The 144,179-nt window shown below is 43.0% G+C and overlaps 3 protein-coding genes across 5 annotated transcripts; 2 read left to right on the forward strand and 1 right to left on the reverse strand.

Annotated features, from left to right (window-relative positions):
* The first annotated feature begins 1,134 nt into the window (after positions 1-1,134).
* On the forward strand, positions 1,135-22,685 carry MED4 (mediator complex subunit 4). Of its 2 annotated transcripts, none has more exons than XM_074960837.1 (7): positions 1,135-1,244; positions 13,145-13,211; positions 16,113-16,283; positions 17,040-17,097; positions 19,251-19,337; positions 20,405-20,536; positions 22,023-22,683. In XM_074960837.1, exons 1-7 carry the CDS (start codon positions 1,168-1,170, stop codon positions 22,193-22,195), a joined length of 765 nt encoding a protein of 254 aa, XP_074816938.1. In that variant the 5' UTR covers positions 1,135-1,167; the 3' UTR covers positions 22,196-22,683. The 2 variants fall into 2 exon arrangements, with proteins under 2 accessions (XP_074816938.1, XP_074816948.1); XM_074960847.1 differs by lacking the exon at positions 1,135-1,244 and adding an exon at positions 12,307-12,760 and having other exon boundaries at positions 22,023-22,685.
* A 3,520-nt stretch (positions 22,686-26,205) lies between these two features.
* NUDT15 (nudix hydrolase 15) lies at positions 26,206-30,031 on the reverse strand. Of its 2 annotated transcripts, none has more exons than XM_074943737.1 (3): positions 29,768-30,028; positions 29,452-29,648; positions 26,206-28,566 (listed from the first exon to the last, which is right to left on the reverse strand). In XM_074943737.1, exons 1-3 carry the CDS (start codon positions 29,917-29,919, stop codon positions 28,427-28,429), a joined length of 489 nt encoding a protein of 162 aa, XP_074799838.1. In that variant the 5' UTR covers positions 29,920-30,028; the 3' UTR covers positions 26,206-28,426. The 2 variants fall into 2 exon arrangements, 1 of the variants encoding a protein (XP_074799838.1); XR_012637939.1 differs by having other exon boundaries at positions 28,428-28,566; positions 29,002-29,648; positions 29,768-30,031.
* Positions 30,032-45,808: 15,777 nt separating this feature from the next.
* Positions 45,809-87,734, forward strand: SUCLA2 (succinate-CoA ligase ADP-forming subunit beta). The gene is made up of 11 exons (XM_074960860.1): positions 45,809-45,967; positions 49,309-49,492; positions 61,093-61,192; positions 61,416-61,578; positions 65,979-66,107; positions 66,562-66,700; positions 77,551-77,712; positions 77,801-77,943; positions 84,465-84,585; positions 85,034-85,122; positions 86,910-87,734. The coding sequence occupies exons 1-11, from the start codon at positions 45,884-45,886 to the stop codon at positions 86,982-86,984; spliced, it is 1,389 nt and encodes a 462-aa protein (XP_074816961.1). The 5' UTR covers positions 45,809-45,883; the 3' UTR covers positions 86,985-87,734.
* Positions 87,735-144,179: the final 56,445 nt, after the last annotated feature.

Raw genomic sequence — 144,179 nt, forward strand, 5'->3', positions numbered from 1 at the left:
GAAGGAGGGGTGCCGCTCACTAGGAAGATGACAGAACCAAAGTAGGAGAGAACAAACTTGTATGGAAGGATGTCTATATGGGACTTCCTCAACAGGCATCTGATGTCTTAGGAGAAGAAGAAATCAGATGCTGGGAATGTGTCAGGACTGCAGGGAGTGGGATGGACTTTGCACTGAGAGACTTTAGAATACCTTTGTTAAGAAAAAAAGCTTTCCAAGATAGAAGTTTTCTCTAAACTACTATATGGAAAGAGAAAATTCAGAGTTTCTAGACAGTCTATAAATAGTGTTACCATACATTCGGGTTTTCCTGGACATGAGCGGACACTATTGCAGGGAATGGGACATAGTGAACCAGCTACTGGATGTCGGATAAGCTGACACAGATCATGCCGTCTATACTCGTTCAGCAGCGACCTCAATCGGTTGATCATGGTTCTATGCGGTCCAAGGAGGTTTTTTACTGCATTGCCCTAGCGGGGTGCTTACACCAGCGGAGACAAATTTGAGCACAGACACGTGCACATCCAGGTGGATGCAAGGCAGCTTCCATCACCCCAACTCTGTGGCATAGCCCAGGCCTGGCTCGAGTCTTCAGGGGTCAGCCGAGCCATGTTCTCAGGCTTTTCTGTGCGCCTGCCAGGGTTAGAAATGCACTTTTTGAAAAGACAGAAGCCGAGCGTCTCCTCAGCAGGCTCCAAGCGCTGGGCCCTGCGAACCCAGCGGCTGACACGAAGCCAACGGCAGCAATCTGCAATGCCACATTTTTGTATTTTTTTATTTAAATTGCCTTTATCGCTCCAGCCGCTGGGTGAAAGCGGCAAAACCCAGGGGACCAGCCCCACAAGCTGGGGGGGGGTGGTTGCCCTGCCACCTCGCCTCACACTGAGCCGCTCAGGGCTTCTTCCCGCCTGCTCTGCTCTCTCCCGCTCCTGTCAGACGGACCCAGCGCCCTCGCCCACTGGGCGGCTCCCGCCCCAAGGCCGGGAGGGGAGCGAGTGGCCCGGACAGGGGGGGCACCGCAGGAGGCGCAGAAGCCCCAGGGCAGGCGCTGCGGTTCAGACCTCCGCCGCCAGGTGGCGCTGTCGGCGGCCTCCGCCGTTCGGTGCGGGGGCCTGCTGCCCTCTCGCTGCTGCCGGCCGCGGCGGGGGCTGCTCGGGCGCGGCGATGGCGGCGGGCGGGGAGCGGAGCAGCACGCGGGACAGGCTGCTGGCGGCGCTGGAGGATCTGGAGCTGCTGGCCAGGTACCCGCGCGCGCCGGCCCCCGGGAGCCCCAGCCTGGCCGGGCTCGTTACGGCCTGAGTCGCGCCGCCGCCGCCGCGTGGAGGAGCCGGCGGTTCCTGTATGGCGGGGCAACGCCGAGAGGCCCCTGTGCAGATGGAGGGGGGTTGCCCCGGGGATAGGGTGGAGGGAGCCCCTGCCCGCCGGGCCAGACGTGCCCCAGGGATGGGGTGCTCTGTCCCGAGGGCGGGGGACCCTGCCCCACAGAGCTAGTCAGAGAAAGGGTGCGAGTAACTGAAATCCCTTTCCTTGGCATGGTCTTGAAATGTTGGGTTTTTTCAAATCTCTTTCCTCCGTGTAAAACTAAGGTGCAGAATTCTCTGTCAGGTCTACATCGACTCAGTGTCCCGTGAGCGTCTATATGAAAACAAACGATAAAGCAGGACTCGTGGGGGAAAAAAATTGTAATAAAGACGTGTTATTACCTGAATGACTAGTAAGATAGATAATTTAAAATGAATTTTTTAAACGTGTGTTGCTCATATAATACTCCAAAGTATGTTAGACACTTTACAGACATATAAGACATTTCTTCGGTCTGTAGCACTTAAAATACATAGACAACATGTAGACAGGTTTCAGAGTGGTAGCCGTGTTAGTCCCTATCAGGAGAAAGAATGAGGAGTACTTGTGGCGCCTTAGAGACTAACGAATTTATTTGAGCATAAGCTTTCGTGGGCTAAAGTTCACTTTATCAGTCTGTATGCATCTTATGAAGTGGGTTTTAGCCGACGAAAGCTTATGCTCTAATAAATTTGTTAGTCTCTAAGGTGCCACAAGCACTCCTCATTCTTTCAGACAACACGTAGACCACTAAAGACTGAGAGAAAGGGATAGAACAAACTTTTTTTAAAAATATCTTGTCTGTTTTATTGATCCTTGTCCAAAGCCTTTTTTTGTTTTGTTTTAGTGTTCACAATACAACTGCACCTTATTTTCTGTATTGCCTTTCTGTGGCTTGTCTATTCGTTGGGGTAGTGTGCACATTAATTGGTCTGTGTAGACCCTGCTGGTGTGCACTAAAGTCTCCCTAGTGTACTTAATGAAGTACAATTTGAAACTAACCCTCAGCAGCTCTTTTCTCCATTAACAAACCCACATACTCTTGGTGTTCTTTATTTTTGTTCTATCCACATCCCTCTTCCATGCCACAGAAATTTTCCCCATTTCTTGAGACATTTAATTATTAATTGAAAGTTTGCTGTTGCTAAAGGGTTGCAAGTAGTGTCCTTTGATTTAGTCTCTTTCCTTCCAGAGAAGCAGGGGCTTTCTATAGATTACCACCTCAAAGTAAGTTGGTAACCTAATGTATTTTCCTATTTAGGTGGATGGTTTAAACTTTGTATTTTTCTCAGTTGCTAGGGATATGAAAATACACTGTTTTTAGTCAGTTTCAGTTTCTTTTTCAGATTATCATGTTCTGCCACAATATTTGGGTTGCAAGTGTTACAGGGAATGTCCTTGTATAAAATTATGTTTTCCATTTGGTATTTAATCATTTAATTTGGCCTCTGGTTCTATAAATGCTTGCTTTTACAAAACCTAAATTTTGGGCAAAATTTGACCTGAGATAATTGTTTCAAAATAATTTAGCAAACATCTCAACTGGGAGATACTTTTTTTAATCAAGACAAACCGTTCTGAACTTTTTCACTTCCTGCATACATTTATTTGAAGTAACAAGGCCTCCATGCTGCAATCTGTGATCACTCTGGGCACATCCTAGCAGCCATGTGAAACCCATGCGGACAACTGCACACTTTATGGGAATAAGGGTCTGCCAACATGGATCAGATTGTAGGATCAGAGTCTACATGAAATTATTATACAGAAATTGCCAGTCTGCTTAACTTTAACTATTCCCTCATTACTTTTATGAAAAAGTTATACTAAACGTTTAAAAATTATTCCTACCAAGATCAGATAATGATTAGGTTCTGTAAAGATGTAATTACAGAGTAATTATTCACACTCTTCTAAAAATATAAACTAAATTTAAGTTGCTTTTTAAAAAAATACTATCCAAATTATGATTCATCTTGTTTATCACTAGGGCACAATGATTCTTGAAAACAATACAAAGACAGAATCTGAATAGAGCTAATATTTATCTGTTGGAAACTGTGTGGAAATTCAAATTCAGGTTGATGACAAATAGGCAAAGTGGAGTTTTAAATCAGCCAGTGATTGATACAATGAATGTGAAATGCTCATGTGCAAGGTAACTGCTTTAGTCTGAGCCCTGGTTCATATGCACTGATGCAAATGCCACACATTACTGCTTTCTTGACTTCTGTTTTCCCGTAGATCCATGTAGAAAGATTGTCAGTTCTGTGGTTAAATTCTTTGAATGAATGTTGTCAGTTTTGTTTAACAAAAAGAAACATGCAAAATGGAGAACTGGCAACATTACATTTCTAGTCAAAATTTGTATATCTTAAAACTGACTGTGACATACCCCTGGGATACAGTCTGGGACTGCTGTGCCCTCTTAATTCTCCTCCCTGGACTGTCTCTTACAATAGCGTGCTAGTGACAGGCTGTGATCACTGAGCCAACAACATGCAGGAACACACCCAGCTAAATTGCATGCATGGTCTATAAGCCACTCATGAATTATACAGAGAGAGACACCAGCAAATCTCCCCAACCCCCAGCGATGTCCCATTTTACACTGCTCGAGACCTTCTGATTAATTAATTAGCCTCTTCGTCAAAGAATAGTGGACATGCACCAGCCTTTGTAATCTGAGCAGATTCCCCCAAGCACTTTAGACAAGTCACTGATAAGGATAAAACATTAAAATATGTTTATTATCTACAGAAAGATAGATTTTAAGTGTTAGGCACAGAGGTCAATGTTGGTTACATAAGAAATAAAAATAGAATCACAATCTAAATTCTGACTTTAACAGACTAAGCGAGATTTGAATTAAACAGCTTTTCTCATCCCACTGGATGTTCCAGGCAGTTACAGTTCTTAATACACAGCCTGAATTTGCTTCTCAGCCTGGGATCAATCTCCTCAGTTCAAAGTTTTTTTCTTCTAAATGATCTTCCAGGTGTTGAGATGGGGGTGGAGAAGGGCCAAATGGTGATGTCATTGACCCTCATTTATACTTTCTCACCAGGTGCTAGAACAGGGGTGGGCAAACTACGGCCCAGGGCCATATCCGGCCTGTCGGATCATTTAATCCAGCCCTCGAGCTCCTGCTGGGGAGCAGGGTCGGGGCTTTCTGCGTGGCTCCCGGAAGTAGTGGCATGTCTGTCCGTCCCCCCAGCTCCTATGCATAGGGCAGCCAGGGCCAAGGGGCTCCACATGCAGCACCCCCGCCCCCAAGCACCGCCCCCCGCAGCTCCCATTGGCTGAGAACTGTGGCCAATGGGAGCTGCAGAGGCAGTGCCTGCCGACAGGGCAGCGCACAGAGCTGCCTGGCTGCGCCTCTGCGTGGGAGCCGGAGTGGGGACATGCCGCTGCTTCCAGTAAGTGTTGCCTGGAGTCTGCACCCCAACCCTCTGCCCCAGCCCTGATCCCACTTCTGGCGTCCGAACCCCTCTGTCTCAGCCCGGAGCACCCTCCTGCACCCCAAACCCCTCATCCCGAGCTCCACCCCAGAGCCCGCACCCCCAGCTGGAGCCTCCCCTTTCCCCCCCCACACCCAACCCCTACCCCAGTCTAGAGCCCCCTCCCACCCCCTGAACTCCTCATTTCTGGCCCCACCCCAGAGTCCTCACCCCCTCCCGCACCCCAGCCCCCAATTTTGTGAGCATTCATGGCCCGCCATACAATTTCTATACCCAGATGCGGCCCTCAGACCAAAAAGTTTGCCTACCCCTGTGCTAGAAAGATCCTTACTGTGCTGTGGGGGTTAGGTAGCCCCGATTGTGTACATACCCTCTCTGAGGAGTCTCTGAGAGAGATTCTTCTTGACGGGCCATCAACACATCTGGCTGGCCTCATGCAAATCTGTCTTGTCAGTGTTAATTGCTCCTTTGTTGCCACTGAAAGGTTAACTGTGAATGTTTTCAGCTTAACACATACTTCAGTAACAAGCATATAGCAATACTTCATAACTTCACATACAATGATAGAACATACAATTCAACAGGATATTAATGTTCAACAGATCAAGACTTTTTACATGATACCTCAAAAAGCCATGCATTGTACAAAACATATTATAATCATACCGCAGTGGTGAATATGGGGATTCCAGGGTGCTATTTTGAGGTACCGAGTGTCAAACCAACTCTCATGATTTCTATTACTGTTGATGCACTATAAGGTGGGTTGAAAGTTGGCTAGATTGTCGGGCTCAACGGGTAGCGATCAATGGCTCCATGTCTAGTTGGCAGCCGGTGTCAAGTGGAGTGCCCCAGGGGTCGGTCCTGGGGCTGGTTTTGTTCAATATCTTCATAAATGATCTGGAGGATGGTGTGGATTGCACCCTCAGCAAATTTGCGGATGATACTAAACTAGGAGGAGTGGTAGATACGCTGGAGGGCAGGGATAGGATACAGAGGGACCTAGACAAATTGGAGGATTGGGCCAAAAGAAATCTGATGAGGTTCAATAAGGATAAGTGCAGGGTCCTGCACTTAGGACGGAAGAACCCAATGCACCGCTACAGACTAGGGACCGAATGGCTAGGCAGCAGTTCTGCGGAAAAGGACCTAGGGGTGACAGTGGACGAGAAGCTGGATATGAGTCAGCAGTGTGCCCTTGTTGCCAAGAAGGCCAATGGCATTTTGGGATGTATAAGTAGGGGCATAGCGAGCAGATCGAGGGACGTGATATTTCCCCTCTATTCGACATTGGTGAGGCCTCATCTGGAGTACTGTGTCCAGTTTTGGGCCCCACACTACAAGAAGGATGTGGATAAATTGGAGAGAGTCCAGCGAAGGGCAACAAAAATGATTAGGGGTCTGGAACACATGACTTATGAGGAGAGGCTGAGGGAACTGGGATTGTTTAGTCTGCGGAAGAGAAGAATGAGGGGGGATTTGATAGCTACTTTCAACCACCTGAGAGGTGGTTCCAGAGAGGATGGTTCTAGACTATTCTCAGTGGTAGAAGAGGACAGGACAAGGAGTAATGGTCTCAAGTTGCAGTGGGGGAGGTTTAGGTTGGATATTAGGAAAAACTTTTTCACCAAGAGGGTGGTGAAACACTGGAATGTGTTACCTAGGGAGGTGGTAGAATCTCCTTCCTTAGAAGTTTTTAAGGTCAGGCTTGAGAAAGCCCTGGCTGGGATGATTTAATTGGGGATTGGTCCTGCTTTGAGCAGGGGGTTGGACTAGATGACCTCCTGAGGTCCCTTCCAACCCTGATATTCTATGATTCTATGATGAAAGATTGGGTTCTTTCTTCATTTGTTTCATTGCTGACATTTTCATCCTACCTATTGCTAATTGAGGGTTCAGTTAGTTCACTGCTAACATTAACTGTGTGCAAGTTATTTACATCTGAATTGACATCTCATAAGTGTGAGCTGCAGCCCCAGATCATTTCCAAATAGAATTGTGTGTCTCTTGAAAATCTTACTCAGTGATCTGCTGAAGAATAGACTTCGGCTGTGTCTACACTGCCACTTGCAGTGCTAAAACTGTAGTCATTCAGGAGTGTGAAAAAATGCCCCCTGAGCGACAAAAGTTTTCGCACTGAAACACGCCAGTATAAAGCTACCACTGCTTGTTCGGGGTGGTTTTTTTAATTGCCGGGAGAGCTCTTCCCCGGCGATAAAGCGTGTCTACGCTGCCCACATCACAGCGCTGCTGCGCTGTAATGTGGGCAGTGTAGACATACCCTTAGAGTGACTGACTAGGGTTCGCTAAACCCGCTGAAAGCCCAAGAAGTGTTACCAAATGGTTTTGAAATAAATGTGTATCTGAACATGAAATTGTTAACTGAAGAGATCCCATTACTTTCGGAAGGACTGATATTATCTGTCACTATTAGTTTAGAACTATTTGTACTAGAAATACTGCCCCAGTCTATTATTTCTTCTCAGTTTAAGCTTGTTCACTACTAACAATAGTACGGAGTCTATTTGATTCCTTCTCTTCCACAGTTGTTCTTTAAGATGACAAATTTGAAAATTTTGGAGCCTGGTTGCTGTTTGTTCATCTCTTCTCTAAAGAAAGCTGAGATATGAGCCCATGCCTTGTTTTTCCCCCAGTCCTTCCATAGGTCTGTTGTAATGCCCTTTTTGGCTATGGCCTTCAGAAATGGTACTGTCCTGCCTCTGTAATGGTGAATAGTTTTGAATGGATTTTAATCTTAAAGTACTCTCTTGCTTACTCTCCTCAGTTGGTCATTTATAGTTCTATTCCTATAGGATTGTACGGCTGTAATTCTTTCTTGCAGTTCCCTATTTGGTGTAAAATTAAGGGTAGCGCTAGTGCGAGAATCATTGCATATGGTACTTTTTCTGGTCTTATTACTCCCCTTGCTTCTCTGTTTCTGAGCCTACCACCACTTGTCAATATAGCTTTATTGCTCACATCTCTTGAGGTCCTGCTTCTGGTTTGTCTGGACATTGGACTGTCTCTGGCCTTTGTCTGTGTCCTGCAGGATTTCTGTTAGTACCCAAATTTGATATGTCTGCATATGCTTCATAAGGAGCTTCAGGTGTTGTGTATTGTGTTAATTTCAAATCTAAATGTAAAATTTTTAGCATCTGGATTTATCTGACTCATCATTTTATATACGGTTCTTGCTTGGCCCAATGAAGGTAACATTTCACATGTGATGACAAGTATTTATCCATGCAAATAGAGAATTCACTTAAGCTTTCCTCCAGAAGCTCGGAATCTTTAAAATATCTTTCCCATTTTCTCTGTTCAGCAGGTTTTGTTAGTGACATTTAGAAACTGCTCCTCTGTCCTTTTTCCAGGAACACCAAGAATGTTTGTTTCTCCTTAATATGTTGTCGTCATCACTGAGCTTTTTAACAAATTGGTAATAGGATTCTTCTCTCTTGAGATGCTCCTGTGCCATGATTTTGGGTACCCTGGTGTTCTTTATTTTCCTTCTTTAACCTTTTTTTTTAAATTTAATTTAATTTAATTTTAGTGAATTCATATGTGCCTCTTAATGTATTTTTTGAAAGGCTTCCATCTCTCCAAGTAGCATAGTAAATCAGATTAGGACACTTCTCTGCCACCTTGTAACAGATGGAGTTGTTACACCTTGTAACGTGGCTTGGAGTTAAAAAACACTTGCAAATAAGGATTCATCTTCCATTTAGTGAGACATGGACCTACAACATCTCCTGCTAGTATGCCATCCAACTAGTTACTCAGCCTTTCTGAGTCCGTCCTACCTGCCTTTTATATACGACCATTGATCTGCTGCAGTGTGAGGGGCTGAAGCATAAAATATGTTTGTTCTTTCAGCAATTCAGAGCTACTAGTTCTTTGAATGGTTTCAGAGTAACAGCCGTGTTAGTCTGTATTCGTAAAAAGAAAAGGAGTACTTGTGGCACCTTAGAGACTAACCAATTTATTTGAGCATAAGCTTTCATGAGCTCACGAAAGCTTATGCTCAAATAAATTGGTTAGTCTCTAAGGTGCCACAAGTACTCCTTTTCTTTTTCGTTCTTCGAATGTATCCTTTATTTTTATAAATAAGCTGATTTCTGATTTTTTAATTCAATTCAAATAATCAGGAGAGTCAGTCTCTAGTCTTTTTTTTTTTTTTTTTTTACTGGAAATGTAATGTTACCAGTTCTTCATCTTGCACGTTTCTTTTTGTTAAGTAAAGGTGACAACATTCATTCCAGGGATTTATTCACAGAATAGACTGACAAACTTTCTGCATGGATCTGAGAGAAGATGAGGGTCAGTTTTTTGTTCAGTTGATTGAACCTTTTGGTTTTGGTACAGTTTGTGTAAGAAAAACTTTATTGCCAAGTTCTGTGTTGACTTACCCTATGCAAATCCTTTGGAGGTAGGATTTATAAATAATATAGAAGTTGGCCTCCTTTCAGGGTTACCCAGAAAGCTCTTAAAAGGTTCCATCAACACACTTGTGTAAATTCATTGAAGAAAATGGGACTGCACAGATTTGACTGACAGAACCTGGGTTCCTTTCTTCTCGCACTCAGTTTGACCCTGAATTTAGGTTGAGTGTGTAGAAGTGGTAGTCGCAGACTTAGCACCTTTGATATGAAAATAGAGAGCCAGTAAACATGGACTTCACCTTAAATACAAACATTGTTAAACATGCTGCTGATTATTTTACCAGAAACATCCAGCTACCATCCAACTTCAAAGTTGCTCAATATGTTGGTCTTTTCTGATTTTTCTCTTTGAAAAGATGTACCATAGGAATGAGTACAAATTTTGAATTTGAGATAGTATTTTATTTATATGTAGATATATATATACACACACACATACTGCTATTCTTTATAAAATTATTCATGTGGCTGCCTGGTTAAAAGAGCTGAACTCCTGTGTCTTGCACGATTTGTGTTGGGTTTCTATGAAACTTGGAAAAGGAGCAGTGAAGGAAGAGAAGTTAAATGGTCATCTTTGTCTTGCAGTGAAGTCTCGTATTGAAATATAAGATGAGAGCCAAAATAAACCAAAAACAAAAAAAAATCCCTCCACGTGACAACGCCACAGATCTTGCAACATTTTCCTATAGAATTGCACTGTCAATGTTGAATACTCAGTAATGGAAGAGCTGATTTGGTTGGAAAGGGGTCTGTCTGGATTGGGAGACTTAGGCCTTGTCTACGCTGGCAAGTTTCTGCACAGTAACTCCCGAGATGTACACACTACCAAGCCACTTAGTGTGCAGAAACTGCGCAGTTGTAGCACTATAAAAAACCACCCCAATGAGAGGCGTAGAGCTTTCTGTGCTGGGGCTACAGCGCCGCAGTGCCATTGTATACACCCTGGTCAATTACAGTGCTGCAGTTGGCCTCCGGGAGGTGTCTCACAATGCCTGTTCTCGCCTCTCTGGTCATTGGTTTGAACTCTACTGTCCTGCCCTCAGGTGACCAGCTGTGAGCCCCACCCCTTAAATTCCTTGGGAATTTTGAAGGTCCCCTTCCTGTATCCTCAGTGACGCGTGCAGTGGTCTCAGCGCATCTTTCCAGGTGACCATGCCTGCTCCACGGACCAGGCGATCCCCCATTTGGAGCAATGCCGAGCTGCTGGACCTCATCAGCATTTGCGGAGAGGAAGCTGTCCAGTCCCAGCTGTGCTCCAGCCATAGAAATTATGATACCTACAGACAGATTTCACGATGCATGACAGAAAGGGGCCATGACCGGGACACACTGCAGTGCGGAATCAAAGTGAAGGAGCTGCGGAACACCTACCACAAGGCATGGGAGACAAACCATCGCTCTGGGGCTGTGCCCATGAGCTGCCGGTTCTACAAAGAGCTGGACGTGATACTCAGTGGCGACCCTACCTCCACTGTGAAGGCCACTGTGGATGCTTCTGTGGCTTGCGTGCCAGTCAAGAATGGACGGAGCCAGGAGGAGGAAATCTTGGATGAGGAGGGGGAGGGGGACCCAGAGGCAGAGGATGACTTGGAGGTCAGAGATGCATGCAGCCAGAAGCTCTTCTCTACCCCGGAGGAGGCTAGTCACAGCTGTCGGAGCTTGGCAAAGTGCAACAGGAGAGGAGGCCCCTGATAAGTGGCTTTGATTTTGGGAATTGCTGAAGTGAGTTGGTGGGGGCAGGAGGGTTGCAGAAAGCAGGCTTGTGTCTGTATGATGCACATACCACCACATGCCTAGTGTGAGTGGTGGAACAGGGTGTTGATTGACTCCCTCACTTCACGGGAATCTGCCTTAGAGATCTCCACGACAGTCTAATGGAGATACTAGGCAATCTGCTGTCACAGGTTCTTTGGCAGAGCTGCTTTGTTTCTTGACCCATTAAAGGTAACTTTCCCGCGCCACTGTGCCATCACTTGGTGGGGGGGAGGGGTACCATTGCTGCACACAGGCGAGCTGCATAAGGGCCAGGGCAGAAGCCACAGTCTTGGAGAAGACTCTCTCTTGATTCCCTGCTCACCCTCAGCAGCAAGATATATTCCATAATGAACAAAGCGAGTGAAAATGTGGGGACAGTAATGATTATAAGGCCCCCCCCATACAGTTTTGGCTCTCCCCAAGAGCCATGTGTCCAGTGTACAGTACGGTCCTGGAACACTGATTTCCCCTCCCCCCTGCGGTTACTCACCATTTTGGGGATCTTGTGGCTCATGTGTACTTGCCAGTTAGTGACATTTATGTGAATAGTGGCTGTGTTTTAAATCACTGAATCGGTGGTCTGTGTGTTGCAGACAGTTCTGCGTCTGTAAAATGTTGCATTTTGGCTTCACAGATATGACCTTGGGAGCCCAGCCTCCCTCTTTGTTGTTGCCGGCTGAATGGCTGCGCAGAATTAGAAAGCGGCCACGAAGAACTAAAGAGGACTTTCTGCGTGATGTCATGATGCACTCCGCAGCCGAAAAACAAGAATTGAAGGAGTGATGGGGCAGCGAGAAGAGGGACCGAAAGGAGAATGCAGCGCGCCAGAACGAAGCCACAAGGCAGCTCTTAAAGGTTATGGAGCACCAAGCAGACATGCTCCAGGCGATATTAGCTCTTCGAACTGAGCAGCTCTGCGCCCGCCCTCCCCTGCAGCTGCTGTCGCAAAACACTCCCATGCACCTCCCAGACACCACCAACACACTCTTATCAACCTCCTGGCTTCAGTCTGTACCCACTGCATTCCACTCCTGCCCCGTCACAGTCCAGCCCTGCGGACTCCCAGTACCCACTGCACTCAACACCCGTCCCTCAGCAGTTTAGCCCTGCTGAAGTACAGTAGCTGCTGCACTGTATTCCAGAGGACAAGGTTGCATATGATACCTGTACATACACAAATCTTTAACTGTCCCAGGACCCCACCTTCTCCCACACACCCCATGCTGATGTGGTTTTTTTGTTTGTCTCTCTCCTCCTGTTGTTGTTTTTTAATAAAAGAATTGTTTTGGTTTGAAAGCAATGTTTGTTCCATTAATTGAAAGCAAACAGAACCCTGCAAAGCAACAGGCAATTTTCTTAAACCTTCACTGTGCATCATCTACACCAATCACAATCACCGCATAGGATTACAAGCACTGCACTCCCGAGCATAGCAACAAATATTAGTGGCTTTCAGCTTCAAACTGCTGCCTCAAGGCATCCCTGATCCTTATGGCCCTGCACTGTGCCCCTCTAATAGCTCTGGTCTCTGGCTGTTCAAATTCAGCCCCCAGGCACTGAGCCTCAGCAGTCCAGCATATAGCACGCGGCTATAAGCATAGGAATATTTTCATCGGCCAGGTCCAGCCTCCCATATAGGCAGCACCAGCGGGCCTTTAAATGCCCAAAAGCACACTCAACAGTCATTCTGCACTTGCTCAGCCTGTTGTTAAACCGCTCCACTTTCACGATAAAGAGATTGCACTTCAGTACTTATATGAGGTGAACTGAAAAATACTATTTATCATTTTTACAATGCAAATATTTGTATTAAAATAATATAAAGTGAGCACTGTACACTTTGTATTCGGTGTTGTAATTCAGATCAATATATTTGAAAATGTTTCATCCACAAATATTTAATACATTTCAATTGGTATTCAATTGGTATTAACAGTGAGATTAAAAGTGCGATTAATCGCGCTTCATTTTTTTTAATTGTGATTCATTTTTTTGAGTTAATTGCCTGAGTTAACTGCAATTAATCAACAGTCCTAATAAAAATACAGAGTCACTAGTATACTTTTGAAACTCATTGGGGACAATCTGACCTAATTTCTAAACAGTAGTTTAGAATATTGTTTAAAAATGCAAATTTCATTTCAGGGAACTGATTGAAATTTTGGCAATTTCAAGAAACCAGAAACTCCCACAACCAGGAGAGGAGAGCCAGGTAAACAAATTTTCTTAAATATTTGTCTAGGTAGTTAACCTCCGTATTCAGCCTTTTTCTCCTTATCTAGTCTAGCATTCAGGCTAACTGTGTGGTATGAAATTTTTAGCAACACTAATATTTGAAAAGTTTAGTGGTGAGGGCCCAATCCTGCTTCCAGGGAAGTTAGTGACAATGCCCCTTCCCTCCCACACCCAGAAAGCCAAGGACTTTGCCCTGAGTTTGTAAATGTTAGTTGTTCTCAATAGGACTGAAATCCTATGAAATGTGAGAGCAGTGGTTTAACAAACTCTTTAAGTATTTTGCTTTTTCAGGGTTTGTTTCAGTCTTCTGCTGTGCTTGTAAGTACTTCAAGGGCTGAAGCACAGCTTCTTGCTAACCCCTGTCCCAGTCTATGTACACTCCTTAAACCCTGCATGTGCCTTGAGCACTGGTGGCAAGCAGCATAAATATTCTGACTAAGCAGTTTACTAGATGGTTTGTCAAGTGCTGGTCTGAAGCGTTTTGAAGAAAATTGTAGCCAGACTATTTCCTTTTGTGATCCTTAGTCCTGATGATCTTAATTCGCTCTTGGTCTGGCACTTTGTCAAAATCTCAGCCAGTTCTCTCCCTCTGCGGTTTGAGGGTGGATTTTTGTGTGTGATGGACTGTCCAATTACTGGATATCTTTATGGAATTAAACCCCTGGTAACTAGAGGAAGGAGACTTAATTAATTATACCTTTCCTTTCCTGGCCATTTAAAACAGGCCACCTAAGATAGCTAACAGTATCAGAAGATTTTTCTCCATGGGGGCATCGAGATTGAAAACAGCAAAGATTAAATACATGAATACATGTAGTACTAGTTTCAGTACTTTACGTACAGTTAATCTTTCCCTTATTATCTGCTGTAACTTATTCTTTCACAATAGCCTCCACATCAAACTTTTACTCTTACAAATCCAAAGATTAATTTGTAATGGGAGATGCTGTTAATCCAATTTGTGCTCTGAAAAATCAAGCTGTGTTCTCTAAGCATTGTACATCCTTGCCTGTAATAAAGATTTTGTAAGCCGAGTTTAACTGAAAATTGTGTAGATGCATGAAGGAGAATAGACTCCATTGCATTGGCTCTGTGGTGCTGAACAGAAGTAAAGACTTTATCAAAAGAGTAAACAGACACAGCTAGAGGATTCACAAAGAACATACCCTTGACTAAGGGGATACTTCTGTGTAGTTTGTGGATTACAGCTATGCTGTAGATGAGACCAATGGCCCCGCTGTGAAATGCCCTCACTACCATGTCTTGCAAAGTAACCCTTCTGAAAACAGAGGAAGATGGCTCTGAGTTCCAGCATATTTAGTGAGAGGGCTAGTCGTACCATGTTACGTTTGAGGGCATAGTAACTTCTAGTTTGGTTGTAAACCTTTTTTAGTAATGAGTCTATGGCTGTGCACTGCTGGGAGTTGGTGCAAGCTTGGGCTGCTTGTGTTAAAACAGCCTACTAATGGGCATCTAGCTTTAGCCAGTCAGTGCCCATAGTATAAGGGAGCTTGGTTCCCTCTCATAATCACGCAACACAGTGGGTCATTCTTACTGTTCACCAGAAACTTCCTACTTTCTTTGTTGGCAACAGAAGTACTTAGTCAGTCTAGAGTGGCACAAGGAATCAGAGGTCTAAATCTCAGCTTCTGAATCAGCAAAATTTGGAGCACCACGGAGGTAGCACTGGAAGCTGTCCTTGGGAATAGGCACAGTACTCATGCTAACTGAAGGAACACTGTTGATAGGCTCTGGAAGAAATGTGGGCTTGATGTAGCATAAGTCAAGGACTTCCCTAGTCCCCCCAAAAGAACCATTATTTTCATGTGGCACTTCCTTGTACTTCTAAAATCAACCTTATGGTTTTGGACAAAAATAAATGTATTACCTTTGCTAGTTTTGGTTTAGGAAGCACTAATCTACATATGTGTGAAACCTACTAAGAGTTGTGCTAGTAGTGATGAAGTGAGAACATTCCAGATCAGCAGAGATTTTACTGTATAAAACACAGATTCTGCCGCTTTTAAAAGTGATTTGCTTGGCACAAACTGTTTCAGACTGCACTTCTACTTAATACGCCTTTTTAAAATCTAAATGTCTAGATTTGGCAGCTTCACTGTAACTGGAGTGTACCTGCTATGTCAGTTTGCTAGAGGTAAAATATTTTTTCTAAGGAATATAGTACATTTAGGATGTTCTAGTTAATACTATGGGGTTATGGGCTTGTACGTACAGGGCTGTGTTTCATATATTCAGCAGTGGTATAATTAACAGTGCTGGGGCTGAAATGTTCATAACTAGTATTAAGAATTAATGATTTATTAGATGAATGAGGAGAATTGGCATCTTTGTTGGTACTCTTGCTTCCATGTGTTTGGTAGCAGTCCCGACAAGATAAGTCCATCAGTTGCGTGGGTTGGGGTGCCCTAATTTTGCTAAATTGAGAGCCAAACTTCTCTGGAATCCAAGAAACACACATACTTTTCATATCTGCATGTTCAAATTTAATATTGAAATATGTATTTTCCTTGACAGATGAATGGAAAGTTCTTGTTTGCATTCATCAATAAAATCCTCCAGCACGCCAGCTTTGGTACAAATAAATACCTTATTATGTACTTGTTAGCACATGTCATACTTGACCTTCCCTCAAGTTGCAATTTGGACTATCTGAATTGTAGGTTATCTTCCCAAGTGGAAGAATTGGAAACTTCATTTTATTTTAAATATGTTTTGTTTTGGAGAATACAACATCAGTGTGAATACCCCAAATATGACTTCTGCTATCCCTCCTACAGTTGGATTCCTCTTCATAGTGCAGTTGTGGATTTTGTAATTAATCAAGCTAAATAAGTTACATAAATATTTTATCTGACAGATTCTGGAGTTGCTGATTCAGAGAGATGGAGAGTTTCAGGAATTAATGAAACTGGCACTTGATCAGGGGAAAATTCATCATGAAATGCAGCTATTAGAAAAAGTAGTCGAAAAGAGGGACAGTGATATTCAGCAGCTACAAAAACAACTGAAAGAAGCAGAACATATACTGGTAAGTCTATAGGTGAAGTGTTGGCTTTTGAGAGTTGCTGGTTGAGGGGGAAATAAGGGTGGTTGTGCATAACACTGAGTTCCGGAAAAAACAAAATTTTTAGTTAAGAAGATTAAATGAAATGAATTCTTCTTGAAAGCTTGGAAATTACGCTTTCAGTAGCCAGAGTTAAAGTTACTTGCTTTTTGGAAAGGCTGTAATGGTAATTTTCATCCAACCTATATTACTCTTCCTTCATAATAATTTTACACCCCACCCAGTCTGTTTTTACTATTTGAAAGATTTGTAGTGAAAATAACACCTATTGTAAATAATAGGTTAAGTGTGGAAAATCAAACCACTGAAGACGGGTGCTGGTTAAATGAGGAAAGAATAGAATGAACAGATGAATGTTGGACTTCGCATTTTGGCCTAATCGCTTGAGAAAATAGGCAACCCTTTGAGCAACGTGGACTAGTGAAAGCAATAGGAGCCCTTCCCGGATATCTGTGGGCATCACAACTGAGAGAGGATGGTAGCTATTTAATTTATCTGACATCCTAGAGGCATTACTGTGCTATGTGCTCACATAGTAAGTTATTTAAAACACTGGTATACTTTGAAAACATTCACTGTATATAATAAGATGTTGATCTGATCTTTATTTTAGAGGCAGTTTTTAATAGGATAAGTGGACAAATTCACAGGGCCTCTTTAACTGAGCCTAAGGTTACAAATTAATGAAGCATTGAAGAATAATTTTTCTTTAATAACTAGGCAACAGCTGTTTATCAAGCAAAGGAAAAACTAAAATCAATAGAAAAAGCAAGAAAGGGTGAGTATCAATAGTTTATTACACTATCTGAGGCTTTGAAACTATGTAGCTTTAAGTAATTTATCTAGAGTTCTATGTAAGCATGTAGGCTGATTTCTTTTAATTGTATCATGTAACAGTTTAAGACTTAAAATCAGTGTAAAACGTTGCATGCGTGTAAGAGTTTTCCATTCAGTTTGGAACCTCTAAATCTTATAAAGGACTTTGAAAGGCTGGAGTTGTGGGGTTTTATTTTGGAAGGGTGTTGTGTGTGTGTGTGTGTGTGTGTTGTGGAAACATTATATCATAGTTTTAAGGTCTAGCTCCAAATACTTTTCCCCGTAGTATTAATTTCTGTGCTGGTTTTGCTTTAGTAGTAATGCATATGATTACCTTAGTTTGTCACACAAGGCACTTACCCTAATATGCTGATCTACAGTTTGTATCTAATCTTTTTTTTTTTTTTGGAGGGGGTGGGGAGAACATGGTGGTTGTTTTTTTAAATGAATGTCAACAATATTACTTACTAAAATCTGTGTCTTGCCCTCAGACTTGCTGGGAATATACTGCGTATCTCGTAAAATCAGCTGTAGTACTTGCATAGCTAAGCTAGTCATTTTTACCAAATAGGTAGGAAGGTATTTTATAGTTATTTGTGACTTTCATACAAAATGATCTCAGGGCATTTCACAAAAATTATACATTGCTTGAAGTGTAGTCATTTATGGAGTGGAGAGTGACTGCCATCTGGCATGTGTACACTGCATGATAGTAGGAGAAAAAGGGAGAGAAGTTTATTAAGTACACCAGGGTAAGTCCCTACTATTACAAAAAATGCCATAGCATCTTACAAGCAGCTTCTGTCTAAAAGTCAGGTACTAAAAGTCTCCTATGAAAGATCCACCCAGCTCTTATATAGCCTTTTTTTATCAGTAGATATCAGTGTACTTTACAAAGTAGACTGCATGGAAATCAGTCAACCTCACAAGGTTGAAAAACTTAGTTAATTTTTGTGATAGTTGAATCTGTAGTTTTAGAGTCAATATATTGCAAACCAGGTCCTTCTGTTAAGCTATTTGTGACAGACTGACAGTATCCTGCAGTGTCCTGGACAAACTTCCTGGAATTAAGATAAACTTTATTGAATTTAGGTTAAACTTTACTGAATTAGGTTTAATACCTTTTGGGGGTCCATTGTATTAAAAATGCAACTGTGTATGTGTTACTGTGGAATTTTATGTAGCTCCTCCAGGAGAAGGATGGGGATGCTAATGCAATTCTTCTGGTTATCAGCCCTATGAAGGCACCCCCTGGAGAGGTGCACATATACTAGTTCAAACTGGATTCTCTAGGGACCAACAGACAGAGAAAGGATTTTTGGATAAATAGCCTGGTTTAAAACAGGCTTATAGCCTTCTTCCTGATCCAGCAGATGGACAGGACCTCTGGTGTATGGAGGGCCCCAATCCTTAGGGGAAGGATTTGAAAGACTTGGCCTACTGAGGCCCCATAAGGCTGTGTGCTTGTTCTGAGTTGAAGCCCTGATGAACTTGAAACCACAAGGAAACCACTTGGGTTGTGTACTGAAGGACTGCTCCTGCCAGAGCCCTTGTTTGGGTTGGGGTGATCTTTGGTAAGCTTATTAGCATGTCCGTAGGTTCTTTTATTATTGTTGTTAATGTTTTCTCTGTAGTTCTTTTAACAAGAAATAGGATTGCATAGGAAGAACTCTGTGATACCTTAAAACTGTGGGCAATTACTCTGTTGTTATTATCTGAAAAGAAAGCCAGCAGGCCAGTTTAGGCAACCTGTCTCTGCTGGGAATAATACAGTAAAGGCAGGGAACTGTTCAGCCTGGAGATACTCATCTCTTTCCCTTCTGACCGGGGTATCTCCACTCAAGAAGTGATGGCCAGAGGAGCATGAAGCCTTGAGTGGGTTGTCCTTTCTGGGCCATGGAGGGGAAATACAGGTGCAGTTGCCCTGAACTGTGACACTATCCTCTGCAATGCCTGCATATTGGGGATACTCTTGAGGTTCTGTTAAAATGTTACATCGTTGATCTCTATTTGGAATATCAAAGTGTTTATCGAAAACTATCCAATCAGGCAATCTCTTGAGAGTATGCTAATCAGGGTGCATTTCCCTTGTAAACTTCTTTTCCCCTTTCACAGGTGCCGTTTCATCTGAAGAAATAATTAAATATGCCCACAGGATTAGTGCCAGCAATGCTGTTTGTGCTCCTCTGACATGGGTACCAGGTAAATTTCATGTTTGACAAATAAGCTGTATGAGTTTGTACTTCCATTGATGGCATGACATGGAAATGTCCTTTCATTATAATATAGGAGCAATAATTAAACACCACCATTTAGTATTTGTGTCATGACAAATGGTATTTTGCTTGGATTTTATAAAGCTTTCCGATATTAAAAATGTTTTTTCCCCTTGAGATACTTAAATACTTACCTTATTTTTTTCCTTGTTGAACACCTTGGAGTAAAACTTTGGGGAAATTTTATACGTGGCTTTAAATAGCTACAAAACTCACAGCTCTTGGACTCCATTAATAAGTTGGTACTGTATGTCCTCTATTGAATCCTTAGAGACTAACCAATTTATTTGAGCATAAGCTTTCGTGAGCTACAGCTTACTTCATCGGATGCATACTTTCCACAGTATGCATCCGATGAAGTGAGCTGTAGCTCACGAAAGCTTATGCTCAAATAAATTGGTTAGTCTCTAAGGTGCCACAAGTACTCCTTTTCTTTTTGCGAATACAGACTAACACGGCTGTTACTCTGAAACCTATTGAATCCTTGTTTTCTATGGGGTCCAATTCAAGGTCTTGGTCCTAATTAAAGTCATTAACGGGTCAGAACCAGGTTATATTAAGGACTGTCTCTTCATTCACTTTCCTCTGAGACCACTGCATTCATCAGGGATGTGGAAACTATATAGACATTATTGGGAGTCAGAGGCAAGGAATGTTCAGTGATGGGTCCTAGCCCTCCTGCAGCAGATCAGAATGTGTACTGAAGTGAAGTCTTGCTAATAGTAGCAGTGAGAACAGAGATATATCTTCTACTACAGTGAGTTTGTTGTGTACTTCTTTTTGCCAAGCTTGACTAAACAAAGAATGTAAATGGAGAATATATTTGGGTTTAATTTCTCACAGAACAGGTGTGCTTCCCATTGGTGATATGAACAATCAACACAGTTTTCTGTTTGAAAAGCATTAAAGAAAAAGACTAGCATGAAACAGCTGATAGTTATCTTGCAGATGTTAGCTTTGTTTTAATCATATAAAAAACTATTTGTTTTTAAGGGGACCCACGCAGGCCATATCCTACAGATTTAGAGATGAGGAGTGGCCTTTTGGGTCAGATGAACAACCCATCTACTAATGGAGTTAATGGACACTTGCCAGGGGATGCACTTGCAGCAGGCAGATTGCCAGGTAATGGAAGTATTCAGATGTTTATGCAATGAATAAAAAAATGCCATAACCATAGCAATTATGCATTTCGTTCACCTCCAAAGTGTCCCTCAGTGATAGCAAGACAGAACTAAAAATTCTGGCTGACGCTGCAGTGGATTAGTTCCCTGGCATTAAGGGATTATTAAACAAGTAAGCAGTTTGAAAGGCTGGCACGGTGCTATAGAAAAGCAAGAGAAAATGTATTCTGTTTTATTTGTCCCACTGCTAAATCAAATTGAGATAACTGGATCATATTGGCAAACCAGTGGAAAAAAATTTCACTCATGAAAGGAAAAATATGTAGGCTTTCAGCTTCCAATCCATTTCTGTGTAATTTCTAGTAAACTGATTATTTTAAAATCACACACTAAAATATGGAAAACTTTCAGACCAAATTACTACTTTCTTAGCAATGAAAACAAATGTATTGTCTTGAATCATGAAAGGGAAGTTCAGATATGTATGAGGTCAGAAGACTTTTTCCCTTCTTTAATTTGTAATCTATATCAATAAAATAACAAATGTTTAGAAGTTCCAGATCTAGAACTGGTGAACTAATATTTACCACTTAAGATAAATTCTTATTGACAAAACCAATTTAAAAACTGTGGTGTTTTAAGTGTATAAATTAAGGATTCATTCCTTAATACTTGATTATTGAAATGGCCAATAACAGTGATCTTACTTGGATTCAGTCATGATTGCTTAACTATATTCTGGTTTAAAAATACTACTAGTGAACTAAGAATACAGTGCAGTAGTTATGTTAGGTGATGGGTGGTTTTTACCTTTCCAGGAGTTGACTAAAGAACAAAACATCTATATTGGATTTTAAAAGATCTTTTGGTTCTTGTACGAAAAGTTTGCTTTCAAAAGTTAAGATTGTTATGGTGGGGTACATCTAAAACCAAAAGTGTTATTGTAGCTGTTCTAGAGAAATTATGTTTGTATAAATACTGGGCTGGAAACCAGAAATTCATTTCTACTTCTTGCTGTGAAGTCTTGGGTGAGTCACTTAGCCTGTATCCTGAAAGGTGAAATGCAGGTGATAACATTCACTCATTTCTCAGCAGTCTTGTGAAGGTTAGTTAATGTTTGAACAGGCTGTGAAGATATAAAGCACTGTACAAACATTATTTTGATATTTTTAAATTAGTGTGATCACAATAGGGAAAGGTGGATTCTGTTTTCTCTATTAAAGTAGTACCTCTGATGGAACAGACCTTACAGTGTTAGAATTGCTCATTTACAAGAGACTTCAGCTGCCAAGTGAACTGTTTCAACTAACTTGTTTAAAAATTCAAGAATGAGGATTGGGAGAATAGTTTGGCATTGAAAACAAAACTTTTGAAAATGTTTTTAACAGTACATGCAGCTGTGCCTGTTTTCAGGTGCATGGGCATCTCCATTTAAAAGGCTGATATTCCGATGATTATGCTACCGAAGCACTGTATTTATTTTTCAGATGTGCTTGCCCCCCAATATCCCTGGCAGTCGAGTGATATCTCAATGAACATGCTACCTCCTAATCATAGCAATGACTTTATGTTGGAGCCTCCAGGGCACAATAAAGAAAATGAAGATGATGTAGAAGTTATGTCAACAGACTCCTCAAGCAGCAGCAGTGACTCAGATTAAGTATCGAAAAGGGACAATATCCCAACCAAAAAGACTTTTATTTCCTCTGGTGAAGGCATGTTGGACACTGTTCATCAAAAGCTGCAATACCAGCCTGATACGTTGGCTTCACTGTGCAGTGAGAAGACACAGCCTGTTTAGATCTAGGATGGTGACTTTAAAATGGTGAACTTTGTTGCTCTAGATATTATCCACTAGGTGCTCAATTAAAACAAACAAAAATTGGTGGTAACTTTTTGCCGGAGAGAGCTTTGCCTGCTTTCCAGTGATTATGTTTTTTGTAAACTGTATATTTTTTTACTATGCATTAGACAAAATAAGCTTCTGGAAAAGAAGCTGTAAGGGGAATCCCCTTGGATGTTTGTTAATAACTTCACTCTTTTGATAATAGCCTTTCTGTTAAGGCGCAAAAAATGTGTACAGCTGTGTAGATTTTAAAAGTTGGCTGCTTTGTTAGCTACTGCCAGAACTCCAGTGTTTGATCATCCTGTGTGTTTTGAGAACAAAAATGTGATGTGACCATAAGCTGTTATACAAACATATTTTTATAATTATTGTAATATATAGTGAATTTGTTGTTATAAATAAACTCAACTTTGATGTACTTCTACATTTCAACTTGCAGAATTTAATTTTGGACTGACTAACTTCTCTGCCTACCATGTCTCCACAGTAGGAAACCACCATGCAGTTGTTATGAGAGAACAAGTAGTTTCTGCAGTTTCCGTTCACCCTCACTCATGGTTTCCTAAAGTTTTGACTAAATCTGCCCAAGCGTTTTCATTCTGCGTATTCCTGTTAGAATTCCCCTTTGCTCAGTCACTCCTCCCCAACATTTAGGTATCTCAAAACATTTCAAGGCTGAAAACTGATACTCCCAAACCCTAGTTTGAGTGACTTAGACTACTCACTATGCAATATGATGTAATTTTGACTGATCATTCTAAGCATATTGGTAATCCACTTTCCTCTTCCCTAATTTCAATTTTACAACAGGCACTAGGGAAATAGGAAGGTAAAGTAAAGCAATGGCAGAGGTGCAAAAAATAAGCAAAGTAGTACAAAATTTACTTTCACTGGTTATGAGTGTATGAGGGATAGGATACAGCGGGACCTAGACAAATTGGAGGATTGGGCCAAAAGAAATCTATGAGGTTCAACAAGGACAAGTGTAGAGTCCTGCACTTAGGACGGAAGAATCCAATGCACCGCTACAGACTAGGGACCGAATGGCTAGGCATCAGTTCTGCAGAGAAGGACCTCGGGGTGACAGTGGACGAGAAGCTGGATATGAGTCAACAGTGTGCCCTTGTTGCCAAGAAGGCCAATGGCATTTTGGGGTGTATAAGTAGGGGCATTGCCAGCAGATCGAGGGACGTGATCGTTCCCCTCTATTCAACATTGGTGAGGCCTCATCTGGAGTACTGTGTCCAGTTTTGGGCCCCACACTACAAGAAGGATGTGGATAACTTGGAGAGAGTCCAGCGAAGGGCAACAAAAATGATTGGGGGTCTGGAACACGACTTATGAGGAGAGGCTGAGGGAACTGGGATTGTTTAGTCTACGGAAGAGAAGAATGAGGGGGGATTTGATAGCTGCTTTTAACTACCTGAAAGGTGGATCCAAAGAGGACAGATCTAGACTATTCTCAGTGATAGCAGATGACAGGACAAGGAGTAATGGTCTCAAGTTGCAGTGGGGGAGATTTAGGTTGGATATTAGGAAAAACTTTTTCACTAAGAGGGTGGTGAAACACTGGAATGTGTTACCTTGGGAGGTGGTGGAATCCCCTTCCTTAGAAGTTTTTAAGGTCAGGCTTGACAAAGCCCTGGCTGGGATGATTTAGTTGGGATTGGTCCTGCTCTGGGCAGGACGTTGGACTAGATGACCTCCAGAGGTCCCTTCCAACTCTGATATTCTATGAAGTGAAAGTCATTCTTCATGAAAGGATTTAGGTACAATTTTAAAAAGGTTTCCTCTTATTCATTCTCTGTAATGAATATAACTTCATCTGATTCTCAGACTCAAACCACTAATTTCATGAGGAAAGCCAGCCTCGATAGAGGTTTTCACTTTTCTCCCACCTGAGCCTGCAGGGTGCTCTAACATCTTGATTACTAAGTTATTTGCTGCTTCAATTCCAGAGACTGAACATCTTGCTTTTAGAATGCTCTCAGCAGCTGATGGATTGTGGGAGGGAAGTAGAAATGACTTTGAAGCCCAAACAACTCTCTTCCCAGAAGGAGGTACCTATTTCTCTATTTCAGCATCCTGACTAAAATGTCCCTGCCCTCAGCTGCCCAGGTTTAATGTTCTTGATACTTATGTCAGTCCCTACTAGTTTTCCATAACATTCTGCAGGGGAAACAGCACAGACAAGACTTTAAAGGGATTGCTTGAAGAGGTGTGAAGCTGAGAATGGGAAAAAGAGACAGGGAGCAACAAGGACAAACATACTTAGGATATGTCTTCACTGTACAGTTAGGCTGAGCTCTTACATGAGTTTTAGTCCAACCCCCCCCCCATCCACATAGGCTATCTGGATTTAAAGGTGATTTCAGCCAACGATAGCTGACTCGGCTGGGGGTGTAGATTAGAGCCTGAGCTCTGCTTTAACTCAGGCTGAATCTGCCCACTTCTCAGTGAAGATGCAGGCCAAATCACTCGAGTGCTGACAGTCCTCTAATGCCCTTCCTGTAATTCTCCCTGAAGAACAAACAAGTTCTCCGTTTGCAATGTTGTTGTAGCTGTGTCAGTCCCAGGATATTAGACAAGTTGGGTGAGATAGTATCTTTTATTGAACCAACTTCTGTTGGTGAGAGAGAAGCTTTTGGGCTACACAGAGCTCTTCTTCAGGTCTGGGAAAGGTCTCAGGCCGTGTCTACACTAGAGAGTTTACAGTAGCACCACTGTACAGATTCAGCTGCACTACTGTTAAGATCTCTTGTGTAGCCGCTCTATGCTGATGGGAGAGAGCTGTCCCGTTGACATAATTAAACCATTTCCAACAAGTGGCAGTAGCCATGTCAGTGAGAGAGCATCTCCCACCGACAGTGCGGTCCACACCGGTTCTTCTGTCAGTGTAATTTATGTTGCTTGGGGGTTTGGTTTTTTTCACACCCGAGTGACATAAGTTATACCAACAAAAGTACTAGTGTAGGCATAGCCTCAGAGTCTCACAGCTAAATACAAGATCAAACAGATAGTTTAGCATAGTTAGCACATTCAAAGTGAATGGTCCCTTAGCACATATTCTAACTCCTTATGCTAAACTATGTTTGATCTTGTATTTAGCTGTGAGACAGAGTACTTTTCCCAGACCTGAAGAAGAGCTCTGTGTAGCTTGAAAGCTTGTCTCATGCACTAACAGAAGTTGATCCAATAAAAGAGATTACCTTACCCACCTTGTGTCTCAAACAAATTCTCCCACTCTTTGGGAAAGAATCCTAGAGCATCTCAGCAGAAAGAACCAGGGAATATGCCCCCAGACACATATGAGTGAATGCAGAAACAGTGAGTGCATTATCCAGGTACGGTTTTGCAGTGGGGAATGCTCACAGCAGAGGTAGGCTAACTTGGGTGCTGATCACCTGAGCTAACTTGGCAGTGAAGACATACCCTTTGGTGGCATATAGGACTGGGAAATGAGAGTAGAGACATAAGCAGGGGACTATTAAATAAAGGCCTTCTAGGTGAGGACAGGAGCATAAACTTGTCATACAGTGTATAACCTAGATAGTGTATCACATTAAAGCCTTGAGCAGAAAATCCTAAGAATTTATTGATGGGAACATGCCCAGAAATTATACTACCCCCTACTTTCAAATCATTTAGTAAACAATGGCTATACCAGGTGTCATAAATATAAAGGGAAGTGTAAACACCTTTAAAATCCCTCCTGGCCAGAGGAAAAACCCTTCCACCTGTAAAGGGTTAAGAAACTAGGATAACCTCGCTGGCACCTGACCACAATCACCAATGAGGAGACAAGATACTTTCAAAGCTGGGGGGTGGGGGAACAAAGGGTCTGGGTCTGTCTGGGTGATGCTTTTGGGGGGACAGAACAGGAATGGAGTCTTAGAACTTAGTAAGTAATCTAGCTAGATATGCGTTAGATTATGATTTCTTCAAATGGCTGAGGAAATAAGCTGTGCTGAAAGGAATGGATATTCCTGTCTTTTTGTAACTTAAGGTTTTGCCTAGAGGGATTCTCCATGTTTTGAATCTAATTACCCTGTAAGGTATTTACCATCCTGATTTTACAGAGGTGATTCTTTTTATTTCTATTAAAATTCTTCCTTTCAGAAACTGAATGCTTTTTCATTGTTTCTTAAGATCCAGGGGTTTGGGTCTGTGGTCACCTATGCAAATTGGTAAGGATTTTTACCAAACCTTCCCCAGGAAGTGAGGTGCAAGGGTTGGGAGGATTTTGGGGGGAAAGAAGTTTCCAAACAACTCTTTCCCAGAAACCCAGTGAGACGTTTGGTGGTGGCAGCGAAAGTCCAAGGGCAAAAGGTAAAATAGTTTGTACCTTGGGAAAGTTTTAACCTAAGCTGGTAAAAGTAAGTTTAGGAGGTTTTCATGCAGGTCCCCACATCTGTACCCTAGTGTTCAGAGTGGGAAAGGAACCTTGACACCAGGTCTCTGGAAATAATATTGCTGACCTTTTCAGACTTCTTCCCAGCCATCTAACTTCACCTGTGGTAGGCTGTCTGGGCCAGAATTTGAAGGTTGGAATAGAAAATGTGGCCATGGAATATGGGGTAAAGAACCTAAGTAGGCAATCACTTATTCAGTTACCAAAAGCTTCCCTTATTCGTCCAGGGACAATTACGGCATATACTGTGTCTCCTAAAATCTGACTATCTTGGGTAACAACAGGTAGGGAAAATATAGAAGAGCTAACTATTTGAGGGGCTGGTTTCTGTGTGGGCTACTAGCATGACTAAGACCAGCTGAACTATCTTGTAAGCTGGGTGTTCGCTGCTGACAAACAAGGCTCTGAACACTGTGAAAGTAAGATCCCCACCATAAATTGAGCATTTCCTTTTCTGATTTGTTGGCTACTCTGTCAAGGGATTAGATTACATGACTGAAAACTGTACATCTAAAAAATAATCAGTCTAGAACAAAGGACGTAGTCTGGGAGCATGGTGCAGGAAAATCTCATTATCTGAGCAAATTAGTGATAGAAAGGTAAAGGAGGTGTCATTTGATAAAAATCTAGAGAATTGTAATTTCAATGGTGTTGCCTCTGCAGTGGGGGCAGGGCGGGGGCTTGCTGGCTCCCAGCTCAATCTTTTGATAATGCAGTGGCATCAGAAATGGATCAAGTTATGTATCATTCGAAAGCCACTTTCTCCCATGACTGCAATAGTACCAAACTTGACAAACCTAGAACAGTTATGTACATATAAATTTGATAAAATGTTTACATTAACTTTTATAATTTAACACATGAATTGCTTACATAAAAGACCATGAGCTTTAGTAATGCTAGGGAAGCTAGCCTTGACATGTAGAACTGAAAATATTTATTCATCAGTGTCACCATTAGTGTGTACTTTCACCGATTCCTGTAAACTAGGATCTCTTTTCCCCACCCATTATATTCCTGCTTTTCTCTTCAGCACTTAGCATGCTTCTGCAGCCAATACAAGACACACTCAGTATGACCAAAAAAATAAAATCTTTCCATGTGGAGGCTGGTGGCATCAACTAAAATAATACAGGCTGATGTGAGGCTACAGTTAAGGTCTAGAATTTGTGCTCACAACTCTGACTGCAGGGTGGCAGCAAACAAGCCTTCTTTACTTTAAAATGAAAACCAAGAAGCTGAATGAAAGAAGGGGAAACTCAGTTTCTCCTGGGCTTGCTCCTGCAAATGCGTCCCTCATGAATAGTTTTATATGAGTAGTTCCACAGACATCAATGGGACATATATAAAAGTTTATGAGATAAGACACTACAGTTCTAACAAATACATAGGATCCTGTAAAATAAGATAGCACATTTAATCTTTTTACTTCGAGAACATGTCTATCATTGAATGGCTCCAAAAGGAGTCCCATTTATTCCTGGGATACAAGGATGGTGATTGTGACAGAGACTCTAGATGTTAAAGATGGTAAAGCACTGTAACATCTTTCTGACTTTGGCAGGGACAGAATGCTGGTGGAGGGCACAAGATATCCATCTTTTACACACAAAACAATGACTTTTCTATGCCATCTAGTGGTGATTTCCTGTGTATCCCCTGAGATGATTAAAGTCTTCTGTAAAAGGACTGTAACCTTGTTCCTTTAAACAGCGTAAAGGCCAGAACAGTTGATCTAGTGGAGGAAATTCTTCCCATTTAACCCATTCCCAACCTGTACAAAAGAAAGAGGAAAAAGTGTCACAGCCTGTAAAACAACTAGAAAGGGGCAATACCATCCCTATACATTTAGAAGGACAGTGCTAGTGCAGAAATTACATCTGCAACATAAATGTAATATCCTGCACTATAACAATCAGAAAAAAATGGCACAAGAAATCCACAGAATTTTCTGAGATATGTGTATCTTGCCCTTTATTCAAAGGAAGCAATTCAGGAGGGACATAATTTACCTCCACCCCTTCCCTGCTGTGGGGCCCATGTTGGCACAGTTCTCTGTTAGCGCTTACAGTTTAGCACAAAGTGAGATGGGGGGAGGGTAGCCTTGCTTTGGATAGGATCTTAAATGCAGATCCCCTAAAACTAGAGCTGCGATTTGTACACAAATCTTGGGATGATGATGGGGACTGTCAGTGGGCAGACTGCTCACCGAGACTACAGTGCTCCTACTTCAGCTGACAGCATTCCATTCTCCAGGGGCACCGACGCTACTGAGATGGATCATGCCAGGTGACTTGATTTTCCTTTCAGCCGATGAGCTCCCTCGTGCTCAGGATCTCAGATACCCTGGGAGTATCCGTTTCTGGGTCTATTTATGTACGTGCCTGCACTTGGGATCTGGTGTTTGCAGTGGAAATGGAGCAGAGGCGCTACCCCTTTCGTGGAACAAAGGGACTCCCCCTCTGCCGGCGGTGCGGGAAGGCTCCGGTGTAAGGGTCTCCCCGGGGACGCTAAGGGCGAATAACACCAGGCCGGGCTCCGAACACTTGGTTTCAGCAGTGGCTGCGCGAAGCTCGCGGGGCCCGGCCTTCTCCTACCGCTGGGGCGGGGGGAGGAGGGGCAGGGTTGGCGCGGTCCTGCCCGGCCGGGCCCCTCTTACTCTCGTTTTTCTCGGGTTCGCGGTTCCTGGGCTCGGGCTCGCGCTCCGTGTCCACCTCCCCCTTCATGAGGATGGTGACGTAGTGGTACCGGTCGGGGGCGCTGACCGCGTTCACCGCCGAGGCGAAGCGCACGTTCCTCAGCTGCAGCGCGGCCTCCTCCAGCGTCTCCCGCTGGGCGCACTGCGCCAGGCTCTCCCTGGAGGGGGAGGGGGGCAGTGAGAGCTCCGCGCGGCCGCTGACGCTGCGGGACGCCGGGAAGCGCGTGCGGCGGTGGTGGAAGCGGGAGGGGCGAGACAGCCCGCGCGCGGCTCCTACCCGAATTCCAGGTGTCCTCCGGGGAGCTGGTAGGCGCCAGCCCCGACGGGGCCTTTCCTCTTGCCCAGCAGGACGCAGTCAGGGTGGGCGGGGCTGGTAATCACCACCCCCACGCCGACCCCGGGACGCACCTGCACCGGGCCACCCTCCATGCGGCCGCTGGCACAACCACCTGACCGGAGGGGCACGCCCCCCCCTTGCCGGTCCCCCGCGCGGAGCCTATGGCGAGCCGTCAGGAAGTGACCTACAGCGAAGCTCCTCCAATCCAGGAGGCCCCTCTGCCCTAGTGGACGCCGTTGGAATTTGCCGGCAGTTTCGAAGCTGCGCATGCGCGGAGAACGAGTTTGGAAGTCAATTATTGGCGCGCTCCTGGCGGCTGTGCCCAGGTGCATGCGCGGGAGTGGCAGCGTGAAGTCGGGGCGAGGGCTGTGTGGGGATGGGGAGAGGGTGGACTTGCCAACCCTCCCGGATTGGCCGGGAGTCTCCCAGTGTCGGCATCGATCTCCTAGTGACTACTGAAGTCAATCAGGGAGATTTTAATAGTCCGATAAAAGTCCGGTCGGCTGCCCAGTGGGGATAAGGCAGGCTTGGCTTCATGCAGCTCCTGGAAGCAACCAGCAGGTCTGGCTCGCAGGTGGAGGCATAGCCAGGGGATCTCCATGCGCTGCCCCTGCCCTGAGTGCTGATTCTGCAGCGCCTTTTGGCCAAGAACCGCAGCCAGTGGGAGCTGTGGGGGTGGTGCCCATGGGCAGGGGCAGCGTGCAGACCCCTCTGGTCGTGCCTCCACCTAGGAGCCGGACATGCTGGCCGCTTCTGGGAGCCACCCAAGGTAAGTGCTGCCTGGCAGGAGCCTGAACCTTGTCCTGAACCCGCAGCCCTGACCCCCCTCCTGCACCCCAAACTTCTCATCCCCAGCCCCACCCCAGAGCCCATACCCCCAGATGGAGCCCTCCCTCCCACACCCTGAACACCTCATTTCTGGCCCCACTCTGGAGCCTGCACTCCCTGCTGGAGCTCTCGCCCCCTCCCACACCCCAACCCCTTTCTCCAGCCAAGTGAAAGTGAGTGAGGGTGGGGGAGAGCCAGTGACGGAGGGAGGGGGATGAAGTGAGTGGGGTGGGGGGGCTCAGAGAAGAGGCGAGGCAGGGGTGTGGCATGGGGGAAGGAGCAGGGCAAGTGTGTTTGGGTTTGTGTGATTAGAAAATTGGTAACTGTAGGAGGTGGTGCAAGGCCTGCTGTTACTGAGGTCAGTGGGATGGGACCCAACTAGCGTCCAGGCCAAAATTTTCCCCTCAGCCACTCCCAGTGCAGCCCCCCTCTGCCATTGAGCAAATACAGGTGCCGGCCCCATGCTCATAGGATTGCCAGGTGCCCAGTTTTCGACCGGAAAGTCCAGTCAAAAAGGAGACCTGGCAGTGTCTGGTCAGATGTACTCACCGGACACCAATAGTCTAGTTACTGCAGGGTGGGGGAAGGCCCCAGGTCATTAACTCACATTAGCCCCTGCTCACCTGGGGCCACCTTCTACCTGCAGGAGGCTCCTTGTCAGGCTGTAGTAGCTCCCGTCCCAGCCCTGGAGCAGAGGGAGCCCAGCTGGGATGGTGGAGGGGGGAGGAAGGTGGAGGCAATCCAGCGAGTGACAGGGATGGGGCCTTGGTGGGAACAGGCAGAGCAGGAGCAGGGGCCTTTGGGGAAAAAGATGGAGAACAGGTAGGGGTGGGGAAAGAAGTGGAGAAAGGAGTGGGGCCTCTGGGGTCCAGTTACCAGCAATTGGAAAGGTGGCAACCCTACTTGCTCAGTGGCCAGATGTCTCCTGGTACAAACTGGAGAAGGGAGTGCTGGGGCGGCCCCTGCTGCAGGGCTGCCAACCCCAAGGGCGGGAACCAGGCTCCCCACATCACGAGATTGGCTTCAAACCATGAGCTATTGTTAACACACTAAATGGTGGGGTGTGTCTTCCCTGCCTGGCCCAGAGCAGGGACTCCAACTAGGGAAGCTGCTTGTCCAGTTTGATAGCAAACATGCCTCTTTTTGGCTGATTTGTCCCCCAGCCAGTACTGGGACAAAACTGGACAGGGCCTTTTGTCAGATATCGGGGGGGGGGGCGGGGGGGCAGATGCCATTTTGAACAACACGGCGCTCTGCTCCCACCAGCATGATTTCATACACAGAGTGTGTGCAAGGTCAGGCTGGTGGTTGGGGGAACAGTGCACTTATGAAAATAGCATCCCCCAAGCGGCATGATCTTGCATGTGTCATGCATAGGAAGTCATGCTGGCAGGGGCAAGCCCACGCCATTCTTGGAAGTGTTGGACTGTCTGATACTGCAGGAACATGTCAGTGGCTACCCTAACTTGAACCCAAGTCTCCTACCTCTCAGCTGACCCTTGAACTCAGATCTCCCACCTCTCAGCTGAGTGTCCTTGTTTCATGACCTCACAATCTCCTTTTGGTAGGTTGGCCCAAGCAGACAGAGTCCATGGACTGATGACACAGACATGAGTTTAGTAACAACAGAACATGTATATATTACTGGAAAAGGGGATAGAGGCAGCTCTACTCCTGGTACTGCTGACCCCAAGTGCTTTTGCTCACCCTGGGCAGGAACCAAGTGCCTCTCTGCTGACCCCTGACCTTCTTCTTCATGTTACTTCCTGGGTCAGGGGTCCTTCTTCCCTTCTGGGAAGAACCGTGTCTTTTAAGGGGTTGCTGTCTGTCTGTGGATGTTTGCCACAATCAGTCATATAGACCCAGTCAGCACAGTAACTTGGTTACACTTCTCCCCCTTTTGAAAAAGACACATTGTTTGGTCTACATATCAAACAAAATAATCAAAAGAACAAACTATGAAAATATGCAATCCTTACACCAAACTGGTGCCCCATTGCTAGGCTTTGAAAGAACAGGTCACTTGTCATAATCAAGGGTGGGATCAATCAGTTTTCAGGCACTATAGTCAGTGCAGGTTGGGCACCATTGCCTCCACAGTTGCTGTCCATCCTAGGTGTGAGCTTCTTGATTCCAAGATGTCTCCCATCTGGTCATATGCAGCATTTTCAACATCTGGTACACCCTGTAATTTTACACACAACACGCATTGTCACATAATATTGCATAATATCCCTTAACAGAGAAAGACCGTGAAAAATGTCGGATCAACGCTCAAGGAAGCATTGATCAATTTTGCCAGAAAACGCCAAGACAAAAGGTCCCACATTGCAAATACACCAGCAAAAGAGAGAGTAAAAGATTTTCCTGAACAGGTGTTTGAAGATGGTGGAAAACTCTTGCAAAATGTGCAGTGTTGTTCTGGACCATCAGAGGAAATTGACAATTGCAAGCCACCTCACCAAAGCACAGAAGTATTTAAAGAGAAGAGCTGCATTGCAGGGAGAGTCACAAAAAATGCAGCGTACACTTTCAACGTGTTTCAACACAACCACAATAGCATATCATGAACGCTTGGATGTTGTCTGTGATTTGGTGTTAATTTGTGCTGCTGTAAACATACTGTTATCTAAAACAGACCATTATTTCATATGTCAGTTTCTAAACAGTTGAGTCAAGAATGGTGGTGCAATTCCAAATCTTAAAGATGTCTACAACACTGAGGGAAATAAACTTAAGTACAAAGTGAATGATAACTACATGTCAGTTATATTTGATTAAATGACTGATGACAAGGGCTGCACTATGTACTTAACATTTCACTTGCACCACTGGTAAAAGAGAGAATCGGAAGATTCCTCCTATCTTGCTGATATACACTTCATGCAGAAAACAAATCTGTGTCTCAAGCAGTCATTCAGACTATGCAAAGTTATGAAATTGCTTAGAACAATGTGGTTGGTTTTGATGTGGGTAATGCCGCGTACAAGAAAAAAGTTTGCAAAACTGTACTGTCTGGACTGTTTCCTGTTAGCATCCATGTAACATGCCTTGCTCATATAATCAGTCTGGTGGGTGGAAATTTTCATAAGCCATTCAAGGATGTCAATGCACTGGTAAAAGCTTTCTCACAAGTGTTCTATATGGCAAGGGGCAGGAAGATGAGGCACTTAAATTACATCAGGCAAGAAGTTCCCAGTGCAACAGTGGCACCAGACCCAGTAGCATCTAGAGGGAACAGCTGGTTTGCTGTGTTCAGTACCATGAAAAGCACTTTCAATATTATCACAGCTTTGCTGAAGAAGGGGTGTGGGTGTGTGTGTGTGTGTGACAACTTGGCACCAGATTCATTGTGGGAACTTGAAAGAGAGCTCTCAGATGAAATGCAATGTTTAATGCTGAAGATTGTGTTGCGTTTTGTCAATGAAATGTGCTAGCCAATCGTTGACCTAATGGCTACATTTGAAAGCCAGAAACCATGCAGTCTCTTTGCTTTTAAGAAAATGGAAGAACTGCTGTTTTTCCTTGAGATGCATACTCAGTTTTCCAAGGAAACCACTCAAAGGTTTCTCAGGGCTGAAGATGTCAACAATGTAATAACTGATCAATGTAGCAAGTTGGTGCACCTGTTTTGTTAGGCTGTTGACAATTCAGTGGAAAAGCTGAAGAAGCACATCAGTAATACTAGGTTTCAGAGTAGCAGCCGTGTTAGTCTGTATTCGCAAAAAGAAAAGGAGTACTTGTGGCACCTTAGAGACTAACCAATTTATTTGAGCATAAGCTTTCGTGAGCTACAGCTCACTTCACTGAGGGTGCACAGCCGGCAATTAATTTCCTGAAATGCATAAGGATTTTTAATCCTACAAGAATTCCTTAATGTCTCATGTCAAGGAGTGTTACACTGGCAAACCAGCTAACCTATGTATGACCCATAACTTAACAAAAGGCATTGCATTTGTAGTCAGGAGAATTCACGTGTGTGTGATTATCGGAGAGATGTAGACCAGCAATCACTAACCCATTCATTAGTAGTAATAGGAATCAAGAGAGATGCTAAATGTGTTTGTCTGTGTACCTATATCCTGTTAGGTGTTTAACAATCTATCCAAATTGGTTTGTAGATTCTAAGTCCTGTTCATGTCTTAATTGCCTTAACATTATGTACGTGACTGTCTTCAGTTAACCTGAAGATCAAAGGTGTGAGACATTCCAGAAAACTGGTACTATTACCTATTTTGTCTTTAGTTTATCTATCCCTGTTATAATGGATGATCAGCAGTTCCCTTATGTAAATCAGTATAACTGGATTACCTGTGTATGCATAGGAAACGAAATGTTAACTTCAAAGGATGGGTCAGTGTGTACTCAACAAAGAAACATATGCAGTCACATGCTGTGCTCAAAACATTTGACAGCCTGTTTCAGCGATAAGAGAAACCTCATGCCTGATCCTGCCATCTCTAGTCTGCTGAACTTTAAACAGGGAAAGTTTAAGCAATGGGACTGTTACTTGGAATACCCTGGAAAATGCATGGAATTGGAAAGACCCTACATCTAAGATGCCATTTGGATTATACCCTTTGGAATGATTCCAGAGAGACTTTTGTGCAAACCAGCAAAGTCACCATCACTGCTACAAATCTGATCTGAGGACTGTGCAATTATTTATAAAGTATATGATCTCTTAACCACGCAATAACTATCTTATTTTCTTTTATTAACAAATCTTTAGTTAGTTACTAAGGATTGGCTGACAGCGTGATATTTGGGCAAGATCTGAAATATATATTGATTTCCTGTAGGATTACGTGTTTGATCATTTGGGATTGGTAGAACCTCATGTATGGTGAACTGGGTTTTCAGTAACCTCTCATCATATAAGATCAGTTTGTCTGGATGCGAACCAAAGGCTGGAATGCCTAAAGGGGATGTGTTTGGCTTCTTGTTAACCAGTGTAGTGCTACAGAAGCTCTTTTGTTACTGGTTTGGTGTATTTATTTATAGATCAAACCACCAGTTTTTGGGGTGTGCTTGCCATGTTTCTTGCAGTCTGCCCTGAGTGTGGCATTCTCAGTGTGGTCCATTCTAGACACCAGTCACAAGGAGGATTATGCTTCCATTCTTGGCTTCAGTGACATTTCAGCTTTGTATACTGGGAAGGTGGCATCCGACTTGATCCAAAGCACTCTACAATCAGGGGAAATTGACACTGCCATGTTTTGGTTATCAACAGCTGACCATCTTTCAAATTTGAGAACATTAACATAAATGCTGTAACAAACACAGCTGATGCTGAGTGCAGCAACTTGCTGTATAATCTTGTCCTCTATAGTTGGAGGCGTTCTCTTGCGGAACACAAACTGAAAAAGCTGGTGTTCCTCTATTTCAATCTTGGAATTTAGAAAGACTTTGTTAACAAAAAATCCATTGGTTTAGTCTTATTGATGTGTTTTTTTTCCTGTGCTAGTATTTTGATAAGCAGTATGAGAGAAGAACCCATAATAATTATGTTACATTGCGCAGTACTTGAGATACAGCATGGACCCAAAACATTCTTTAATTGTTTTTTTGTTTTGCACTGGACTTTGAAAAGATGTGAGCATCTAATTTAAAGCAGAAAAAGGCCATTTTGCTGAAAATTATAAAAACTAATCTCAGTTTAACAAGTCCTTATTTAACAACTTTATTTAGTTTGAAAAATTGCATCTGCTAGGTAACTTTTTGTTCAGGGAATGATAAAGTAGTAGCTACAGTAGAGTCTGATAAAATGTGCTATATGAATAAAAGATATTTCTGAAGAATGTATATGCAAGCCTGCTGAGCCTCGTCTTTCAAGAGCAACACCAAAATATCTGCCTTCTCAGCCTCAGATCACTGATTCACCCTGGCAACCTGTTCAGAGTGTCCTGTCCAGGAGCTCTAATTATCCTCAGCTCCTATAAATGGTTCAGGCATAAAAACAAGCATTTTGGTTTCTGTCTTCCCATTCCTGAGGCTCTGCTGCATGTCACTCACTTCACTGCTGTCATCTGCCATTTTCCTTCTTTTGCCTGCTACTTGCTGATTCCACTAGCTGCTACCAATGTTGTGTGACCTCCTGGTCTCCTTCTTGTTGGTTAGCACACAAGCGGGCAGAGTTCTTGCAATGATAACATAGACACAAGCTCAGTAAACTGCAGAACTTGTAAGGTCACTGGAACTAGAAGTGCTGGGCGTGCAGTAGCACCCTGTGGCTTGAAGTAATAATAGTAGCTGGCTTCTGTCATATACAGGGTTTCAGCAGCCCCACTATAAAAATTGTTCCAGTGCCCCTGAATATGTATGTATTATTGGAAGAGGAGACAGCAGCAGCTCCCCTCCTATTGCTGGTGTCGTTGACTCCAATCCCATTCAGTATTTTGGGGTAAGTCTTTCAAAGTCTCTCCTGTTGAGGTTGTTCCACTTGGTATAAAATACCCATCACCACCTGCTCCTCAGCTGTGTTTTGTAGGGGGACTAATTTGGTAGGGATGCACTTAGGTGGCTTCTGAGAGTGCCTGTGAGATCAGGCCCCACAGACAAGATAGGCAGGGGAATGCCTATTTGGAGAATTCCAACGGAGCTTTACATTCCGAGCTGCTTGGCAGCATCAGGACTTAAGTAGCTTTGCAGATGCCCACAGGCATAAATTTAGGCACTTACAGGTTGAGGCAGCAGCTGAGCAAGGGTTCTGAGAGAGTAAATTTTGGACTCAGGCTTTTTAAGTGGCAGTTGTTAGGAGTCTAAATTTCTTTGTGGTGCTAGCCCTGGATACTTAGATTTTTGGGTGGTCACTTTTATGTAACTAGGACCAACTGACGTCAACAGGAGCTGTGAATGCACCCAGTGTTAGAGGCCACTAGAGAAAATAATCAGGCATACAATGACATGTTCAAGGTAATACTGTGAGTTCCTGGCAGGAGGATTCCCAACTCCCAATCCACTGTTCTTTAGAGTTAAAGAATGGCTTTTAGTTGGGATGGTAACAGGGTACTGTTTCTTATTCTTCAGGAAACCTATGATTGCAAGTGGATTCAGATTTTTCCCCACACCAAGCTGTAGAGCATAATGAGGACAGGATATGTTACGCTTTTGGAGGAGATATACTAAGAAAATATCTTGATAGGATGATTCTGAAATGTACTTTTACACAGATTTCATTTAACAATGTATCCAATTGTTTCCTTTAAAGTTAGATTATGTAGAAGTTCTTAGAAATATGCCTCATTTATTTTTATCTTTCATATTCTTTCTGTTTTTTAAGTTTGTCTGTAACCCTCTTGAGAATATTTCCCAAATTTGTCCTTACCTTGACCCAGTCTCTGCTAAAATCTTTATCCGTGCATTAATCATTTCCCGTCTTTGCTGTTGCAGTACCTTTTATAGACTTCATAAATCTCTATTTTCTCACCTACAAGGATCCAGAATGCTGTCTCAGTACTGATCTCTTGCTCTGGGAAGTTGGATCATGTAATCTCCATCATCTGTTCTTTTTTTACTGGCTTCTGAGCTGCTCAGAATTCAATTAACATTTTCTTTCTTTATTTTGCAAAACTTTCTGTAGGCTCATTTCATCCATGTGATATATCCATCTACTCCTTCTCTTCACTACTAATTTAGACCTGCTCTTGGCCCTCTCTTTTTTACCTGTTCACTTCTGTAGCTCTCTCTGTTTAAAACTCCTTCTTCCCTAACCTCGAGTTTTTGGGAGATTTTTGAAGCCCTATGGACTGACTCTAAAACATCTATACTTTTGATGGTATAGAAGATCTGAATGTTACTGGTTCCATGGTTGCAAGCAGTACAGCTGTGAAAGTGACATAGGATAAACTAGTAGAGGGTAAATATAGAGTCCAGGCAAACCACAACAAAGACAGTGCTTCAGACCTTCTCTTCTGCAGAGTAGGAATATTTATTAATATTTAAAAGAGATGTCCATATGAGTGTCATACATGTCAACCAAGAGGAAAAACTCCATTTCCTGTTGCACACAGGTATATAGAACTCTTTTTCTCCTCCAAGACATTAAATCTATTTATTATAAAACCTTCCTTTTGTCTTTAATTTATGAGTGACTGTAAAATGTCTTGCGATTGTGTGTGTGAAGGATACCACATGAAAATACAAATTATTTTATTGGTTGAATCTGCTCTCTTCAGTTTTTTTGTGTAGTTATTTTATGGGTTTTGCACAGAGCTTTGTGACAAGTAAGAACATAAAAACATAAGACTGGCCATACTGGGTCAGACCAGTGGTCCAGCTAGCTCAGTATCCTGTGTTCCATATAATTAAGGCTGCCTACTACTTTCTATTATAAGTCCCTGTTTTCAGTTGCTTATAACTTTACCACACTATAACCATTTGCACAATTTTTTTCCATGTTTGCTTTCTGCCTCAGGCTGAATTGTTTTGGAAAGTTTCAGGTGAAACAATTCAGCTGTTTTCAAAAATAAAATTCAGGAAATGTAGATAATTTTGCCTTAATGACTCCAGGGTTTGGAGCAGGACCTCTAAATTGGGCAAGGAGGTCCTGGAGTCAAAGAATGAAAATCCACCCAGATTTGCTCTCTGAAACTCTGAATCTCTGAAAACTCACCATATGCACATGTTCATTAGAGGTTTTGAGAAGCTGTTTGCTAAAATGTCTGAGCATTCCATCCTCAGCAAAGGCTGCTCTAATAGCATGGAGCTCCGTAATACACCAGTCACAGCCTGCACCCAGGCACAGAGCTAGAGTTCCAGATGGAGGAGACAAAGTAGCAGCAAAGTATCCTCTGCTACTCCTTTGGCTTAGGGTAAGACAAGGTTTAAAGTAAGGGGAAGCTGGGAAGGTGCAGTTTCCCCTTCTGTTAAAGAAGGTCAATATGATTCCACATTATAGAATCTCTGTTTTTTCAGTTTGCTTTTTTTAAAAAAACTACAGAATTACATTAAAAATATAGGCGAAAAGAACATTAAGTTTACACAGTCATAACTCAGTATTTACAAAATGCCAACGTTAAGGTTGCTTATGCCCCATTAGTTTGGTCCCCTTTTGCTTCTGCCAGGCCTTAAAGGAGTGGGCCCTAATTTAGACAGTGAACACATCAATTATCACAACCTGGTGGGGGCTGGGACAGAGTGGGATGACAAAAGGAGAGAAGGAAATATTAGCTATTTGTGCTACCTGCCATAATTCTTTAGAGTTTATGAAATTTATAAATTTTTGCAATAATGAAGGAAAAAACAGTGGGAAAACACATTTTGCCCTAACTCCTTCAAAAACCACAAAAGTAAAATTAAATAAATCAGTCTTTATTATATTGCTGTGTCTGTCGCTTGGTAGTAGTGGATAGAGGTTTTAGTCATTTCCCTGTTCCATGCCTTAGTTTCCCCATCTGTAAAATGGGGATAATCAGAGTGCTGTCCTTTGTAAAGTGCTTTTGAGATTCATGGATGAAAAGCAAGGAGAGAGGTCATGGTAAAATTGCTGGTCTGTAGGGTAAATGGATTTAAAAAATTATTAAAGCTAATGTTAAAAAAATTATGTAATACATAGGTTGAGACGAGTTTCTGTACATCTGGGTACTGTATATAATAAAGCAGCTTTCAGTCTGAAAATTGTCCATGTTTTGGAAGTTTGTGTTGATGGAGAAACCAATGCTCAGATTATGGGGGGCACCAAGAAAATATAAGGAAAAAGACTGTCCATCTTCAACTGAAATAGTGGAAGTTATATAGGTCTGGCTTGACATAAGCAACTTGCCTCATTTCTTAGTGGGCATAATTGGGAAGGGGGATGGAAGGTTAAGTTGTAAACAGGGGCTTGATAAACTATGCTGGAGTCAGGATGTCTGTGCTAGCTAAGATAAGCAGCAACACCTTGATGCTAGAGACTATGGACAAGAAAAATCCTGGCATGTAAAGATCAGGCTCCATGTGAACAGCACATGGACAGAGCATGCTGTACAGGGATTGGTTCCTGCCAAATAACCAATCCAATCCAAAAATGTGTGGTGTAATGTATAACAAATGCAATGTAATATGTAAATGTATATAAAGTAAGAGATTTGTTTAACTTTGGATGTGTGGTATGCCCGATAACCACCCCCTATGCTTGAGTTTGATCAACTCAGGGTAGCTTTGCTATATGCCAAATAAAGGAACCTGAATGATGAAATCCAGAGTCAAACTGAGTGTTTTGGATCCCAGAGAACTTGATGAAGTGTTCTCCCAGAACTGGACAAGGTGTTCTGGATAAGGTGAATGGAAAAGGTCTTGGAGGGAATCCCAATAATGTATGAATCACTTACGCTGAAGAGTCTCCAAATAGTGCAAAAGAAATTTTTCAAAAGTTAGCATAGTTATTTTACCTTTGCTTATGCCCTGACTTTAGCTTTATTACAATTTTATGTTCTATGTAATTCTCTACAATCCTAGTTTTATATTAAGAGTTCAGGCAATAGTTCTTCAAATCCTTTTCATATCAGAAAGATGTGAGAATTCCTACATCATATACTTTCTTATTATAGAAAATCCTTTCCTTTCTTTTAATATCGTAATTTACAAAGGGCCCAGTTAAGCAAAAAGTCTGACTTCTATAACCTTCATTGACTCTCACAAACTCCTATCCTCTTCTAAGGACCAGAATAATCCATTTGTATTACTGATGGAGTTTGAATTTCTGCCTCTGGTTACACTGTCAGGACTGCCTTGCATCAAGATGTCCTCTGACCCCTAAAGTGGTCAAACTTGATGATTGTTCCTAGAGTATAATGATGTGCACACGCAGATGAGAGCTCGCAGAGGTTGACTGATACCACCACTGCAGCTGTACAGTGTTAAAGAGGAATGCTTTGCTGTAATTGTATAGTCAGAATGAGCTTGGGCTGGGAAATAGAACTGCTGAGTTTTATTTTCTGCTCTGCTGCTATCTTACTACAGGAACTTGGGCGAGTCACGTGTAATTGAATTTTCAAAGACCTTCCCTGGGTGCTTGACAGAGGATTTGGCCAGCCACTTTTGTGTGCTCAGTAAAGGGGAATTATTGAAGCAGAATATGGGCAGTGCTTGGTCTTTGAAAATATGTTTTTAGTACTGCTTTCCCAAGATACCTGAATATCTGAGTTCAGCTGGGTGCCTGGCCACTGGGATTTTCAGAACTTCACTATCCTATAATGCTGCACACTTCAGGTACTGCTATTCTCTCTTGCAAATGTGAACCTCTGAGCCTATTAAGAGGTTTATTCCATCTCATATTCAGCTGGCTCTCTGTTAATGTGCAGTACTTCTGTCTTCTCTGTATCTCCATTTTCTTTTCTTTTTTTTCCTTCTGTTTGACTTGTGGCTTGGCTTTTTCCTCCTCCTCCTTAGTTTTAGGGCTACCTTTTCACTTCTTCTTTGCTTTTCTCCATGTACTGCCCCCATATGACACACTGTACCCCATCTAACATCCTGTACCCCATGTTCACCACTTTTATATGACTTTTATATAATGGTGGTTGAAGCATGAAGGGACATACGAATCTTTAGTGCATTTGGCATGTAAATATCTTGCGACGCCGGCTACATTAGTGCCATGTGAACATCTGTTCTCAGTTTCAGGTGACATTGTGAACAAAAAGCGGACAGCATTATCTCCTGCAAATGTAAACAAACCTGTTTGTCTGAGCGATTGGCTGAACAAGAAATAGGACTGTGTGGACTTGTAGGCTCTAAAGTTTTACATTGTTTTATTTTTGACTGCAGTTATTTTTTGTACATAATTCTACATTTGTAAGTTCAACTTTCATGATAGAGATTGCACTACAGTACTTGTATTAGGTGAATTGAAAAATACTATTTCTTTTTTTTTTACAGTGCAAATATTTGTAATAAAAATAAATATAAAGTAAGCACTGTACACTTTGCATTCTGTGTTATAATTGAAATCAATATATTTAAAAATGTGGAAAACATCCAAAATATTTAAATAAATATTATTCTATTATTGTTTAACTTTGTGATTAATCATGTGATTAATCGCTTGACAGCCTTATTTTATCCCTTACCTCTTCCCATAAGGGGGTGCCATATCCAACAGCCTCCCTATATAAGTTGTTCTTTCACTTCTGAGATAAGACTTCTTGAAGCTTTAAGGAACAGATGCCAGATCGGGAGTGACTTACAAGAGATTGGTGATGGGGAAGCATGGTGCATAGAGAGGGGTGATGGTGGAAGGGTTGATAATTATGGGAGGAGCAGCTTTGGAAGGACTGATGGATTTTGGTGGGGAAAAAGTCTGGAACTAATAGGTTTTTGCCCGGAAGAAGAGTATTTTACCAAAGAAATATCATATGTATTACTGAGGTGGAAAATTTTTGACGGTCCCTTGCTAAAATTTTGGCAACACATTAGTGTTACGGAAACAAGTACATCCTTATAGAACCATTCTTTGAGCTTCTGAAAGTACCAGGTGCATCCTAGCATTCCACTGAGTTCAATGTTAATGGATATTGACAGCACATCAGGTGCAGTAAAGGGTCAGCAGCAAAAGAATTAAGCAACAGTCACAGTGTCCCCTAAAGTAGTTGCTGTAGCAAAAGCTGCTTTAATCCACACTAGACTTGTTTTTGGCAAAAAATACAATTCATCTTGTTGTTTTACTATTGTGCACTTTCAGTTGTTAACTACATCAGTTAGTTACAGCTCCAATACTGCTTTCCTTCAGTTTAGATCTAGCATTGACATACATAATTTATGGAAGCAAGCTGATCCCTGTGCATTTTTAAAAGAAAAATGCTTCTTCCAACTGACTCGCACACTATTTTCAGTTCTGAATTTCCCAGTGCATTCTGTCTTTTACATAGCTATGTCAATGGAACTACTCATAGGCATAAAGTTAAACACACAAGTGTTTGCAGGATCAAGTGCCTAGATTGTAAACTCGAGTCAGAGATTTACTTTATTTTTGTGTCTTGTACAAAGTTCAGGGTCGAGCAATCTGGTGTTGTTAAACAAATCATTTAAAAAAAATAGAAATAAGGGACTTTCAGTATCGATTTAGCTATTGATGTGATATATTGAATTCAGACTATATAGAAATAATGGAAAAATTATGCTGGGACTAAAAATAATTATTGATGTTACAACTTGATCTGAGTGCTAGTGGAGACCTAGTGCCACATCAGGCTGTTGTCTCTATAATTGAACATAATAGTGACTGCCTCTATTTCATTTGATGTCAGTCAGAATTAATGAAAATATTTGTAATATGCATTAATCAGAGCAGTCTTTTAGCATATGCATAATATTTAAAAAACAAACTCCACCAATTTTACATTTTTGCTCAGTGTTCATAAAGCATTTCAACTCCCCTCCAAGAAAAATATATAAACAAAGGGATCTCTGTTGTTTTTTGTAATAACGTTTCAGGCTAAAGCCTGCTTAAACAGATGGGCCTTACAGCTTGCACAGAGGACAAAAAAAAAATTGGGACTGTAATTTCCTTGGAACACTGACCACATGGTGTCATTCTGGCCTGGTCTACCCATTGTTTCTGTGCCGGTATAACAATGCACGATCTATTTTTTTGTTCTGTGTTTGTATGGTATGTAGCATTATGGCCGCCTAGTCCATGACCAGAACTCCTAGGCACTACGGTAATACAAATAATAAATAACAATAATAATATTTAGATTAAGAGGTGTGATGTTTTACCAAATTAGTTATACTGGTACAATCCCTAGTATGAATGCAATTATACTAGTATAAAAGAACACTGTTACTGCTTTTTCTCCTTCTCTTACAGGAATAGCTATACTGTTATAAAGTAGCTCTTTACTGGTATAACTGCATCCACACTGCAGCTTGGCATACACTACCAACTTATTTTCCACATTCCTGAACGACGTAGGTATGCTGATCTAACCCCTGGTGTAGACTGCGTGATAGTGACAGGAAGCCTTCTCCTGTTGACATAGCTACTGCCTCTTGAGGAGGTGGAGTACCTATCCTAATGGGCGAAGCTCTCCTGTTGGTGTGGGCAGTGGTTTCACTAAGCGCTGCAGCTGTACCGCTGCAGCACTGTAAGTGTAGACAAGCCCTGTGTGTGTGTTGCACTGCTTTAACTATTCCACTGTAGTTAAAGCAGTATAATTTGTGTGTTAGGCAGTCCTCAATAAAGATCCTCACACACTTAAGGTTATCTTATAAATAATGAATCATAATAAAATAATGATAATAGGCCATGTCTACACTAGGAGAGCTTTATCGGTATAGCAATACTGGTATACTACACTGGCGAAGCACTCCTAGTGTGGATGCAGTTTATACTAGCAAAACTATGCTTTTACTGCTGTTGGTTATTCCACCCTACCCGAGTGAAACAAGCTGTACTGGTCAAAGCAGTTTTTCAGGTATAACTACATCTCCACAAGGGACTTTAGCCAGCAGAGCTATGTTGGGCAGAGAGGACACTTTGTCTAGCCCTTGATTGATGTAGTGATGGCAGCAGAAATCTGTAGTGTAACAGGCCAAGGGGAGGGGGGTGTCCAGTTCCAGAACTACAGGCCCCCTACACCGAGCCACAGGTTTCTTGCTATAACCCTTGTAACCCTGGGGTTGGTTAACACAAGCTCCTCGGCTGATCTTGTTTGCCCTGCGATCAGCTGGGGACAAGAGGGGTTTTGGGCATACTCAGCATGGGGGGCCTGAGCAGTTTCAGCCCTGGGGATCCTGGCTGGCAGGTTATCAGTGGGAGGGCAGCCTGACTGGGGCAGGGACTGCGCCTGGAGCCTGAGCTGTTTCACAGCCCCTGGGGCTGGAGGCAGCGCTGAGTCACTTGCGGGTCTGCACCCACCCCCACAGCCCTCGAGGGTGTCAACAGCCGCTGCTCTCCGCAGTCACGGGGGCGCTTTTCATTGGCTTCAATGAGCCACAGGTCAGGCCCCGGTGAAGCCACCGTGCCTGGGGCGAGGAGGCCCTTCACAAGAGGCCCCTGCAGGCCAGTCAATCCCAGCAGGGCGGGCTCCTGAAGTTGCTGGTTCCCCTCGCTAGAGGGCAGGGCAGCGCGGCGCTCGGAGGTCCCCCGAGAGTCCAGAGACCATAGAGTTCCCCAGCTGGGCGCTGCCCTCGGGGACCGCTGTTTTCAGGAGAGGCGGAGCCGAGGCCCTTTCTAAACCTCCCACGCTCTATGGTAGCAGCAGGGGTGGCGCGCGTGCGTGTTGAGTGGGAAGCCGCCAAGGTTCGGTCATGGCGGCGTCCATGATTTGCAGCCGGGTGTCGGCCGGGCTGAGGAACAACGGCTGCCGGGCGTCGTTCGGTGCCGTCGCCAAGGTGACCCCCCGCGGCCTGGGCGCGCGGGGCCGGGCCGGGCCGGGCGGGGCCGGGCCGGGGTGGGGGGGTCACTGGCTGTGACATTCCGCCTGCGTCCGGGCCGCCAGCCCCGGGGGTGGGGGGAGGCCGGAGGCAGCGCTTTGGGGGGCCGGGGGGCTGTTAACGTGACGGGGCTTCTTAGTGTCTGGTTCGGGTCAGCAGGACGCGGGAGCAGCTGGGCCGCGGCGTCTCCCAGGGCGGCCGGAAGCAGGCGGCCGAGAATGGCCCTTCGGTTGCCCGGGGAGCACCCGAGTGCGTGTGTCGGGCTGGGCGGCGGTGGGGGAGGGAGATGTTGACATCTGGCCCTTGGCCGTTCCCACCGCGCCGTGACGGTTGGCTTCTGCCTGCCCCCATCGCTGTGGCAGTGTCCCCCCCCTCCCCGCCCCCAGCTCTGTAGTAACACTGGCCACTTGAGGTCCTGCGGGCTGGTTGCTTCAGTGGGGGGCTGTGCTCCTGCCCGGGTGATGGCTCACATGAACGTTTGTTTTCAGCCTATTCCTCTTGCTTCCGTTCGCATAACTACAGGGAATTTAATGCAAACCAAAACACGGGCCGGGGGCGGGGGGATAGCTCAGTGGTTTGAGCATTGGCCTGCTAAACCCAGGGTTGTGAGCTCAAACCTTGAGAGGGCCATTTAGGGATTTGGGACAAAAATTGGGGATTGGTCCTGCTTTGAGCAGGGGTTTGGACTAGATGACCTCCCGAGGTCCCTTCCAACCCTGATATTCTATGATTTTGTGAGGCAAACAGATTTGATGTGTCTGCGCTTCCCCCTGCCATAAATGGAGGAAGGCTGGTGTTACTCCTTATCTCATATTACACTGCAGAGTCTTTGAGGGGCACTGCTGGTCGGTTTGAGAAACAGCAGCTGCTGCAACAAGTACCTTACATTTGAACAAAAAGAAAAGGAGTACTTGTGGTACCTTAGAGACTAACAAATCCTTTTCTTTGAGCAAATACGGACTAACACGGCTGCTACTCTGAAACCTTTCATTTGAACAGGAAGCAAAGTAAAGAGTGCACAGTTTGATCCATGTATGGTTTGCAGTAGTGATCCTCCTGAGATTTAAATAGGCTTTGCTCTCCTTTGTCAAGCCTGAATTTCCCAGGCAAACTCTTGTTTGCTTATTTTAGGCTGTTTGAAATTGCGGCCGGGGTCCCAGTGGGCACCAGCTATGGTCACTCAATTAGGGTGAACTGCAAAGAATGGGGCATCCAAACCCCCCAAACTGGTAGATATTCCAATACTTAGATTCGCCAACCCAGCATAAAACAGCTTCTTTATTACCTTACTGGTTACTCAGAAGTCCAAACAACACAGTTCCCTTAAAGTAATCGAGCCTCAGGCCTCCATCCAGGTACCCATGTCAAATATGATGAACATTTTTGTAAATCCTTATTTCATCATAGAAAAGGTTCTACCAATCCCAAAGGTTTGGACACATTACCTCCCAGGTTAATGAATGTTTCAGATCTTACCCAAATACATGCTACAGCCAATTCTTATTAACTAAACTAAAATTTATTAAAAAACAAGAGAGAGTATGGTTAAAAGATCAGTATACATACAGACATGAGTTCAATCCATTGAGGCTCAGATTCATAGCAGAGATGGTGAGCTTTGTAGCTGCAAAGAGTTCCTTTAGAATTTAGTTCATAGGTCATAGCCCAATGTCCAAATACCATATTCAGGGAGTACCAGCATAACTGGGACCTCAGTCTTGCGACTCAAACTTCCCCTGTTGAAGCGTAAGCAGATCTGAGATGACAGAATCAGGACCCAAAGGTCTTTTATACAATTTCATCTCTTTTGACAAGTTGGAATTCCTCAGGGAACAAAAGGTAATTAGGATGAATTTGAAGGATGAATACGGAGATATCCCGTGTTTACAATTCATTTACATGATAGGATGTTCTTTGGACATCTGAATTATCAGAATACAGCATAGACAGGGACTGTTGATTACATTGTCTACCCTACTTCATACATACGTAAATACACAAAAACACAAACTTATCTCCCCGCATGTCTTCTGTCGGTTATTTATTTTGCAGGATGTTTAACCCTTTCTAGCCATGCGTCACAGAAATATAAAAAGAATTCCAGGATATTTAAAGATAAGTGTCCAGTTAAAAATCAATGTATTTAAATGTCACTGTTGCTATTAACACCTTAGCCTAAACTAAGAGAATCTTAAAAATGAAACATTTCTTGTACTTCAGTCAGCTTGAACAGTGAAATACCTTTGGCTCCAGTCTTGCAAATGTGTATATAAATTAAACCCATTGACTTCAATAGGACAAATAATGTGCAAAAAGTTAAGCACTGTGCTCTTCTACACTTTAATTTAGAAAACAAAAATGCCTTTTTCTGGTATTGTTGGAAATCGTTCTCTTTTGTGTTATAAACACAAATTCTTGGTTTATGCCACCTTTAAAATTTGGAAAAACTACTCTGCATTGTGTCCAGTAATAGCTTTTCATAGTCTTGTTCACACTGCACTGTTGTCAGGGTTGTGTAGTAAGGTCAGAATTCCACCCTCATTTGCTCCGTTCGCCCTCTTGTTTCTGGCTAGTGTCTATCCAGAAGCTCCTGGCGCACTCATTCTGTGTCAGTTTCCATGAAGAAGTGACTGCGTTGAATGGAATGTCCTGGTTTCAGTCTTGAGCATATTTTCTCTCTATTTGACTTAAATATTTTTTATATTGGCTTGCCTTCTATGCAACCCTCTGATTAATTGTTGGCGCTTGACATCAAGTATTGTTGATGTCAATAAAGTTAAATCTGGATTTTTCTGCTTTTACGACGGTCTGGAGACCAAGATAGCAATGCTAAGTCCTGTCAACAGTCATTTTGCTAGATTGGTCAAACTCCGTACAATCCATTCATTTAATTACTGAAACTGGTGTACAATGCCCCTTTTTAACCACAGGTTATGCCTCTTAATTTATATATCTGTTATGCAGAAGTGTTTTAAAGATAAATAGTTTAGCTTTTACCATACATTTTGCTGTCTGTATCTAATTCTGTCAATCTTTACACTTTTTATGTAAAATGCCAAGTGTTAAACTGAGCACATAGGATTTTGTTTTAAGAAAACTGGAAATGACTCTTACTTTCATGTTAAATTTACTAGTGGTATGGCATCTAGCATTGTGCAACCTTCTTATTGTACCAGAATGTACAATCTCACATAAATCCATTCTTCAAATTCCATAGTTCTTATGCATTTAACATAAAATTTGTGGTTAAATAGGGGACACCCTGTTTGAAAGACAATTACTTTCTTTAATTTTCCTAGGTACTTGCTGGAGGTCCAGGACTATTCAATAGCCATGGGTTTCAGATGCAACAGCAACAACAAAGGAGCCTGTCACTGCATGAATACCTGAGCATGGAACTGTTGCAAGAGGCTGGTATTTCTGTTCCACATGGACTGGTTGCAAAGACACCAGAAGAAGCTTACACAATTGCAAAAGAAATAGGTATAATATTAAAGAGAACATATGTAGTTTAGACATGGAATTTCTGATACAAAGTATAATTACTTTTGTTTCGTACTTTCCTAGTAAGACACGTCTTAGTTCTACATATCCTCTCTTAAGGAGAGCTTCCTCTCCCCGGAAAAAACTTGCTTGAATATTATTTTATAGCTGAAATCTTGTTTTATTCATCGAAGCTTTCTAAAGCCTGAGATTCTACAATGCAACAATGGAAACAGTGACATCAGCCAGGTGGCCTAGTGATAGAGATGCGTTGCTGGATCAAATCATGTGCCTGAGACTCACATGGGGAGGATCTTAGTCCTTATGTATGGAAAGCGGGGCTCAGTGGCACTCCTATTTCTTGCCCCCGACTCTGTGGAAAGGGTCTTCACACAGTTTAACATCTGTGGCTGGAATGGGTTAGGGTGGGGTGGGTAACAAGGGAATATGTTTTTCCGTCATTTTCCCCTGGGCCCTTCATAATTTCTCTGAGAGAGCTAATGCATCATAACTTTTACATCTCTCCCATCCCCCCCAGATAGATCCAGGGAAAGACATGGCTGGAGGGGTTGTGGTGGGAGGCGGGGGGAGCCACTGCAGGTGAAAATGTTCTTTGCATGGGTGATCCAGGCCTCATTGATCATGAGGGCATTACTAGGTTTGCATGCAACATTTTTGCAATGGGAGTAAGGGCAAAAATCTGTCCTTCCAACAGGACAATGTGTTCCTTGAGTTCTTCTCAGTTTTCCTTGCAAAAGTCCCCTTCAACTGCTTTTGTTCCAGAGGGGGCTACTGTATGTAGTGTTGTAGTGGAGGGTGCGCTGAATTCCCAGGGTTTGAAGAGAACCAATTTGTTTGAACACTGCAACTTAGTTACTTTTTTGTTTGCAACCTTTCTCATAGTACATTATGGTCATTCATTATGTGAGAATGGTCAATTGTTAAGCTCTTCCTAGGCTACTAGTTGTCCAAAAAAACTATGCCAATACATTGTTCTAAAGGTAACTTTCTGTAGGCTTGCTCTTTCTGAGTTGACTTGACTTTCGTGTCACATTGACTTGCTACTTTAATCTACCCATGTCTCTTGTTAAATGTGTGTGTGTGTGTGTGTGTGTATATATATATATATATATATATATATATGTATTTCTGATTTGATTTTGATCTCCCTTCTGCATTGTTTCAGCAATGATTCTTTATTAATTTGCATGAAATAAGCTCTCTAATTTGAAAGATCATGTTGTAGACTTGCATCAGTCAGGGTTTAATGCAGAAAAGGATTTGCTGATTCCACTACCATATGTAGAAAGTCTAGATACATCTTCAACTTGCTGCAGCAGAGATGGTTCCTCAATCTTTATTTCTTAGACAAAGATGACTGCTTGTGTCTGGACACTGAACTCTGTTGTGGTGCTTAGGTTTATTGCAAGTAATAAGATCTACAAATAACGTTTTTTTTTTCTTCAGAGCAAGTGGTGCTGTGTTAAGATGTATGAAGGTTTTGAAAGCCCTCCCCCCGCCGTAGGTCTGACATACTAGAAATTCAGGTCTTGTCTATCCTGTTTTTTTTTTTTTCTGAGCCGCATTTGTCTCTTCGGAAGTTAATATGTGGCACCGACTCTGGGGCCGGAGCTACAGGCGCCAACTTTCCAAGGTGCTGGAGGGTGCTCACTGCTCAACCCCTGGCTCTGCCACAGGCCCTGCCCCCACTCCATCCCTTCCCGCCCCTGAGCCTGCCATGCCCTCGCTCCTTCCCCTACCTCCCCAGAGTTGCTGGGAGCCGGGGGAGGGGTGGAGCTGATTGGGTGGTCGGTGGGGGCTGCTGACGTATTACTGTGGCTCTTTGGCAATGTACGTTGGTGAATTCTGGCTCTTTCTCAGGCTCAGGTTGGCCACCCCTGCCTTAAACTGACAGGCTCATTGAATTCTGTGAAGGAGCTACAGATAGGACATAATCTTTAAACCCAAAAGTAGCCTCTATGGGAATCAAGCCAACAAACATCAGCTTACCACGAGAGTGGTGGTGGTAGAACAGTAGTAGTATTTTGTGGGAGTTTAGCTCTTTTAAATTGACATTACTTGAGGAACTGTTTAGTAAATCTGATAAATGTGATCATTACAATAAGATCTTTTGCCACTTCACAGAATTCAATGAGTCTTTTGCTCACTTGTGTAATAAAATTAAAAAGGAGTGTTATGGAAGAGGGAAATAGTTTAGTTAAGAGTCGGGAAAATATTTTATTTTATTCTGTTACCAGCAGTTTTACTATGTTCAGACTTTTTAAATGTTATACAGTATTTCACTTTCCCACTTACAACTACTGCCCAAACAAACATGGTGTATTGTCAGTTGACAGGTAACCTGATCCAATAATGTAATTAGCAACAGCTATGTAATATAAACTGTTTTCCGGCTTCATGTACGTTGAGCATGGTACTGCATACCCTTGTTTTGTATCCAGTGTGAATTTTTCAAAGGAAGGATGAAGAATAATTATTTATATTATTGTAGCACCTAGAAGCCTTAGTCACGAACCGGGATATCCTAGTGCTCAGGCCTATGCATATGGTATGTTGCAATCAGGGCAAATTTCTGAACTGAAGGTTAGGAAGGATGTATAAACACATTTTCCAAATCATGTGATGTGTTAGAGAAAATTTAATTAAAAAAATTAGTTCTCATTTAAAGTAACTTTTAAGATTTCCTTGTGTATTGGGAGTCAGATTTTCTTACTATTTACTAGAGATAGCAGTAAGACTTTACTTCTGTTAACAATGCAGAACCAACTGATGTACAAAGTACAAGCTGAATTCTGTTTTGTTTCATATATGTACAAAATTGTTAAGTTTGATTTGCAGGACCAATCTCCTCCCATCCTCCCCTCGCCCCCTTAAACCAGTGCAATCCCAGTAAAGACAATGGGGTTGCCAGGCTTATTTTAGGGCAGAACTTGGCCTGCAGAGTCTGTTACTAGCATTATTTTAAACAGAAAAAAACATCTCTTCACTTTCAAACTAAGCTAACCTGATACGGAATCATTGAGGCAATATGTGAAACATCTCCACTAAAAAACATTCTCCAGTGATTTATTGTGTTTTGTCTTTCTAGAAATTCCCTCATTCCTCCTAAATAAGCAAATAAATTAATATGCCAAGACATAAAGACAGGGCTTGCCCCTGTCTGAAGTCCCCCCCCCCCCAATTAATAAACTCTGGATATTCATATATAACAGTACTGGCACCCCATAGATTTTGATGTCCTGAACAGATGCTGCATCTAAGTATATTTAACTTTCAGGCAGCCACTCTTTTTGTCAGTATTCATTGTACCAACTGTCTGAACAATTTCTGATCTTAAGTCCATTGTATTTAAGTACCTTTTTAATGTTGATAAAATCCTAGAGAGTTCGTGGACAGAAATATTATAACTACTAATGAAAGTGTCTGTTTGCTTTGAAATTTGTAGGTTGCATATATAGCTTTCCTGTGCTTGAGTACTTGTTTAAATGGAAAGGTATACCAGTATGAGGTAGGGTGTAAATTTAAATCACTGTAGTTTTACAGATATTATTCCAGTATGAGTATCTTTTTTCCATATTAACTTATGTCACTTTGGAAATGTGGCATAAATTGAGTGGGTGGGACCCCAGAGTAAGTGTGTTTTTGTTTTGTAAGTGTGTCCACATGGGCAGTTTCACTGCTATAACTACAATGGTTTAACTACAGCTGTATAACTAGAAAAAATTTCCCATGTAGACAAGCACTAAGAGAACTACTACTAGAGGCATAAAATTTGAGTAGTAAAAGTAGATGCTCACTTTATATTTAAAGGGGAAAGTTATTTTATATTTTATTTTATATTTTAGTGTTTGGAGGCCCCATCAAGGCCTTGTTGTTCTAGGTGTTTATACACCCATAATAAACAGGCCCAGAACTGCCCCAGAAAATTCAGAATCTTAGCATCTGATGGGAGACAGCAGATGGATACAGCAAATATGTGGAGAGTGGAATAGGACGAAGTAGTAATACAATTAGAATTTAATATAAGCAGTGGCTGTATCAAATGACTTCTTGATATTGCACTGACATTTCCTGTTCACTGTAATCTGAGCTACAAGTTCACAATAATTTCCATGGGTAGAAGTGCACTCCTTTAGTAGATGTACAGTTGCACTCCTTACTGTGTAGATGCTAACTGTTGTTGCTCTTTACTGGTCACATTATCATATATCCAAGCCTTGCAGAGCACTTATCCCTGGGATTATGCTCCCTGAAACACCTCACACCATTCCTGTGCCTGAACTAACAGCCTGCGTCTGGCTCGCTTGTGGCCCTTCTGGCTGAAATACAGTTTACCACAAACTTGAAAATCACTTAGAACACTGAAACTAGTAGGCTTGAGTGGTGTTCTGACATTGTTTCTTCAAAAGTTTGGTGTTATGGAGTTTACCTGCTGTAGAGCCCAAAAATGTTATGGAACTATGATATGGACTTCTGGCATTGAGGCTTCCAGCTCCCTGTTTCCTAGTCTTGTGTGTTGAGCTAGATAGCTACAGAGCATGTAAATCATGTTCCCTTGCCGTTTGCTTTGTAGTACTCTCCAGCAGGACTTTTGTTGCGGCATCTTATTCCACCCCAATTAAAAAGGCAGCAGTAATGCTCTTACTTTCTTAAACTGAGCCAAAGGTTAAGTGAACCTGTCTTAGTTTTTATTTTATTCAATTCTTTACTACTGTTTTTTGCCCGTTTGGGTGGGAGTGTGAGGAGGAGATGACCAAAACCCCTGTTCTAATAGGACTGGTTATCTAACTGAATTGATGATATGCAGTTTTGCAGAATCTCTTAAAATTTGTGATATTGCTACGTATGTTGCATTTAATAGCAGGTACACACATAAAATTTTCAAACAAATCAAGACATTTTTACACAATAACTTGTGCAACACCTTTAATCAAGCATGTAAACTCATGCACAGTACTTCTTAAAGAATTACTATTAAAAATGCACTATGCATTAGGTTTTTTATCTGATAAATCAGTGTATAAGGTCCTATCCATAAAACATTTTATAAATCTAGCTCAGTGATAATTAGCCAAAAAATTTTAGTCTTGAAGAAGCTGTGGTGTGTTAACCCATTGACTGGACCACCAAGATGCAATCTTCTACACTAACTTATTGCCTTGCAATTAAAATACAGGCTCAATTCTTGAATTATTTGGAGGTTATACCAAAGCTTTCATGCTGTTCAGAAGGTCTGCCTAGTCTAAGTTCGTTATGGAATCAAATGTAATGTCTTCTCTTAAAAAGATAGTCTCTTCCCCTAAAGAGAATTTTCAAGTACATTAAGTACAGAAATAGAAATGAAAAGAAATGGAGCCAGAAAGTCAAGTTACTGGGGCTGTAAAGTATTAAAACACTGACATTCCCAAGGGTACAATCTGGACTATTGAACAGCAGTGCCCCCTTAAGTCTCTAGCCTGGGATGCCTCGTACACTGACTTGCTGCCAGAACAGGACACCTGGCCTGCTAATAGACAGCCTCCAGCATGTAACTTGCTCCCAGCTACACAGCATTGAGTGCTACAAGCCTAGCCAAACATACATTACTTACACGGCAACACCCACGTATACCCAGTCCCAGCCTTATTCCCCAGAAATGTGCTTCTTGCACTGCTCTGTATTCTTCTGGACAGTGTAAGCTCCTAGTAAGTCTGTCATTCCAACACGTTCTGCACCAGCCTTATCCGAAGTAGAGGTTCCCAAACACAATAATTTAAATAAAGTTTTTTTTATGTAGAGAGAAATAGATTTTAAGGATTACAAGTGATAAAGTATAAAAGTCAGAATTGGTTACAAAAGAAATGAAAAGAGAAACACAAGCTACTACCTAAATGAACTTAAAAGCCAAATATCTCTCGCCATTAGCTGTAATAGTTCACAGGCTGGATTTTCTTTCAGCCGGCGACCGGTCCCTTTGTTCAATGTGCTTTAAGTATTTGTTGATGCCATAAGCAGAGATGGGAGGAGGAAAGGGGTGATGTGGAGGTCACTGTTTCTTCTTTGTATAGCCTTCTCCTCTCTTTGAGCATTATCCCCTCCTCCCACCAGGTTGTAGACAAACAGTTATCTGTGTGCATGAGATTCAAACAGTCTCTGGGATGAAATGTAAATTTCTTGTTTCTACCTTCTCCACTGCTGGTGGATGGCCAGTTAAGTAGGTACTAGCCTCTTAGCACCTTGCTGGTGTGCTAGTGTGCCTTTGTTTCTGAGAAGATGATTTGTGGGTGTTACCCAGATCTGCAACATATTTCAGTAACAATCATATAGCAAAATCTCATAATTTTACATGCAGTGATGTTTGTACGTTTCAACAAGATAATATTCAGCAGATTGAATTTTCAGATGATCACTCACAAGGCATACTTTGTACAAAATATATCATAACCATATAAAAGTGATGAACATGGGGTACAGGGTGTCACAAGTACATAGGTCAGATCAACAGGTTCTTTTCAACAGTGTTTCTAAATAGAGAACTGGAGTGTGCTAGTTTTTATTTTCCTAGGATACGTATAATTTTTCCACTGTTCTGGCACCCAACAGGGAATGAGTGGTGAAGGCCTGCATATGAATCAAAGTTGAGGAAGCCAAGCTGAAGAAAGAAGGCTAGAATATCTTCTGTTTTTTTATCTATTTCCTTTTCAGTAGCAGACTTTTCAAATCTTGATCACAGCTATCTTTTTGGGTCCTTCAGGAGACTCATGAGAAATTTGAACAGAGATATAGAAATAGAGGAAATGGAGTTCATCATAGCCAAACTCTCATTTTCTCCCCTGAAATGCTTCCAGACAGTGGGGCCTGATTAGCACATAGTTTAATGAAGCAAATCAAAGGAAACACATTTACTAGATCATATATTCAGATAAGATCTTCTTTAATGTTTCTTGCCTGTTCTTAGATGAATAGAAAATGCTGAAGCTTATAATTATATTCTCATACTTTGGATTTCTTGCTGCTTCTTGGAAATAGTCTGACAGGTTGGTTGTTTAAGTGAATTAGGATATTTTGTGTTTCATGGCAAGAGAAGGTAGAGCTAAACTCTCTGCTGTATATTTTTCATTCTGTGTAATAGTTAAGAGTTTCACATCACTACTAAAAAGAAAAGGAGTACTTGTAGCACCTTAGAGACTAACAAATTTATTTGAGCATAAGCTTTCGTGAGCTACAGCTCACTTCATTGGATGCAGTGACCTGTAGCTCACGAAAGCTTATGCTCAAATAAATTTGTTAGTCTCTAAGGTGCCACAAGTACTCCTTTTCTTTTTTGCGAATACAGACTAACACGGCTGCTACTCTGAAACATCACTACTGAATCCCTTGAATTGCTTTGAAAATCTCCTCTGTGGTCTGTCAAATTTTGAAACAGCTTGTTATTCTTAAGGAGTGGACAGAGAGGTTATATGTACCAATAACACATGTCTCAATTTACGTATGAAAACTGTCTACAGTTTTCTTTTAACTTTAATGAAAAATAAACTTATATTCCTCACTACTTATTCACTGCTCGTTTGCTGGAAATTTATTGAATCCAAGGCTGATAACTTTCCAGAGTCTAATCCTACTCAAGGGGAGAGAGACTTAAATAAAACCCAACAACTGTAACAAAAATCCAAAACCTGCTTTAGTAAAGAATTCCTCTCTTTTGCCCTTCTGCAATGTTTGCTAATACTGCTGGTGCTCTCCACCGTTGCCCCAACATTGTTGCTTAAGTTTGAACAGTTCACTTTCTGCTTATACCTGTAAAGTGGAACATACAAACTTCTCTGTCCATTTTGTGATCTGCAAACGTGTCCCTTCCAACCTCTTAAGAGAGGATAAAAAAGGTTGTTTGTTTCTAGTTGGAGCTGCTTCCTGTACTTTTTCTGGCTGGCACCAGGCTATGCTGAGGTAGGATATTGACTTTTGTTCTAGTAGGCTAGAAAGAGGGGTTAAAATAGAATTCTAGATATCCAGGATTTGTCTGGTTATATGCAGAAAATCTTTGAGTAAACTTAGTGGCTTAGAGAAAATTAGGCTAATAAATATTGGTGTCAATCAAAAACAATGCCTGAAAACATCTATAGCAGGGGTGGCAAAACGGTGGCTCATGTGGCTTTACCATTAAAGTGCGGCTCGCGGAGCCCCCCCTCTTCCCCTCCATTCTTCACCTACCACACTGCTGGCGGGAGCTCAGGACCCCCGCCTTGCAGCAGGGTGGTGGGGCAGGGGTTTCTGCCCCTCAGAGAGGGAGGTGTCTCGGGGCTTCAGCCTCACCTGGTGCACCTGCTGGGGCTCGGGGCTTCAGCAGGATCTGGGCTGAAGCCCCGAGCCCCGGCAGGTGCACCTCGGCGCTCAAACGTCTGAAGATTGTCATATGTGGCTTGTGGGGTCAGTAAGTTTGGCCATCTCTGATTTATAGAGAGGCACCTATTGCTTTGCAGATTTAGCCCGGGACTGGGAGTCCAGAAAACTGATTCTCTTCCCAACATTGCCATTGCGTTGCTCTGTGATGTTTGACAAATTGTCCTCTCTCCTGGTTACTGAGTAGCTGAAGAGCTTTGATGTATAGCAGTATTTCTCTACTGTTATCAAAATAGCAAATATACTCATTTCATTATGAAGATTTTCAGAAAGATGTATAACTTCTGATCTTCAAAAAGCCATCCAAGTGGATTTTATCTGTCATGGAAGGATGTCTTTTTTTTTTTTTTTTTTTGGTCCTGCCTTTGTACCTGTTTCTACTTTTCTTTTACCCATGTTACATATGAACTTTTTGGGTCAGTTCTCCGTTAATGTATTCTTTGTAATAGATTGTTCGTATGTTGTAGCGTTTGAGTAGTAGGTCCAGAGGCGGATTAAGAGTTTGTGGGGCCCTGGGCCAGAGCAAGTGGGGGGGCCCCTCCTCCCCCTTCTGACTGCAGTCCCATGGCAGGAGTGCCAGGTGGGGCCAGCCCCAGACCCTGCTCCCTGGCACAAGCGCCAGGCAGGGTGCCCATTTTTCTGTGGGCCCCCTGGACATGGGCCCCATTGGCCCAGTAGCTAATCGGTTACTGGGTAGGTCTGTTTTGTTTGTAGATCGGTGTGTAGCAATATCATTGGCCAATGAACATTAATATTTATATCTGGTGGTTGGGTACCTTATGCTTGACGCTAAACATAAGGCTTGTACAACTACACGAAGACAGAATAGTCTCATGGAAGGGTAACATGAATAATAAGAGTCCCAAGTATTTCTTGCATGACTTCTCTGAAAATATTAGTCTAATCCACTGGTTCTCAAACTGTGGGTCAGGACCCCAAAGTGAGTTGTGACCCCGTTTTAATGGGATCGCCAGGGCTGGCGTTAGACTTGTTGGGGCCTGGGGCTGAAGCCTGAGGCCTATACTCAGGGCTGAAGCCGAAGCCCGAGCCCCACGGTGGGGCTCAGGCTTCAGCCCTGGGTGGCGGGGCTCAGGTTACAGGCCCCCCACCTGAGGCTGAAGGCCTTGGGCTTTGGCTCCCCCGCCTGGGGTGGTGGGGCTCAGACAGGCTTAGGTTTTGGTCCCCCTCCTAAGGTCTTGTAGTAATTTTTGTTGTCAAAAGGGGGTCACAGAGCAATAAGTTTGAGAACCCCTGGTCTAATCTGCATGACATCCAGTATTCAGTAGATATATAAAATGGAATAGGATTGTGAAGATAATTATCTTGGATGTAAAGGTCATAGAAAGTCTACATGTGCTCACATCTTAACTCGCAAACTCTTCAAATATTTTATACCAAAGAGATTGATAGTGACAGAGAAGATTTAAAGAGAGCTCCTTTAGTGTGTTTTAAAAAAAAAAAAAAAAAAAAAAAAAAAAAAAAGTGCTGGATTGGCTACTAATACTTTTCACTGCATAGTTACCTCAGATTATAACTAGAGTATTGCCCCAAACTTGAGTCCTGTCCACATACCGTGCACAAACTCAACTTGATTATGACTTTTAACTCAAGTTGGCTGGCCTGTTGGATATAGGCTAAAGCTCAGGTTAGCACAACTCAACGGCTGTCATGGCCAGTTTGTTGTATGATAGCAGGATAGTTCAGTTTGAGTGCAGGTAGTCTTCCACTGCCTTTCCAAAATTTCTCCCAACACCACCCAGTGTGCCCAGAAAGCACAGACAAGTTCTCCCACAATTCACTGGGGAAAGAATTCATAGATGAGCTTAGCTTATGGCAGCACAAAGAACCCTGGGACATGTCCCCAGAAGGCCAGATTTATGTTACAAAGTTCTGTTGGCTTAGCTGTGTTGACGAGGGGTGTGTGTGTGTGTGTGTGTGTGTGTGTGTGTGTGTGTGTTGGGGAAGGGGGAGGACCACAACCCTAGCTGACATAGCTAGGCCAGCAAAAGCTCCAGGGGAGACGCTCTTTTGTTAGCATCGCTTATGTCATTTGGGAGATGGTGTTACTATGCCAGCAGAAAAACTTGTTCTGTCTGTATACATTCCACCTATGCTGGGGGTGTCTGCCAGTGTAACTATACCAGCAAAGCATTTATAGTGTAGATAAGGCCTTCTTTGTCATCTCTGGGAGGAGGGTGGAAACTGCTTAAAGTATTTGCCCAAAGGTTATGGCTGAGTCTACACTAGGAATGCTATGCTTTGTATACTATACCAGCAAAATGCTCCAAGTATGGATGCAACTTACACTGGCAAAGCTGTACTTGTATAGCTTTTTCTAGTGTGTCCACCCTCTGAACAAAGCAAGCTAGAATTGTAAAAGTACGGTTCTGCCAGTACAGTTTTGCCAGTACCAATGGTTTCTTCTCGCAGAAGCATGTCAGTCAGGGGTCACCTCTCTTTGCGCCCCTGACTGCTATATCATGGCCTACAGAAGTCTGTCATGTAGACATAAAATTGACTTAGGCTGAATTAAGAAGCTTGACAGCCTAAAAGTTATACTACTCATTCTCATGTTCTTCTCACAAAATCTGGTAGATTCGTTTAGGCCCTGACTTCTGCCAAGCATTCCAGCACGTGCTTATGTGGTCTGCTGGATTGGGGCCTTAGTTGATTGCATGAGCGCTACTCATTTGGAAGCTAACTTGAGAAAGTATATCAGTTGTATACTAACGGGCAAGATAGTGCATAGGGTGGATGCATGCTGCTATTCATTCTTTCACACACAAGAAAATACTGGCTAATGATGGCTTGAAAAGTTGTGTTGACATTTAATGATGTAAATAGTACTGAGATCTGAGAGAAGGTTAATCCGTTCGATTATGTCAACAAATAATTGAATAATGACTAATTAAACCAAAAGTCAGGTCAGTCATTTTATAAATACAGACTTAGAATGCTGGAATTTGGAATCTTTCTTGAGCTGGAGCTCCTAGATTTGTTTGTACGTCAGCCTGATTTATTTTTTTGTCAAGAGAAAACATTGAGTAATGTAAGTGAGAGTTCTGCCATCTTAGTCTGAATAATCTGTACTCTATCTTGTGGGAGGGAAATAAACTGAAAATAGCCTTGGGTATGCTACTGACTAATTTAGGAATCATAATTGACAAATTCTGGCTTTTTTTTTTTTTTTTAAATTCTAGGTTCAAAGGACCTTGTGGTAAAAGCTCAGGTTTTAGCTGGTGGTAGAGGAAAAGGAACCTTTGAAGGTGGCCTCAAAGGCGGAGTGAAAATAGTTTTTTCGTAAGTTGTATTTTTAAATTATCAGGTAAATTTGAAAATATCTTCAATCCATTTATATGGCTTGGAATTTTAATTTGATTAAAATGCCTTGTAAACTATGAAGACGTAAACTAGGTAAGAACATATTTTTACTGTAGACTAATATACAGAACTTAAATTAATTCATTCTACTCTCTTTACTCAAGCATTTCTCTTGTCACATTCTGAGCTTCTCTTATTCTAGTCCAGAAGAAGCAAAAGAGATTTCCTCCAAAATGATTGGAAAGAAGTTGTTTACCAAGCAGACAGGAGAAAAGGGCAGGATATGCAATCAAGTATTTATCTGTGAGCGCAGATATCCCAGGAGAGAATACTATTTTGCAATAACTATGGAAAGGTCATTTCAAGTGAGTATAGATATAGTGCTCTTAAACTGAATTTGGTATATTGGGAATCGAAAAAATATTACTGCTGTTCTTCACTTGGGTCACATTTGAATTTGAAACTGATTTATAGAGTTGTACATGAACATAACCTTCTGTTTGGTAGCATGACCTTGGATTGCGTGCTTTTTAAACACTTCAAATACCAAAGCAATTTGCTGTGGCACAATGCAATTAAATGAATGCTACATAACTGGATATCTGTAGTACTGACATTTCTGAACTGCAGAGTTGATAATTGCAGTGGGATAGAGAAATGATCTAATTTCTGTCTCCTTGACCACACTTAATTTTAAGTGGTTGGGGATTAATTTTAAACATGCAGCCACAGCTGTCTAAAGAACTGCAGAGCAAGAAGATGACCAAGATTTTAAAAAATGGGTGTCCAGAATCAAGTTTCTGTGTCTGTTCAGACATGTAAGTGACCTGACTTTTAAACCGCTGATAACTGGAGGAATTATATTAGCATCTCCTCCTCCTCCTAGAGAAGTTACTTACGTACATACATACAATTCAAAAATAGTATATAAACCAGTGGTCTCCAACCTTTTTACGCACAAGATCACCTTTTGAATTTAAGATCAACCCAGGATCTACCCTGCCCCTTCCCTGAGCCTCTGGCCCGCTCACTCCATTCCCTCCTCCCTCCATCCATGTCAAGGTCCTGCCACACTCTGAACTCTGGGGTACAGATCTGGGGACCTGCATGAAAGACCCCCTAAGCCAGAGGTGACAAACCTGTGGCTCCGGAGCCACATGCAGATCTTCAGAGGTTAATATGCATCTCCTTGCATAGACACTGACTCTGGGGCTGGAGCTGCAGGTGCCAACTTTCCAAAGCTCACTGTTCAACCCCTGCTTCTGCCACAGGCACTCCCCCACTTCACCCCTTCCCACCCAATTCCCTGAGCCTGCTGCGCCCTCTCTCTTCTCCTCACCTCTAGAGCCTCCTGCATCCTGTGTGATGGGAGGGCAGGCACTGATGGGCAGGGCGGCTGGCAGGCGGGGTTGGGGAGCTGATGGGGGGCTGCTGACATAATATTGTGGCTCTTTGGCAATGTACATTGGCAAATTCTGGCTCCTTTGCAGGCACAGGTTGGCCACCCCTGTCCTAAGCTTATATTCTACCAGCTTAGGTTAAAAACTTCCCCAAGGCACAAATTCCTTTCCTTGTCCTTAGACGGTATTGCTGCCACCACCAAGTGATTTACACAAATTTCAGGGAAGGATCACTTGGAATCCCTATCCCCCCAAGCCCCTTCACCCCCTTTCCTGGGGAGGCTTGAGAATAATTGCTAACCAATTGGTTGGTATATGTGAGCACAGACCAGACCCTTTGTCTTCAGGACACTGAAAATCAATCAGGTTCTTAAAAGAAGAACTTTATTTATAAAGAAAAAGTAAAAGAATCATGCCTGCAGAATCAGGATGGAAAGTAACTTTACAGGGTAAATAAAAAGATTTAAAACACAGAGGATTCCCCTTTGACTCAGCTTCACAGTTACAAAAACAGGAATAGAACTACCTATGTAGCATAGGAAAGTTTACAAGCTAAAACAAAAGGTAACCTAAAGCATTTCCTTGCCTACTTACAATTTCTGTGGTTTTAGATCTATTATTCCAAGTATGTTTTCAGGAGATGTTGTACCTGCTTGGCTTCTCTCTCTGCCTGGAGAGGGAACAACAAAGAGAGAGCACAAACAAAACCTTCCCTGCCCCCAGATTTGAAACTATCTTCGTTCCTCATTGGTCCTTCTGGTCAGGTGCCAACTTGGTTATTTGACCTACTTAACCCCTTACAGGTAAGGTGATTTAGTACAGCTGCCAAGGAGGGATTTTATGCTACCCGTCTCTATATTTATGACAGGGGCTAAGGCAGGCTCCCTGCCTGCCCTGGCCCCATGCCGCTCCCTGAAGTGGCTGGCATGTCTCTGCAGCCTCTGCTGTTTAGGCTCTTCCTATTTAATTTCTGAACACTTAGAAGCATTCCTTGAAGGAATCTGTGTGACTCTGGTTCTGTAGGTGCCCAGTTCTTAATTTTATAGAGGAAATGTGTGCAGCAGATTTTCTTTGAGTTAGTTGATTTGTCTATTAAGTATTTCACATTTTGTGAAATAAATCTTGTAACTTATGTGATATATGAATGAAATTAATGAATCATCATGTCTTCACTCCAGGAAAGAAGATAGCTTCTGGTCTCTAGAGGACTGAATCAAATTTAGAAGCAGTATAGATATGGGATGAGCATTAAACTTAAAATTACACTAGCCCAGTGAGGGTGACGTGTAATTCTGTGGTGGTGGTCCATTGCAGCGTTTACTCTAGTGTCTAGCAAAGCTCCTTATTTTTTATCTTAAGGATACTGATGCTCCTGGAGACATTGGGGGTGTGTGTGTGTGTGTAGAGTTGCAGCTGAGGCCTGCACAAACTGTGGAACTGTCCAGTTGATGTGTGCACCAGAGCTATCTTCTCCCCAGGTTACGACGTTCTGCTAGGCTTATTTCTGTTGGGAGTACAAAGTACAACTACATCATTAAAGCTCAGAGCTGAGGCAGATTGCCTCTGCCAGCTTCCTTGGTTGGTGCAATAATGCTAGAAAGCCCGCAGAGAGGATGGGTCAGTAAATTCCGTTAGATCACACTCTCACTTACAATGTTATAAGAACTTTTTTGGAAACAATTCTGCTCTCTGATTTAGAATTTGTATGTAAATCAGGCATAGTGGGTGAACTGGTAAATGTCTAACTTGTATTCTATCTACTCCTTTTCCCCCTGCTCTTCCTCTTAGGTTCAGGGGCCTCTTCCTTTTCACAGGAAACTGTCCAATATTTCAGTCTTAATTAATTAATTGAGTAATTAATTCACATCTCACAGTTTATATGGCAACATCTCACAGTTTATATGGCAACTTCCACCTTCTGTGTGTATGTGTGTGTGTGTGTGTACTCCTGTTTTTTTTATGTTGACAGGGTTGCTGTCAACTGTTGCTAATTAGTTTATTGCTTATAAATTTGTGGACTCTTGTTTTTTGGACAAGAATTCTCCTAGTGATTGAGTCTCAGCACCTAATTAACACCATACATGTTTTTCTAGACGTGTAAGAATTTAAAATAAAAAACCCCAAATGTGAGGATTCTGTGGTGTATATCATGCATTCTGATAGTGTCAAACTTTGCTTCAAAAAATAAAACCCTACCGGGCAGAAGCAGCTGAAGGAGTGAAATGTACTTGTCATGTCTTAAGCAGAACTAATACTAACTTTTAGGCTCTAACGATACTGAGTTGTAATTATGCCTGAAAGTTTTCAAAAGCACTTGCAGCTCTCCTTGCAGCTGCATTCAGTATGTAGTTTTCAAAATATTAAGAAATGGTTCTAGAACCTTCCTTTTGGAAGAAGGGCATCCAATTTGATTTTCTTTTTATTTAAAAAAAAAAAAAAAAGCCTGTCCACTACAGCAACAACCATGCTTTCTACAACTGTAATTGCACTTACACTTCCGAAGTATGGTTTTTTTAAACCCTACTTATGTGCTCATTGGAAGTACTGACTTAATAGTCTAGCAAGTGGAAGTCTCTCATTATGCATGCAACAAGTACTGCATGTGTAGTGACAGTGAATGATGGTTGACTCATATGAGCAAACATGCCTCAACCCTGAACTTGATGGACCATTTCCAGGATGCTAGGATTGTTCAGTCTCCATGCCCATTGAATTTTTGGTGCCTCTGTTGGGATTAATTGTGAAAGTGCCTTTTTGACACATTTTATGCACTGTGAAATGGTATTGACACCACTAAACTCATGTCACTGAACAGTGAAACACTGTGTGACAAGTTTTCAGAGGTGGTTATAGTTATCAAGGCTTATGAACCTCTGTGAATAGGAATAAAGTGCAACAACTATTGCAAATGGCTGTGCAGACCTAGATTTATCTTCAGAGGCTGGAGTGTGGTAAACTATGAAGAAAATGAAGGTTGTTCTCTGTTCACTGACAGCGTAATCCAAAGAAGGGACACACAGGATATGATGTACCATTGCATAACTGCCTTTTTCTGTCCTAACTTTAAGCCAGTATGGTATGTTCTTACCACAGTATAAATAGTGATATTAACATACGAAAAGCTTCCTTTTGATATAAGGGTTTAGAGTTGGAAAATTTCTTTGGTCATCGTATATCATAAAAGTCTTGTATAAGTATCTTGAATGAAAAGATAGCAACAGTAGGAGAATAAAAGACAACTTTAGTGGATTGCCAAAAGCCAAGAATCTAATACTGAGCACAAGAGGCTCTTTGAAATATTTGTGGAAAGAATTAAGATAGTGAATTATACAAAAGTCTTACATTTACATTTTCTCTTTCTTTAGGGTCCTGTACTTATAGGCAGTTCTCATGGTGGTGTTAACATTGAAGATATTGCTGCAGAGAGTCCTGATGCGATAATTAAGGAACCCATTGATATTGTGGAAGGCATCAAAAAGGAACAAGCTGTCAGGGTACTAGAGAGTACATTTCCACACAATCATAGTTAGAGGGAGTTTTGCTTTTGTAAATATATTTAATAAATTTTATACAGTCTTTTGGCTGATTAAAATATCTAGTAATTGTTTGGAAGGGTCAGTTTTCTTTAATGTACTGTTTGGTTTACAATAAAGAATATAAATCTAGCTCCAGATGTGGGTACTCAAATTAGGCCGGTGTATAGCCTGGCAGCCTTAATTTCACTGTCCCTTGTAGGATCAATGCAACTGACTGTTTTTAAAAAACAAAAGCAAGGAGCCATTCCCTGCAGGGTAGGTGAAGTTCTGTAGCTACAGGCTAGATTTGTATAGTTGTGTTATAGTAATATATATACGGGTTTTTTTAATATCTAAATTTTAACCATAATTCAAGATTTTAATGTCTAATGTTATAAACTGATGACCAAAATACTTTGTTTTTTACTTTCAGTTGGCCCAGAAAATGGGATTTCCCCCTAACCTGCTGGATGAAGCAGCAGATAATATGATCAAGATATATAATCTCTTTATGAAATACGATGCCACCATGGTAGAAATAAACCCTATGGTAGAAGATGCATCAGGAGTTGGTAAAGTACCTTCTTTATAGAATTTTTTTAGATGGGCAGTTTGAATCTGTACAGAGCCTGTTCTCTGATATAGAGGTTCTGCTAAAGTTTCTCCACCTGTATACAGTAAGAAAATTTAGGACTAACACGGTACTTTGAAAAGTGTAGTAAAACTGACGGTGGCACCTAAACATCTGCAAGCATATTCAGCAGGGCTGTGGAGGGATTAAAAAGATTAATCGTGCGATTAAACACTAATAGAATACTATTTATTTAAATGTTTTGGGATGTTTTCTACATTTTCAAATATATTGATTTAAGTTACAACACAGAATACGAAGTGTACAGTGCTCACTTTATACTATTATTTTGATTACAAGTATTTGGACTGTAAAAAAAATAAATAAATAAAAAAAAAACCAAAATAAATAGTATTTTTTCAGTTCACCTGATAAAGAGAATGCACTACAATACTTCTATCATGAAAGTTGAACTTACAAATGTAGAATTATGTTAAAAAAAAACAAAAAAACCCCAACTGCATTCAAAAACAAAACAATGTAAAATTTTAGAGACTGTAAGTCCACTGAGTCCTACTTCTTGTTCAGCCAATTGCTTAGACAAACAAGTGTGCTCACATTTGCAGGATATAATGCTGCCTGCTTCTTGTTTACAATGTCACCTGAAAGTGAGAACAGGCATTCGCATGGCACTGTTGTAGCCCGTGTTGCAAGATATTTATGTGCCAGATGCGATAAAGATTCATATGTCCCTTCATGCTTCAACCACCATTCAGGGGACATGGTCCATGCTGATGACCGGTTCTGCTCAATGATAATCTAAAGCAGTGCAGACCAGGGCATGTTCATTTTTATTATCTGAGTCAGATGCCACCAGCAGAAGGCTGATTTTCTTTTCTTGTGGTTCGGGTTCTGTAGTTTCCACATTGGAGTGTTGTTCTTTTAAGACTTCTGAAAGTGTGCACCACACCCCGTCCCTCTCAGATTTTGAAAGGCACATCAGGTTCTTAAACCTTGGGTTGAGTGCTGTAGCTATCTTAAGAAATCTCACATTGGTACTGTCATAAATATAAAGGGAAGGGTAAACCGCTTTAAAATCCCTCCTGGCCAGAGGAAAAATCCTCTTACCTGTAAAGGGTTAAGAAGCTAAAGGTAACCTTGCTGGCACCTGACCAAAATGACCAATGAGGAGACAAGTTACTTTCAAAAGCTGGGAGGAGGGAGAAAAACAAAGGGTCTGTGTCTGTCTGTATGATGCTTTGGCCGGGGACAGAACAGGAATGGAGTCTTAGAACTTAGTAAGTAATCTAGCTAGGTATGTGTTAGATTATGATTTTTTGAAATGGCTGAGAGAATAGCTGTGCTGAATAGAATGACTGACTGTTCCTGTCTGTGTGTCTTTTTTGTAACTTAAGGTTTTGCCTAGAGGGATTCTCTATGTTATGAATCTAATTACCCTGTAAGGTATCTACCATCCTGATTTTACAGAGGTGATTACTTCTATTATATTTATAATATTCTATTATTATATTTCTTGTAAGAAAACTGAATGCTTTTTCATTGTTCTAAGATCCAAGGGTTTGGGTCTGTGGTCACCTATGCAAATTGGTGAGGATTTTTCCCAAACCTTCCCCAGGAAGTGGGGTGCAAGGGTTGGGAGGATTTTGGGGGGAAAGACGTGTCCCAGCTACGTGTCCCAGCTACATTTCCCAGTAAACCCAGATAAAGTTTGGTGGTGGCAGTGGAAATCCAAGGGTAAAATAATTTTGTACATTGGGGAAGTTTTAACCTAAACTGGTAAAAGTAAGCTTAGGAGGTTTTCATGCAGGTCCCCACATCTGTACCCTAGAGTTCAGAGTGGGGAAGGAACCTTGACAGGTACCTTTTTTGTGTTTTGTCAAATCTGCAGTGAAAGTGTTCTTAAAATGAACAACGTGCTGGGTTGTCATCTGAAACCGCTATAACATGAAATATATGGCAGAATTCAGATAAAACAGAGCAGGGGACATACAATTCTCCCCCAAGGAGTTCAGTTACAAATTTAATTATGCATTATTTTTTTTAATGAGTGTCATCAGCATGGAAGGATGTCCTCTGGAATGGTGACCAAAACATGAAAGGGGTACGTGAATGTTTAGCATATCTGCCACGTAAATAACCTTGCAATGCTGACTACAAACATGCCATGCAAATGCCTGTTCTTACTTTCTGTTGACATTGTAAAGAAGGAGGCAACATTATCTCCAGTAAATGTAAAAAAAAAAAAAATTTCGTTTGAGCAGTTGGCTGAACAAAGAAGTAGGATTGAGTGGACTTACAGGTGCTAAAGTTTTACATTGTTTTGTTTTTGAGTGCAGTTACTTAACACAAATTTATTTGTAAGTTGAACTTTCATGACAAAGATTGCACTACAGTACTTTTATGAGGTGAATTGAAAAATACTATTATTTTTACAGTGCAAATATTTATAATATACATTTTAATTTCAATTACAACACAGAATACAATATATATGAAAATGTAGAGAAATATCCAAAAATATTTAATAAATTTCAATTGATATTCTGTAGTTCAACAGTGTGATTAAAACTGTGATTAATCGACAGCCCTAATATTCAGCACTGGATCTGGGAGCCCACTACCTGGAGTGAATTCTATGCAAATTACTGGGGGCTGGCTTCACATTTCTCTAATGCTTTTTGGAATTTTCTTTCATCATAAACATGGACTGCAATATTCATGCTAATGCCCTATATATTTAGATGTTCAAATCAGTTTTTGAATAGTAGTTAAGGTGGGACTTAAACTAGTTTATGTGAAATATTTGTGCTGTAAACACATTCTCAGAGCATACAAAACTAGTGGACCATTCTGCTACTACTGAATGCATCCTAATTGTGCATGCATGGTAATCCATAAAGGCAGCTAAGGCTTAACATTCAGATGGAGATTGACACTGGTGATATAACAAGCTTTGGTAGCTATAAGAATCCGCATTTTTTTCTGAGAGAGGAACAAGAATGAAGTTGCATTCAATTGTGTACAATAATAGCTTTTCCTCTTGGAAAGAATCCAAGCTTTTGTAATTCCGTAACTACAAATTTATCTTATTTCCCTTTGGTTTAACTCTTTAGACCAAGATTTTAAGAAGCGACTGCATTTTTGTGTGCCCAACTTGAAGTACTTTGAAAGGGCAATTTTCAGACATTAGGCCCTTTTTGAAAATCGGACAGTCGAAGATTTTTTTCAAAAAACTGAGCAACCCAAAATACTAGTGACTTCTGACTCTTCATCCTAGACACTGAAGAAAGTGTAATGTCTTAACCCCACTTCCTTGCCAAACATACTGTAAGTGCTTGACAGACATTATGCTCTTTAGAGTTAGCTGCCAACCTCTTATTTTGCCAGCAGTAGATACTCTCTTGATGCCCAAACACAGATAACTAAATCCAAAAGATTTTCTTTTCTGAGTTCGGCTTGTTCCTTAATTTAGAAATCCTACTCTGAAGAGACTACAGACATGGGTGTAGTTTGGGGAAACAGGGTGTGTTCCCCTCCCAAACTGCAAGCCTTGGGTAGGTGCATAATTTGTCCCCCCCAATGCACAGCCCCATTGGCCTGACTGGAGCTGCTGTCCCCCCCCGCCCCCCATATAGAAGTCAAACTACGCCGATGACTACAGGATACCCAGGAAATGAAGTTTTTAATCAGATGTGGATTAATTTAAACTCTCCTCTCTGAAATAAAACTGTATCTCAAAAGTCAGTGTATAAAAGTATTGCTTTTTTAGAGGATATTTCTTTTCTTCAGTTTTGACTTTGTAGTGATTAAGAATAACTGCCTTAAAGGCAACTGATGGTCTTAGCATTTTGGACTTGTTCAGACAGCCTAAATTCAGATACAACAAAGGTTAAATTATAGCTATAGTTCCTTCACCCAAAGCTTCTTACAGCATTTCATGCAGTTTCTTGGTGTGTAGTTAAGTTATAATGAAAACACTGTCTTAATTTGGAAATTTAGTTTAAATAACAACCAATTATAGTCCTTTCAGTAGAGTTCTACAGTTAGATTGGGTACTTGCACCTTCTTTCTGTTTCTCATTTGTCTTAACTTTTCCCAGTGTCTGTGATGGTGGTGTGAAAGTACAGCTACACACTTGAAGTGTCTTTCAGACACTACAGGTTTGTTTTGTTGTTAGTAAGTATTTGTCTCTTGAAATCTGCTGGAATGTTGTAGGTATCGGCACATCTCTGCTGTTCCTCCTTTAAACATTTTCAGTATTAGGGTACATCTACAGTACGAAATTATTTCGAATTTATTCTATTTGAATTTTCGGAAGCGATTTTATACGTTCGGTCTTCTGTGTCCCCACTAAAGCGAGTGAATTCGGCGGAGTGTGTCCATAGCACCAAGGCTAGCATTGAATGTTGGAGCGGTGCACTTTGGGTAGCTATCCCACAGTTCCTGCTGCCCATTGGAATTCTGGGTTAAGCTCCCAGTGCATGATGGGGCAAAAACATTCTCGCGGGTGTTTCTGGGTGTGTGTTGTCAGTCGCTCCTCCCTTCGCGAAAGCTATGGCAGACAATCGTTTCGCATCTTTTTGGCGTGCAGACACCATACCGCTTTCAGCAGATGGTGCACCACTGCTCTCCTGCTACTATGAATCCACCTCACATTTTCTCTCGTCTTCCTATGTAATCTCTAGTATCTACTCTTTCTCTTCCTCATCGAACACTTCCGCTGCCAACTCTGCTTGGCCATTGTGAATCGAGCAGCACAGCTTCCACTGCCAACTCTGCTCTCCCGCTCTTGCTGCGCTACCAAGCTTCTCCATGTTGTCTGTCCTGGGCTCCCGCCTCCATGAAAGCTACAGAAGACAACCATTTCCCGCCTTTTTTCAGCTATTCTGAACCGAACAGCACCTCTTCCGCTGCCACTCTGCTCTCCTATGTTTTGCGCCCTTTTTCCAGGATTACCCATGCAAGCGCCATAGCCATGGAGCCCACTCAGATCTCCACTGCAGTTTTGACCATTGTAAATACCTCGCGCATTATCCAGCAGTATGTGCAGTACCTGCAAAACTGGGCAAGGAAGCAACGACAGCGTGATTACTATACTGATGAGGACATGGACACAGACGTTCCTAGAAGCATGGCATGTGGCGATTGGGAGATCATGGTGGTGTTGGGCCAGGTTCATGCTGTGGAACGCCAATTCTGGGCCTGGGAAACAAGCACAGACTGGTGGGACCGCATAGTGTTGCAGGTATGGGATGATTCCCAGTGGAGATCACATGCACAGGGCCACTTTCATGGAACTTTGTGACTTGCTGTCCATTGCCCTGAAGCACAAAGACACCAAAATGAGAGCATCCCTCACAGTTGAGAAGCGAGTGGCCATAGCCCTGTGGAAGCTTGCAACGCCAGACAGCTACCGATCAGTCGGGAATCAGTTTGGAGCGGGCAAATCTACTGTGGGGGCTGCTGTGTTGCAAGTAGCCAACGCAATCATTGATCAGCTGCTATCAAGGGTAGTGACTTTGGGAAATGTGCAGACCGTTGTGGATGGCTTTAATGCACTGAAGTTCCCTAACTGCGGCGAGGTGATAGGAATATGCGTTCCGTCTATCTTGGCCCCGGAACACCGAGTGCGGCCAGTACATAAACCGCAAGGGGTGTACTTTTCCATGGTGCTCCAAGCACTGGTGGATCACAAGGGACGTTTCACCGACATCAATGTGGGATGGCCGGGAAAGGTGCATGATGCTCACATCTTCAGGAACTCTGGTCTGTTTGCACAGCTGCAGGAAGGGACTTACTTCCCAGACCAGAAAATTACTGTTGGGAATGTTGAAATGCCTATAGTTATCCTCGGGGACCCAGCCTACGCCTTAATGCCCTGGCTCATAAAGCATACAGAGGCAGCCTGGACAGTAGTCAGGAGCAGTTCAACTATAGGCTGAGCAAGTGCAGAATGGTGGTAGAATGTGCTTTTGGACGTTTGAAAGCGCGCTGGCGCAGTTTACTGACTTGGTTAGATCTCGCCACAAGCAATATTGCAATTGTAATTGCTGCTTGTTGTGTGCTCCACAATATCTGTGACAGTAAGGGGGAGACATTTATGGTGGGGTGGGAGGTTGAGGCAACTCGCCTGGCAGCCAGTTTCGCACAGCCAGACAACAGAGTGATTAGAAGAGCTCAGCAGGGCACGCTGCACATCAGAGAAGCTTTGAAAGCCAGTTTCATGACTGGCCAGGGTACTGTGTGACAGTTGTTTGTTTCTCTTAAAGTTACCTGCCCCCTATATATATGAAAGGAAATAAAGTCACAATTGTTTAAAAACTGTTCTTTATTATTTCTTGCACAAAACATTGAGAAATCGGAAACTAGACGGGGGAGGGGGGTGGAGGAGAAGGGAAGGACATCCAGAAACCAAATCAAAATTTTGGATATGCCAGCTTTCTGCTGCTTGTGCAATCCTCTGGGGTTGACTGTGTGGGTCCCCATAGCCTCCCCCATCGTGTTCTTGGGCGTCTGGGTGAGGAGGCTATGGAACTTGGGGAGGAAGGAGGGCGGTTATACAGGGGCTGCAGCGGCAGTCTGTGGTCTTGCTGCCTTTCCCGCATTAGATCCACCATACAGCGGAGCATGTCAGTTTGCTCCCCCATGAGCTTGACCATAGCATCCTTCCTGCTCTCATTGCGCACTTCCCTCTTCTCTTCGTATTCATGTAACGCTTTACGTGACTCCGCAATTTTTTACCTCCACACAGTCAGCTGGGCCCTGTCAGTGCAGGAGGACTGCATGAGCTCGATGAACGTGTCGTCCAGAGTTAGTTTTTCCCGCCTTCTAATCTGGACCAGCCTCTGGGACGGAGTAGATAGAGGCCGTGTTGAAACATTTGCACCTGCGGGAGGAGAAAAAGGGAGGGTAGTATTTTAAAAGATACATTTTAGAGAACAAAGGGGACACTTTCTCAGTGTAACAGGCAATTCATAGTACACAGCACATGTTCTTTCTGTACAAGGTTACACTTTGCCTCTTATACTGAAGTGCCTGTCTCTTTGGTGTGAGTAAGCCATCACATGTGGCCAGGCAACAGAATTCAGCTTGCAGGCAGCCATGGTAAGCCCTAGGGGCACGTGGGGTTCTGCTTCTTCCACATTCATTTCAATGCTTTCAAACTGCCAGGCCCCCTTTCCCATAGCAAGCAATGCCTGGTGGGTTTGCCATGCAAAAGGAGGGCCTGCGGGCTCTCTGGGATGATCGCTTCACACAGCACCCTCTCCCCACACACCCCCACACCCACCGCGTGGCTCCGATGAGGCTCTGAGCAGGGATGAGCCCTCTAAACTAAAGATGAACAGCCCAGCGCAGCTGGGTTTTCCCCCCACCGCGTGGCTCTGATCAAGCTCTCGCTCACCAGAAGTGCCGTCTCCAGGGTCATGGTCCGGGAGCATGCCTTGGGAGTGGGGGGAGGCTATTGGCTCCAGTGTTAAGAATAGTTCCTGGCTAGGGGGGAAAGCGGATTCCCCACTTGCCGCCTGTTCACTGTCGTCGTCCTCCTCCAAAAATTCATCCTCTTTGCTCCGTGCTACTCCCCCCCTTGCAGGTGTCCACGGACAGTGGTGGGGTAGTGGTGGCGTCACCCCCCCCATAATAGCATGCAGCTCATGGTAGAAGTGGCATGTATGGGGCTGTGACCCAGAGCACTCGTTCGCCTCCCTGGCTTTTTGTTACGCTCCCCTGAGCTCCTTGACTTTTGTACGACACTGCTCTATGTCCCTGGAGTAGCCTCTTTCCGTCATGGCCCTGGAGACTTTAGCATATGTATTTGCGTTTCTTTTTTTTGGAATATCGGTCTGCCATAACAGATTCGTCTCCCCAACATGTGATGAGATCCAGTACCTCCCGTTTGGACCATGTTGGAGCTTGTCTGAGAATCCAGGACTGCGTGGTCGCCTGTGCTGGTGGACTGTGCTGATGGTCGTCTGTGCTGGTGGTGACCAAATAGGAAATTCAAAAGTTCCAGGGGCTTTTTACTGCCTTCCTGGCTAGTGCGTCGGAGTTTAGAGTGTTGTCCAGAGCAGTCACAAGGGAGCATTCTGGGATAGCTCCCAGAGGCTAATAACGTTGAATTGCGTCCACAGTACCTGTAACCCGGAACTGCGATTTTAGCGCTGCTTCACTTGCCGAGATGGAGTACAGCAATTGGATTTAAGAGCCCTTTAAATCAAAAAAACTGGTTTGGTCGTGTGGACGGAATCAGATTTATTTAGAAGTAACTCGGCTAATTCCGAAATAACCGCGTACTGTAGACCAGGACTAAGTCTCAGCTTGAGCCCTGCTGTTCAGATTTGCACATCTAGTTTTGTGCAGGCAGTTCAGTGCACTTTTTATACAAGAGTGTTAGAATAAAGACTATATTGTATGTCACTTTTTTTAGTGAAACTGTACTTGATATTCTGAACTTAGTTGGGTCTCTTTTGTGTCAGTTTCCTTAGTACGTGGTTAAGGATAAGATTATGTCACAGAGGTCAAAGAAGCAATGGATTCTGTGACTTTCAGAGACCTCCGTGACATTTTCTGCTTCCCCCCCCCTGCTGTGGGAGGGAGAGTAAAGGGTGCCTGGAGGTCCCAGCTGCTGCAGGAGGGAAGAAAGGGGACCTGGAGCTCCCAGCTGCTTTGCGAGGTGGGGGAGCCCTGGGCAAGGAGGGCGGAGCTTCCATCTGGACTCCTCCCCCCCCCCATGGACTGGGGTTTGGGATCTCTTCTCCCCCCCACAGGGCCTGGGCTTTAGTTGTCCCCCCTCAGCCAGCCCCCCACCCAATAATTCTGTGGGCTTCCATGAATTTTTGTTTCTTGCCCTCCAAGCTGTCTGTGACTTTTACTAAAAATAACTGACAAAATCTTAACCTTTTACATGGTATTTCATCGATGCAAGGAGTCTGCTTAGACTTTTAGTATCACCCTCCCCAATGTCCCTCCACTATCTGTGGGAGAAACTTTTTTGGTATTCTTCTGAGACTTTTTCTGCATTTCTTTTGACTTCGTTATATGCTCTCTTTATGAAACACATAGGTTTAATTTAAAAGCAGAAGCCTAAGTGGGTGGCTTTTTTAAAGATATACAAAGGGCATGGTGGAAGGATTATTTTGGTGCACAGTTTCTTATTTAGGTGAATTTGTGTTAACTGTTCTAGACACGTTACTACTAGAAATGCAACAAATATTGTAAAAATCACTCTTCAATAGCTTGCTGAGGAGTTTGCTGAACCATTAATGTTGATTTGCAGTAAGACTTGGGAAATTCCAGAAGACTGGAAGAAAACTAGTATTCTGCCAATATTTAAAGGGTAAACAGGATGACCTGGGTAGTTAGACTGACAAGCCTATAACATTGATCCTGAGTAATTGAGTAACTGATAGAGGACTTGATTGATCAAGAATCGAAGGAAAGTAATTGGTTGATTAGCAATCAATATAGGTTTATGAAAAATAGATCCTGTCAAATTAACTTAACGATTTTTTGGATGAGATTATAAGTTTGCTAAAGGTAATAGTATTGATGTAATATACTTAACTCTTCTGTAAGGCATTTGACTTGATACCACAAGACATTTTGACTGAAAAACTAGAATGTTACAAAATTAATATGTCACATCTAATAGTTTAAAAACTAACTGACTGATCGGTCTCAAAATACAATTGTATATGGGGAGTCGTCATCAAGCAAGTGTGTTTCTAGTAAGGTCCTGCAGAGATTGATTCTTGGCCTGATGCTTTTTTAACACTTTGGTCAGTGATCTGGATGAAAACATAAAACCATCACTGATAAAGTTTGCAGATGACACGCAAATTGGAGTGATAAATAAAGAAGAGGACAGGTCACTGCTAGTGGTCTGGATCACTTCGTAAATTGGGCAAAAGCAAACAGCATGCATTTTAATATGGATAAATGTATACATCTAGGAGAAAAGAGTACAGGCCATTCTTACAAGATGGGGGACTCTGTGCTGCGAAGCATGGCCTCTGGAAAAGATTTGGGGCTCGTGATGAGTATTGAATTGAACATGAGCTTCCAGTGCGATGCTGTGGCCTAATGGGCTACTGTGATCCTTGGTTGCATAAATAAGGGAATATCGGAGGAGCAGAGAGAAATTTTACCTCTGTATTTGGCACTGGTGCGACCACTCCTGGAATACTGTGTCCAGTTCCGGTGCCTACAGTTCAAGAAGGATGTTGATAAATTGGAGAGGGTTCAGAGATGCACCATGAGAACGATTAAAGCATTAGAAAATATGCCTTAATAGTGAGTAGACTGAAGGCACTCAGTCAGTTTAGCTTAACAAAGAGAAGGTTAAGGAGTGACTTGATTAGTCTATAAATAACTAAGCGGGGAACAGAAATTTGATGATAAACTGCTCTGTAGTCTAGCAGACAAACGTGTAATAAGATCCAATGGCTGGAACTTGAAATTAGACAAATTCAGACTGGAAATGAAGCACATATTATTAATGGTAAGGCATAATTGGAACAATTTACCAAGGGTCATGTTGGATTCTCTACTACTGGCAATTTTAAAATCCAGATAGGATATTTTCTATAATATGTGCTCTAGAAATTATTTTAGGGAAGTTCTGTGGTCTGTATTATACAGAAGGCCAGACTAGATGATCACAATGTTCCCTTCTGGCCTTGGAATTTATGGAATGAAGGCTTCATGAGTTAGCATGTAAGCCCAAAACGAATTATTTGGTGCTCTGATATACAATAGAATAAGTATTTCAGAGTATTTGACTTTTTCAAAGATAAAGGCATTAAACAATTTTTTGTTTGTTTGTTTCCCAAGTGATGTGTATGGACGCAAAGATAAACTTTGATAGCAATGCATACTATCGTCAGCAGAAAATCTTTGATATGCAGGACTGGACACAGGAGGATGAGAGAGACAAGGATGCAGCTAAAGCAGACCTCAACTACATAGGACTAGATGGAAACATAGGCTGTCTAGGTACGTATGTTCTACATAATAGATGTTTAGATGCCTTTGATGTACTTACTGGTAATGGAGTTCTTAAATGTAACTATTTTTCTTACAGTGAATGGTGCTGGTTTAGCTATGGCCACAATGGATATAATTAAACTTCACGGAGGCACTCCAGCAAATTTCCTTGATGTTGGAGGTGGTGCTACAGTACATCAAGTAACTGAAGCCTTTAAACTTATTACTTCAGATAAAAAGGTAAAACAAGGATTAGTATTTCAAAGTTCTGCACTGTTGAATAATTATTTTAAAACGTAAGACAATGCATAGTATGTATTTTATGTTTTCACTAGTAGACGTGGTTTTTAAAGGTGCGCTACGAAGAGGGGAGAACTGTGCTGTCTTTGCTACTTTATGATGTGCCTGAAAAACATGTTAAAGTTTTTTCTACGTTTCTTACTTGTCAGGATATCAGTCTTCAGTCCTTCAGGAAAGGAGAACTGAAGTAGGAAGTCTCTCAGCCCTCAGTTGAAGGGACAAGCATGAGAAAAGGCTCTGTGGGAGATTCAAATACTCAAAATGTCTGTCAATTGCACAGTTGTGATGTAATTCCCAGTAGCTCTCTACTTTTTCCTAAGCAGTTAACTGACAAAATTAGTAGAGGATACCTAACACTTGTAATGTATCTGAGAGGAGGGGAGGAACCAGAAGAAGCAAACCCTGTTCTGAAGAAAATATTCAATTTTTTTATATTTATTAAAAGGAGGCTACCAAACACCCTTCTTTGCAGGTCACTTTTTTAGTTGGAATTAAAAATACTCCTTTTAAAAATAAAAGTAGAATTTTCTAATAGGATTAGTATGAAAAAAAGGGAATAAATAAAGTAACACTTTCCTGTGTAATTTGAAGTTAGGTTAAAGATAGTAGCAAATTAAATGGAAACAGTTATTCTCGAGGAACTGACCAGAGTCATTTAGATGCAATATAAACATAGAGAAGATACACTGTTACATGTATTCAGAATAAATAGTAAATAACTTACCTTTTAATTATCTTTGCACCTTCAGTTCTGGTGTACTTTTTTTAAGCACTAATACACTTAGCAGACTCAAATGAACAACACAGTAACTTGATCCACAGTTTTAAAAATCGCGTCTGTAGTACTGTAAGCAAGTACAGAGGTGCCATTATTACCCTTTTAAAAATCCTTAAAGCTGTTTAACTGTCCTTGCTGAATAAACTAAGTGATTTCAAACCAGGCTATCTTATTTTACACTAGATAATTTTGGTATTGCTAAAGAAATTCTGCTTTATTTGTACTTAGATCAGTGGCCAGCTAGGCTAATAAGAGGTTTCTTAGAATGTCCGAAGCACGTGCTTTCCTTGTTTGAAAACGAATTTGAAACTGAAATGTTGGTATCAGGTTAGACTCTTGTCCATCTCTGACTTAGGTACCAAACCTGCAACTAGATTCGTGCGGGTGCACGTGTGTGTGCATTCAGATCCAGTTACAGGATTCCAGACTTGTACATAAACTTTAAGATTCTAAGGTGCTATTTGGTAACATAGTAACATTGTAAGATAAAATTATTTTGATAACTTGCCTGGAAGGATACGAATGTCCCAGTACTATTTTGAAGAGCTCCAGGATCTTTGTACCTGTGTTGGAATAATATATACATTTTATTTGAACATTTAATTAAAAATTAACTGAGTATAATTTTGGGCAATAGGAGGAAGAACTCTAGAGCTGCCCTAATGACATACATTTACTGATGGATAGGAGTAATACCACGAAGGAAAGCTGAGTTTATGTGGTACTCTGCACTAACAACGCTTCACTTTAAGTTTGAGGCCTTCACCCACCCGCTTCTGCTCACATTTTCTCCCCAATCATCCAGCGAAGATTTTAAAAAGGTCACACTTTTTTTCCTCTTCCCATCCCTCTCCTCCCAAACTTCTTTCCCTGAACCCCCAATCCTGTTTTTTCCTCCTGAATTAAATCATTCCCTCAGTGTACTCAATTTCAAAGCACATCACAAAGCAATATTGCCCATGAGTACTCATCAGTATGCTTTTGGAGTATTTCATCTCTTCCTGCAGAATGGAGGAGAGCTTGAAGTGAGTCACTAGTGCAATTCTGGTTTTACCTATGAAGTACCCCTTTGACTTTGTATTTATCAGTCACGCTGACAAATAGAACTTGGTATCCATGGTATCACTGCTTGCTTGTATTCCACCTCCATTGATGGTTAAGTCTGCAGCAAAAAGGGCAGGCTGGCAGATACAATGGATGTAAGCTGTGGTTCTATAGAACAGTGGGGTACTTAGCAGGTGAAGGGAGAGATTAATACAGTTACGAACAATACCATATTTAACCCATTATCTTTTGTAGAATGCTGAGTGAAGAAGAAATCAGATAGGTAGTGACAGTTGTGCAGCTGGAGGGTTGTGGGTGATGAGAAGTGAGTGATTCCAGAGGGATGGAGGTTCATGGGAGCTGGGAAAAAGGTAGGAGATGTGTCCTTTGGGCAATAGATGAGATGGATAGGAAGCAGAGGGGCAGAGGCTGATGGTAGGAAACAGAGAGATGACTAATACAGTTCTATGTGCTGCTTGAGTTGGCTGTGAGTTAGTAGGGGAGGAGATGCTGAGCTAGCTGTGGAGAGATGAGAGCTTAGTGAACACCACTGCCCAGTGTAAAGCAGAATTTAAAATCTTAAAATGATTGAATGCATTGAGAAAAAGTACAGAAAACGTGACCTGATGAATCATGTACACAGATGAGCATGCTTGCTGTATGATTTGCCTGGGATCCAGCATCTGTGAAGGGATTGTTGTACTTGTCTCATTCAAGCGTTTGGGGAATGCCTCCAGTCTTTTCTGTAGGTAGAAAACTCCCTTAAGATCAGCACAAGGCTAGCCCAAAATGCTGTGAAGAAGAGCTTCTGGAAATAGCCTGAGTTGGCTTCAGCTACTGAATAGAAAGACACTGCTTCCCTCTGGGCCCAGTGTTGAGACATTGTCATTCTATAAAGCCATGGGCTTCACTGCAGGCAGTGTGCCTGATATCAGTGGTACTGAGCTCCAGCTCACTGGATGACATTTTACCTCTCCAGAAGAAGGATCAGCAGGAAGTACAGAGAGCCATTTGCTTGCCTGGCATTCTGCCGTTCTGAAGCCTGAACTCCACGTAGCTCCACCTCAAAGCCTCTAGTGTCCTCTCCCTATAGATTCAAGACTGGGAGACTGAACTGATGTCGTGTTTGAGGACATATGCAGATTGATCCTTCTAATCTTGAAGACCATAGTATTTCTTTTGATTCTTGCTGCAGACCTTGCTTTGAGAAATGTCAGAGCTCTTATTGCAATCAAAGCACTCCTTGTGCATCATGCTCTCATGTGCACTGACTTGGCTCATTTGGTTCATGAGGTATTGGCATTCACACTGATTTCCCTGCTGCCTTATGCACTGAAGGTCTTAGCACAGCAATTGTTGAAATCTTCTGAAGCACTGTTGATGCTCTGGTCTTTCCCATCGCTTAGTATTGGTTGCCTGCGGTGAGAGCAGGACAGTGATCCAGTTAATCCCTTCCCTGTCCACCCTTATCAAATTTCTGCAGATGGGCCTTGTACCGTAGCCTGAAGGCCATTGAATTCTGGCTCTACTGGACTAGGTGAGGGTGCCTATCAACTTGTCACCAGTTCGTGTGTTTATATCTAGGCCCAGCTGGCATGAGCATCTCAGCTGAGCTCAGCTGCTTTGGCAAACACTTCAGTCTATTACAATAAAACCTACTGATTTAAATATGTTTTAGAAGTCAGGTTATTTTATTGGAAGTTTAAGCCTTGAGACAGATGGTTGGAAACTTAAGTTTTAAGTAAATCTTTATTAAAAATCTGATTTTAAACATCTTTTTTTATTCACACTGAAATTTTGTGGAGACTGAGTCAGATATAGAACCCAGGAGTCCTGAATCCCGGCCCGCATGCTCTAACCAAACAACCATGCTTCCTATCTGCTTGCTTTCCAGCCAGGCTTCCTACACCCTTCTGTAGAACCTCAACCTTCTGATTTTTCACCACCCCCCTCCTTAATCCTTTTTTTATTCCACAGTGTACCAACACAAAGGCATGGCCTACCTGGTAGCTACAGAAATGATCAAATCACTCCCTCAAACATGTTATAGCTGTGTTGGTCCCAGGATATTAGAGAGACAAGGTGGGTGAGGTAATACCTGTTGTTGGACAAACTTCTGTTGGAGAGAGAAGCTTTCGAGCCACAGAGGGCTCTTCTTCAAGATCTCGTCAGAAGAGCTCTGTGTGGCTCAAAAGCTTCTCTTGTTCTCTCTCCCTAACAGAAGTTGGTCCAATAACAGACGTTACCTCACCCCCCTTGTCTTCCTCGGAGACATGCAGTCAAGTTCTGAAAGTACTTTTTAACCTCACAGTCCTTTAGCCTTGGGCTCTTTGCCATCTAGGCTTGTTTGAGGGGAGAAGATCATAACTTTTTCCTTTTGACTAAAATAATTTAAAACGGTTTCCATAAACTTGACTTTGTTTAAAGGGAGCTAAAATGCTGAAGAACTACTTTTTAAAATGTGGTTCTTCTTTGTTCTAAAGTCAGTTTGTTTGCCTGTTTGGTTGCTTTACCTGCCACCTGTATATTGTGTTAAAGCATACTTGCCAGTGCTGAAGACTTCAGTATGGTAGCTGCTGTATCCCTTATCTAGGAAAGTAAAAGAATGAACATTGCAATATGCTGAAGTATTTGAAAATGACTTGCTTATGTTAGAGAACTTATTTTAACCCTCTCTCTCTACTGAGTGGGCATTTTTTCCTGGTGTATTGGTCATTTGCAGTAGCTTCATACAGACTGTATAATAGAGCTCAAGAAGAATGTGTCATTTTCCTGTGCCCTACCCCTTTTACTCGTAATTTAACTTCTAACATTAAATGTAGTCTGCAAAGACATGATGGTAAAGCTAATGACCTTCAGTCTAAAAAAGCATGCTCATTCTCTCTTCTAATGTAGGTCCTTCAACAGAGTTCATCTTACAGGTGACACACCAAAGTATTAGTTTGGGGAATACTTCTAGCAGGATTGTCTTAAACTGGAAGGCCAAACTGTTGGCAAATGGAACAGTTATGACATAGATTTTAGTAGCTGAGGTTTAATCTCTTTGAATAAAAGTACGTGCTTTCCCCAGAAAATTGGTTGAGCAAGACTATCAGGAAAAGTTATGGTGCAGTCATTTTTACGTTCTTGTTATAGATCAAAATGTTTCTTTTTGGTTCGCATCTTATTTCAGTTAACTTCTTACAAATCAGGTTGTTTTTTCTTTACAAAGGGAATGGTTATTCGTGCTTGCTAGTCTTGGTGTCTTAAATGGCAAATATAAAACCTTTCCAAAACCAAAAATAAATCACGGAACATCTTTGAAGCTTAAGTGGCAAACATCATTCTGGGATGTATTAGCAGGAGTGTTGTAAGCAAGACACGAAGTAATTCTTCCACTCTACTCCATGCTGGTTAGGCCTCAGCTGGAGTATTGTGTCCAGTTCTGGGTGGTACATTTAAGGAAAGATGTGGACAAATTGGAGAAAGTCCAGAGGACAGAAACAAAAATGATTAAAGGTCAGGAAAACCAGGACTTATGAGGGAAGATTGGAAAAATTGGGTTTATTTAGTCTGGAAAAGAGAAGACTTAGCCCTGGTCTACACTAGGCGGGGGAGTCTATGTAAGGTACGCAATTTCAGCTATGGGAATAGTGTAGCTGAAGTCGACGTACCTAGATCGACTTACCATGGCGTCTTCACGGTGGTGAGTCGACTGCTGCTGCTCCCCTGTCAACTCCACTTGCTCCTCCCGCAGCGCTGGAGTTCCAGAGTCGACGGGAGAGCACTCGGGATCGATCGCTACCTGCCGATTTGGCAGATAGTGTAGACCTACCCTGAGAGGAGATATCATAAGTTTTCAAGTACATAAAAGGTTACAAGGAGGGAGAAAAATTGCTCTCCTTAACCTCTGAGGATAGGACAAGAAGTAATGGGTTTAAATTGCAGCAAGGGTAGTTTAGGTTGGACTTTAGGAAAATCTGCCTGTTCGTGTGGTTAAGCATTGGAATAAATTGCCCAGGGAGGTTGTAGAATCTCCATCAATGGAGATTTTTAAGAACAGGTTAGACAGACACCTGTCAGGGATGGTCTAGATAATACTTAGTCCTGCAATGAGTGCAGGGGACTGGAGTATGACCTCTCAAGGTCCTTTCCAGTCCTATGATTCTATACCCTGCAATAATTGTCTTGCTGTACAGTAGAACCATGTTTATCCGACTCACCGTATAAACTTAACAGTGCCCACTTCTTGACCAGTGCGCAATCTCTTATGTTGGCCACTAGATGGCGCTGCAGCCTCACACTGTCCCATACTCCAGATTAGCTGAATTTTTTATTATCTGTTCTGGACCCAGTCCCAATGAAATCCAATAAAAAGGATTCTGATGTACTTTATTTTAGAGATTAGTAACTTGTCTGCTGAATTCATATAGAATATGAATGAAGGCTTTCTTAAACAATCTGGTTAGCATTGAATTTCTAGAGCTTGAATTTTTAGAACTGATTTGTTGCCCATCTGAGTTGGATGAATCCCTTTATCTGATGTGATGGTCTATTTTGCTGCGTGTTAAAATTCTTCATAATAATCTAATAGGATGGTGGACTTGATGTGTGTTCTATCATTAAATGTATAACCCTACATGCTGCTTTCTGTATGTAGGTACTGGCTATTCTGGTGAATATTTTTGGAGGCATTATGAGGTGTGATGTTATTGCACAAGGAATCATTATGGCAGTAAAGGATTTGGACCTAAAAATACCTATTGTTGTACGGTTACAAGGTGAGCACTCTTCACTACTGTGTAAATCTAAGTATTTGGATTTATTTATACTTATGTATACTAATAATAGCGATCACCGTGTTTAGCAGTTCACTTAATGTATAGCAAAATTGCTTGTAAACAAGAATATTTTGTAAAGAGAAATATATATTAACATCTAAAATCCAGTGTTTTTCTTGATAACTCTATTCAATATTTACTACTTACCATATTGATTTTTTTGGTAACTGTTTAGTTGATATTTTAGAACAGCAAATCTAACTTGCTGCGACTATAAAAGCCTTCTAGTGTATACTGTACTTATCTCAATTTTGAGATGTCTTGGTAGATCTGTCCGGGAAAACCTGATCATCACCAGCTCACACTGTCTCTGATTGAAGCTGGTAGTTAGTAGGTCATTATTTCATTCAGTACTGAATTCTGTTTAACACTACTTCTCTTTCTTCAGGTACACGAGTTGATGATGCCAAAGCTTTAATAACAGCTAGTGGCCTCAAAATCCTTGCCTGTGATGACTTGGATGAAGCTGCTAAAATGGTGAGCAAGAAAGAGCTTTTTGCATAACTCTTCATAACAGATGCTATGCTTTAACATGAAGTCTTAGTAAAGTTGTATCTTCCCCCAGTCAACTTAAAACTGTAGTCTAGGATAAAATATTTGAAGCCTTGAAGATGACTGACACTATGTATCCAAAGTATTTCACAAAGCTGTAAGTAACTGGTAGGGTGGTGACTTTGTAGGCAGAATCTATTTTACCCCAAACTGGGAACCTGCTCTATATTGCTAGAGAGAAGTATTGACTAGATTATTACTTTTTTTTTTTAATAAAAGAGCCAACAGATCTTTAACTTTGTAGATGGGCAGAAGGGACCTCAAGTTAAAATCTCATCTGAAAGGGTGCACTTCTAATGGTGCACCCCTCCTTGGTAGTGTACTTTTAGGTCAACACTTGTAGTAGTTCAAGGCCAAGATAAGTATTTGAACTCCCTAATAAGCAAGGGTGCTATCAGTGTATAATCTGAATCATTTGTAGTGTTTGCTCCTGGGGTTGAACTCTCCAGAACAAGCTGCGTTCAGTGAAAGAACCTGCTCACCCTGATCCGCAAAACTCTGAGTTTAAGGGCACAGTGAAAATCCTATTAAGCTGATGGAGCCCTTGGTTGATCATTAGAATGCTTTTGCAGCAGAGAATTTGGGTTTTAGACCTATATTGCATTTGTATAAGGTGCCCACCATCTAAAATTACTGGTACTGTTTTATAAATGAAGAAATCAGTCTGTCAACATTAACATGACCCAAATTAATTTTTGTTCATTTAAAATTATATTCTATATACCAAAATCACTTTAAAAAGTACTAGTAGTTTAAAAATAACATACATTTCTCCAGAGAATATTTACTCGTGTTAAAAAAAAAAAAAAAATACCCTGAGGCCCCAGTTGGATTGAGGCTTATTGTTCTGAGCACTGTATAAATGTATATAAAAAAATAAGGGTTTGGCTACACTTGAAAGTTAACATGGATTCAGGTAGGCCATTAATTTTAAAGAGCAATGTGTGAGCATTCTCTTGTTCTGGAATGGGAGTGGCTTGTTCCTGTTTAGTTTAACCCACTTTCAACGTGACTTAAACTAAACAGGAAGTGGCTTGTTCCTGAATAAGAATGTCCACACATGCAACTTTCAGGTACAACTCTTCATAGACAAGTCCTAACTCTCTGTAGAGCTTTGTTTTAAGACATGATGCAGCAAGTAGGTGTAAAAACAAATGGAAGAGGGAAAATGAGGGTGACAGTAATAGGATCACATGATTATGTAGATTACTTATGCACAATTTTCTGGTTTTATAAAGTTATGAACAAACAACATCATTAACATCTCTTAGTAATCCATGCTGGCCACCTGGCATCTAAGCTAGACAAATGTGAACTAGAAATAAGGTGCATATTTTAACAATGAGGGTGATTAACAATTGGAACAACTTAAGAGTTGTGGTGAATTCTCCATCACAGGAAACTTCTTAAATCCAGAATCTTAACTCTTTTTTTCTAAAAGAGATGCTCTAGTTCAACCAAAGGTATTGGACTTGAAGCAGAAATTAAATTCGGGTAAGTCCTATAGTGTGTGTCATGCATACTACATGATCACAATGGTCTCTTCTGGCCTTTAAATCTATGAATCTGTTTTTTTCTTATGGCAAGCTCTTTCTGACATCACTACGTAACATAGACTGTCTAGTCGAACTCCTAAAGTTTAGTAATGTTATTTGTTAAACTGTTAATATTTCTTTAATTATCTTTAACTTTATTTCCTTTTTCCCTCCCAGGTTGTGAAACTTTCAGAAATAGTGACCTTAGCAAAGCAAGCTCAAGTGGATGTTAAGTTTCAGTTGCCAATCTGATCTGAGATGTCATGGAAGTGTCTAATGTGTTATATTCTCTGATATACTGTGTTCTGTGGGTTTTTTTCTCTTTTTGTGTGTGGAGATTTTAATTGCTTGACAGGCGCACAAACTTTAAAGCACCTGGTCTTTAATGTTAATATTAAAAATGGTCAGAGTTCATGTAAAAGTGTCTGTATTGCTGACATGTAGACTTTTAGTTGCAGTCCCAGCCCTCCAGCTTTTGGTGCAGAATGTCACTTGCAATATAATCATTCATTATTGTCAAAAACAAAGTTTTTTTGTTGGAAAATAGATTCTTCTGAATAAAATCTGAAGTTACTTTAGTTATATATTCATATTAGCTTCAGTAAAGATAAATATGGTGACTAGACTTTCTAGCATTGATAATGTGGATGAATGTATTGAAATGGTCTTTTTTTATCAGAGACCTTTAATCTGCAGTATAATGAATGGATTTGAGCATACCAGTCATAATGCATAAATAGTGCGTTTGAATAAACCCAGCAACTTTCTAGAAGTGCTTTGCCGATTTGACCTGTTAAATATCGGGACAAGGTAACAATCACTACAAAATATACTGTAGCACTTAAGTCTTCATGGTTTCTGGTGCTTATTAAAAAGCATCATGTAGTTTTGTATATGAACAATAAAGCATATTTCCTAAAGTGTGGCAGACTTGTCATACAGAGAACTAGAATGTCAATTATAAGTTAATAAAATCTCTCCCAAGAGATCAGTATTACATTTTTCCTTTGTCCACTTTGATTAATAAGTCGCATAGTTAAGTGAGCCTATGAAGGAATTGGTAGGGTTTAAACCAACAGGTGAAGAGGTTTTGTGAGTAAATCTGTAAAACAGCATGTCTGTTCTGGCACTTCATGAATTGCATTGCAGCATATAAACTTATGGGAACTTGATATGTGATACAACGATGCTTTCATATTGTCTTGTGTACTGTATTATACCAGAAGTGAGGATACAGATCTTTCCAGTCTGGCTTCTCTGTAAGGAAAGGCGCTATAATAGGAAGACACTGGAAAGCATCTGTGTTATGAGAAATGCAACACAAACTAACCAATGGGATATCTTGTTGTATTCCATTTTGCTTACCTTGCAGCATTTTTCAGTTTTAAGTGACAAAAAAAGCTAAAGGAATTCAGTCAAATATCATAATTCTTTTGCCTTTGGTGCTAACACACATTAAATTGACATTTAAAAAAAATCTAATTTACTTTTAACCAGTTCGTTTGTTTTTTTTGTTTTAACTTGTCATATCTGGTATAATGACAAGTTAAGTTAGTATCTAGGTACCTTCACTTGCTGGTTCTTTAGTACATTGACAGTGGTGTTGGGTTCACTGTCTGTCTGGAAGCTTTTTATTAGTTTTTATTACAATAGAGTCCAGAAGCCCTCATTGGGATTGTGTCCCCTTTGTGCTCGGTGATGCACAAATTCACTTGTGCTACTGTTAGATATGTCACTGCATTTTAAATACACTCCACTTTGTGGTGCATATAAACACTTAAAAAAAAAAAAAAAAGCCCTTAAAATGAATTACATTTGTGTGGTGTGGGTTGGATGTTACATCATTAACTTTGCTCCTGATACATGTGTGTGCTTGGGGGTGGTGGTAGTGGATTTCACAAAAGGAACTTCCATAACCTCAGAGCTAAGACACTGGTGGGGGAGGGTGAGAGGTCAGAAGGGGAAGGGAGTAAATGAGGTGTAGAAAAATTTACAGAAAATTGTATCTTTGGGGGCAGGGATGGGATTTGACATGTCAAATGAACAGCAGAGGGTTAAAAACTCTGCCGTGAAATCCACTGGAAAAAGTGGTTAAAATAGGTTGTATTTTAATAGGTTTGTGAATTAAAATGTGAAAGATTTGATTTTAATTGCTTGACAGCCAGAGTTTAAAAAAATTAATTGTGATTAATTGTGCTGTTACACAATAAGAGAGTACCTTTTATTTAAATATTTTTTGATGCTTTCTACGTTTTCAAATATATTGATTTAAATTCCAATACAGAATACAAAGTATACAATGCTCAGTTTATATTTATTTTTTATTACAAATATTTGCACTGTAAAAAACTATAGTATTTTTCAATCCCGCATTGCAAGTACTGTAGTGCAATCTCTTTATTATGAAAGTTGAACTTATAAATGTAGAATTATGTACAAAAATAACGGCATTCAAAAACAAAACAATGTAAAACTGTAGAGCCTACAAGTCCACTCAGTCCTACTTCTTGTTCAGCCAGTCACTCAGACAAACAAGTGTGTTCACATTTGCAAGAGATAATGATGCTCGCTTCTTGTTTACAATGTCATCTGAAAGTCAAAACAGGCATTCGCATGGCACTGTTATATCAGGCGTCGCAAGATATTTACGTGCGAAATGCTCTGAAGATTCATATGTCCCTTCGTGTTTCAACCCCCATTCCAGAGGACGTGTCCATGCTGATGACTGGTTCTGATCAATAACGATCCAGAGTAGTGTAGACCGATGCATGTTCATTTTCATTATCTGAGTCAGATGCCACCAGCAGATGGTTGATTTTCTTTTTTGGTGGTTCGGGTTCTATAGTTTCCGCATCAGAGTGTTGCTCTTTTAAGACTTCTGAAAGCATGCTCCACTCCTTGTCCCTCTCAGATTTTGGAAGACATTTCAGATTCTTAAACCTTGAGTTGAGTGCTGTAGCATCTTTAGAAATCTCACATTGGCGGCATCTTTGCATTTTGTCAAATCTGCAGTGAAAGTGTTCTTAAAACGAACAACATGTGCTGGATCATCATGCAAGACTGCTATAACATTAAATATATGGCAGAATGCGGGTAAAACAGAGCAGGAGACATACAATTCTCCCCCAAAAGAGTTCAGTCACAAATTTAATGAATACATTATTTTTTTTAACGAGTGTCATCAGCATGGAAGCACGTCCTCTGGAATGGTGACCAAATCATGAAGGGGCATACAAATGTTTAGCATATGTCACACGTAAATCCCTTGCAATGCCGGCTACAAAAGTGTCATGCAAACACCTGTTCTCATTTTCAGGTGACATTGTAAATAAGCGGGCAGTATTATATCCCATAAATGTAAACAAACTTGTTTGTCTTAGTGATTGGCTGAACAAAAAGTAGGACTGGGTGGACTTGTAGGATCTGAAGTTTTACATTGTTTTGTTTGAGTGCAGTTATGTAACCAAAAAAAAATCTACATTTGTAAGTTGCACTTTTATGGTAGTGAATGCATTACAATACTTGCCTGAGGTGAACTGAAAAATACTATTTCTTATTTTTACAGTGCAAATATTTGTAATAAAAAGTGAGCACTGTATATTTTGTATTCTGTTGTAATTGAAATCAATATATTCGAAAATGTAGAGAAACATCCAAAAAATTTCAATTTGTATTCTATTGTTTAACAGTGCAATTAAAGCTGCAATTAATCACAATTTTTTATCACAATTAATTTTATTGAGCTAATCGCTTGTTAACTGTGATTAACCAACAGTCCTACTCTAAACTTGAATTAGTGTGCTTATAACTTGAAAAGTGATTAAAAATATGTTAGGGAGGTCTCAATAGACTTCTATATCAAATGTCTTCAATTTATAAGTGTTTCTGGTCAGCCTTGTACACTCAGGTTTAGTTTGTGTGCTTTTTCTCAAAATTGCAACAACAAAAGTTCTTCAGGGCAAATTAGATCCTTTGGTAAAAACCTGTGTAGCCCCACTGCCATCAAAGGATTTACACAGCTCACTGGTTTGACTTTATTACATTTCTGTTGATGCACAAAAAGTGACAGAATCCAGCTCACTATTAGCTAGTAGAGCTAACAGAACTAAAAAGCAACAAATATCTGCCACTAAAATCAGATACAACTAAATACCTGATAAAACTGTTCCCCATGTTTAAGGTATCACTTTTTTTGGTAAGTTTTTTTTAAAGTAAAACTGCACTTTAAAATGAAGAGGTGAAAGTGGAGGGCAGAAATACTTTGACATGGTCAAATGTGATATGCTAAAATTGGGAAACCATGCAAATGCTTTGGAATACAGCGGTCATGGATCTTAGTCTCAAGGTGGGTGAGGTATGTTTTTTTTTTTTTATTGGACCGACTTCTGTTGGTGAGAGAGACAAGCTTTTGAGCTTACACAGAGCTCTTCAGCTTGAAAGCTTCTCTCTCTCACCAACAGAAGTTGGTCCAATAAAAGGTATGACCTCACCCATCTTGTCTCTTTAATATCCTGGGTCCAACATGGCTATAACACTGCATGAATCTGGCTACCAGACAACCAGAGCTTAATTTCAGTTATTCATGGCAATTATAAATATTTAAACATAGTTAAAATCTATGAGGGGAGTAATATATGTCAGCACTTTGTCAAAAGATATTTATGTAACCATTAAAATATTAGCAAACCCAGGTGACTTATTACACATTTTTAGTTGGTAATCTTGATTCACAAGTAGATTGACTTCAGGTGGAGTATAAAGGTCCTTTTACCATTAAAAGAATGTGGAAGTCTTGAATCAGGAATATCTGCATGAAAACTGCAGTGGAGACGTGGAAGTGACAAAGCTATAAGAGGAGAGCTGCATACAAATATTTGACCACACATTTGAAAAACAGAGGTGAGAGCCATGTCAGTGGTGGGTTTTGTTTTTTTTAAATAGTGATATGTACTGAGAATGTCAGACAATTCTTTTAAGTCACTTCAGTATTGTCAGGCTTGCAGCTTTATAATCATATGTTGTAATTTACTATTGTAAAAAATTGTGAACTTTAGATTTTTTTTTTTGGATGCATACTAATTGCTATTTAAATAGCACCAGCAGCATGCGATGGCATGTAAAGTACGTGGAAAACGTAGCAATGTGGTATTTGGTTCATTTAACAAGGTACTAGGACTTCATGGTATACTTCAGTTTGGTGTATTGAGTTGTGATCCTTTTAGTTTATTTTGCAGAGAGTCTAAATTTTGCTGCAAGAGAAATATTTCCTCTCTACTCCATGCTAAACATGGAATTGGTAGTTTTATATGCAGTTTCCTAGGTTACATAGCCTATGTGAGTCTGTCTGGGAGGCTGGCAGAGGTCAATATTGCAGTAAAGAAGAGGGTAAGAAGGAGTTGTAACTTTAAATGTAAAGATGAATAAAAAACCCTTGACTTCAAAAAACTTCAGATGGAGTTTGTGTAGTCCCATCTATAAATTTAGTACAGAGGAATATGAAACATACAAACATGATTACATATTAGAAGCTCCTTATGTGGAAGTAAAAGAAGCTTATACTAGAATGCATAGGTTGTCTTCTCATGAAATCTGCACAATGTGCTGAGTTTTGCAGCTGTCGAAATGCATCTTAAAGGCAAGTGGCTTTTGTAAGAGCTATGAAAGCATTGTACGCTAGGAACTTAGAAAAAATATTAATCAAATGAAAACATCTCAGCTGTGTTACGTCCCACAAAGCATCTACCACTGACTAAAGAACTCCAATTTAAGTATACTGCTAATTTATTATTGGCAAGTAGTACTACTGGGAAGCCAGTGACTTAAAAGGGTGAATTTTGTGCACTGTAGATTTTAAGTAAAATCAGATGTTTTATGAAGACCACCCAAAATATCTGGCATCTACCATGCCAATTGTGGCATTGTCTGAAATAGGTTTTACTCTCCCATTTTGACTCTGGTGTATCTATGTTGATAGAAGCCTGCTGTTGACTTCCTACAAGCAGTACAAAAATATGTCTTCATACAGGATACATTAATTTTTTTAATAGTACCAGCCAGACAAGTGTGCTTTTATATAAGAGGAATTCATACAAAGAGTATTACTTAAATACAGATGAAGACAGATCATTAAATCTTTGGCGAAACTAGTTTTTATGTTATGGAAATCCCTGGAACTGCTCATGAAAAGGTGGCTGAAATGAGATGCTGAGGAAGCTGTGAAAAAAGCTGGAGCAGAAGCGTTTGCTAAATGTCAGATTATAAATAGACTTATTACTTTTATGTGGGGAGATGCTATATAGACTTTCCCTTAAGCACTGTTTGGGGAGCAGGTGCTATGCTCCCTGGAGTTAGAGAGGTGATTAAAAATTCCTCTTTCAGAAGTGTATTAGCAAGATGTTTGAGTGTAGTTTAGTAGATGAAAGATCAGTCTTGTATGTAGTGGGAGTTAAGTTCAAGGTACTGAGTGGAGAATTTTAAGTCCCATCAGTCAAAATAGCAAGCTGTTCTGTGTAAAGAAAGGTACACGTAGGACTGGGAGAGCAGGGGTTCAGCCATCCCCAAACCTTTTATTCTGGAACATTTTTTACTCTGCTGCCTGATCAAAGTAGGGATCAAAAGAAAGAAGACACTTGGTCATGTTTCCCCAAGAAGTATTTGGGGGATGGGGTGGGTACATGATCATATGAACCGTCCAGGCCCCACTAATGAGAGGAAAAATCCAACCTCCTCCACTACTCCTGCTTGAATGGCAGACTATCTTTACTACATGTCCCAACAACTCCTCATGTTCGGAGGAAAGGGCATGAGAGCTTAAGATAGTACACCCTACATATCTGCCAACATGTGAAGATGTGTGGCAGGGTCCCACCTCCTGATGAAATAGGAGCAAAAGATCTGTGCCTAACCTCTCTTCAATCTTGGGGGGAGGGGAAGGGGGTAAGATGTGAACCTCTTCCAGCTGAGGAGACCTGAATTGATTGGGCAAATGGGGGAGTGTGGAAAGGGAATCAAATGGTCCACTTTCTCCCCCAATAAGGCAAGTTGGATGGCAGGTAATACAAACAACGACAAAGCAAGGAGCTGGAGGGAGGGCAGCAGGAGGGGGACTGTACAATGACTACCTCTGATGGGAAGCTTTACTGTTTCACATAATTTGGAGAGGCAGCCACATTTTGATATCCAGTAATTTCAGGTAAAACTACTTAATCAGAAATGTTAGAATCAATGTGATGATATTATTATTTATCTTAACAGGCAAATATGGCTGACTCAATTTCTGAGTTTTGATCAGTGCTGCAGGCTGATGAATAGTGTGTAGTAGGCTGACAGCTTGAAATTGTGTTTTTGGATTTGGAATAAAACATCGGTTTTCTGCAAAACAATTCTGAAAAACTTGTTTCGGGTCAATTGAAATGTTTCATAGTTTTCTTTAATTGCATAGATTTCTTTAATTTTACTTTATAAATCGATATATAAAATTACAATCTGGTGGTGCATTTTCCCCAACGTTAAGTGTCTCTGGAGGAGTCTATGAAAGCAAGAGAGAATAGACCAGTTTGCACATGTCATACGTTTTTCATTAACAAATTGGTTTGAATATTTTTTCATCTGCTCTGTTTATGACCAGTGCAGATTGATATTTGCGGTACTAGGGAATGTTGCTGCAGTGGTAAGGATTGCTTGTTAGGTGGAGGTCACTAAAGATAAAGGGTTTATTTTCCTCAAGGTTTAGGCCTGGTCTACACTACAAAGTGAGGTCGACATAAGATGCGTTAGGTCGAGTTAATAATGTATATGTCTACACTACCGAGTCCCTTCCACCAACCTAAGTGGCCTGTAAAGTTGACTTCTGTACTCCTCCTCCGTGAGAGGCGTAGTGCTTGATTCGACATCCACGGGTCAACATGCGGATAGTGTAGACGCTGTTTTGTGTAATTTGAGTGAATTAGCCTCCAGGAGGTGTCCCGCAGTGCTCTGCTGTGACCGCTCTGGAGAGCACTTTCAACTCCACTGCATGTCAACCAGGTACACAGGAAACAGCCGCTCCCCTGTTAAAGCCCTGGGAACTTTTGAATTTTCATCTCCTGTTTGATCAGCGTGGAGAGCTTAAGGCCACAAACGCACTCCAGATCACACAGGGCATGGGGGAGAAGGGTACACCAGGGACACATAGCAGTGCCGCATGAAAATAAAGGAGTTTTGGCAAGCATGCCAGAAAAAAAGGGAGGCGAACAGTCACTCTGGCTCTGAGCCACAGACATGCCGCTTCTATGAGGAGCTGCATGTGATTTTTGGCAGCGACCCCACCCCTACCCCAAAATACTTTGTGGATACCTCCTAGGAGCCCCCAATGACCTCGAGCAACAATAAGGAGGGCATTGTTGAAGAGGAGGAGGAGAAAGAGAATGCGAGGCAGGCAAGCGATTCTCCCCGACAGCTAAGAACTTTTTTTAAAATTCTGGAGCCCATCCCCTCACAGGACCAATTGTCGGCAGAGCGTGATGCCAGGGAAGGCACTTCTGCTGTGTACACATTTCAAATCAAACGGTAGAGGTTTCATGCTATTATTTTTTATGTTTAATCTGAACAAAAAGTGGGTGTAGCGGGTATCAGTGGCCACTCCAGCTACGCAGAGAGGATGCTCTCCAAAAAAGACTGTTTGTTTATGTGCATGAGGATGGCCCTGGAATCCTCCACGGTAGGACACTTTCCCGTGCCACTCCAGTATTAACTCTTCTGGCATCATTGCGACACAGAGCATTGCAGCATGAGGACCAGGTCTGTATGCAGATGCTTGCAGCATCTGCTCCCTTTCCGCCTCTGTTACCCTCAGGAGCGTGATATTGCATACGGTCTCCTATGGGAAACGGGCAATGTTTTAAATGCTAGCCCTTAAACCGCAAGCAATTCAACTAGTAAACTGCCTGTTTTGATGAATTCTGGATCACACAACCACGCTTTTCTGAGCATGCCCTGGTTGTGGTTGGAAGGAATCACTGCGTATTGCAACCAGCATTTTAAAAAAAAAGGGGGGGGGGCCTTCCTGTTTTGTCTCCCTTCCACCCCACCCTGGTGCTGCTTTTGTAAACAAACAAACAATTTGTGGGGCTTTATGCTGGTGCCTGTCCTCAAGCACCATCCAGGTTGCTAGGGGAAAGGGGGCTTTTCTGAGGTTCAGTCTATAGGCCTCACATCTCTGAGCTGGGGTGTAATTTAGGCAGCTTCCTCAGTGAGCGGGGGCCTGGCTTCCACGGTGGTCTCTGCAGCCAGCGAGTAGTCCTTGTCCCAGGGCTTTACCCCCAGGGGTGCTACAGGTACCTCTGCAGGAGCCAGGAGTGTACTCCCTTCCTCCTTTGTTCCCCCTGCACCCCCCTCCCCCCCCCCCCAACTGGCCTCGGCTGCCTCCTTTTATCTGAGTTCTCCACTTGGAGCATGTGCAGCAGGGAATAGCTGGCATGGCCTCCTGGGCCCACAATAATTGGTCTGCCCCTGGTGGCCCAGTGTGGGGCTGGTACACCCTGTCACACACCCTCCTCCTCAAGTCTGGACCAGATGGCAGTCCTTCCTCATCCCCTTCCCCTCCTACTCGGGAAAAGAAGTCCTCATTTGCATGGGCTTGGCCTAGGCGGTGAAGTACCCCAAAATCATAGGGTTGGAGGGCAAGGTACCATCTTGTAATCCTGGCATTAGTGTCTTTCATGGAATGGAGCCATTGGAGGGCTGTGAGATCTATGATGAGCTGGAAGTGGTTCCCAAGCAGGTAGTATTGTAGTGCTTCAACAGCCCATTTCACAGCCAGTGCCTTTCTCAATCGTTGAGTACTTGGTCTCACGAGGAAATGACTTCCTACGCAGGTAAAACACCGGGTGTTCCTCTTTGTCATGCTCTTGTGATAGGACAGCTCCCAGGACTACCTCTGAAGCGTTGGTCTGGAGTATAAACCTTTTTGCAAAATTTGGGTGAAAAATGACTGGCCCCTGACTTAACCGCGCCTCCAAGGCCTGGAAAACATACTCACAGTCCTGGGAGCACTGTACCCTCTTGAATTGGGAATTTTTCATCAGGTCTGTTGGCGCTGCTAATATGGCAAATTCTGGAACAAAGCATCTGTAGTAGCTGGCCAGGCCTAGAAACTCTCACCTACCTCTTGGTCATGGGGTTGGACAGTCCTTCAGGGCTTGGACCTTATCCATGAGTGGGCGCGGCTGCCCACGGCCCACCGTGTATCCCAGATCTGTTCCCTCCTTTTGCCCTAGGTGACACTTGTAGCGCTTGGCCTTCAACCCAGCTTCTCCAAGGGCTTGCAGCACAGCGGTGAGGTGTCTAAGATGGTCCTCCCAGTTGGTACTGTATATCACTATATCTTCGATGTAGACAGCCATGTATTGCTCATGTGGCTGCAGTAACTGGTCCATAAGCCTCTGAAAGGTTGCAGCAGCCCCATATAGCCTGAATGGCATGGTCGTAAATTGGAAGATGCCAAATGGGGTGGCAAAGGCTGTCTTCTCCCGGGATATCTGAGTCAGGGGGATTTGACAATATCCTTTTGTGAGATCAAGAGTAGATATGAACTTGGCGTTCCCCAACTGTTCCAGTAACTCATCTACCCTTGGCATAGGGTATGCATCAAACCTGGAGATCGCCTTTGCTTTCAGAAAATTTGTGCAGAACTTCGTGGACCTGTCTGGCTTGGGAACAAGAATGACAGGACTCCTCCACTCACTATGGAATTTCTCCACAACCCCCAAGGCTAGCATCACTTTAAGTTCTTCCTTTATGATCCCCCACATCTTACGGGGCAATGATCGGTGATGATCCTGCACCTGTCCTGGACTGGTGGCTATGTGATGGTACACCATCTTTGTGTGCCTGGGGTGGGGCGATAGACTGGGTCAGTTGTCGTTGTTCCTCATTGAGCTCCTGCCCAATGTCAATTATTGTGTCGAGGTGGCTCAAGGCGTCTGGCTCTATTTCAGGTAAGGGTAAGGGGCAATTAGCATGCCCTCCAGGGCTTTCCAGGCCTTTAGGAAGTTGACATGGTACACCCAGGTCTCATGCCGCCATCCGGGCAACTGGACCTCTCTTCAGACTACTTCAAATGGTTCCTGCTATTTGGCTTACAGTTTGGACTCAGCTGACGGGAGTAGCAACAAGACACAATCACCAGGTTCGAAGTTCCGCAGATGGGCGCCCTGGTTGTACTTCCGCTCCTGGGTCTGTTATGCTTTCATTAAGTTCTTGCTGGTAAACCCTCCAAGCCTCTTAAGGCGTGCTTGCAGTTGTAATATATGTGGAATGGACCTGGTAACCCGGGACTCTTGTTCCTCCCAGGACTTGTGAAGGAGGTCCAGGATTGCCTTTCATACAACAGTTCAAACAGGGAGAACCCCGTGGATGCTTGGGGTATCTCCCGTATCACAAACAGCAAGGCAGGTAACAATTTATCTCAATGCCATGGATCATCCTCTACGAATTTATGGAGCATCGATTTCAAGGTCCTGTTAGTCGGGATGAATAGTTGGCACCCTGGTCTGTCAGAATCTCTTTTGGTATCCTGACTTAAGCAAACTTTTCTAAGAATTCCTTTGCTATGGTGGCTGCCATTGTTGAATGCAAAGGGACAGCCTCTGGGTATTGGGTGGCATAGTCTACCACCACCATATGTAGCAGAAGCCAAAACTACTCTTTTCTGAGGGCCCTGCTTGGCGGCCCCCCTGAAACCTGCTCGCGGCCCAATGAAGGGCAATAAAGTTTGAGAACCACTAATCTAAAGCAGTGATTCTCAACCAGTGGTCCAGGTGGGCCGCGAGCAGGTTTCAGGGGGGCCGCCAAGCAGGGCCAGCATTAGACTCACTGGGGCCCAGGGCAGAAAGCCGAAGCCCTGCCATGTGGGGTTGGAGCCTGGGCCCTGAGCCCTGCCAGCCAAGGCTGAAGCCTGAGCAATGTAGCTTTGCGGAGACTCCTGTGACATGGGACCCCAGGCAATTGCCCTGCTTGTTACCCCCTAACGCTGACCCTGACTTTCATATGCAGAAAACCCATTATTGTGACACAGGTGGGCCGTGGAAGGAAAAAAGTTGAGAACCCCCGATCTAGAGCATTTAGATCAGGCAATACGAAATTCATCAGTGTCATACAACGTAGTATATGTGACCCGGACACAACTCATTCTAATGAGTTCTAGTTCACAGGAAAACATGGCCATACGGTGTAATACAAGGTCCAGAGAGCACGGAGCAGGGAGTGGCATCTGTAATCATCCCAGGAATTGGGCTGCCTGGGAAAAAATCACAACAGGCTTTCTGGCAGCCTCGTTTGTGATTGGCACTCTGCTCCCAGAGTGCACCAGCTTACTTTTCTCTTCTCTCTCTGTCTAGCCTCGGGTAGCTGTATAACATTTAAAATGTACAGGTAAATGGCATGTCTCTGTCAAACATTTACTTTCTCGGTGATCCCAGAGATAACCCTAATTCAAATAACCCCAAAGAACAGCATTTCCATTAATAATTCCAAAGAGTACAGTTTGCAAAGCTATTCCTGCAGCATTTAGGACCATTACCGCAATATGCTTTTTAATAAGGAAAGAAGCTAAAGTGTGGAGGCTGCCACTGTGAACATAAGGATATGTTTCAGAGTAGCAGCCATGTTAGTCTGTATTCGCAAAAAGAAAGGGAGTACTTGTGGCACCTTAGAGACTAACAAATTTATTTGAGGATAAGCTTTCGTGAGCTACAGCTCGCTTCATCGGATGCATGCAGTGGAAAATACAGTGGGGAGATTTATATACATAGAGAACATGAAACAATGGGTGTTACCATACAAACTGTAACCAGAGTGATCACTTAAGGTGAGCTATTACCAGCAGGAGAGCCGGGGTAGGGGGGGACCTTTTGTAGTGATAATCAAGGTGGGCCATTTCCAGCAGTTGACAAGAACGTCTGAGGAACGGTGGGGAGGGGGGATAAATATGGGGAAATAGTTTTACTTTGTGTAATGACCCATTCACTCCCAGTCTCTATTCAAGCCTAAGTTAATTGTATCCAGTTTGCAAATTAATTCCAATTCAGCAGTCTCTCGTTGGAGTCTGTTTTTGAAGTTTTTTTGTTGAAGTATTGCCACTTTTAGGTCTGTAGTCGAGTGACCAGAGAGATTGAAGTGTTCTCCGACTGGTTTTTGAATGTTATAATTCTTGACGTCTGATTTGTCCATTTATTCTTTTACGTTGAGACTGTTCAGTTTGACCAATGTACATGGCAGAGGGGCACTGCTGGCACATGATGGCATATATCACATTAGTAGATGTGCAGGTGAACGAGCCTCTGATGGTGTGGCTGATGTGATTAGGACCTATGATGGTGTCCCCTGAATAGATATGTGGACATAGTTGGCCACAGGCTTTGTTGCAAGGATAGGTTCCTGGGTTAGTGGTTCTGGTGTGTGGTTGCTGGCGAATATTTGCTTCTGGTTGGGGGGCTGTCTGTAGGCAAGGACTGGCCTGTCTCTCAATATCTGTGAGAGTGATGGGTTCAAAACAATAGTTACTTTATTTCGAAGGGGGGAGGGTGGTTGGCTTACAGGGAATTAAAATCAACAAAGGGGGCAGGTTTGCATCAAGGAGAAACACACACAGCTGTCACACCGAAGCCTGGCCAGTCATGAAACTGGTTTTCAAAGCCTCTCTGATGCGCAGCGCGCCTTGCTGTGCTCTTCTAATCGCCCTGGTGTCTGGCTGCTCAAAATCAGATGCCAGGCGATTTGCCTCAACCGCCCACCCAGCCATAAATGTCTTCCCCCTTACTCTCACAGATATTATCGAGCACACAGCAAGCAGCAATAACAATGGGAATGTTGGTTGTGCTGAGGTCTGACCTAGTCAGCAAACAGCGCCAGTGAGCTTTTAAACATGCAAAGGCACATTCTACCACCATTCTGCACTTGCTCAGCCTATAGTTGAACTGCTCCTTACTACTGTCCAGGTTGTCTATGTAAGGCTTCATGAGCCATGGGAACAAGGGGTAGCCTGGGTCCCCAAGGACAACTATTGGCATTTCAACATCCCCAATGGTAATTTTTTGGTCTGGGAAGTAAGTCCCTTCTTGCAGCTGCTCAAACAGCCTGGAGTTCCTAAATATGCGAGTGTCATGCACCTTTCCCGGCCATCCCACGCTGATGTCAGTGAAACATCCCTTGTGATCCACCATTGCTTGCAGCACCATTGCGAAGTACCCCTTGCGGTTTATGTACTGGTTGGCAAGGTGGTCTGGTGCCAAGATGGGGATATGCGTTCCATCTATTGCCCCACCACAGTTAGGGAACCCCATTGCAGCAAAGCCATCCAGTATGACCTGCACATTTCACTACCCTTGATAACAGAACGTCAATGATTGCATTGGCTACTTGGATCACAGCAGCCCTCACAGTAGACTTGCCCACTCCAAATTGATTTCCAACTGACCAGTAGCAGTCAGGCGTTGCAAGCTTCCACAGGGCTATCGCCACTCGCTTCTCAACTGTCAGGGCAGCTCTCATCTTGGTATTCCTGTGCTTCAGGGCGGGGGAAAGCAACTCTCAGAGTTTCAGGAAAGTGGCCTTACACATGTGAAAGTTTTGCAGCCATTGGGAATCATCCCAGACCCGCAACGCTATGTGGTCCCACCAGTCTATGCTTGTTTTCCGGGCCCAGAATCGGCGTTCCACTGTATCAACCAGCCCCACTGTCACCATGGTGTCCCAATTGCCACAGCCCGTGCTTTCAGGAATGTCTGTGTCCATGTCCTCATCAAAATCCTCCTCATGCTGGCGTCTCTTAGCCCGGTTCTGCATATATTCCAGGATAATGCCCGAGGTGTTTACAATGCTCACAACAGCAGTGGTGATGGTGAGCTGAGCAGGCTCCATGCTTGCCGTGGTATGGCATCTGCAGGAGAGCAGGGTTGCAGCGGAAGTGGTGGATGACGATGGTTAGCTGTTGTACAGCACCCAGGAGGACCACAACGAATCCCCTGAGCTCGTTGCTGGGGAGCAGGAGAGCAGAGTCGCAGTGGAAGCGGTGTATGACAACAGTTAGCAGTCCTACTGCACCTTCTGCTGACAGCAGCACCCAGGGATCAACAGCAACAGTGAGCTGAGCTGAGCAGGCTCCATGCTTGCTGTGGTATGGCGTCTGCACAGGAAAAAGGCATGAAACGATTGTCTGATGTTGCTTTCACAGAGGGAGGGGCAACTGACGGCATGTAGCCAAAACCACCTGCGACAATGTTTTTGCCCCATCAGGCATTGAGAGCTTAACCCAGAATTCCAATGGAGACTGCGGGAACTGTGGGATAGCTACCCACAGTGCACCGCTCCGTAAGTCGATGCTAGCCATGGTAGTGAGGACGCACTCCGCTGACTTAATGCGCTTAGTGTGGACATACGCAATCGACTGTATAAAATCGATTTCTAAAAATCAACTTAATTTCATGGTGTAGACATACCCTTTTTAACTTGCAGGCAAGAATACTGTGGGAGACCATATTAAAAGCTTTGCTAAAGTCAATGAATAACACGTCCACTGCTTTCCCTTCATCCACAGAGCCAGTTATGTCATCATAGAAGGCAATTAAGTTAGTCAGGCATGACTTGCCTTTGGTGAATCCATGTTGACTGTTCCTGATCACTTTCCTCTCCTCTAAATGCTTCAGAATTGATTCCTTGAGGACCTGCTCCATGATTTTTCCAGGGACTGAGGTGAGGCTGACTGGCCTGTAGTTCCTTGGATCCTCCTCCTTCTCTTTTTTAAAGATGGGTCTGCGGAGGCTCTGGCCAGCCCGCGGCTTCTCTGAGCAGGTTGGGTGCGGGGGGGTGTCTCAAGGCTCTGGCTGGCCTAGCACTCCTCTGGCCATAGGACGGGGAGGCAGGGGGGTTGGAGGCTCTGGCTATGGAGGGGGTGGGTGGAAAGGGCGGAGCAGGGGGCTAGCCTCCCTGAAGTGGGGCTCCACCTGCTGTCCATGAGTTGGGGTGTTGTTTGAAGGCTAGGGGTTCAGGAAAGATTTTTTTCAGGATGGGGTCCCCATTGGGAATGGGTTGTAGTTGTCTGATGACCCATATGTGTTCCAGTGTGGGGTGATAGGTTACAACTAAGGGTGTGCAGTCAGAGCGGGTTTTATTTCTGTATTGAAGCAGATTCTCTCAGGGTATTTGGTTGGCCCGTTCCATGATGTGATCTATTTCTATGGGGGAGTGTCTGTGTTTGGTGAAGGCGGGTTTGAGTATGTAAGGTGTATCTCCTGGACTTTCTCCTCTTCTTTTCACCTTGCATTTTGCTGTGACACTGGGACTACACTTCCCAGACCAAGGAAGAGCTCTGTGTAGCTTGAAAGCTTGTTTCTTTCACCAACAGAAGTCGGTCCAATAAAAGATATTACTTCACCCACCTTCTCTCTTTCTAGTATCCTGGGACTAACACAGCTACAACTAAACTGCATACTGTGAACCTAGTGAAGTCTGATGTCAGCTTTTTGTTGGAAAATTTAAAGTCCTGTTGCCATGTGTTCAAACGTCTGCCACTGCTTACATACAAGGTGTTGTAAAGCAAAGAACAGGATGTACAGTTCCTGGGAAAGGGCCCTGGTGTTTAGAAAACAGACTAAAGGATTGCACTTGAGATGAATTGTTGGCAAATGCCAACATGAAATACATAACCTGGTCATCTTTTTTAAAAAAAGGCCTGGCACTGAATTGAACTGCATGAAGACTTTTAAAAGCACCTGGGTGCAACTGCAGTTGACAAAAACATTTGCACAAAATAAAGGATTTGAAAAGGCCACTGGCTGCCAGAACCCCATCACAGGCTGACATTGTGCAGTTGCAGTGTAAAACTCCACTTGGCACACTTTGCTCATGCATTTCAACAGTACTTTTCAAAGACCTCAGGGGAGAGGTATAGTGTAAAGAGGGAGTAGATATGGGATAAATCTGAACTACAAGATGACCGCTACCTTTCAAATTTACACAGCACAGTGGATAAATCTTCAGAGGGAAGTCAGTTGAAGTACACAACATCTTAGTTGGACTGAAAAATATTAATTGTGGTTGATATGACTTATGCTCTCCTAAGACTATTGGCTTGGGGGGCTGGGGAGGGCACGGGGAATGGAAATTTGTGAAGCTAATTCAGAACCAATGGTTGTAAGTGCATAGCCCCATGTGTGCACACTCATACATATTCGACAAGGGCAGTCAGCCCAGGATCTGGAGGTTGTTAATACAAGGGTCATCCCAAGTTCAGTCAGTTGGCTCCGGAAACTACTCTCTCTTTCTGTTGCATCATAATATAACATATTATACATACTTGTGCCTAAAACTAGGGCTCAATCTAACCACTGAAGCCAGAGGGGGGTCTTTTTTTATTTCAGTGGGTATTGGCACAGACCCTTGAATTGTAAACTGGTGTAGGGATCCTGTTAGCTCTTTGGCACAGGTTATTAATTACATAGTGCTGTGTACACACCTATGATGCTCTAAACTTAAGTTATTGAAGAAGAAAGCTAGAACAGCATGACCCAAATCTCTATCTGCCTCTTTTCCCCCCACTTGATTTGCCCTTGTTTCATGGGCATTTGTTCCTCTCCTCTGCTCACAGCCTAGCACACATTTAAGAAAATCCTAGATCTCATCACACCTTTCTTTTGATCTTTTCCCCAGTAGACTTGTCTAGGACTGAATGTCAGCTCTTTTTAATTCCCATAGTGTCAGAGGTTTCCTCTTGAACATTGTAATGGACATTAATATTAATAAAAATGAGAGCAGCCACTATGTCTGCTTCTGAGAGATTAATGAGAGCTGGAGATTGGCTGCTCATAGCTAACAAACCACACATGCAGTCATTGGAATTCAAATATTTTCTAATGTGAGTTATGGCAGGAGGGGGCTTGCCAGAACCTGTTGTGGGCACTGCTATACAACCCCCATCTGAGATGGCTAATCTCGGAGTATCACAAAACACTTCTGAAGAGCAAATGTTTTACCTTTGGTGTGCACTAGATTGCATTAATTTCCCCAAGGAGGAAACTCTTATCCCCATATGAGATCTTCACGCACATTTCCAAATACATACAGTGAATGCTTTCAGGATCAACATCCACCTCTGAGGTACATATTATTTTGTCTGGGAGAGATGAAGTATACTGTATGTACCATGGATGAAGTGTGGTCTGGTGAATAGAGCTCAGGGGCAGGAGGCAGAAGACTGAGATTTTGATCCCAACTTTTACTGTATGACCTTGGGCAATTCACTTAAAATCACTGTTACAGTTTCCCCAGCTGTGAGAGGGGGATAATCTTGCTTGCTTCATAGTGGTGATTTAAGGATTAGGTCCACATGGTCATCCCCATCCCCACATTGATGAGTAACTACTCCAGTAGCAATCTTTCTGAAGTCAATGGGACCACTTGTGTCAGTAACAGCTCACCAGTGGGAGCCAGGAGATCACAATCTCTTCTTAAATTAACATTTGTATAATACTCTGACATCTGCAGATGGAAGGGCTAAGTATTTTATTGTATTACTTTTAATTTTCTATTGTATAAGTGGAGGAACTTCCTGGGGTTTATTCTTCCATCACCGTATCTGGAATGTCAAGCCAGACTCTTCTCACTACATTGGTTTAACAGCATTGTAACTGTATTGAATTCAATAGTGCTACTCCTCATTTACACCGGTGTAAGAAGAGAATTGAGTCCAGTACACCCACTTGCACCAGCAAGAATTACTTGCATAAATACCTGAAGTAGTGATGGAGAGTGGACTCTCATATCTAGCCCTCACAATAAAAACAAGAATCTGGATCTCTTTTAATCAAAGCCTATCATTACAAATGTTCTAGTACTATTTTTCTTCTTTTCTTTTGTTTTACAGTCAGAAATTGGCATAGTGAGCCATCCAATTAACAGTATGCCTTTAACTGTATGTAATTTCAATTCCTTCTGTTATTTTTATCCCTGTTTCTAGGAAATGGATGTCCCCATTTATTTGATTCCATCCATTTCTTGAAGTAAATCTCTAATTGATCTTTAGATTGTGTTATTGGAAGTCCTGCAGTGACCCTCAGGCTGACAGCGAAAGGCCTATTTCCTATTAGTTTATTCAATTTTTTTTTAGCAATTCAGTTAATTTCAGTTGAAGCAGGATATAGCTCTGTTTAAATGGTCTGGGCTTTGAAATCAAATGTGTTTGTAACAGAGCAGGCTGAACTCCACCTTTTGCAGCAAATAGTTCTCTCCTCTTTCTCTCTCTCTCTGCCATCTCATGTCCAAAATGCTGACTCAGGCCAACAGAAAAATTGGATTTTAAATGTCTGGCTCCCAGGACTGAGAGTGCTACCTGTTGGTCTTGAAGATGTGGGCTGAAAGTTTCAAGTTCAAATGAACATCTTAATTTCTCTGAGGGTTTAAAATTAACAAGAAGTAGCAATGAGAGGCCAGTAGCTTGTTTTTTTTTTTTTTTATAGACAATGTCCTGCTTTTGAACATAAGAACAGCCATACTGGGTCAGACCAAAGGTCCACTAGCCCAGTATCCTGTCTTCCAACAGTGGCCAATGCCAGGTGCCCCAGAGGGAATGAACAGAACAGGTAATCATCAAATGATCCATCCCCAGGATTTGCACCTTGTACAGGAGTGAAAGTAAGCCGGTATGGTTCGGTATGGCGTACCGGTAAGAAAAGCTGACTGTACCGGCAGGGCCACTGATGGGTGGGAGTGAGGGGGCAAAAGGGGCAGCTGCCCCAGGGCCCGGTGATTTAAAAGGGCCTGGGTCTCCCAGCAGTGGCTGGAGTCCCTGGCCCTTTAAATCACTGCAGAGCCTTGTGAGGTGCGGGCCGGGCAGCGCTGAAGGGCTGGCTGGGGGAATCTGGCCCTAGTCCCTTCTGCTTAAGGCCATGCCTCCCCACCCCCCCATTTCCCAGGACCCCGGCCGCCCTGCGTACCAGTAAGTCCGTTAAGTTACTTTCACCCCTGACCTTGTAGCATATGTCTGACAGACACACTTCCCAGATGTGCATTTCACCAATGGAATGTTCTACAAATGGATGTCAAAACATAATAAAAAATATTAAATAGAATAAAAATATAGAGTATGTAAAATAAATATAAAATCAAAATGAGAGTAAACGAAAGACAAAACACGATCTGTACCTTACTGGAACAGAACATTTCAACATTACTGAAACAAGAAAATTGAAATGATTCATGTAGACTTTTCCATGTCAAATTTGTCAAAATTGATATCCTCCCATTTTGACTAAACTGCATTTGGTGATGTAAAGTGTTCTGTCAAAAAAAATCTTTGACTAGCTCTAGTCTCTGTAACTGGACTGGCGTTGCTCAAGTCACTTGGCTCTCTGTATGCCCTTAAACTCAGCCATGTCCCTCACAGCACACTTTGGGGAGGGGACACAGAATTTCTTCACTTGTGGTTGGCTGCTGAAGCCCATTACTTTACTACTGCTCTGGCTCCCTTAAGGACAGAAATAAGTTTCTTCCTTTCAGGGCACCTAGCAGTGACTGCCCTCAAACTAACAGGCTTTACAAACAAAACGATGGCCTTAAACAGAAGCAAAGTCATTTGGTATAGAATAGAAAATGGTTTTGCCTCCCTGCACATCCTGGCTAATAGCCATTGATGAACCTATCCTCTATGAACTTATCTAGTTCTGTTTTTTTAACCCTGTTATTGTAGGGGGAGAATTTCTGTATTTCTGTTCTGGTTGTTAATACCCACATGCCATCTTGAATTCCTAACAACAACAACAACTAGGAATCCATCTTGGCTGCCTTTCTTCCCCCTCATTAGGGACAGTTTCCCACCATTTTTGCCAAAAGTCAGGCAACCGAGCAACCACGTGACATACAATCTGCCCAGTAACAGCAGGGCATATAAGGGCTAGCATGTCGGAGGGAGGGTGCTACCCATCTGAGTGGCAGAGTGCTGTACTCAGGTGTGTATGCCAGAGCACCAAGCCTTAGAGTTGTGGGAGGGTTTAACATACTTGCATGTAAAGGTGAGCTGCTAGCTGCCACCCTCTCATCCGGATCTTACTTGCATCCACGATGCCACAGGGAAAAAGGAAGAAAAACCACAGAGTTACCACCTACTTTCGCCTGAGGTCCACTTCTCACCCTGCCGAGTCACCTGGTAGGTTCCGGACCCAATTTGTGCCGTGAAGTCAGGAGGCTCTAGACAGGCTGCAAGAAATGGTAAAGACCTTTTAAGTCTCCATACTCCATACCCCTTACCTAGGACTCGTCTTGGGGAGGGAGTAAACCCTTTTGGTCACAGTCAGTATAGTTATAATGTCACCTTTACCTGTTTACTTTACTTACCTGTGTTGGGAGTCCTTTATAGTATACCCAGTTTACCTACCTTGTTGAACTGTTGTTAGTCTAAACATACCTGAGTTTTGCTCCTATACTTCCTTGTTAGTTTTTATTTTGGGCAATTTAAACCCCGATAATAGAGGCAGATAGGGAGATGAATCTCTCGACTGGTCTCCGGCCGTTCTAAATCCAGTCAACATTGTAGTCGTGGCCTTCACAACATCCTTTGGTAAAGAGTTCCACAGGTTGACCATGCATTGTGTGAAGAATACTTCCTTTTGTTTGTTTTATAGCTGCTGCCTATTAATTTCATTTGGTGACCCCTAGTTCTTGTGTTATGAGAAGGAGTAAATAACACTTCCTTATTTACTTTCTCCACACCAGTCATGATTTTATAGACCACTATCGTATCCCTCCCGAGTCCTCTCTTTTCCAAGATGAAAAGTCCCAGTCTTGATGCATCCAATGAAGTGAGCTGTAGCTCATGAAAGCTTATGCTCAAATAAATTGGTCAGTCTCTAAGGTGCCACAAGTACTCCTGTTCTTTCTCCTCATATGGAAGCTGTTCCACATCCCTAATAATTTTTGTTGCCCTTTCCTGTACCTTTTTGCAATTCCAATATATCTTTTTTGAGATGGGATAACCACATCTGCACACAGTATTCAAGATGTGGGTGGTATCATGGATTTATATAGAGACAATTTGATATTTCTATCCCTTTCCTAATGATTCTCAACATTCTGTTTGTTTTTTGACTGCCTCTGCACATTGAGTGGTTGTTTGCAGAGAACTACACCAGACCCTCACTAGAACGCGGGGTTCGGGATCCATGCGTGGTACCGCATTAACGCGGGGTTCGGGATCCATGCGTGGTACCGCATTAACGCGGGGACCGCGTAATAGCGGGGGCTGCGTTACCATGGATCCCAATTTAAATATTTAAATTTGGGATCCATCGCTGCATCTGTGCTATATGCGAATCCGTGCTCTAGCGACGTGTGCTCTAGCAAGCGTCTGCTGTATCCACAATGTCAAGGTTCCTCCCCCACTCTGAACTCTAGGGTACAGATGTGGGGACCTGCATGAAAAACCTCCTAAGCTTATCTTTACCAGCTTAGGTCAAAACTTCCCCAAGGTACAAAATATTCCACCCTTTTGTCCTTGGATTGGCCGCTACCACCACCAAACAAATACTGGTTACTGGGGAAGAGCTGTTTGGACACGTCTTTCCCCCCAAAATACTTCCCAAAACCTTGCACCCCACTTCCTGGACAAGGTTTGGTAAAAAGCCTCACCAATTTGCCTAGGTGACTACAGACCCAGACCCTTGGATCTGAGAACAATGAAAAAGCATTCAGTTTTCTTACAAAAAGACTTTTAATAGAAATAGAAGTAAATAGAAATAAAAAAAAATCCCCCCCTGTAAAGTCAGGATGGTAGATACCTTACAGGGTAATTAGATTCAAAACATAGAGAACCCCTCTAGGCAAAAACCTTAAGTTACAAAAAAGATACACAGACAGAAATAGTTATTCTATTCAGCACAATTCTTTTCTCAGCCATTTAAAGAAATCATAATCTAACACATACCTAGCTAGATTACTTACTAAAAGTTCTAAGGCTTCATTCCTGGTCTATCCCCGGCAAAGACAAAATATAGACAGACACACATACCCTTTGTTTCTCTCCCTCCTCCCAGCTTTTGAAAGTATCTTGTCTCCTCATTGGTCATTTTGGTCAGGTGCCAGCGAGGTTACCTTTAGCTTCTTAACCCTTTACAGGTGAGAGGAGATTTCCTCTGGCCTGGAGGGATTTTAAAGGGGTTTACCCTTCCCTTTATATTTATGACAATGCGAATCCGTGCTATAGCGACATGTGCTCTAGCAAGGGTCTGCTGTATCCACAATGACTCCAAGATCTCTTTCTTGAGTGGTAACAACTAATTTAGACCCCATCGTTTTATGTGTATAGTTGGGATTATGTTTTCTAATGTGCATTACTTTGCATTTATGAACATTGAATTTCATCTGCCATTTTGTTGCCCACTTCCACAGTTTTGTGACATCCCTTTGTAACTCTTTGCAATCTCTTTGGACTTAACTATCTTGAGTAGTTTTGTGTCACCTGCAAATTTTGCTGTCACCTGCAACCCTCACTGTTTACCCCCTTTTCCAGATCGTTTATAAATATGTTGAACACTAGCGGGGGACAACACTATTTACCTCTCTCCATTTGGAAAACTGACCATTTATTCCTACCCTTTGTTTTCTGTCTTTTAACCAGTTACTGATCCATGAGAGGACCTTCCTTCTTATCCCATGACAGCTTACTTTGCTTCACAGCCTTTAGTGAGGGACCTTGTCAAAGGCTTTCTGGAAATCTAAGTACACTATATCCACTGGATTCCCCTTGTCCACATGCTCGTTGACTCCCCTGAAAGAATTCTAGTAGTTAGTGAGGCATGCTTTCCCTTTACAAAAACCATGTTGACTCTTCCCCAACAAATAACGTTCATCTATGTGTCTGATAATTCTGTTCTTTACTATAGTTTCACCCAGTTTGCCTGGTACTGAAGTTAGGCTTACCAGCTTGTAATTGCCAGGATCTTCTCTGGAGCCTTTTTTAAAGAAAAAATATGCAAAACGAATGTTAAGCAGAACATAAACACAGACCACAGACCAGAGCACTATGAAACACACAGCTAGTGAGCCTCTAAGCTTTGTTATGGAGCATTTTGGTTACATTACCTGGAGATTTTATGTATTACTGAAGTCTCTCTTCATTGTTTTAGTACAGTGAACAGCTAGGCTGACAGCTAGTATTGTCACATCTCCCTGAAAGGAGAGTATCCTCCCCTCGCCCTGTAAAGCTCTGTCCCTTCTCTCGTCTCTTATAGTCCTGTGGCTTCATGTTAAAAAGCCTTCAAGTACATTGAAATCACCTGAACCTTTAGTCCATATAATACATAAATACTGTTCTATTTCAAAGATACAACATACCTGTTTACCTTCACTATTCCTTTTCTCCAGCTCCGTGATCTGTTCACTTCCTTCTCTTAACTTGTATGGGTGCATATCTGTTTATTTCAAAGGTATTTTGCCCATTTGTAAAGGACTCGTCTGATCCTTTCAAGAGGGGGTGTACAGTGCTTGAGGACAACAGCTAATTAAGTAGTCCATTGAATCCAGGAGTTTTTCCAAAGGGTCCCTTCCTCCCTACGTTCTACGTATGAGTGGGTATAGAACTCCCTGGGGAAGTATATTTTAGTTCATTAATGAACAATTTCCTGTCTTTTTTCCTAGCTGGGTTCAATTTGGGAAATTAAAGTTTACAGAAGATATGTATAAATCCAAACTATAACTGAAGCCGATGCAATTCAAATGGCAGAGCAAGACTTTGACAATCACAGTCTACACCCTTAATATTTCCACTTAATCTACTCATTCCCTTAGCTGCATTTACATATGTGGAAGGCAGCCATTGTGTAAATATAAAATGAATAAGCAGCACACTGACCAGCCATCATTCTCCAGTGTAAACTTTCACAAATTAGAAGTTCACTATGGATGTCCTGACAAACACAATGAACTGGGCTATCTGAGTTGAAGACAAGTTAAAGCCAGACTTGGTTGAAAGGCAAAGTTTTGTTTGCTTCTGCCCAGTACAAAGAACATCATTTACCAGGCAGCAATTACACAGAGAATGGCAACATCTGCCTCCTGTTCTGTTGCAGCTGAACAGCAAAGGCAGACATCACTAGCCCTGCTCCAGGGACCCTCTTTCTCCAGCACAGCAGGATCGGAGCAAGACGTTAGGTGGAGAGGGAGATGGTATTGGGGGCAGAGACATACTCAAGTGTTTTGGATAGATGGAGCTCATTCATCTGTCTGTCTATGTCAGTAATACCGTTCCTTAGCCAGCCAGTGGAGTCATGATGAGCAACTGTAGGTACTCCCATTTTCCAGCCTACAGGCCTGCTGTGAGCGAAAGACTGGAACTGGAAATGTACTCTGGTCTCCCCTTTCACAGCGGTGAGAGCTACCTTCAGTCATAAACAAGCCAGTGTTTTCCAGTTTACAACAGCAATAATGACCGCCAGGTCAGACATTTCTTTTGCAGTCAATGGCCAGCTGATCATTAATTGCCAACCAATGAGCTGGAGGTGATCATTGCTTAAACATTCCAATAACATGTTGACTCTAAAGCTCTTCTTGTGAGTGTTAAATTTATTTTAAAGCAAGACAGGAACTGGCTTAGAACATGGGATCCCTGCACTGTTGATGTCACAACTGTCACTTTTCAGCAACCTGAAGGCTTCCAAAATGAGACTCAGAAATGTCTCTTTTACTGATAACTTTTATTTTCAAACATAATTCTTAGTTTCTGCTTAGTAAGTGGGTCTTTCCCCATGTACACTTTCATACTGCTGCAGTGAGCAATTTTCCCCCCTCTTTGTTACACTGAAGTGGAGTTGGTTTGATGGACAGTCAATTGCTTGGATCATAATTGCACTCCTGGGTTCAGCCCTGGATTTACACTCCAGTGATTGGATCAGGAGGAGCAAAATGAACTGCAGAGTGGATAAATTGATTCTCTAGAGCAATGGGTTTCAACCTTTTTTTTTCATTTGTGGGCCCCTAAAAATTTTCAGCTGGAGGTGTGAACCCCTTTGGAAATCTTAGACATAATCTGCGGACCTTCAGGGTCCACTGATCACAGGTTGAAAACACTGCTCTACAGTGGTGTCTGCTAACCTTCTGTGCCAGATAAGCAACTGAATGGTGCACATGAGGGAGCTGTTCACCTTCCCAGAGAGGCAGAGAGGAGGAGGAGGAGAAATATCGGACAGCATTCTGAATAAGGAAACAAATGAAGAAAGAAAGCTAATTAGAAACAGAGAAAAACTGGTGGTGGTGTAAAGCTACAAGAGAACTTTTTGAAGCACATAAAATAGGATGTTAGGATGGAAGAATCCAATGCACCGCTACAGACTAGGGACCGAATGGCTAGGCAGCAGTTCTGCGGAAAAGGACCTAGGGGTGACAGTGGACGAGAAGCTGGATATGAGTCAACAGTGTGCCCTTGTTGCCAAGAAGGCCAATGGCATTTTGGGATGTATAAGTAGGGGCATAGCGAGCAGATCGAGGGACGTGATCGTTCCCCTCTATTCGACACTGGTGAGGCCTCATCTGGAGTACTGTGTCCAGTTTTGGGCCCCACACTACAAGAAGGATGTGGATAAATTGGAGAGAGTCCAGCGAAGGGCAACAAAAATGATTAGGGGTCTAGAGCACATGACTTATGAGGAGAGGCTGAGGGAGCTGGGATTGTTTAGTCTGCAGAAGAGAAGAATGAGGGGGGATTTGATAGCTGCTTTCAACTACCTGAAAGGGGGTTCCAAAGAGGATGGCTCTAGACTGTTCTCAATGGTAGCAGATGACAGAACGAGGAGTAATGGTCTCAAGTTGCAATGGGGGAGGTTTAGATTGGATATTAGGAAAAACTTTTTCACTAAGAGGGTGGTGAAACACTGGAATGCGTTACCTAGGGAGGTGGTAGAATCTCCTTCCTTAGAGGTTTTTAAGGACAGGCTTGACAAAGCCCTGGCTGGGATGATTTAACTGGGAATTGGTCCTGCTTCGAGCAGGGGGTTGGACTAGATGACCTTCTGGGGTCCCTTCCAACCCTGATATTCTATGATTCTATGATTCTATGAAAATACAAGTTGCTGTAAGTGAATTTTACTCTGCACAGGAAAGAGTAAATGTTAGAGAAAGCCTGAGTAATGCTCTGTTAAAATGTGCTCCATGTAGATTTGGAAGCACTATTTGGTGGTGGCTTTGACCCAGATTTTTAAAGGTACTTAGATGCCTAAAGATGCATCCAATGAAGTGAGCTGTAGCTCACGAAAGCTTATGCTCAAATAAATTTGTTAGTCTCTAAGGTGTCACAAGTCCTCCTTTTCTTTTTGCAGTAGGCACCTAGAGATGCCCAACTTTCATTTGAAATCAGTGGGAGTTAGGCACCTGATGCTTTTAAAAATCCCATAGGTGCCTAACTCCCAGTGATTTCAAATGGAAGTTAGGTACTTAGATGCCTAGTGGAATTTTTAAAAGCACCCATCTGCATCTGTAGGCACCTTTAAACGCTGTCCCTCAGTTTCTTCTTGGTTCAGTTTAAAAAAATAGTATCTATTCACTAAAGAAATAATTGGTACATATTGGGGGCCTGCTCCTGCATCCAGTGAACTCAACAGCAAACTCTCAGGGACTCTATTAGCAGCAGCATCAGGCCCTATGTTCCTCTGGAAATTTATTACTGGGAAAAAAAGAAGCACTCAACTGCAATTTTTCCTAATTTATTGTTTAGTGGCGCTGAGCCAGTGAAATGAGCAGCACCCAAGGTAATGAATGTAGGCTGCTCAGAACACTGTCTTTACTGACAAGCCCTTTGGAAGGAATTTGTCTCACCCTCGCATTTCCAGCCCACTTAGTACCTCTGATTCTGGTGCAGGAAGAAAATAAGCAGAAAGAGCACTACAGCACAGAAGAGTGTGTGCAATGGCTTCTGTGAGAGGCCCAGAGATGCCTAAAGTCGCTATCCTACTGCGGAATTTCATTTTTTGAAGGAGCTAGTCCTTGTGGGAACCACCCTCTGTGATCTGAGTTCAGAACGGGACTAGAGCCTTTGTTTTGTTGTGTGTGAGAAAGAGTGAGCACTGGCAGTCAAAATCCACAGAACCAGAGTCCTGCCCAGATTGGGGAATTGTAGCCCCCTCTAGTGGAACCAGTGTGATGGTTCTCTCAAGTACGAACTGCACTGTTTTCTGAGCTGTTTTTGCTCTGCTGTCTTTGATGGCTCATATTTGGAAAGCTGCCATTTTGTAGATGCAAACTAAAGGAGCTGCTTGGCAGCAGGCCAGCAACCCAACTGCCTAATTTATCAATGAAAACTTTCAGGAATGTGGAAAGTTTGCTAGAAAGCAAGTCTGTTTTGTAACCAGACCACCCCGTTTTTTTCCCTACATACCTTGGAATATCTGAGTAAAAATAGATGATGTGAAATAGCTGGGTAGAATTAGGACTATGTAGAATATATATATTATATAGAGAGAGACATAGCTCTTCAAGATGTGCCTGTGACGAAATGGACTAACTGAATGAAATTTTACTGGGACTCTTGTCTTTCCTCACCCCACTGCCTTTTAGTTTTTGTTACCCTCACCCTTTCGGTCACTTCTCCATTTAGCTTAAAACTCTTTGACTTTGAGTGAAATCGTGGCCCCAGTGAAAGCAGTGGCAAAATTCCCATTGCTTTCATTAGGGTCATCATTTCACCCTTTGTCTTTTACTCACTGTGTAAGCCAGACGTAGCACTGTAAAATATGTAAATAGTAATTAATTTCCTAGCTGTATCTGCCTGGGGTGCATCTCTCTGGTCAAGCAAGTTGAGGGAAACAGGGAAAATCTGACCTACAGCCAGAGGTGAAAGTAAGCTGGCATGCCCCGGTACGGTGTACTGGTAAGAGCCGGTGCGCCGTACCAGAACTGGCTTTCCAAGAGGGCAATTTAAAGCCCTGGGGTAGCGGCGGCGGGGCTCTGGCGGGGATTTAAAGGGCCCAGGAGCTCCAGCCACTGCTACCCCCCCGAGCCCTTTAAATCCCGGCCTGAGCCCTGCTGCCGAAGCCCTGGGGTAGCAGTGGTGGGGCTCCGGCGGGCATTTAAAGGGCCAGGGCGGTAGTGGCGGCTGGAGCCCTGGGGCCCTTTAAATCCCCGATGGAGCCCAGCCACCGCTACCCCAGGGCTTGGGCAGCAGGGCTCAGGTGGGGATTTAAAGGGCTCTGGGTTCCGGCAGCTGCTACCACAGCGGAGTCCCAGGCCCTTTAAAGCTCTGCCAGAGCCCAGAGCCCCTGCGGTAATGGTGGCAGCCGGGAGCCCCCAGCGCTCCTCAGTGATTTAAAGGGCCCGGGGCTCCGCTGCGGTAGTGGCAGCTGGAGCCCTGGGCCCTTTAAATCACCCTCGAGCCCCGGGGCTCCCAGCCGCCTCTGCAGCTGGTAGCTCGGGGGTGATTTCAAGGGCCCCGGGCTCCCAGCTGCCACTACTGCAGCTGGAGCCCTGGCCCTTTAAATCAAGATTTAAAGGGCTCGGGGATTTAAGTCCCTGCCTCTTCCGGTTGAGGCCACGCCTCTTCTGGTTGAGGCCACACCCCTGCTCAGGACTCCGGCGTACCGGTAAGTCCTCTAACTTACTTTCACCCCTGCGTACAGCAGATCTTGATGATCTGGACGTAGGTATGTGAAGTAACCAAAGCCATGTGCAATAATATGGGTCCAGATTCATCCTTGAGGTAACTCCAGTAAAGTCACTGCATTGTTATAAACTCTGGAAATCTCCAGGCTCACATGCATACATTAACGGCACCTGGCAGGACACTGTCTTGTTCGGCACTGGATGAGAGGTTTCTTGTATAGATTCTTCTCGTATAAAAATACAAAAATCTTCTCCAACAACAATTGTAATGGGATCACTATGGAGCCAGGGCTCTGTGTTCACTCATTTCTTGGCCCTGGATTTAGGTACAGAGTCCAGCTCTTGCAACAGAACTGCGCTCAAGAGTCTAACATTTCATTAAAAAAAATTCTATGAACCAAATGCCATTCGATGAATTGATGTCTGCCCAAGTCTGCAACATGCCTGAAGTGAGTGCTCCCAGAAAGATGTGCACTGCCTCATTCATCTCAGTGTGTGGGGTCCACTTTGAAAAATAATGATGACAATTTTATGTCATCATTGTTAGCTGTTTCACTGCTGATCATTTTAGCAGAAACAGCCAGCTAATGTATATATTCTACAATCCCAAACTGTCTCCCACACCTTCCAAAGCACGAAAGCCCCAATTATTCCCTACTTATTTGCCAAAACATCCAGCTTCCTCCTTAAGAACTTTTTGAGTGAACTTTTGCATTTTCAGTACCAAATTCTGCAGCACATGGAACATTAGAAATGTTGGACAGCATGAAATCAATTAAATGTAATAATATCAAATTAATAACACAGGTAATACTGTATTGATTGTATTATTCATGTTAATGTTTAATTCAATAAAACCTTAATTTTTTAATGTACCTGATGCTGCTGAGGAATTTCCAATCTGCTCTCCTGGAGTTTCACAGAATCCAGGCTCCTTGCCACAGTATTCATGAGGCCTTGTATATTATGGTGGTCATTGAGGTTCTCTTACTGTCTGAGTCACAATCAATAGCAAAAAAGCAACTTCAGAAAAAGAACAAAGAGGCAAAGACCATGGTCCAAATTCATCCCTGGTACAAGTCCATTGATTTAAACTTCTCCATTTACCAGTTCCACCTCAGACATCAGAATTCCTCCTATAGCTTCAGCATTCTTCTCTCCGTCCCTTACTTCCTGGCCTCACCACAGTGTGTCTCCTCCTTGAGCTGGTTCTTCTGAAGATCCTGATGGTGAAGTTCCTCCACTGTACAGTAAGTAGGAGGATCTTAGTGGAGCCCTCTCAGACTTGGCCAGATGGGCCACCCACACGTTTCAGAAGACAATTATTAGTAAATATTAATGTTATGAAATGCTATGTGGCCACTAGTATGTGTGGTTCTGCCCGTACAAGTTCTCAGTGCCTAAGACATTGTGTTGAAGTCCAAACCAATGTTTATATTAATATTTAGCCTCTAAAGATATTGAATGGAATTTACCTTTCTTTAAGGAATGTTAACTTTAATGCCTAAATAGGCTGACTGTCTCTTTGAAGGAAATCAAAGAGGGAGCTGAATAATATGATGGTTTAAGGACGTACAGGTCTTACATTTCACTGAGTCCAAGGATTACATCCTAAAACCTCTAATATGGTTTGAAATCCTAGGCACAGCAATTAAGTGTGAGCTTCTGGACCTTAAGAAAGAGACAGTATGAATCTGCTAAAATCAGGTCTTCACTGGAGAAGGAAAGAAAATTAGTGAAATTTTCAGCCATGACACAGACGAAGGATCATTAGGAACCTTGGTAGGGAAGTCTTTAGCTACTGTAAAAAAGTCTATAAAATGCTGAAAAGAGAGAGAAATCAAATGAGCATAGTAAGTGCTAAAAGCTTCATTTTTAATTGGTATTTTCATTGAAGCTGATTGTTGGTACATGGGTGGCTAGCATTTCGAAGAAAACTCAGTAGTGGATTATAATGTTGAATTTTCCACTGTTATTCACCCTAGCTGCTTTGCTTTGTCTTCTGCAGTGCTGCCATCAGACTAACAAAATATTCTCTCTCTTTCCGAGTTCTGAAGGAGAGGAATCCATGATGTCAGACTGATGACAGTTTGAACAATAAAAGCTACTCAGAATTGCTACATTTTCCAAAGGGGTCTGAGAGTTTCTTGCTTCTGAGCCATCATACATTTTGTACGAGGTTGGTCCAGACTGCTGCTACCATCTCGAAGGTTTTACCAGCATAATATTAATAAAATGAATAGTTGTTAGGATTATGGAAATGAAAATAAGAACAACCTTGCTGGGTCAGACCTTGCTGGATCAGACCATCTAGCCCAGTATCCTGTCTTCCAACAGTGGATTGGAGGGAATGAACAGAACAGGTAATCATGAAGCAATCCGTTCCCTGTTGCCAATTCCCAGCTTCTGGCAAACAGACGCTGCTCATCCTGGCTAATAGCCATTGATGGACCTATTCTCCATGAACTTATCTAGTTCTTTTTTGAACCCTGTTATAGTCTTGACTTTCACAACATCCTCTAGCAAAGAGTTCCAAAGGTTGAGTGTGCATTGTGTGAAGAAGTACTTTCTGTTGTTCATTTTAAACTTGCTGCCTATTCAGTTCATTGGGTGACCCCTGGGTCTTGTGTTACGTGAAGGAGTAAATAATATGTTCTTATTCACTTTCTCCACCCTATTCATGATTTTATAGACCTCTATCATATCCCCCCTTGTTGGTCTCTTTTCCAAGCTGAAAAGTCCCAGTTTTATTAATCTCTCCTCATATGGAAGCTGTTCCATACCCCTAATCATTTTTGTTGCCCTTTTCTATACCTTTTCCAATTCCAATATATCTTTTTTGAGATAGGGTGATCACATCTGCATGTAGTATTCAAGATGTGGCCATACCATGGCTTTATATAGAGGCAATATGATATTTTCTGTCTTATTATCTATCCCTTTCCTGATGAGTCCCAACATTGTTAGCTTTTTTTTTTTTTACTACCGCTGCAAATTGTGTGGATGTTTTCAGAGAACTATCCACAGTGAATCCAAGATCTCTTTCTTGAGTGATAACAGCTAATTTAAGCCCCATCATTTTATATGTATAGTGGGGATTATATTTTCCCTTGTGCATTTATCAACATTGAATTTCATCTGCCAGTCATTTTTGTCCAGTCACTCAGTTTTGTGAGATCCCTTTGTAAGTCTTTGCAGCCTGGTTTGAACTTAACTATCTTGAGTAGTTTTTTATCATCTGCAAATTTTGTGACCTCATGGTTTACCCCTTTTTCCAGATAATTTATGAATGTTGAACAGGTTTAATATTAAAATAAAAGCAGTTTTAAACGACACTACATGTCAAATCTTTTAAGACTAATTTCGTGATTCCCTGTACAGGTAATAAAACCTACTAGAGAATGACATGGAGGCATCAGTTCTGGGCCATATCCTTAACTCTGGCTAAGGAGCAATTGGTGCAGCCAAGGAGGAGGTTGCCTGTTGCAATCCCTGATCATGGGGTCACTCTGCACCAAATCAGTTCCCTAGGGCAGTTTAGAGCAGGCAAAACACTTCTTTAAATTACATCAGCAGCCAACAGGCTCAAGGGGCTGTTATGACAGCTGAGGATTGTGGTATGTTGAAAACGGTGTGAAAATTGTAAGCTCTCATTTTCAGTTCTCGGGGTTCTCCTGGTCCTGTTTTCAGACTAGGGGGCTCTGTAAGGGAGTGGGTGATTGGTTCTTGAGTCTGTCCATTCTGCAGCCAGCCAGCCTGCCTAGAGTAAGCTGAGTTGAGTTATGCCTCTATGTTTTAGGGAGCAGCCAGCTTTGTCTCTCTCTGGTTTTGGGCTCTGATGTGTTATCATTCTGAATTCTAAGAAATAAAGTAGTGTTATGCTGCAAGCTTTCAGTAAGAGCATTTTATGTTACTTATCTAACTTCTCTGTGTGTATGCCATGAACATCACAAGGATCACTGACCACTGGGGAGCCCCAGCCCTATGTCTGACCTTGGCTGCTTGATTTAGATATAGCACAGGAACCACTACAGTGACTTTATGCTAATTGAGCTTCCCTCTACATTGGAGAGGTCCTCTGGGGGCCAAGACCACCAGTTTTAGGGCCTTTTTGTGTCTGTAGAGTAGCCCAAAGAAATTGGAGTCTAGGATTGAGGAATCTGCCTGACTTATTGATAAGATAAGGTGGGTTGTTAGGGGGCTTATTCCTTTACCCACTTACTTCCCTTGTCCTTCTCGCATGAACAGAGAGCAACAATACCCGAAGTCCAAAGGTACAAACAATTCGATGTTTATTGGGGTGAACTTCCAGCAAGCATGATTCCAGTTTCCTTCCTTAGTGTCCCCCTTCCCAGCTCTGACACCACAGAGCCTTACACCTGTGTCCCTGTTGCCATTTCCCCCGTTAGCCAAACAAGATTCCAATTTCCCCACCCCCATTCCTTGTTCCCATTTCCCCCACCCAAACACTCACTCACTCACTTCCTGATTGACTGCAGACTATATAGTAAAACTTGAGTTTTGCTTAGCTATACTTTAACCAATCATTTTCCTGAAATTTCACTAACCAATCCTAACATATTGTAACAATTATGTAACCAATTATATCCCACCACTTTAATTAGTTTACACCCAGCAAAATTAATTATACAGCAGACAGAAACAATCACAGAACCAGACGGAGATTATACAGACAAACAATAGCAAAGTGGGAACTATAATGACAAAACAATATCAAAGTGAGGATTTCACATCCCAGCTATTGATAAGTGAGTTCCTGCCAGACAGGATGCTATCAAATGAAGTTTCCTTTTACATCTTCTAGGCACTTCCCTTTCTCTGGAGGTGATCGGCATTATCAGGACAGGAGTGTATTCCTTACAGCCCAATAGCACCTTATTTCAATGTGACTAGTTTGGAATGTGAGGATGTGACTGGTCGCTTCCCAGCTTATGGCTGCCTCTGTTGCTTAGCCAAAGGCCTTAGCTTAAGCACAGGGCCTCAGACTGTCACAGTAAGAGAAGGACCTTACACTGGCAGACAGTGATTCTTTCTTTCTTTCTTTTATACCTCTATAACTAGCCAAGTGATAAGAATACACCTAAATTCTTAGAGTATAGGCCTTTACAGACAGGCCTGAATATCTATATCCTAACACTCCGCCCCTTTTTTTTTTTCTTTTGGGATCCTCCTGCCCAGGTATCCCTGGAAAAGCATAGGACATATGGCAACACATTTCCTGATAGGGCCAGGCATCAAGGTGGAAGGTGTCGATATTCCATTTGTCCCACTGCCCCTTGTATAGTATAGTGCCCTGCACCTTCTCTCGTACGGGCATACCACACCTACTCCAATTAGTGTTCCAGACTTCCCATTATAATGGGCCTGAGAAGGTTGGGTCCAGGTTGTCTAATACACTGCAGGGTTTGGAGGGCTTATTACATTACTTATTGGTTATCTCCCTATGCAACGTAACACAAGTACAGTTAACAATACAAAATCCACAGCAACACCGAGTCCTGACCACTGCAGTATGGTCCAACATCCGAGACACCCCCAAAACACTGCCTCTCCTCCTTCGACAGGGTCACGAACTTATGTGTCCAGTTGCTGGCAGTTGCAACAAGCTGCCCTTGCAGGTTTTGCTTCCTTTTGTCCATATCTTAAGTCCATTCAATGTTCACAGAGAAATGGGATATTGTCCAAACCAGCTTGACCACTTGGTATGGAATCAGGTAGTATGCCCTGGTTTGATTATTCACAGCAATAAGATTCACAGATCCATTCACAGGAATGCACTGGATGAAGTGAGCTGTAGCTCACGAAAGCTTATGCTCAAATAAATTGGTTAGTCTCTAAGGTGCCACTAGTACGCCTTTTCTTTTTACAAATCCATTTGTGCACCAAAGTCCAGATAGCAGCGTATAGATGGGTGTAGTTTGGTTATGGGCTGGTGTAATTGTGCCCCCAGTAATATGTACATTCCCAGCAAAACACCTTATACACAGTACACTCAATTGTCCACCTCTTGCGTAGGCCATTGATTCTGCTCCTCCATAGTCATAGGAGAGTGGCACATCCAAACATCTTCTGTTGATTTACACTATTTTACACACCCCTCCATTGATTCCCAGTGAGCTCCTCCCCTTCTCATTATTTCCACAGGGCTTGTGGGGGCCACCTTAGTTGCCGTTCCATTTCCAGGTGCCATGGTAGCTATTACACAGGTGCTGGCCTCCTAGTTGAGCATTTTGCATTCCCATACACATCTCCCCCCCAGGGTCAGCCTTTTGAAGCCATACCCCACCCATGTCGTGAGGTTTTCTGTTCATTAAAACACAACAGACAAACACAAAACACAGATCCATGGTATGCTGGGTTATTTTTCCCGCTGGCGCCAGCTTGCTTGTAGACTGTCTGAAAAACAAAAGAAACAATTTCCACCCCCGTGGTGGGGACAGATTATTGCTTAATAATAAATAATAATAATATCACTTTCTTTAACAAATTTCCTTGCTAATTGTAGGAAAAACAGAAGAATTACCTCCAGGCTGTCCTTATTTTGTTTTATAGTCAGGCTAGTGAATTACCCCACTCACTGGTCATTTATGAAATTCATGAGGTGGTGTACCTCAGTTTCCCCTCTTGTACAACAGACCATGTTTCTCTGCTGTACCAAGCTTTAAGTTTATTCTCAGGTAATAGCTGAGACACAGCTTCAGATTTTAGCACTGTACACATCCTGGGAAAATGCACATTCCTTCCATATAGTTTAACCTCCATAACATTATATTAGCCATATTAATTTTACACAAGGTGTAACTGCCTCCCCCATGCCCACAGAGTTTTCATGCACACTCACCAAAGCAACCATCTGATCCCCAGAGCCACCCCAAGGCTCAGTGTTCCCATCATGCCTCCCCTTTTCCTTTTCTTTTACCTGTACACACACACACACACACACAATTCTCTTTTGCCTAACATCCCTTGCACTGTGATTACTCTTTTTTACACAACTGTACCCCAATTACACTTCCATCTTGTACAACTAGACACAACCAGGGGCAGCCAAGTTAAGTTCCAATTGAAACCCCTTACATCCTTTAGTGATTTTGATTACATTACCCAATAGTCAAATAATTTTGATCAGATTCTCTCTCCGCCTGCTGCCTGCGGCAGTCCCTTTTAGACCATTTCTGTGGGAAAAGGGCCCATTTTCCCTCAGAATAGCTGTAAAGGCTTCTGGGGACAGAAGCCTAGTGGTGGTAGTAGCCACGCTACCTGACCCCCTTGGATAATTTAATTACCAAGCTTCCATCCAATGTGACTGCACAGAGTTGCACATACAGTTACATTTATATAACTAGGTTTGATCATTAAACAAAAACTTCCTTCTTGTAACACCACAACTCTTACTCTTTTAACGTCTTCACAACAGTTACCTTTTACCATTTCCACAACTCCCAAATGTTTACTTTCCTGCAAACCCTGTATTATCAATTTTTGCAAAAGTTATTTGTAACTTTTCACTCACTTCTTTAAATCACTTACTCCTACATTTAGTTCTTTAAGGTAGTGCAATTTGTTTGTAACAACTTAGCCACCAACTACAATTATTGCCACACAGCTGCCTTAACCTGTGCTGTCTTTACCTTGAGACTGTTCAAAGAGGCAGTAAAACATTTGTCTCCATGGATGCCCATGGATCTTTTACTCCAAAAATTCCAGTGGAATACAGCAGACCTCCCTCATACTTTGTCCAAAATAACCAAAAACATCTCACATAAGTATCCAAAGGACTCTCCATTAAAACTTCAGAAAAACAAGAGTGTGGAAAGGCACGGGGAAAGAGGTGGAAAGAAACTAATTAAACCTGTCAAGTCAGTTTAAAGTATAGGCTACGAGCAGCAAATTAAGTAAACCGAGAAAAAGAAGAAGGAAAAGAAGAAAAGGATATAGTTAGCTCTGAGCCAAGAGTAGGCTCCTTCCCCTTCTTTCTCTCTACTCCCCCAGGACCAAGTCCCAGCTGCAGTCTCTAAAGGTAGTCTGTTAACTCTGCTTTTGACTTTAAACCCTGTTGTGCCAAATCATCTTTAACTACCCCTAACTAATTTACAACCCTTCAGCAGCCCTTGCTGCAGCAGCACCAAACCTGAAAGATTACTGGCAGCTTCCCATAATGCTGCCCTTACTTCAAACCTCTCACAAGCGGACTGAAGTGCCTCCTTTCCCTGGAAGGCATTCAGTCCCCATGGGCAGGGACCTTCTTCCACTACCCATATGCCAAGGAGGGTGGGCTCCTCAGCCACCCCCCATCCCTCTGAGTCCCCTAACACTTCCTCCATTTCTTTTTTAATCTCATCCCAGGTTGACCCCTGCACCTGGTATGGGCCCTTGTTCTTCCTTATCCATTTATCCAAAAAATTCTTTACCTTAGCTTGCCAGAACCCACAACTACCATCATGAGAGTTCGCTATACCCCCTCCAAGCAGCTGCGCGGACTGCTGGGGTGGGAGACTTACAGGCTGCCATTCACCTATCCAATGCGATGCATCCAAGTCACCGGCACCAAGATGTTAGGGGGCTTATTCCTTCACCCACTTACTTCCCTGGTTCTTCTCGCGTGAACAGAGAGCAACAATACCCGAAGTCCAAAGGTGCAAACAATTCGATGTTTATTGGGGTGAACTTCCAGCAAGCATGATTCCAGTTTCCTTCCTTAGTGTCCCCCTTCCCAGCTCTGACATCACAGAGCCTTACACCTGTGTCCCTGTTCCAATTCCTGCCCTTGGCCAAAAAGAAAAGGAGTACTTGTGGCACCTTAGAGACTAACCAATTTATTTGAGCATAAGCTTTCGTGAGCTACAGCTCACTTCATCGGATGCATACTGTGGAAAATACAGAAGATGTTTTTATACACACAAATCATGAAAAAATGGGTGTTTATCACTACAAAATGGGTGTTTATCACTATTTTCTCTCCCTCCACCCCACTCTCCTGCTCGTAATAGCTTATCTAAAGTGATCACTCTCCTTACAATGTGAATGATAATCAAGGTGGGCCATTTCCAGCACAAATCCAGGTTTTCTCCCCCCCACACAAACCCACTCTCCCTTAGCCCTTGGCCCTTAGCCAAACATGATTCCAATTTCTCCACCCCCATACTTCCTGATTGACTGCAGACTATATAGTAAAACTTGAGTTTTGCTTAGCTATACTTTAACCAATCATTTTCCTGAAATTTCACTAACCAATCCTAACATATTGTAACATGACTACGTAACCAATTATATCCCACCACCTTAATTAGCTTACACCCAGAAAAATTAATTATACAGCAGACAGAAACAATCACAGAACCAGACAGAGATTATACAGACAAACAATAGCAAAGTGGGAACTATAATGACAAAACAATACCAAAGTGAGGATTTCACATCCCAGCTATTGATAAGTGAGTTCTTGCCAGACAGGATGCTATCAGACTAAGTTTCCTTTTACATCTTCTAGGCACTTCCCTTTCTCTGGAGGTGATCGGCATTATCAGGACAGGAGTGTATTCCTTACAGCCCAATAGCTCCTTATTTCATTGTGACTAGTATGGAATGTGAGGATGTGACCGTTGGCTTCCCAGCTTATGGCTGCCTCTGTTGCTTAGCCAAAGGCCTTAGCCTAAGAACAGGGCCTCAGACTGTCACAGTAAGAGAAGGACCTTACATGGCAGACAGTGATTTTGATTCTTTCTTTCTTTTATACCTCTATAACTAGCCAAGTGATAAGAATACACCTAAATTCTTAGAGTATAGGCCTTTACAGACAGGCCTGAATATCTATATCCTAACATGGGTGAGGTAGTATCTTTTATTGGACCAACTTCTGTCGGTGGTGGGGACAAGCTTTTGAGCTTCACAGAGCTCTTGTTCAGATCTGGAGAAGGTAACCAGTGTGGCCAAGCTAAATACAAGGTGGGACATATTGTTAAGCACAAGGGGTTCACACATGTTATCGGAGACACTTAAAATAAATTGGGCAATGAAGAGACTTATTGGTGCGATTATACCAAAATTCACCTTTGGCACAGCTAAAGCCACTCCCTGGTACTTTGCATCTGTGTAGGGCTCTCCTGAATAGGGGTGCTGCTTTTGTGCCACAGACAGAAAGGCCATACATTCAGGTATCTTCTTTGCCTTTTTTTAAGCTCAGAGATTTTGAGGAGCATTAAAGGGCAAAGCCTTTGCATTGATGAGATTTTCTTGACAGCTGGGAACAAGTGCCTGAAATGTATGTAAAAAGAAAAGGAGTACTTGTGGCACCTTAGAGACTAACAAATTTATTTGAGCATAAGCTTTCGTGAGCTACAGCTCACTTCATTTCAGCTGTAGCTCACGAAAGCTTATGCTCAAATAAATTTGTTAGTCTCTAAGGTGCCACAAGTCCTCCTGTTCTTTTTGCAAATACAGACTAGCACGGCTGCTACTCTGAAAGCTGAAATGTATGTGTTTGCACTGTAGGAACCTATTCACCCAGCAGTTATCTTTGGGGAGCCCGCCCTGGGCTGCTTATTTTCTTTCAGGAGTTCTTTCTTTTAATTTTGAGAGACTTCAGCATTCCTTAAAGATCTGGATTGACAATCCTGGACACTGACATCCTCTATCCCCTACCACTCTGCCTCAAACCTACACCACAGGGATCTTTAGGGGTGAGAGTGTGATTCACTTTCCATGTTCATTCAGTCCTCAACCTTCTCTGAGACTGATAAGAAGGGTGCCAGTTGTAGTGGTGGTTTTTGTGATAAAAATATTTGCCCCATAGGAACTAGAGTGAAACCATCAATTAATTTAACAGATTTTTAAAATGTAAAGTATCTGAATTAAAAAAGAAAATTTAGATTTCATAAATTTTATATATGCCTTCTTCTACCAGGCCTTAATATTTATAAAATATGTGTAAGGAAAAATACCCAAAGTATCTGATTAGGTTTCTATTGACTCCCAAATTTACCAACTTTGTAGGGTAGGGACTCAGTTCTGTAATCCTTATTCTTGAGAGTAGCTGTTATTCATGTGGGTAGTGCCATTGATTTCAGTGGGACTACGGCACCACTCCTACTCCCACTGAAATCAATTGCAAAACTTCCACAGACTTAAATGGTGCATGTAAAGGTTGTCAATTAATGTTTTTCAGGAGACCAAATGAGATCGCAGAATCCATTTACCAATTGTTTTGAGACTCTGTAATAATATTACATACTAAAAACAATGTTAAAGGAATGTTAAGGTTACAAAAGTTAAGAAACGTCAGAATTAAGGCTGCCTGTGCCCCCTTTGTGTATGCGTTATGATACAGCCTTTAATTACATGATCACGTACTATTTTTTCCACCTGACCTCTGCCTTACAGTGCACAGAATGGAAAGTGCTCATTTAATGAGAAGCTATTCAACATTTTGATTTCTCCTCATTGTTCAGTGTGTGGCCCTAGGCATATTTATTGCATGTTATTCAAACCCTGCTCTGAAGATAGAATTATTGATTTCCTCATGGGCTATTCTATGTTGCTTATCACTAGAGTAGCTGAGAGCTTCACAAATACTGATTTATTTTCATAACACTCCTGTGAGGTGAGGGGCTATTATTATCCCCATTGTACACATAGGGAACTGAAGCACAGAGAGTTTAAGGTCAAAAGTATCCACTAATTTTGGGTGCTCAATTTGAAACTCCTGGGATCTGATTTTTTTCTGAGTACTTAGCGTTGTACAGCACTTTACAAGTCCAAAGCACAGCTCCCCTTGTCTTTGGTTGCCTCTGTGAGTGCTCAGCACTTCTGCAAATCAGGCCCTAGTGTCTCAAGCTGGGGACGCAGAAAATGAGGAACACCTGATTAGTGACCTCCTGGGAAATGTCTGCTTCAAGCAACTTGCCTAGCATCACATAAGAACTCTGTTGCAGAGGCAGGGATAAATCCAGTTCTGCAGGGCAGCACTGAACTGCCTTAACCATTAGTCCATTTATTCACTTCCTGTAATCCCCTGCCCCACTCACTACACACCTTCCAACTTCTGCAAAAAACAAAAGAACAAAAACAAAAAAAGAAAGAAAGAGGGAACCCTACAGACAGTAGTCCACCACTACACAACCCTGGTTTATCCCCAGAGCATGGTCCACCCAGAGAAAACATAGTATATGATGACCATGTAACTACAGACTATCATATGAACAAGGGGGCCTCTCCATACAAGTCTCAGTCTTTCTCCACGGCTGTCTCTTGCTCTTCCTCCCTGAGTACCTCATCCAAGTTTCTCCTTCAGGCCATGGGTGGCAGGTTTGTAAAATTTTTGGTGGCGTCCAAGTGGATCCGTCCCATCCATAGGACGGACCAGGGCAACCACCTGGGCCCCAAGCTTTGGAGGGCCCTGTGCTTCAGGGGGACGCGGGGTCCAGGGTGGCCTGGGGGGTTAGCAGGGTGCCTGGCGCCCACAGCAGCGAGCAACCCTGCTCCGCCCCGCCTCTTCCCACCCCACCCCCACTCCACCTCTTCCCTGAAGCCCTAGCCTCTGAGCAATGCCAGGAGCTGGCAAGGTGAAGCGGAGTGGGCTGGGGTCAGGTTACTTGCTGCTGCCAGCGCCAGGCCCCCCACTAACTCCCCAAGCCGCCCTGGGGCCCGTGACCCCCTGAAGCACAAGGCAGAGGTAGGCACCACCATGTTGTGTGACGAACACTTGACAAAATTACTGGAGTTAGTGATGGACATTGGGGGCAGGGGGGGTATTCTGTCATTCAATCATTCAACCCATAAAATAGCACACATTTTGCTACACTGAAACCCCCCCAGTAACCTAGCTAATAACAATAATAATAAATTCAACTCATAATTAATGAAAAATGTGTGTATACTGTATATGAGATTATATGAGAAATGAAAATGAGCTTGCTTTGGGATTTTACAAAGCACTTATCATTTAAACACATTTGGTACCTTAAGTAATGATAACACTTCTTGCAAATCACATAAATAGGGAACCCATGGTCCCCTTCCCTCACCCCACTGCAAAGGCACAGGGGTTATTGCTGGCTGCCCTAGGGCTGCAGAAAACCCTATGGGCAAAACATATGGAAAGAAGAGGATCAATTTATACAGAGGGCTGAAGGGGACTCCTATAGTACGTTAATTAACACTTAATAAATATATCAAAATTAAAAACATTACAGAGATGAGAACCTGTAATGACAGACTTTACTTCATGAGAAGCTCCAGAGAAAGAAGACCCAGAGGGAATAATGGTAGGGGCAATCTTAGGGAGACCAAAGGGGCTGGTAGAGGGAGCAGACCGAGAACAAGGGTAGAGGCAGAGTCACTGCAGGGTTGACCCAGTCTTCTGCCTCTCCCCTGTGGGTGGAAACACTGATCACTATAGGAGGGAACAATAGAATGGAATGCCCAGAAGAATGAACGACTTGAGGACAATTTCCTGAAGGGACCCTTACCCTTGCAGAGCTTTTCTAGCTCCGACATTTACATTTCTACCAGGGTGGTTTGGCCCACAGAAATAAAAATCTGCACCTCTTCCATGTGTTTTTGGACCAATGGAAAAAACCATGTACAATTCAAGTGACTTTTAAAATTGCCTATGAAACCGAGTTAACAAAATAAATGAGCTTATGAACAACCAGAAAATATACTTCTCAGCTGAAAAAACTATAAATGGACTTCTTTGCAAAGAAATTGTAAGTTTTCTTACAGGAAAAGCCACATACTGTCTGGAAAGGAAGAGTAGATTGAATTACTTGCCTCAGTGAAATTAAATATCCAGAGAATTGCTGTGCCTGTGATGATGATGACCGGGGCTTGCTCATCTGTGGCTCACCCTCTCTGTGCTATGGAGGCATGGCCAGACAGGTCTGCATGTGCAAGTAGGCACCCTGCCTCAGGTGCAGCTCCCATTGGCTGTACTGGCCAATAGACTGGGAGCCTCCTGGCCAAAGAGCTTGGGCGGGGGGGAGGCAAAGGGGGAGACTGTAGGGAGCAGGGGAGGCACTGGGGGAGGGGAGTTGTCTGGCACAAAGGGGGGCTTTATGGAGAGGGGTGACAGGGGCACAGGGACCACTGGGGGTCTTTTGGGGGAGGGCAGAGGGTTGTATGGGTCTCTGTGGGGTGGGGGGTAGTGATGGACAGAGCCAGTCACAGCCCGGGTCTGCTCTGGGGGGTTTGCTATAGCCTCCTCAGGAAGCCCACTCTGTACTGTGTATTTTATGCCAGCCCTGGGGTGCCCATTGCTGCTCCTTTCCCCCGCCCACAGCTCTATCTGTCTGTCCCCACAACCTCCCGGCTGTGTCTGTGTGTCTCTGACAGCAACAGACTCCTGGGGCTCTCTCTGCCTGTGGCTCCCTCCCCATCCCTGCTGTGGAGATGTGGCCAGGCAGCTCTGGCCAATGGGCTGTGAGCCGGCGTCAGTGCTTGGGACTCTCCGCAGCACACAGCGACTCCAGGGACAGGGAGAGCTGCTTGTGGGGAGGCAAGGGAGCTGCCCTCGAGGTGAGAGTGCCCCACATTGCCCACCTATGGTGCAGGGCCCCCCAAAGCATGGGGCCTGGGGCCCAAACATTGGTGGAGCTGGGCCCACCTTCATGAATATTGATGGAGCATGGGTACCACAGCCCCATATAACTCGCTGCCTATGCTTCAGGCTCCTTCCCCCAGGTTCCTTGCCCAGCCAGTGCCAATCTCCCCCAACTTGGCTCCTTTCCCCAACCTATGTCTTCCATCTCCCGGTCTGGCTCTTGTCCTCTCTGCATTCAAGTCAGGCAGCTTCCTCCTCTGGCACACTGCCTGGGTACCAGAAGAGGGAGCATTGAGAGAACAGGAGAGAGTGTCTCCCTGCTCTCAGTTCCCATTCCTGGCACCACAGTGGTCCCCGACAGCCACGAGGAACAATTGCAAGGAAGGTCCTGCTCAGCCTCTGCAGCCCTGGGCTGGACTATGCTCAGTACAGATGGAAGCTTCAGAGAATTTAGCTGCCAAACTCTAACAAGTCTCTACTGAGCATGTGCAAACTGCAGTTTTTCAAAGGTTTAGAACTTAGCAAAATGTGGGTGTTTTTCACGGAAACAGCAAAATGCTGACTACAGGGCAACACCCTCAGCCAACACTAAGTCCTTGCTCCAAAGCAAGGAGGCATTAGAGCTTGTCAATGAAATGTCTGAAAGAATATTTTTAACATGCGCAAAATAATGTATTTCCCCCTCATTTCATTTTTGGAAAAAGTGGAACCATTTTTGCTGAAAGTTTCAAAAAATGTTTTAACCTCAGGCAGACACCCAGTTTGGAAAATGACAGCTCAAATGGTTAAACCTGGGTAATGTTATAAACAACTGAAAAAAGGGTCTTATACTGGGAAGTGTTTGGCAACCTTAGCTATGAACAAACAGATTGAGATCTGACCTTGATATTGCCTGGTGTAACTCTATTGACTTCAGTAGAGTTACTCCTGATTACACCAGTGTAAATGAGAAAAGAATCTGGCTCATTTTACCTTTCCATATGAATATTTTTTCTCCCAAATGTCCAAACAGCTCCTATTTCTGGCCGCTAATAATGTAGCTACTGAAACCTGTCTCATAAGCATGTAGTCCTGGGATTATAGTACTGCATACTTAACAAGACAGGGAATTTGCTATGAAAAGTAATATGGGCCTCGGAAACAGAATAGAGATCTGGAATCAAGGGCTTCTAAGCAGCCTTTATTTGAAAGCATCTGATCTTTACCAAATGATCCTCTTCATTTTGAACTGTGATGTAGGGTCTAGATTACTGTCCTGATGTGTGGGTGTGACACTCTGTGCCTCAGGGGAACACCCTGCATCCTCATGTTCATCCTTATAATATGATTGTGTGGTATCCAATGCAAAGTTTGTCATGTCGGGTGTCTTCGGAAGGCTCATGATGCACCGAGCATTGTTGTTATAGTAATGTTATAGGTTGTAATTTCATGTATGTAGTTATGAGGCTGAAAATGTGTCCTCATGCCTTAAAACAAGCCCAGGCAAAACTCTCCAGGAGCAGAGGGGCAGTTCACACCTCATCAGGGCATGTATAGGACAAACCCAGCCCAGCCTCACAGGAACAAAGGACACTGGCCTAGGCAGCAACAAAGGATCTGTTGGACTCTTGAGTGAGTCACCCCCCTTCCCTTGGTCAGTTTGGGACTATGATGAGGTAATGCTCACCTGACTCTGAAGGGGCATTACCAAAGCCAAGAGGGAAGAAAGAACATGATAAAAGGAAGAGACGTTTGCCATGCTCTCTCTCTTCCACCTCCATGAGCATGCACCACCACCAAGCGACTGAAGCGCTGATCAGAGGGGAGAGCCTGGCTGAAGGGCAACCAGCCATCCTGTGGTGAGACGCATCTAAGTTTGTAAGGGCACAGAAAGTGTTAAGATCAACTCAGAATGTATTTTGCTTTTATGTCATTTGACTTTCTTGTGCTTTGACTTATAATCACTTAAAATCTATCTTTTGTAGTTAATAAATTTGTTTGTTTATACTACCTGAAGCAGTGCGTTTGGTTTGAAGCATGTCAGAGACTCCCCTTGGGATAACAAGCCTGGTACATATCAATTTCTTTGTTAAATTGATGAACTCAAATAAGCTTGCAGCATCCAGAGGGCATAACTGGACATTGCAAGATGGAGGTTCCTAGGGTTGTGTCTGGGACTGGAGATATTGGCTAGCGTCATTTGGTTGCACAATCCAAGCAGCAGCTGGCCAAAAGTGCTCACTCACATAGCTGGGAGCAGCTTACATGCTAGAGGCTGTGCGTGAACAGCCCGAGAGTGGGGGTTCTCGCAGCAGAGCAGGATAAGGCTGGCTCCCAGAGTCAAGAATTGGAGCGACCAGCAGATCACCGGTCCAGATAACACCGGGGAACATCACAGTGGGTCTCACCCTCACTTAAGGATGATGGTATTTTGAATACCAGGATGTGGAATGTAGCCTGTTTACAGCATACATCCTCTGCTACCAATCTTGCTTACAAGTATAACTAATTGTGATAGTGTGGTGCAGCAGAAAGAGGCTGAGAAATTGTACAGATTGAAAGTAAATGCTTATGTTCTTCTGGTAATAACTACATATCCAACCAAAGGGCCTGGTGGGGGAAGTGCTGATTGTCTCCTGCAAAGAGCAGAGTGCTCTCAATTTCAAACAAACTCTTTATTAAACATTACTTCAGTGGAAAGTGTGGGTGCTCAGCACCTGGCCAGTACAGCCTCAAGATAAGACGTGGCTGTTGCAATATTCATAGTATTACAGTTGGCAGCATTGTATAACTTATGTCCCCTGGAGAGAATTTTAAGTGGAAACAGCTCCTGGCCATGAATACTACAATTTCCCTTTCACATCAGTAGCTCTACTGCAGCCTTTTCAAAGGCATGAAAATCCAAGGCTGACAGTTCATAGCAGCTCTCAGGTAACTTTTTTTTATTGCAAGCACAGAAAGTGGAGCACATGCCCCATACTCGAGTGGGCTGGATAAATAGATGCTTTTAAAGGCAAAGTTCGGACAATTATATCTGAGGATGCTGTTTACTAATGAATTGTGTGAATCATAAAAGGTTACAACAAGCATTCAAGAGACTACGGACTGGCTCTGGACAAGGGCTTTCAGAGAGATGTACTATGATAATAATAAATATCAGCAATGTTTCTGAGAAGCCAGCAGGAGAGGTGTTCCAAGTTGTAAGCATTTTTTATAATGTTTGAGCTGCTAGAATGACACTGAAAAACCAATCAGTGGGCTGTAATGGCTGGGCTTTCATTCTGGCACCCGGAACTTAGAGTGCATTTTGCTCATGTATTATTCATGTAAAATGGTGAACAAATAAGTGACCCACATACTGACCACAAGTGAAGGTAAATCCATGATACTTACTCTAAGGTATTGTTTGTGTTTACCAGTGAGGGCTGGTCTGATGGTTGTGCTCGCCATTGTTAAAGGGAAGCCAAGGCTTAAGTCATTGGACAAGTCTCTTGCTTGTTGGGCTGGGAGTGCTGTGGCATCAATACATTCCTTGCCAGAATGACAAGGAAGCACCAGTTCATGTTCCTTCGCAGAGATCCCTGAAGTCAAGCACACTGTTTGAAGTAAGGCACTGGGTGGATTTCAAGGTGTTGGTTTTAATTTAGAAAGCCTAAATGGTCTGGCCCTTAGTCAAGCTGAGTAGGAGCTTATTTCTTGAATAGTCCCATTGAAATCAAGGGACCTACTTGAGAAGTAAGATAGTAATCTAGGTGAGTTAGGGTGACAGTAGCAGGCCATCTGAAACCTAGTTATTTCAGAGGTTGCCGCCTACCCTCCCCCCCACATACTATTGTAGTTACAATCAGCAGGGGAGCTAGAGAGGTAACCTCCTGGGTTTGTACTTGATGGGGTTGCCAGTTAAGATATGAAGAAATAGAGAGAGAAAATGTCATGCTTTTGGTTATGAAAGAAATGTTATACACAAAAATATGATGATAGGGTCCTATGGAAAAAATAGTATGTAATCCTGTATTTTAAGACTATCATAATACATATGATCAAGGGGCCAAATTTAAGGTTGCGCAGGCAACCTATTGCTCCACAATATTTACTTTTCTCTAAAACTGGGCAGCTCAGAGGTTTGGGAATATTCTAGAGTTTCATTAGGTAGATACAGCCATCTTTTTCTGGGCAACATTTTTGGTTTGCATTTACATTTTAGACCAGCCTCACTCAGATGTCAAAGTATTTTATGGACAGGAGAGTTTTCAGTTCTCTAATAAAGTAACCAAGATGATTGGAGGGACATTTGAGAAAGCACATCAACACTAAATACAGGAAGCTAGACTGAAAGCATTTCTTCCAATCAATTCATGGGCTGTCTTTTCTCTCTCATACTTCCATCTTCTCTCTGCTTTTCTTTTTTATCCTTGCATTTCCTTTATGTCCCATGCATTTGTCCTGTGAGTATTAAGAATGATCTCGCTATGATCCCTCTTAACCTTGGTACATATTTAACTGAAATGGGACAGGACTGATAATGTAAAGGAGACAGAGCTTACCTGGGGGCCAGTCTGAGATTGTGAAATGAACTCCCCCAGGAACCAAATGTAAATGGGGGAATAGTCCCGCTATTGTGGGGAACTTTCCTGGCTTCTGTACTACCCCGGTGAAGTGGGCTAGCAAAAGGATCTGAGTCCTCGCTCCCACTTCCTTTATCCAGTGGCCTCACTGCCCTTGAGGACTCCCCTTCCACTCTCCTGTCTGGCAGAGTCCTCGTAACCCCAACAAGGCTGGGCCCAGGATTCCTGGGGGGCTCGACCCCCAACCCTGCTGTGGTCACCTATCTGGCTTTAAGATTAAACTCGATAAGTTTATGGAGGAGATGGTATGATGGGATAACACGATTTTGGTAATTAAATATTCATAGTAAATAGGCCTAATGGCCTGTGATGGGATGTTAGATGGGGTGGGATCTGAGTTACCCAGGAAAGAATTTTCTGTAGTATCTGGCTGGTGAATCTTGCCCATATGCTCAGGGTTTAGCTGATCGCCATATTTGGGGTCGGGAAGGAATTTTCCTCCAGGGCAGATTGGAAGAGGCCCTGGAGGTTTTTCGCCTTCCTCAGTAGCATGGGGCACGGGTCACTTGTTGGAGGATTCTCTGCTCCTTGAAGTCTTTAAACCACAATTTGAGGACTTCAATAGCTCAGACATAGGTGAGAGCTTTTTCGCAGGAGTGGGTGGGTGAAATTCTATGGCCTGCGTTGTGCAGGAGGTCAGACTAGATGATCATAATGGTCCCTTCTGACCTTAGTATCTATGAATCTATGTCGGGGCTGGGGTGTCCCCACTCCGGGGTACTCTCTCTGCACCGGGCACTTCTCTGACCCACTGACCAGTATATACAATTTAAAGCAAATGCAACTTATTTAGTCAACAATTAATGTTAAAAAGAATAAGGAAAAATGGGAACGGTTAAAGGAAACACATCAACCCGCTCTGTGGCAGGGAACATCACGAACAGTGTCTCTGGAATGCCAGGGCAGTTCACAGTCTATTCCTTGTAAGTCCCAGGCCTTCTTCTCAGGTCCTGGCTGTGCTGTAGAGATGCTGTGGGTTGGACACTTGCTCTGGTGGTGGCCACACGCTCTCAGGCTCTAAGTTCTAGGACCCTTCTTCCCAGTGTCACCCCCGCCCTGTCGGGGTTACGATCCAAGCCTGGCCTGCAGAGCCTCTTGGCTGAGGTGTCTCCCTGTGCTGGGCCTGCTGCCCAGGGTCCCCCTCGCTCTCCCCAGCTGCTAACTGCACCCAGCTCCAGACTGCTCCAGCCCGAGCTCCACCACTCTGTCTGCTGCTCTGCCTCCAGCTCCCTGGGCTGCTTCTTTGGCCCCGCTGCTTCTGGTTGCTACAGCTCTGCTCCCAGGACAGGTCTGCTCTGCAGGCTGCTTCTGTGACTCTGCTCCCAGCACTGACCTGCTTCCTGGGCTGCTTTTCTGGTCCCTCTGGCTTTGGGGCTGCAGCTCTGCTCCCAGGACAGGGTCTGCTCCCTCTGGGCTGCTTTTCTGGTCCCTCTGGAACTAGCACGGCTCTGCTCCCCAGCTCAGCTTGGGCCCCTGCTTTCTCCTTAGCTCGGCCCCACTCTGTCCAACCCAGGCAATTCCACCTCACAAGGAGGACGGGACCTCCCTGGCCTCCTGACTCCCTGATTAGCCTGCTCACGCTGTCATTCAGGCTGACCTGGAGCATTGGCCTCTCCCCATTGTTCCTGGGAGCTGTCAGTCTCAGGGTCCTGATTCCCCATCGACCCTTCCCCCTTTTTAGTACTGGGAGCTAGCAACTAAAACACCCCCACTGAATGTTAGTAAGAGGGCAACAGTCCCCTTACACAAAGACCATCACAAATCTTCCACCCCAGTACAAGGAGCATTTCTTCAACCTACTTTTTCTAACAAGTATACAATAGTGTATTCAAATATTTAACACCCTTCCCTCCTCAGAACTGAACACTCCACTGAACATACAACTCTCCCCCCTGGGGAGAGGATGAGAGAGAGAGAGAACGACTCACAAGTGACAGATGTTAGACATGTTGTTTAAATGTACTCCTGGAAGATGCTTAGATACTGTGGTGATGAAGGTGGCATAAGAACCTGAACAGAATAGAATGTGGCCCAGGTATCCACCATCTCGCTGCAGATTCCTTTGCTGCTCTGCCTGAGGGCAGCAATGGACAGCTGAGGAAAATGAGTACATCCTTAAAAGGCATTTTATTTTTCTTTATATTGTGTCAACTTTACCAGTGTCTACTTGGCTTTTATGGAATGGATGTGACTTCTCATTATTTTCAAAAAGACAAACATGACGTTTTCATGTAGCTGCATACTTTTGACAAGTCACTAAGTGTTTTGTCTCATTTTGTAAGATTTAAGAAAGAAAATAATTTAGTTTGTCCTCTCACTAGTGATCTCTGTTACTATTTCCTCATCCACAATTATCTTTATAGGCCCTGTCTAACACCTACAGCTTCCTTAGTTCTTTGTATTGCATAGCAGGTCACTGAGACATTTTTGTAATTGGCTTGTTGGGCTCTAAGAAAGATAGAGAGTTTGAATCCTTGGTTTTTTCCATTGTAAAATTGCACACTGAAATGGCCACTTAGTACATGTTCCAACTTGCTCCATAACATCATTTGACAAATGTACCAGTGATTCTGTATGGAGAGAGAGAAGATTGGTTGTTTGAAGTACCTTTTTAAGGGGGGGGGGAGGAGGCAGATTTTGTCGCAGCAAAACTTGAAGCTTTTGTGTTGAGTAAGGGGATGAGTAAAAACTGAGTCAAGGCCTCAGGTTTTGGTCCCTGTGTATTCATTGTTTTCATTCTGAAAACATTGCTGTGAAATTTCAAGTTATCTTTTACTAGTTTGCTCATTTCACAAATTGCAAGTTCTTTGTGACTGTATTTTTAATACTATTTTTAATTTGTTAAAAATTTACATAAGTAGCATTGAAAAGGGGAGGGGGGGCTCAGAAAAAAACAGTTGGGAACCTCTGATCTATGACTTTCACAGCTAAAAAGAACCAACATTCTACATGGTGGCTGAACAGCCATATGACGCAGGCTGGGATAGCATAACTCTTTACTGGCTATCTCATTTGTTCCATCGAAACCTTCACTGTCCTGTCACCATCTGTTACAATACTTTCCACATGGGGTTGCCCCGGAATCCACCCAGGAACAGAATTCAGTGCAGAATGAGGCAACTCACTTGTGAACCCACAGATCTCATTATGAGCACACACTCCATGAATTACACTGGCTCTTTAGTGGCTTCTCACTGGTTATCTGAGATTGTGACAATTTTAATAATAAGCAAGTGGGTATTGACTAAAGCCAAGGAGGGGTTGCCTCCACAAATAATCTTAGGTAGAATATTTTTGCTTAGTTAACATATGGAATGAAAAAGCAAAGCAAAGGAGCAACTAATGTTAAGAGTGTTTAAAACACTGCCATCTCCTACTAGCTACTGTGGTATACTAGGGTCTGCTTTGATTTTACTGCTATGATTCACTCAAGACTTTGGACTCCATTCTTTATTCCTAAAGGGACTCCCATGTTTGTATTTCTTGGATGAAACAGTTTAAGAGAATGTCCAGTTGTTGCTGGGGAATTAGGTAAGGAACTTGACCCATTCTGCCCCCTACATTGTCTTTGGGTCCCACCAATCAGTGCCTTGAGTCGCATAGATCCCTGGGGCAGTTTTGTGACTGGTTGGTGAATCTAACTACAGTATTAACCACCAGTTTTGGGAGAATCTGCTTTCCTTTTTGCAGCCTGCCCTGACCTTGGCATTTTTGGTGTGGGCTACCCTAAGCATCTAGGGTCACAAAGATAATTCAGCATCATCAGAAGTAAGGCTGATTTGGAAAGGAATCTTAACATGGCCTCTTTTTTAGAACCAACAGGTTGTTAAAAGCTAAAATGTGGAGATTTAAACATCTAGATCCTTGATCTAAAGGCACAGAGAGAGTTAGTTTGTATGCACCGATTTGCACCTGTGCATGATGTGCATGTGATAATGGTGGGCCCAAGAAGGGAAGCCTGGCTCTCAAAACTGGGCCCTTAAACTTTGCCAGTTGTTGACAAGAGAAAGAGCAACTAAACATCTGCAAAGAAACCTCTCCCTGACCTGCAGGGAACTCTCCTGTCCTCTATTCCATATACTTGCTCCTCTGATAATCTCCTGGCCTCTCAGTCTGAGAGAGTGGATCTTTACTGTGTGCTTATACTGTCTTTATGAATAGCTGTTCTGTACTCCAGGTGACTACCTAAGAGGTGGCATGTTAATTGTTTTTTCTCTCAGGTGACAGAGATACTGTATGATTTGTATCAACGGCTAAAAAGCAGCAGGTGCAGAGCCACCAGGCACAGGCTCCTGAGAGCCATATGTTTGGTGGCCAGCTGGAATACAGTGAAAGTGATCCTGAGGCTTCTGGAGTCTGCAGTACCATTAAGTGGGTATGGAGGTATCACTGCTAGCATGGTGGGGCTGGGCCCTTCAGCTCTCTATTTGGACACCGGCTGGAGCTGGCTAGGTGTCTCTAAGCACAGACTTTCTTTCCATGTAGATAATTGATCATTCTCAGCGAGAGAAGGCTCCAACTGCTAAGAAATGTGCCCGCTGCTTTCAGTACAGCAATTTCCCACACACTTCATGGGGGCTTGTCTTTTTATGGCAATGCGTGTTTAGCTGATCTTTCCACAGTCTTTCTCCACTGCCTCAGTGTGTGCAGTAAGCCAGCATGTAATAAAAACCCTCTTGGCAAGCAGCCACTCTCCTCATGCACATCACGTACAACAGCTGTTTTATTCTGTTCACGCCACCTGCAAACCTACCTAAATCACTTGGAATATTCAGCCCACTGTGTGATATTTTGTGGTCATTTCATGGCTACTCTGTGGGCATGTCTACACTGCAGTTAGACACCTGCGGCTGGCCCAAGCCAGCTGACTCGGGCTTGGGCTAAGGGGCTGTTTAATTGCCATGTAGATGTTCAGGCTCAGACTGCCTGGGCTCTAGGACTCTCCCACCTCACACACTCCAGCCCAAGCCCAAACGTCTACATTGCAATTAAACAGCCCCTCAGCCTGAGCCTGAGTCAGCTGGCATGGGTGAGCCACGAGTGTCTAATTGCAGTGTAGACATACCCTGTGATAATGCTAATAGAAGCAGTGATGATAACATGATAATTGGCAGTAATTTCTTATATTAGCTATGTCTATCCTACACAGTTAACTCAGGTGACTGGCACCTGGGTCTGAACACCAGCGTTAGTCTAGCCTAGCTATGAGTATTCACACTGCCAGACTTACCTGCATTACTGTGTCCTCACTGTTTCTGTACTCACCCATGTGTGTCTGGGGGCATATCCCCTTGTTCTTTGTGCTGAGATGGTCTTTCCTTGTCAATTGACACAACTCTGGGAGAACTGGTCTGTTCTTCCAAGGGAATTGTGGGAAGGGCATTGCAGGACTGTCAGCACTTGAATGATTTAGTCTGTGTCTTCACTGCAAAGTGGGTGGGTTTCAGCCCAAGTTAAAGCAGAGCTTTGGGCTCTCTCCCACACCCCCGGTCAGGTCAGCTAGCCCAGACATAATGTACCTCCAAATCTGTGAGAGGTTTTTATGTGTGAACAGCAGAGGGGTTAGGGCTAAACCCCAGGTGAGAACCTGGGTTAACTCTGTAGTGAAGACATAATTTTAGTAACAGATGGTCATTTTTGTTCCCATAGCATTTCTTTATACAGGCTCATTTGGGTCAGAAGAGACTTTTCTAGTGAAGTATCTAGTGTCTCCTGTTGCATCAAGGCCAGGCTGAGTCCATTATTCTTACAGTGTCCATGAGAGTTGGGTGCTTTTTCTCACCTTGAATCTTTCCAGTGTTCAGTCAGTTTCTCTGTAACATGGCCATTGTAGCCTTTCTCATCCCTGCCTGTGTGAAATCATCCTGCAGGACTTGTATTTGCCTGTCTCCCAGTGATTGGCTGTGATGTGACATGATGCAAATCCTCAGACTAAATGGACTATCCCAGAAGGAAGTCTGGAGAGGGAGGGTGGTCCAGTGATTGGAGAAACAGATGGCAACCTGGTTTCAATTTCTGCCCCACCACAGACATTCTGTGACACCTTAGGCAAGTCACTTAGCTTTTATGTGCCTCAGTTCCTCATCAGTAAAATGAGGATAATAGTTTTCTACCTTAGAGGGGCGTTATGAGGGTAAATACACTGAAGATTGTGAGGCGCTCAGATAGTATGGTAATGATGCCAAATAAGTACCTTATATGGGCAGTAATGGGTCTGGTGTACCCAACAGGAGAGCTATTTATACTCTTTCCATGCTTGCAGTCTGATGAAGTAACTTTATACCCTAATATTCCCCTTTGATCTTGGATTCACTCCCTTCTGCTATACTTGTGACTACAGAACATGTGTGCCATGGAGGGTTAGGTGTCCTTGCATTGTGCACCACTCTGCACTCTTGTCCTTCAGAAAATGACCCTGTCTCACTGCTCCCTCAGACACCTTTAGCCCCTCTCTCCCCTTCCCTGATACTTTCTCCCTGCCATCTTGCACGTCTTTGTTGTGCTCAGTTTAGATTGCAGGCTCCTCCGGACCTATATCTCTACATTATCTGCAAGGTGCTATTCAGTGTGGGAGCAGCCAGCAGTGCTTTTGCATACCAGTGGTTGCAGGGTTGAGCCACATGTCAAGCTGACCTAGTCCCAATGCCCCACTTTCAGTGTGGGATTGGTTTTCAGGCCCCTTTCTGTTTCCCCCAGGAAAGCATGCCACAGTGTGTTAGGTAGCATTGCCAGGCATCTGGTTTATGATCGGAAAGCCCAATCGAAAAGGAACCCTGGAGGCTCTGGTTAACAGTGCCAACCGGGCCATTAAAAGTCCAGTCGGCGGCGCAGTGGGAGCCTGGAGCTAAGGCAGGCTCCCTGCTTTCCCTAGCACCAAGTCCCTGCAGCCCCTAGTCTCATGGGTGGCCAGGGAGGCTCTGCAGCCTGTCCCCGCCCCAAGAGTCAGGTCCACAGCTCCCATTGGCCGGGAACCACAACCAATAGGAGCTGCGGGGGCAGCGCCTGAGGGCAAGAAGGCAGCGTGTGGAGCCTCCCTGGCCACCCTTGTGTCTAGGGGCTACAGGGACCTGGTGGCTGCTTCCTGGGAACTGCAGTAAGCACTGCTAGGACCCCAAAAAAACCCACCCCCTACCCCAGCCCGGACTTCCCTCCCACACCCAAACTCCCTCCCGCACCCTGCCCATACCCTAACCCCTTACCTAGTTGATGGGAGCCATCAAGATTCCAAACCACCATTAATGGCCCACACTTTGCATAATTACAATAGGGGCAAGGTGTTGGGGTGCAAGAGGGGTACGAGGTGCAGGAGGGGTCTCAGGGAAGGGGGTTAGGGTGCAGGAGGGGTGTGGGGTGCAGCAGGGGGCTCAGAGCAGGGGTGGGGGGCCCAGGGCAGGGGGTTGGGGTGTAGGAGGGGTGCGACAGGGGGCTCAAGTCAGGGGTTAGGGGGCTCAGGGCAGGGCATTGGGGTGCAGGGTGCAGGAGGGGTTCAGGGTGTGGGCTCCGGCCCAGTGCCACTTACCGCTAGTGGCTCCAGGGTAGCAGTGGCGCGCTGCGGGGCTACGGCAGGCTCCCTGCCTGCCCTGGCCTAGCGCCACTCCCGGAAGTGGCCAGCATGTCCGGCAGTGGCTCCTGGGGGTGGGGTGGGGCAGGTGGCTCTGTTGTGTGCTGCCCTTACCTGCGGGTACCACCCCCGAAGCTTCCATTGGCCGCGGTTCCCTGTTCCTGGCCAGTGGGAGCTGTGGGGGGCTGTGCCTGCAGGTGAGGGCAGCACACGAAGGCCTCTGTGCCCCCTCCCCCAGAGGCCACAGGGATGTGGTGCCAGCTGCTTCCGGGAGTGGCACAGGGCCAGGGCAGGCAGGGAGCCTGCCTTAGCCCTGCTGCGCCATGGGTCTGGCAATCCTGCGGGCCAGATTTAAAGCCCTGACAAACCGGACCCAAGCCGCGGGCCATAGTTTGCCTTCCCCTGTGCTAGTGTTTTTCCAGACCAGTGTCGCTGAGCAGTGGGAATGCTTTCTAGCTCCATACATTCATGTAACAAACCCTGTAGTGCGGCCCATCTGAAGAGCAAACTAGAAGAGGATTTATCAGTGGGCACAGGGGAATATTAAGGTCCAAAACAAGACCGCCTGATACTTCAAGACCTTGCAGTAGTGAATCAGCTGAGTTTGATTGTCATTTCAGATAACAAATAGTTTGATAAAATGACTTTAGTCATTAAAGTCAGCTGATATGACTCTGAGTACACAGAGGGTCAGATCCATTTTACTTTTCAGGATAGAACTTAACTTTAAATTTCGGTTACAGGCAGGGGTGAAAGTAACTTAAAGGAGTTACCGGTACTCTGGAGTCCTGAGCAGGGGGCGTGGCCTCAACCAGAAGAGGCGTGGTCTCAACTGGAAGAGGCAGGGCCTTTAATACCTCGGCCCTTTAAATCAAGATTTAAAGGCCCCTGGGCACCTCGGCTGGGAACCACTGGCCCTTTAAATCACCCCTGGAGCTACCAGCTGCAGAGGCGTCTGGGAGCCGTGGGGCTCTGGGGCGATTTAAAGGGCTTGGGGCTCTAGCTGCTGCTACTGCAGCGGAGCTCCGGGCCCTTTAAATTGCCGACGGAGTCCCAGGGACTCCCAGCTGCCGCTGCTATCCCAGGGCTTGGGTGGAGATTTAAAGGGCCTGGGG

The sequence above is a fragment of the Natator depressus genome, chromosome 1 (genome assembly GCF_965152275.1).
Source record: "Natator depressus isolate rNatDep1 chromosome 1, rNatDep2.hap1, whole genome shotgun sequence".
NCBI classification, from domain to species: domain Eukaryota; kingdom Metazoa; phylum Chordata; order Testudines; family Cheloniidae; genus Natator; species Natator depressus.

What these genes read in the sequence shown, in the direction of transcription:
- MED4 (XM_074960837.1), top strand. Translation starts at nt 1,168, where the DNA reads ATGGCGGCGGGCGGGGAGCGGAGCAGCACGCGGGACAGGCTGCTGGCG. An exon ending in GATCTGGAGCTGCTGGCCAG is followed by an intron (nt 1,245 to 13,144) that starts GTACCCGCGCGC and finishes ATTTCATTTCAG; the next exon opens with GGAACTGATTGAAATTTTGG. An exon ending in TCCTCTGACATGGGTACCAG is followed by an intron (nt 19,338 to 20,404) that starts GTAAATTTCATG and finishes TTTGTTTTTAAG; the next exon opens with GGGACCCACGCAGGCCATAT.
- NUDT15 (XM_074943737.1), bottom strand. Translation starts at nt 29,919, where the DNA reads ATGGAGGGTGGCCCGGTGCAGGTGCGTCCCGGGGTCGGCGTGGGGGTG. An exon ending in GGAGGACACCTGGAATTCGG is followed by an intron (nt 29,649 to 29,767) that starts GTAGGAGCCGCG and finishes CTCCCCCTCCAG; the next exon opens with GGAGAGCCTGGCGCAGTGCG. An exon ending in CGAACCCGAGAAAAACGAGA is followed by an intron (nt 28,567 to 29,451) that starts GTAAGAGGGGCC and finishes TCTTTTGTACAG; the next exon opens with GTTGGGAATGGGTTAAATGG.
- SUCLA2 (XM_074960860.1), top strand. Translation starts at nt 45,884, where the DNA reads ATGGCGGCGTCCATGATTTGCAGCCGGGTGTCGGCCGGGCTGAGGAAC. An exon ending in CGTTCGGTGCCGTCGCCAAG is followed by an intron (nt 45,968 to 49,308) that starts GTGACCCCCCGC and finishes TAATTTTCCTAG; the next exon opens with GTACTTGCTGGAGGTCCAGG. An exon ending in AAAAGGAACAAGCTGTCAGG is followed by an intron (nt 66,108 to 66,561) that starts GTACTAGAGAGT and finishes TTTTACTTTCAG; the next exon opens with TTGGCCCAGAAAATGGGATT.